General features: G+C 42.8%; 3 protein-coding genes and 1 long non-coding RNA gene across 10 annotated transcripts in view; 2 read left to right on the top strand and 2 right to left on the bottom strand.

Annotated features, from left to right (window-relative positions):
* The window catches only part of LOC112253938 (trafficking protein particle complex subunit 10), a 17,554-nt gene extending 2,589 nt beyond the window's left edge, over positions 1-14,965 (top strand). Inside the window, exons 4-23 of the mRNA XM_024426069.2 lie at positions 726-922; positions 1,215-1,410; positions 1,513-1,624; positions 1,980-2,227; positions 2,608-2,754; positions 6,912-7,026; positions 7,378-7,454; positions 7,812-7,903; positions 8,175-8,315; positions 8,670-8,782; positions 9,172-9,728; positions 9,965-10,106; positions 10,242-10,400; positions 10,727-10,956; positions 11,193-11,293; positions 11,623-11,749; positions 11,838-12,008; positions 12,200-12,380; positions 12,460-12,654; positions 12,885-14,965. Of these exons, the coding sequence (XP_024281837.1) occupies positions 726-922; positions 1,215-1,410; positions 1,513-1,624; positions 1,980-2,227; positions 2,608-2,754; positions 6,912-7,026; positions 7,378-7,454; positions 7,812-7,903; positions 8,175-8,315; positions 8,670-8,782; positions 9,172-9,728; positions 9,965-10,106; positions 10,242-10,400; positions 10,727-10,956; positions 11,193-11,293; positions 11,623-11,749; positions 11,838-12,008; positions 12,200-12,380; positions 12,460-12,654; positions 12,885-13,129 (3,546 nt within the window). The 3' untranslated portion in view covers positions 13,130-14,965. The remainder of the gene's footprint in view (positions 1-725; positions 923-1,214; positions 1,411-1,512; positions 1,625-1,979; positions 2,228-2,607; positions 2,755-6,911; positions 7,027-7,377; positions 7,455-7,811; positions 7,904-8,174; positions 8,316-8,669; positions 8,783-9,171; positions 9,729-9,964; positions 10,107-10,241; positions 10,401-10,726; positions 10,957-11,192; positions 11,294-11,622; positions 11,750-11,837; positions 12,009-12,199; positions 12,381-12,459; positions 12,655-12,884) is intronic.
* A 12,877-nt stretch (positions 14,966-27,842) lies between these two features.
* Positions 27,843-49,728, bottom strand: LOC112253939 (uncharacterized methyltransferase YdaC-like). Of its 3 annotated transcripts, none has more exons than XM_024426070.2 (4): positions 48,900-49,728; positions 48,275-48,429; positions 28,681-28,963; positions 27,843-28,408 (listed from the first exon to the last, which is right to left on the bottom strand). In XM_024426070.2, exons 1-4 carry the CDS (start codon positions 48,952-48,954, stop codon positions 28,191-28,193), a joined length of 711 nt encoding a protein of 236 aa, XP_024281838.1. In that variant the 5' UTR covers positions 48,955-49,728; the 3' UTR covers positions 27,843-28,190. The 3 variants fall into 3 exon arrangements, with proteins under 3 accessions (XP_024281838.1, XP_024281840.1, XP_042152987.1); XM_042297053.1 differs by lacking the exons at positions 48,275-48,429; positions 48,900-49,728 and adding exons at positions 34,916-34,998; positions 35,095-35,213 and having other exon boundaries at positions 27,850-28,408; XM_024426072.2 differs by having other exon boundaries at positions 48,275-49,728.
* Positions 49,729-63,171: 13,443 nt separating this feature from the next.
* On the top strand, positions 63,172-63,386 carry LOC121839257. The gene is made up of 2 exons (XR_006078784.1): positions 63,172-63,254; positions 63,316-63,386. It is a non-coding gene; the product is annotated as an uncharacterized LOC121839257 (long non-coding RNA).
* Positions 63,387-63,558: 172 nt separating this feature from the next.
* On the bottom strand, positions 63,559-109,686 carry LOC112266566 (activin receptor type-2A). Of its 5 annotated transcripts, XM_024444145.2 has the most exons (12): positions 109,275-109,686; positions 108,533-108,675; positions 77,296-77,503; positions 76,551-76,672; positions 75,486-75,640; positions 69,122-69,271; positions 68,623-68,766; positions 66,449-66,594; positions 66,196-66,310; positions 65,786-65,924; positions 65,420-65,550; positions 63,559-64,877 (listed from the first exon to the last, which is right to left on the bottom strand). In XM_024444145.2, the coding sequence occupies exons 2-12, from the start codon at positions 108,585-108,587 to the stop codon at positions 64,683-64,685; spliced, it is 1,560 nt and encodes a 519-aa protein (XP_024299913.1). In that variant the 5' UTR covers positions 108,588-108,675; positions 109,275-109,686; the 3' UTR covers positions 63,559-64,682. The 5 variants fall into 5 exon arrangements, with proteins under 5 accessions (XP_024299913.1, XP_024299915.1, XP_024299914.1 ...); XM_024444147.2 differs by having other exon boundaries at positions 76,563-76,672; positions 108,533-109,686; XM_024444146.2 differs by having other exon boundaries at positions 76,551-76,669; positions 108,533-109,686.
* Positions 109,687-144,179: the final 34,493 nt, after the last annotated feature.

The following is a 144,179-nucleotide window of genomic DNA, read 5'->3' as shown; positions in this document are numbered from 1 at the left end:
CATGCATCGTATCAGAGAGGAAGAGGCAAAGCGAGAGGTTTCACTCTAGCCAAAATCTGTCCAAAGTAAGTCCAATTCGTTTCTATGGGCTTATTTTGGGCCTAAGCTTGTCGCCTGCCTTCCCGCCTTGGGATGACTCACATTGTTAGGGCGGGAACATAAGCATCTCGTCATTATATACAGATCTGATATAATTTTTTGGGGCATGTCATTTTACTGTTTGGAAAATGTTTTACTGTTTGTTGACCGCTTAATGAGGGTCAGTTTGCATCCCTAGCATGGAATCTACAAGGTGTCGAAAGCGTTCCACATGCTGGCCCATGTTGACTCTAATGCTTCCCACAGTTGTGTCAAGTTGGCTGGATATCCTTTGGGTGGTGGGCCATTCTTGATACACACAGGATATTGTTGAGCCAACAGTGTTGCTGTTCTTGACACAAACCGGTGCGCCTGGCACCTACTACCATACCCTGTTCAAAGGCACTTAAATCTATTGTCTTGCCCATTCACCCTCTGAATGGCACACAATCCATGTCTCAATTGTCTCGAGGCTTAAAAATCCTTCTTTACCCTGTCTCCTCCCCTTCATCTGCACTGATTGAAGTGGATTTAAGAAGTGACATCAATAGGGAATCATAGCTTTCACCTGGTCAGTCTGTCATGGAAGGAGCAGGTGTTTTTAATGGTTTGTACACTCTGTGTGTGTGTGTGTGTGTGTGTCTCAGGACACAGAGATGTACAAGGCGTCGGTGAAGGATGACATGCTGCGGTGGCAGAGCACCCTGCGGCTGCACGGCTCGGTGGACTGGCTCATCGTGGTGGTGGAGAGCGAAGCCAAGAAGAAGAACAAGACCAACATCCTGCCGCGCACCTCCATCGTAGACAAGATCCGCAACGACTTCTGCAACAAGCAGAGCGACAGGTCGGCAACATCACCGCTCTTATGTCTTGTTAGAACAGAATCTGAGCTATTTTGTCTACCAAGGGACCCTCCTCCTGGAGATCTACTGGGCGGGCATGCTGTCTTCTGATCCATTTCTGTTGTGTAACACACCAGATTCATCTTATCAAGGACCTGAGCAACTCATTTAGTAGAATCAGATGTGTTTAGATGAGGGACGGCGCAAAAGCCTGCAGGAGTGTGGCTCTCCAGGAGGACTTTTCTCTCTAACACCACCTCCCCCCACTCTCTCTCTCCCCTCAACATGGTTCAGGTGTGTGGTTCTGTCTGACCCTCTGAAGGAGTCGTCTCGGTCCCAGGATTCGTGGAACTCCTTCCTGACCAAGCTGCGCACCTTGCTGCTCATGTCCTTCACCAAGAACCTGGGTCGCTTCGAGGATGACATGCGCACGCTCCGCGAGAAACGCACCGAGCCCGGCTGGAGCTTCTGCGACTACTTCATGGTGCAGGTGGGTCCCTACCCACCGCCTGTCAATCATCCATGCTCTACTGCAGGGGAAGCAGTTGTAACCTATTTAACCAATGGGGGGGGGGGTGTGTGTGTTGTGCAGGAGGAGTTGGCCTTTGTGTTTGAGATGCTGCAGCAGTTTGAGGATGCTCTGGTCCAGTATGACGAGCTGGACGCTCTCTTCACTCAGTATGTCCTCAATTTTGGGGCTGGAGGTAGAGTGGCATTGTTTACTACCCTTACCATGGCTCTACAGTGCGACCATTTTTACATGCATATCCCCTTAAATATTTAGCTGTGTGATCTGGAATTTTTATTTAGCAGCACCAGTGTGCTAAGAAAAATGAAGTATTCCAGCTTTATTACCCCCCCAAAATATGTAATTGTGCTTCAAAATGTATTCATGTACGCCTACATTTTTCAACTTAGGTGCACACAAAAAGGTCAGCGTAGAGCCCCGCCTACCTTTACTATAGGCCTATTTGTGTGTATGTTTACTGTACTACTCAGGGCAAAATCTTATTCTTGTGTCCATGTCTGTTGTGTCTCTTTCTATGTTGTGTCTTTCAGACGGGGCCAACTGGCTGGGCTCATTCTGTGCCCCGGTGAAGCGCTGGAGCGGGCTGCTCCTGCGGCGGCCCATCGACATGGAGAAGCGCGAGCTGATCCAGCGCGGTGAGGCCAACCTGCTGGACCTGCGCAGCTACCTCTTCTCCCGCCAGTGCACCCTGCTCATCTTCCTCCAGAGGCCCTGGGAGGTCACCCAACGAGCCCTGGAGCTGCTGCACAATTGTGTCCAGGAGCTGCGCCTGCTCGAGGTATAGTGCGTTTTTGAGTACTGTATTGCAGTCCGACTGGGCCAAACTGCTGACATACGAATCACCTTCGGTCCCAAATTACTACTCATTATGTGATGAAGATGAACTATTCTGCAGTGCACCTCATCTTGCTCAAACTGATCCCCTCGAACACTCTGATTCTGGCCATGCACATTCCAGTGTTTCCCCTACCATTGTGTAACTCTGTTGCCTCCTGCCAAAAAGAGTTTGGTTGGAAACATTCATTTTGGTGTCATACATTGGCTTTGGTTTGTGCTTGAGCGGTGTGTTTGTGTGTGTGGGGTGCAGATGGAGAAGGTTTGTAGATTCAAAAAAGTATATAAAATGTAAATCTAGAGATCCTCATCCTGTGTGTGTAGGTGTCTGTGGTCCAGGGGGCGTTGGACTGCTGGGTGTTCCTCAGCTGTCTGGAAGTGCTGCATAGGATCGAGGGCTGCTGCGACCGCGCCCAGCTAGAGGCCAACTGCTCCCACACTGTCGGCCTGTGGACCTACGCCACAGAGAAGGTACCCTACCTACCTACCTACATATACAGTGCATTCGGGAAAGTATTCAGACCCCTTGACTTTTTCCACATTTTGTTATGGCACAGCCTTATTTTAAAATGTATTATATTTATTAAATAAATGTTTTCATCGATCTACATAATGGCAAAGCAAAAACAGGTTTTTAGACATTTTCACACTAGCCTGTGTTAGGGCTATTTGACCATGAAGGAGAGCGATGGAGTGCTGCATCAGATGACCTGGCCTTCACAATCACCCGACATCAACCCAATTGAGATGGTTTGGGATGAGTTGGACCGCAGAGTGAAGGAAAAGCAGCCAACAAGTGCTCAGCATATGTCGGAACACCTTCAAGACGGTTGGAAAAGCATTCCAGGTGAAGCTGTTTGAGAGAATGCCAAGCGTGTGCAAAGCTGTTTTGAGGTCTTGACTATAATTTTACAATGTAGAAAATAGTAAAAACAAAGAAAAACCCTTGAATGAGTAGGTGTGTCCAAACTTTTGACTGGTATTGTAAGTATTCAGGTCCTTTACTCGGTACTTTGTTGAACACCTTTGGCAGTGATTACAGCATAGTCCTCTTGGGTATGACGCTATAAGATTGGCACACCTGTATTTGGGAAGTTTCTCATGTTCTCCTCTGCAGATCCTCTCAAGGTCTGTCAGGTTGGAGGGGAGGGTCGCTGCACAGCTATTTTCAGGTCTTTCCGGAGATGTTTGATCGGGTTTAAGTCCGGGCTCTGGCTGGGCCACTCCTGGACATTCAGAGACTTGTCCCGAAGCCACTCATGCATTGTCCTGTTGGAAGGTGAACCTTCACCCTTGTCTGAGGTCCTGAGCGCTCTGGAGCAGGTTTTCATCGAGGATCTCTCTGTTCTTTGCTCTGTTCATCTTTCCCTCTATCCTGACTAGTCTCCCAGTCCCTACTGCTGAAAAACATCCCCACATCATGTTGCTGCCACCACCATGCTTCACCGTAGGGATGATGCCAGGTTTCCTCCAGACATGACCCTTGGCATTCAGGCCAAAGAGTTAAATCTTGTTTTCATCAGACCAGAGAATCTGTTTTCTCATTGTCTTGAGAGTCTTTAAGTGCCTTTTTTCAAACTCCAAGTGGGCTGTCATGTGCCTTTTACTGAGGAGTTGCTTCTGTCTGACCATTCTACCAGAAAGACCTGATTGGTGGAGTCCTGCAGAGAAGGCTGTCCTTATTCTCCCATCTCCACAGAAGAACTCTGGAGCTCTGTCAGTGACCATTTGGTTCTTTGTCACCTCCCTGACCAAGGCCCTTCTCCCCCGATTTCTCAGTTTGGCTGGGCGACCAGCTCTATGAAGAGTCTTGGTGGTTCCAAACTTCTTCCATTTAAGAATGATGGAGGCCACCGTGTGCTTTTTTTGGTACCCTTCCCCAGATCTATGCCTAGACACAATCCTGTCTCGGGGCTCTACTGACAATTCCTTCGACCTCTTTGCTCTGACATGCACTCTCAGCTGTGGGACCTTATATAGATAGGTGTGTGCCTTTCCAAATTATGTCCAATTAATTGAATTTACCACAGATGGACTCCAATCAAGTTGTAGAAACATCCAGCAGCAGAGAGCACGATGGGAGAAGAGCATTGTCACTTGTTATCCGTTGAGTATAACGCTAGCTGTGGGAGCCTACCAGAATGCACAGTCCTGGAGTGCCCCACCCCCTTTTTGATATTAACCAATGATATCCACTATGTTTGCTGTGTTACTTTTCCACCAACCAATTACGTTTCTGGATCAATGGAAACAGGATGCAATTGGGCTCCCGAGTGGCGCAGCGGTCTAAGGCACTGCATCTCAGTGTTAGAGGCGTCACTATAGACCCTGGTTCGATTCTGGGCTGTATCACAGCCGGCCGTGATTGGGAGTCCCATAGGGCGGTGCACAATTGGCCCAGCGTCGTTAGGGTTTGGCCCGGGCTAAGCCGTCATTGTAAATAAGAATTTGTTCTTAGCTGACTTGCCTAGTTAAATTAAATTTTAAATTTTTAAAAATTGTACCTTTATTTAACCAGGCAAGTCAGTGAAGAACACATTCTTATTTTCAATGACGGCCTGGGAACAGTGGTTAACTACCTGTTCAGGGGCAGAACGACAGATTTGTACCTTGTCAGCTCGGGGGTTTGAACTCGCAACCTTCCGGTTACTAGTCCAACGCTCTAACCACTAGGCTACCCTGCCACCCCAGTGTTCGAGGGGAATAAAGGTTCAATAAAAATAAATACATTTAGAGATTCATAGCAAAGGCTCTGAATACATACAATTGAAGTCGGAAGTTTACATACACTTAGGGTGGCGTCGTTAACTAGTTTTTCAACCACTCCACAAATTTCTGGTTAACAAACTATGGTTTTGGCAAGTCGGTTAGGACATCTGCTTTGTGCATGACACAAGTAATTTTTCCAACAATTGTTTACAGACAGATTATTTCACTTATAATTCACTGTATCACAATTCCAGTGGGTCAGAAGTTTACATACACTAAGTTGACCGTGCCTTTAAACAGCTTGGAAAATTCCATAAAATGATGTCATGGCTTGAGAAGCTTCTGATAGGCTAATTAGCATAATTTAAGTCAATTGGAGGTGTACCTGTGGATGTATTTCAAGGCCTACATTCAAACTCAGTGCCCCTCTGCTTGACATCATGGGAAAATCAAAAGAAATCAGCCAAGACCTCAGAAAACAAATTGTAGACCTCCACAAGTCTGGTTCATCCTTGGGAGCAATTTCCAAACGCCTGAAGGTACCACGTTCATCTGTACAAACAATAGTACGCAAGGATAAACACCATGGGACCACGCAGCCATCGTACTGCTCAGGAAGGAGATGTGTTCTGTCTCCTAGAGATTAACGTACTTTGGTGCGAAAAGTGCAAATCAATCCCAGAACAACAGCAAAGGACCTTGTGAAGATACTGGAGGAAACGGGTACAAAAGTATCTATATCCACAGTAAAACAAGTCCTATATTGACATAACCTGAAAGGGTGCTCAGCAAGGAAGAAGCCACTGCTCCAAAACTGCCCCCAAACTGGGGGCAACATCTCAAGACATCAGTCAGGAAGTTAAAGCTTGGTCGCAAATGGATGTTCCAAATGGACAATGACCCCAAGCATACTTCCAAAGTTGTGGCAAAATGGCTTAGGGACAACAAAGTCAAGGTATTGGAGTGGCGATCACAAAGCCCTGACCTCAATCCTATAGAGAATTTGTGGGCAGAACTGAAAAAGTGTGTGCAAGAAAGGAGGCCTACAAACCTGACTCAGTTACACCAGCTCTGTCAGGGGGAATGGGCTAAAATTCACCCAACTTATTGTGAGAAGCTTGTGGAAGGCTATCCAAAACATTTGACCCAAGTTAAACAATTTTAAGGCAATGCTACCAAATACTAATTGAGTGTATGTAAACTTCTGACCCACTGGGAATGTGATGAAATAAATAAAAGCTGAAATAAATCATTCTCTCTACTATTATTCTGACATTTCATATTCTTAAAATAAAGTGGTGATCCTAACTGACCTATGACAGGGAATTTTTACTTGGATTAAATGTCAGGAATTGTGAAAAACTGAGTTTAAATGTATTTGGCTAAGGTGTATGTAAACTTCCGACATCAACTGTATCTAAATGAGATATTTCTGTTTTTTATTTTTAATGAATTTGCAATCATTTCTAAAAGCTGTTTTCGCTTTGTCATTATGGGGTATTATGTGTAGGTTTATTGGGGGGGGAAATGATTTAATCAATTTTAGAATAAGGCTAGCACGTAACAAAATGTGGAAAAAGTCAAGGGGTCTGAATACTTTCCGAATGCACTGTACCGACTGCACCTCTGATTTAACGCACACCACTGCAGGTACACTGTGTTATGTTCGCCCCTACCCTGCGGACCTACACCGTTCTAAAGTCACGAGGGGCCGGTTTTCTGCTCAATGGAGGATCATCATTAAAGTGCTTCTTAGTCCAAGACTAGGCTTAATCTGTGTCTGCAAAACTGGCCCGAGGGGTTTTACGTGGTCAAGAAACTCTGATAACACACTTTGTGGTGATCGTCGTACGATTCCATTTCCAGCTTGTCATTGTGGCCCTATGTATGTTGTGACGCGTGTGTTGTTGTGTTCCCAGCTAAAGTCTCTGGGCTACCTGTGTGGCCTGGTGGCTGAGAAGGGCCCCACCTCCGAGGACCTAAACCGCACCGTAGACCTTCTGGCTGGCCTGGGGGAAGAGAGACCAGAGACGGGTATTACACACACACACACACACAAATATATGCCCTAGGCTTTAGCTCAGCAGGCTAACACAGGTGTGCTGGAGACTCAGTTGGTTCACAATAGGCCCTTAGTTATAAAGTAATAGTACCTGAGCATTGCATTAGAATGGATGATGTTGGATGGTGTCATTAGATAATGGTTGAGCTGTGTTGTATGCCATGTCAAAACCGCTTTGCCCTCTGTTGTACAGATGACTCTGTTTGAGGTTGAAGTGGGTTACTTTTACTGTTAACGCAAACGCATCATTGTGAGGACTTAGGAAAAAGCTGAAATGGTCTTTAGAGAGAGTCTAAGTGTCTCTCCTGTGTTCTCTCTTACAGTCAACAGCCTGCAGAGCCCTTACAAAAAACTCAATGAGGCCTTATCGTCTGTGGAGGCATTTGAAAAACACTATCTGGTAAGTGCCATGTTGATTAGGTGGATAATGGTGTAGCCAGTTACAGTAGTCCTTGTTTAGAGCTTTGATTATGCTTCATAATGTTACGTGTGTGTGTGGGACACTTCCTAGACAGAGTGCCTCTGTTTATAGTTTTGGTATCTAGTTCATTGGGCCCCATTGCCCTCCGGGCCTGCTCTCTTTAGGCACTGGGGCAGAAAGCCATCACAGAGCTAAACATTCTTATTTAGTGAATGTCATCTTTGTCCTCTGATGATCCTTCTCCCCCTCCCTATCTCTCTCTCTCTTTCTCTCTCTCTCTCTCCCCCTCTATTCCACTCTCTTACCCTTTCTCCCTCCCTCCCTCCCTCTTTTCAGGAGCTGTCTCAAGCTGCAATGGAGATGTACAGAGCCATAGGCAGGATGCGCTCATCCCGGCTCATTGGAAAGAGTCTAGCTGAGTTTTACATGTAAGCCTTTCTCTCTATCTTTTTTTGTGTTCTCTCTGCCCTCTGCCTCCCACTCTCCATCTCTGAATGGTGTTTCCAGTGAGGGAATCATTTAGATTAATGTGGTGTAATGTGTAAGTTTTCAAACGATGAAGGTTGCTGGAAAAATTATTAGCCCCAGTCAGCTAAATGTGCTAATGACTAATGAATGAAAGATTATAGGGTTGCTCTAATTGATTGATGCTAAATTAATAAAAACTGTGTTAACTGTGTGTGTGGTTTGTGTGCGTAGGAAGAAAGGTGACCCGGAGAGAGCAGAGGGCTTCCTTGATGACTCTCTGAGGTCCTACGTGGCAGAGGGGTGGAGCCTGCAGGTGACTCATACCAGGAAGCAGATGGCCGAGTGTCAGAAGCTCTTGCAGCAGACTGAGGAGTATCCTTCAAAAATGCTGCGTTTAAAACAACTGGGAACTCTGGGGGGGGGGAACAAGCTCCGACTGGGGAAAAATCGTTTTGAATAGTCATCTAACTCAGAATTCCTTGTTTGAGAGGTCATCTGTTAAATGAGTGGGTGGACTAAAGATTTCCATCATGGGTAGCTAGATGAATAATGACCACAAAGGAAGGTTGGCTACTATTTTACTCCTATCCAATCCGCATGCTCGGTAGGGAATCCTTTCTGAAGGCTTTCTCTCTCTCTCCTTTCACTCTCCCATTGCATTGAAATAGTCCAGATACAGACACCTGGCTATCTTCTAGTTCAGGTTTCCTTGACTCACTGTGCCAGCTACCTGCAGACCAGTGCCTTGCTGGCGGGCGACGCCAACCTGACAGAGGAGGAGAGGAAGCACTTCTACCAGGTGATCCTTACCTTCGCCAGCCAGCCCCCGGCACCCTCAGGTGAACACACCACGTACACTCGAGACATGGCAGGAACAGTCAGTTGTTTGTTCTCATTGATGCAGGAAGAAAGTTGCACAATGAAAAATTCAAGGATCCTTGTCTGGATGTCTCAACTTCTGAGAGACTTTCCAACTAAACTGGTCAAACATGTAAACAGTGGCTAGCTTTTCACCCAAGACTGATCAACATTAGCCTGGTCCCCAGATCTGTTTGTGCATTTTGCCTGCTCCATTGTCATTGTCAAGCCTGACAATTCCATAAGAGAACAGAAAGACTGGCACCCAGGCTAGACCAACATAACTCTGACTTCACAATGTTGCCATGTAATGCCATGCCGTCTGTCACTTCCCTCTCTCATCCCCCTCTTCCTCCTCTCGTCTCTCCAGACCAGACTGTGGCTCTGAGCATGGCGGCATTCGCCCAGCTGCGCCAGATGCAGTTCAGCCCGCCTGGCGCTGTTGTGCACGTGGGTGCCGCCCTGCAGCTGGAGCTGCGTGTGCGCTGCCTGATGCCTGTGGCCGTGCAGGTGGAGCAGCTGGCTGCCACTCTCCACTTCAGCCTGGAGCAGGGTGGGGCGAGGGGCCGGGCGGGCGGCACCCAGAGGAGGACAGGCCAGGGACCACAAGGCCAGGGGGACGGGGTGGTCCTGTTCCCCCAGGGAAGCCCCCTAGCTGGGGCCGGGATGGGCGCTTCGCTACCCCCCGCACTGGAGCTTTATGAAATGCAGGACCGCAGCCCGTCGGACAGCTCGCTCAACTCCACGGGGGTGGTGTGTAAGAACATGCACCTGCTGCTGCGGCGCCACGACAGCTCAGCCTCCCTAGACACGCCCACCGCCGGGGCCCTCCCGGCAGCGGTTGCCGTGGACGACGGGGCCCAGATGCTGAGGGCACGCGACATAACGCTACAGCCCGGCGACAACAGCATCTTGTTCACGGCCCCTGTACGTTTTCTTTTTTTTCAGCCTCCTATAATATCAACAGTCATGTCTCGAGTCCAAGTCCACCCCATGGATCATTTTCAATTTGTCTAAAGAAATCTGTAATCTCCTTGCGTCCTCTCCATTAAAGCAGAATGGGGAACGCTGTCAGTTAGAGGTCAAGTGTCACTTTTTCACTCCTTGTCGGTCTCTCTTCTGATCTTCCCCCTCTCTCCACTCTCTCGCCCTTTTCTCTCTAGACTGGAGAGCCGGGCTCGTACACGTTACGTCAGCTGTGCGGGAGTGTGGGGAGAGTCCAGTTTGTCCAGTCTCACATCTACCCTGTGGTGCAGTACGAGGTCTACTCCCAGGAGCCTCAGCTCACCATCGAGCCCCTCTCAGGTCCGTCTGTCTGGCCCTCTGTCCCCCTCTTTTGCCATAAACAATGGATGCTAATCGCTGCCTGTTGGACTGGGTCATCCTTGTATTTTTACCTTTGTGACTGTGTATCTGTGTGTATCTGTGTTTGCCCTCCAGACAACCTGTTGGCAGGCATTCCCCAGAAGGTGAAGTTCACCATAGCAACAGGCCACTACAGTGTGAAGAAGGGTGACGCGCTGCAGCTTAGCAATACAGACTCCATGCCCATCCTCCACTCTAGCTGCTGCTCTGCTACCATCCTGTCCAGCACGGGAGGTCAGCCTTCCTTCCACCCACTCTGGGTCAAGGGTCAGAGAGGTTAAAGGGATAGTTCATCCAGATGAACAAATTTGCCTCGTTACATTGAAAGTAGTCTATAGACGGGGAGAGACTGCAATCCACACCTTTTGTTTAACTAGCCACTGCTTCCAATCACTAATATTAGCCCAGGCAGGTCTGGGGGTTACCATGGAGATCAATGACCCTCGGTCCTTAGGGGGAGACACCTTTAGCGTTCCATGCTGACTGCCTTTCCCTACTTATGCTGTTGCTAACTATTTTCTGTTCTCGCTCTCTCGCACCCTCTCTCCATCTCTTTGCAGAGCTCGTGGGGGAGCGTGCTCTTTCTGTTCAGTCATCGGAGAAGGTGACCAGCATTTCCCTGCCCCCAACCCCTCCCTACCACACCCTGGAGTTCCAGCTGGAGGTGCTGTGCCACATCCCCCCCACGCCCTTCAAGCCCGACATCGAGCGTCTCACCAATGGCGAGGTTCGCCACCGGCCCAAGAACCACAGTCAGGCAGACAGTGGCATGATCCATATCGACCAGAAGGTTAGAAGACCGTTTGTCCTCCTAACCTATAGAACCCCAAGACCACCTTTATGTCATATATTTGGGTCATGTTCATTAGGCTCCCAACGGAAGACAACAGACTGAAACATAGGGACTACTTGGATTTGTCCAATGAGTATTCCGCCTCAAAATGTTTGAAAGTGTTTTGTTACGCTGTGCCCTAATGAACATGACCATGCCCAACAGCCCTGTGTGTTCTCTTTCTCTCTCCATAGGTCTCCATTGACTGTCCTTGGTCCATCTACTCCACGCTCATATCCCTCACCTTCTATGTTCCTTTCAAAGCCAAGCACTCAATACTCTCTGCTGGGAAAAGGTAGGACACACACACACTCCATCTGCTTTTACTGTATGGGGAAACATTTTTGTCACGCACAGTCACAGATGTGTGCAAAAAAATACAGCATGATTTAATTTGAACCTTTTTAAAATGTATTTACTGAGTGATGCACCCAATGCAAATTCCAATTGCAGTATTTGGAACCTGCGTTGGGTAATATACCTTCTCGTCTACAGGATTTGAAATGCCCCCCCCCAAAAAAATTGCTGAGCCCTCGGTGTCTATTCATTGACGTGTCTGCTCAGTCATTTAGTAAGGAATCTATGGTGACGTTGAGAATCTGACTCCTCTGACTGGTCACACAGGAAGTATATACAGGTGTGTCTCCAGAACGTGTCTGACACAAACTTCCACCTGGTGGACCCGGTCCTCACAGAGCGCCAGCCCACAATCCCGGTGGAGCTGCTCTCATTCAATGCTAAAACACAACAGGTGAGTAACTGACCGTGCACACACTTCATCACTCGCTCACTCACTCGCTCACTCACTCACTCATCTGTTCGGATCCTCTTTGCCTCAGACGGTGTGCAGTCAGCAGTCAGTCTTCTGCCTGTGGGAGATGCGTTGGGTCAAACACCTCCCACTGTGCCTGCAGTGTGCATTCTCCGCCAGCTTCGCGCCCGTCTCCGCCTCTGACGCACACACAGCCTTCAAACCCTACCGCTACGAGTTCCAGCTGGACCGGGTCTCTGTGCGTATACTCAAGACCCAGCTCTGGGTCCCCATCATTAGGCACCACATGAAAGAGAAACACATATTTTTTGTTTTCCATTGCAAAACGAATGAACACAACCCTGTTCTCATCACAAACAAACGCCCTTTTGGTTCTCGAACATCGCTCAATGTTGCTAACCGTGGACTCTGCTAAACCCTCCTCCCCAGACCCTTTACAGCTTGAAGGCCGAGATCTTGCCGTCGTCTGGAGACCAGCACTGTCGCACCGGCGCCCTCTGTGGCCTCGAGGTATCCATCACACGGCAGGCAGAGCCCAGCGAGACTGAAGGGGAGGAGGAGGAGTCTACAGAAATAGAGGGCCTGAGGACCACCAAGCTCATGTATGAAGGTAGGACACGGGAAGGTGTGTGTGTGTGTCCGTCCATGTCCGTTATTTACCTATCTACCCTGGTGTGTGTTGTCTGCAGTGGTAGACAACAGCAGTAACTGGGCGGTGTGTGGCAAGAGCACGGGGGTGGTGTCCATGCCCGTGGCTGCCAGCGCCACACACAGGGTTCAGATGGAGGTCATGCCCCTGTTCGCTGGGCACCTGCCCTTCCCCAACATCAAAGTGTTCAAGTACCTGCCCCACAGTGCCGTCCCAGCCATTCAGCCGGACACAGGTATGTAACCCACAGCTGCAAAACGATACTTAAGCTCAGTCCGTAGCCATGTCTCCCATTTACTTAACAAAATGGTGGTCTATATTTTGTGCCGTCTTTGTCAACCTCTTATACGCTGTTTATATTATTAGCTTACAAGCGTTATTACAGCATGTGTTGTACTCTCTCTCTCACACACACTCGGTCACATGCACTCGCGCTCGTCTCCCTCTCTCTCTGGCTGCTCACAGACAGCTGCTTAGAGAACGACACCATGTCCCTGCTGGACAAAGGTCTGGACGACCAGGGCGACACGGCCAGCATCCGTAGCCGGGGCAGCATCCACTCGGTGGGCAGTGGGGAGCAGCAGAGGGGTCTGCCCATGCCCCGGCTGGAGCCCTTCAGTCCAGGACAGGTGTTCTATTGGAGCCAGGGGCGGCAGGTGCTGGTGCTGCCTGTTACTGACGACCACGTGATGGAGGTTAACGTCACATGACCCCTGTGGGCCGCTGCCCCCGCCCCCCGCTGTGCCCCCACCACGCTTGGACCTCTGTGGTTTGGTTCCTGGCTGTGGTTCTGGAACCGGGACGTGGCATGGCGGCAGGGAACTGACAGGACTCATTGCTCTCCTCTCAGGACTCATTGCTGGGCGACCACTGGCCCTGCTCCTGTTCTGGCCTGAGTTCCATCTGCTCTATTTTTAACTTGTCAATCTTTTTCAGTATTCACTGAATTCTCATATGAAAATACCCCTCTCTCCCCCCACTGTCAGAGAAGAGGGTTTGGTGTACCTGTAATAATAGCTCTCTTATTGGTTCTTGCTCGGTTCTTGCTTATTGGTTCTTACCCCCCCCCCACTCACCTGTGACTGGCTTGCTGGTTCCACTGATCGTCAACACAACCTTCTGTATGAGGCACACATGGACACACTGTGTTTGGACAGGGGTGCTTCGGTTTGTGGTTGTTTGTATTGGTTGGTGTGTGTCTCTGTCTATGCATGACATGGCAAGTTGTGATAGATGAAGGGAAAGAGCGGGGCCAGTTAATTTGTGTGTGTGTGTGTGTGTGTGTGTATGTGTGTGTGAGCAATATCATCTTCATATTTCCTCCTCACTCACTTTCAGCCCCTTGCCCCCCAAACCCTGCTGAATCCTCTATCCTTTGCTGTAGTCATAGCGCCACCCTGGCCACTGTACAAACTGTTCAATATGTACATATTATTCCAGAGGAATCACTGTACTGACTGACTGTGTGCAAAGGCTGCACCAAAAACAAATTGTCTCGAAGGAATAGGTTAGAGGTAAAATAAACTATTTTTGTTTTCGAGCAGGTGCGAGACTCACTTAATCTGAGTACTAACGAACACATGCTTTTGGCTCTGGAAGAGGACCTATTTTTGCCTTGTTTTTTGTTGTTCAGGTTTTAAGGTTCACTGAAATTCACTTATTCAAGTATTGGTGAAATCTGAGAACAATGGGATGAAATTGAACTTGGTTGTTTTCAGTGACTTTTTTTTTCTGAAAGTGACCATCTGTTTTGAAGTGTTACCATCATGTGTTCTGTATGACTTTGTGGTTTACTTGAATGCTGAGCAGGTAAATTCTATGTTTAGTAAATGTGGTGTCTGACTTTTTTTTTTCTTTTTCTCAGACATTTGCTGTTGCTACGGTAACTGTGTCAGGGAGAGCACTTTCTTATCATAGCACAATTCTTTTAACAAAAACAACAATTTAGAAGGAGGGGGAAATTTGCTTGTATAAATACGATTGACGTTCGTTTATTGACCTATTTTTGTACTGTGTCGCCGGTCAAGTTCTGTTTGTTGCTCTGTGTCTGTCGGTGTGGTTGGTTGGTATCTACTGGAGGCCGATGAGGGCTTTGGGCCTGAGGCCTTAGCACACCCCCTCAGCTATACTCCTGTCCTGTATTCCTCGACCTCTGGGTTTGTATCTAGCATAATCCCACAAACAGAAAGTAGTGCTCACTGCCAGGACGAAAGGCAGAAGGATCGTTCCCTCTAATCTGGTCATCTTAATGAAAGAGAACCCCCTCCCACTCAGAATCCACATACAGAACGTACTTGCCCGATCCTACAGCAACATAACATGGGCCTGTCTTTGACACATGGGCCTGTCTTTCCGTGTGTACGAGGGTGTCTAACTGGTCAGGAAAACTATGATATATGAAGACTATGATATATCAGTGCTCGTCTATGTACTCATCTTATTTTATGCCCAGCTGTATTTATTGTCTTTTTTATATATTATTTAATGGCAAATAGCTGGAAGGGATGGAATCAGTCACTCACAAAAATAAATAATGCCATTGGGAATTGTCTGGTGATCTTTATTTTTTTTTCTTCAAGTCATTGGTCACTGAAATAAGATTTAAAAAATTGTATGTAAATGATTCCATAGAAGTTCAGCACCACTGATTGTTTTCAGATTAATTATTTAAACTAATCATATGTATGCATTATACAGTTGAAATGAAATATACCTATGTTTTAATGTGACTGTGTTCTGATGCTCAGTAAAGGATTTGTGCGAAGAGAAACTGGACGGTTTTTGGGGTGGCTCAAATTAAACACCTACGAGGCCTGATTTGGCTACTATAAGCCTGTATGGTATCAACTAACTTTGATCCTCAATGTGTTTCCTCACTACTCACTACTACAAGTCGCATGCAATCTTGTCACACTCATAGCTTTTGTATATGGAGGGTGAGAAGTCCAAGTCTGAGGAACAGAGACCGCAGGAGGGGGGCAGAGCAGGTCAGAGGGGGCAAGCCATGGAGGAACTTGTTGGTGCACATGAGGCTCTTAGGTGATGGGAATCTGACAGGGATCCAATGTAAGGTTGGGACACAAGTATGTCTTACATTTGCAGTAGCCTTTTTATATATATATATATATATAGAAGAAATCCTCAGATGCAGGGCTATTGTGGCAAATTATGTAAAGCAGTTCCGTAAAAAAGTATCGGTGTAGGCCTAACTTACACTTAAATACACCAATACTATTTTACAGAACTGCTTTACAATACGTGCCACGGTAGCCCTGGAAAACAGTATGCTATATTAGCCATTGTGTGATGTGCCTAGGGCTGTTGCGGTGACCGTATTACTGGCGGTCATGAAGGGAGTCAATGTGACCGTTTAGTCACGGTAATTAGGCTTCTCCCATCAGCTTAAATCACATGAAAAGCATCCTCCATTTGCTATTTAAGTACACAAAATATTTATTTTTTCCCGCTGCCCCTGTTTCGAGACAGCTGCATGATTCTTCAATTTTTTTATTTGACGGCCTGGCGAAAGGCCTCCTGCGGGGACGGGGGCTGGGATTCAAAATAAATAAAATAAAAATATAGGACAAAACACACATCACGACAAGGGAGACAACACGACACCTACATAGAGACCTAAGACGACAACATAGCATGGTAGCAACACAACATGGTAGCAGCACAAAACATGGTACAAACATTATTGGGCACAGACAACAGCACAAAGGCCAAGAAGGTAGAGACAATACATCACGCAAAGCAGCCACAACTGTCAGTAAGAGTGTCCATGATTGAGTCTTTGAATGAAGAAATTGAGATAAAACTATCCAGTTTGAGTGTTTGTTGCAACTCGTTCCAGTCGCTAGCTGCAGCGAACTGAAAAGACATGCGACTCAGAGATGTGTGTGCTTTGGGGACCTTTAACAGAATGTGACTGGCAGAACGGGTGTTGTATGTGGAGGATGAGGGCTGCAGTAGATATCTCAGATAGGGGGGGACTAAGGCCTAAGAGGGTTTAATAGATAAGCATCAACCAGTGGGTCTTGCGACAGGTATATAGAGATGACAAGTTTACAGAAGAGTATGGAGTGCAGTGATGTTTGTTCTATATAGAGCATTTCTGGAAAATCTGATGGCCGAATGGTAAAGAAAATCTAGCCGCTCAAGAGCACCCTTACCTGCCGATCTATAAATTACGTCTCCGTAATCTAGCATGGGTAGGACGGTCATCTGAATCAGGGTTAGTTTGGCAGCTGGGGTGAAAGAGGAGCGATTACGTTCGTAATGGCTGCTATTTCACCCTTGCTGACAGGCAGTGGCTGAGACAGCAGATGTTCTGACAATATACACTGCACTCTTTGAGAGAGTGCAAACCAGGCCAAAGACCCCTCAGAGACACCAATGCTCCTTAGCTGGCCCACCAGAATGGAATAGTCTACTGTATCAAAAGCTTTGGCCAAGTCAACAAAAATAGCAGCCTTTTCTGGGTCTTTAGACTCATACCTTGTGGGATTGGTAATAATCTGAGACAGATTTAGGGAGTCCCATTGCTTTAGGACTTGGTCAGGTGGTTTAAGAATGTCCCAGTTTAGGTCACCTAGCAGGACACATTCAGACTTAAGTGTAAGGGGCCAGGAGAGAGCTTAGAGCAGGTAGGGTACAGGCCGGTGCTGATGGAGAGACAAATCTGCCCGATTCCAGCCTTGCTGAAGCGCCCCCAGATCATCACCGATCCTCCACCAAATTTGACAGTGGGTGCGAGACACTGTGGCTTGTAGGCCTCTCCAGGTCTCGCACCCACTGTGAAATTTGGTGGCGGATCGGTGATGATCTGGGGATGCTTCAGCAAGGCTGGATTCGGAACAGATTTGTCTTTGTGAAGGATACATGAATCAAGCCGCGTACAAGGTTGTCATGGAAGAAAACTTACTTCCTTCTGCTCTGACAATGTTCCCCAACTCTGATGATTGGTTTTTCCAACAGGACAATGCTCCATGCCACACAGCCAGGTCAATCAAGGTGTAGATGGAGGACCGCCAAATTTCCAGACCTGAACCCCATTGAAAACCTCTGGAATGTGATAAAGAGGAAGATGGATGGTCACAAGCCATCAAACAAAGCCGAGCCGCTTGAATTTTTGGAGTCACCCAATATCAATGTGAAAGACTGGCGGAGAGCATGCCAAGATGCATGAAAGCTGTGATTGAAAATCAGAGTTATTCCACCAAATATTGATTTCTGAACTCTTCCTAAGTTAAAAAATTAGTATTGTGTTGTTTAAAACTGAATATGAACTTATTTTCTTTGCATTATTCGAGGTCTGACAACACTGCATATTTTTTGTTATTTTGACCAGTGGTCATTTTCTGCAAATAAATGCTCTAAATGACAATATTTTTATTTGGAATTTGGGAGAAATGTTGTCAGTAGTAAAGAATAAAACAAATGTTCATTTTACCCAAACACATACAGTTGAAGTTGGAAATGTATGTACACCTGAGCCAAATACATTTAAACTCAGTTTTTCACAATTCCTGACATTTAATCTTAGTAGAAATTCCCTGTCTTAGGTCAATTACGATCACCACTTTATTTTAAGAATGTGAAATGTCAGAATAATAGTAGAGAATTATTTATTTCAGCTTTTATTTCTTTTATCACATGGGTCAGAAGTTTACATACTCAATTAGTATTTGGTAGTATTGCCTTTAAATTGCCTTTAAATTCTTTAACTTGGGTCAAAAGTTTTGGCTAGCCTTCCACAAGCTTCTCACAATAAGTTCTGGCCCATTCCTCCTGACAGCTGGTGTAACTGAGTCAGGTTTGTAGGCCTCCTTTCTTGCACACACTTTTTCAGTTCTGCCCACAAATGTTCTATAGGATTGAGGTCAGGGCTTTGTGATTGCCACTCCAATACCTTGACTTTGTAGCCCTTAAGCCATTTTGCTACAACGTTGGAAGTATGCTTGGGGTCATTGTCCATTTGGAACACCCATTTGCGACCAAGCTTTAACTGATGTCTTGAGATGTTGCTTCAATATATCCACATAATTTTCCTCCTCATGATGCCATCTATTTTGTGAAGTGCACCAGTCCCTCCTGCAGCAAAGCACCCCCACAACATGATGCTGCCACCCCAGTGCTTCACGGTTGGGATGGTGTTCTTTGGCTTGCAAGCCTCCCTCTTCTTCCTCCAAACATAACGATGGTCAATATGGCCAAACAGTTCTATTTTTGTTTCATCAGACCAGAGGACATTTCTCCAAAAAGTACGATCTTTGTCCCCATGTGCAGTTGCAAACCATAGTCTGGCTTTTTTATGGTGGTTTTGGAGCAGTGGCTTCTTCCTTGCTGAGCGGCCTTTCAGGTTATGTCGATATAGGACTCGTTTTACTGTGGATATAGATACTTTTGTACCCATTTCCTCCAGCATCTTCACAAGGTCCTTTGCTGCTGTTCTGGGATTGATTTGCATTTTTCGCACCAAAGTATGTTCATCTCTAGGAGACAGAACTTGGTCCCATGTTGTTTATACTTGCGTAATATTGTTTGTACAGATGAATGTGGTACCTTCAGGCATTTGGAAATTTCTCCCAAGGATGAACCAGACTTGTGGAGGTCTACAATTTGTTTTCTGAGGACTTGGCTGATTTCCCCATGATGTCAAGCAAAGAGGCACTGAATTTGAATGTATGCCTTGAAATACAGTGGAGAGAACAAGTATTTGATACACTGCCAATTTTGCAGGTTTTCCTACTTACAAAGCATGTAGAGGTCTGTAATTTTTTGTCATAGGTACACTTCAACTGTGAGAGACGGAATATAAAACAAAAATCCAGAAAATCACATTGTATGATTTTTAAGTAATTCATTTGCATTTTATTATATATATATAACTACAACAAATACAAAAAAAATAAAACTAAAAACTTAATAATCTGATGTGTGACAATATTAGCCTATTACTTGTGAATTATAGTTGTATCACCTGAGAATGATGCCCAGCATAAGGCAATAAACAATAATGAAGGTGTTTTCCCACTAATGGAACATTCACCCGTATAGCCTACTGCCATGTGTGCATTGATGCGCTCATACTGTGAAGAAATGGCCTAATAGTTTATCAACATTTTAATCTAAATATTCTGATCTGTCATTGCGTCAAAAAAAACATTTTTTGATGCTAGTGGTTGTATTAATTCAGGATCTATCGTATCCCCAACTGTCCCAGACTATGTTTGGAATAAAAAAATGTGTTGCACAGAATAGGTCAACTTTTGTACTATGGGGGATAGTAGATTGACATAAATTAGTGCTTTTGATGTTTGTTAGGCCTACTCATCTTGTTGGCTGACGAAAAGTAAATGTGTACAGTACAGTTCTTCCAATATCTTTAATATGTATCTCGGAATTGGATAAGGACACGCACAGTTGCGTCCAGGATGTGTCTGTCTTCACTTGTAGCCTGTGAGAAAGACCCTATCACGTGATGGAGAACCATGTGAGTAAGAGGTGCTTATGAGCGTGCAGCACTCAGTGACAAGGGCACAAAGGCCTGGATTATTTTTAGGGTGCATTACGGCCACACTAAGGGGATGTCACCGTGAATTTCGAGGCATTATCAAGCGCTTGTCAAATTGTGAACGCAAGACTGATGAAGTGTGTACATCCTGCGCAAAAAAAACAAAGCAGATCTCATGCCTTTAAAAATATATATATTTTAATTTATTTAACCTTTATTTAACTGCTTGAAGGTGTAGGCTATATTACATGGAATTATTAAGACTTTTTAAAAATGTTGATGTTCCAAAGGTCTGCATCAGTGGTCTGCTTTCCAAAGGTCTGCATCACTGCATGTGTGGAAGCCAAGATATGTTAAATGTGTTTGTTAATTAACGGTCAATTACTTGAGACCGACAGTTATGTGCCCCATACAAGTTGCAACATTGTACAATATCACTTTTTTAAATATAATTGACTAAACGCTACAGCATCAACTGTCTCTCTGCTTTTGACCTGTTTACTATCCATCAGTTCAAATGTAATGTCTTTTTGCACGACAAAATCCTTCAGACAATTCCACAGTAGCATGTAGTAATAGAATTCAGATAGGAAGTGAATAGGCCTATAAGTGGAATATGGGACCACTATTATCTACATACAACAATGTATTTCAGCGCTGCATTGTGCACTCAGACAGATAGGGCAAATATATCTAGTGTTTACTATGGTATTAAAACGGCTCACTAGACTACTCCTATCCCGAAGACCATCACAAAATCAAGGTTTTTATGCTTTCTATTACAATTTGTTTTTAACAATAGTGTATGCAGGTGTAGCGGGTAACAAAGTTTGGCTCTGACTGAGCTAGACTCAAATATGGGACACAATTTGAAGAGACACAATGTGACATGCATGATAAATGAGGACCATATTCACAGGTGTAGATCCTACAAGGCAGAGCGAGCAATAAAGATACTATGTAGCTGCTATGATGAACTTAATGCGTTCCCTGTACATTTATGACGCCCTCTGGAAGAAAACCTATGAATAGAGTGTACAAGCTGCCGTGGTTCATTGTCATGAGCTTCCGCATCTTGTTGGCTGACGAAAAGGAAATGTGTACAGTTCTTCCAATATCTTTAATATGTATCTCGGAATTGGATGAGGACACCCGCAGTTGCGTCCACGATGTGTCTGTCTTCACTTGTAGCCTGTGGAACTCATTTTCGGAGCAAGCTTAAATGGGCTTTTACTCTTTGTTGATGTCAGTATTGCAGCATAGTTTATGTATAAATACGCTTTCTGATACTGCATAAGCAATGCTGTCTCCGGGTGTTGCAGATGGAAAGTGTATGTGCAGTGATACAAAATTACCATGAAATCCTCTCTATTTATTTAAGGAAGTCTTATTTGAAAATGAAGGGGTTTCAGACACTATAGGCTACTGACTATACTAAACCGACTAGCCTACAGTTAATAGGCTACCATAACACAGTAGGCCTAGTTGTCTATTGTGCTCTACTTCAGCTGCACATTGTTTTGAAATCTAAGCTGTTTGATTTATTTGAAGTTGAATTGGTGTCTTCTCTGTCGCTGCCTCCACCCTGAAATGTGTTTTTGGCTGGGTGTGTATGTTTCTAGGTTGCCACACTGCCCGAGGAATGGACACCAGCCACCAATCGTATTCGATCACTCCTGGACAACCTATTTCTCACGACACCTACGCCTCTGTGTGTGGAGTAGGCCTACCAGTTTTCCACACCCTAATGGTTTTCCCATACCGTCATGTCCTGGAAGAAGCCCTGCTCCACCCCCGGATTGCTGCATCCCTGCCCAGGTCTGTCCATGACCTCCAGGGTGCTCAGGCCCTGCAGATAAGAACTAATCACAGCGCTCATTGGGAATTTATTAACGTTGCAGCTGTGATGGCAATAGTCCTTAATGTGTTAGCAGTAAGTCTTCATAACTGTTATAATCATAGTCACAGTGCTTTCTTTGTGAGTGAAAGTTGTTGTTTTTGTTTACTATTCATGTTCAGCACTAGTGCAAATCATATTTATTTTTAAATTTTTTAAAATCTTTGTTGTTTATTTTTGTCTCAGGTCAAATTCAAGTACCACCTGTGTGAGTTTTCACTGTCAGGCATCTTCAGTAACATCAGTATGTTAATACCGCTTCTTTGTGACCTTTAATCAAGAGTAAAAGAGAGCTCATGTCAAATCTCTCTTACTGTATCATTATAGTGAAAGGAGAAAAGCTGGAACAGTGTTACAGCAAAGTTCTTAAGGAGAAGAATGAGGCACTTCTCCAGATAGCGGACCTCAAATACACAGTGCTTTTCACAAGCTATTGTCATTTAGACTGATGACTTCTTCAATTTCATAAGGGTAGCATATTAATCCAATCCTCTAGACGCTACCATTTGATGTGTCATCATACTGACTGTCTTTTTTTCTGTCTCTATGGTATTACGTGTACGGACTGACACTATCTACCAAGATTATTTTCATCTATATTATTCGTAGTCGTCTATTTACCATCCACAAACCAATGCTGGCACTATACCCGCACTCAAGGAGCTGTATGAGGCCAAAGGCAAACAAGAAAATGCTTCTCTAGAAGTGGCACTCCTAGTGGCCGGGGACTTTAATGCAGGCAAACTTGAATCAGTTTGTCCTAATTTCTACCAGCATGTCACATGTGCAACAAGAGGAAAAAAACTCTAGACCACCTTTACTCCACACACAGAGACGCATACAAAGCTCTCCCCAGCCCTCCATTTGGCAAACCTGACCATAATTCTATCCTCCTGATTCCTGCTTACAAGCAAAAACTAAAGCAGGAACTACCAGTGACTCGCTCAATACGGAAGTGGTCAGATGACACGGATGCTACACTGCAGGACTGTTTTGCTAGCACAGACTGGAATATGTTCCGGGATTCATTTAATGGCATTGAGGAGTATACCACCTTAGTCATCGGCTTCATCAATGAGTGCATCGACAACGTTGTCCCCACAGTGACCATGTGTACATATTCCAACCAGAAGCCATGGATTACAGGCAACATCCGCACCGAGCTAAAGGCTAGAGCTGCCGCTTTCAAGGAGCGGGCACTATTCTGGACACTTGTAAGAACTCCCGCTAATCTCTCAGACAAACCATCAAACAGGCAAAGCGTCAAGACAGGACGACGATTGAATCCAGGACATCTATACCAGGCGGTGTCAGAGGAAGACCCTAAAAATTGTCAAAGACTCCAGCCACCCTAGTCATAGACTGTTCTCTCTGCTGCCGCATGGCAAATGGTACCAGAGTGCCAAGTCTAGGTCCAAGAGGCTTCCATACAGATTCTACCCCCAAGCCATAAGACTCCTGAACATCTAATCAAATGGGTACCCAGACTATTTGCATTGCCCTTTTACTCTGTTGCTACTCTCTATTTATATTCTATGCATAGTCACTTTAATAGCTCTACCTACATGTACATATTACCTCAATTACCTCGACTAACCAGTGTTTCTGCACATCGACGCTGTACCGGTACCCCCTGTATAAAGCCTCACTATTGTTGTTTTACTGCTGCTATTTAATTATTTGTTATTTTATTTCTTATATTTTTTATACATATATTTTTAAACAGCATTGTTGGTTAAGGGCTTGTAAGTAAGCATTTCACTGTAAGGTTGTATTCAGTGCAAGTGACAAATTGTTATGGGAATACTACTGTGTCACTGTATGATTGTATGAATCTTATTAGAATCATAACACTAAATCTGATGTGTGTCGTTTTAGTCAAGAATTAGAACAAGGACTTTCTGTTCCTTGTTAGAAACGAATGGAGCTATCGTCAGACCGGCTGGAATACTGTGTTTCTTACAGGACATTCTGTCCCCACCCAGGGAGGGGAGAGACCTTGGGCTTGTAGTAGATTGTTAAACAGGTGGCAGACAATGTGAGAAGACTTGTGAACTATATTTCCATCGTATCTGAGAGGAGGGACATTTATGATGAAATGTGAGATATAGACCAATGTACAGGAAATGATAAGGGGAACGTTCCCGTGAATGAACATTTGACTATAGTGGCTGGGCCTTCGCCTGATTCATTTCAACCAGTTTCCTACAAATTCTGAGTTTCAGGCTGAGAGTAATATAATTAAATTGGATTATGTACCTGGAGAACAAAATGATCTTATCACAAATTTTGATTTTGATTTGAAAAAGCTCTGGGCTCTTCTGAAGGAGGCCAGACTCCTGAACTCTGAGAGAAAAGCCACAGAGCAGGATGTGAGCAAGTTATACAATGTGTATACATGAACATGTTAAGTGTTTTGCTAGCTATGAAGTAGAGCTTTATGTGTAGACATCGGTGAGGTTACTCAGACCTGTAATGCTCCAAAGCTGTAATGCTGTCATAATCAGCCTGGTATGATCACCCAGGAGATGACTGACCAAATAAAGAACTTGGCTGGGGTGTGTGGAGCCATAGACAACAGTGGGGTTAAACTGTAGAACCCAGTTCCTATATGTGAGTATATAAATAGATTTTTTCAAACAAAACTACTCTACATTTTATCTCTAGGACCCTCAGGATGACAATTCAGAGCAAGATTACTGAATGTAAGTACATTATTTACCTTCAGAAGTGAATGTATCAAACCAGTTGCTGTGATAAGTGTTTTGTTGTTGTGCACAATCCCCAACAATAATATGGTATTTTTTGTTGTAATAGCTACTGTAAATGGGGCGGCAGGGTAGCCTAGTGGTTAGAGCGTTGGACTAGTAACCGGAAGGTTGCAAGTTCAAACCCCTGAGCTGACAAGGTACTAATCTGTCGTTCTGCCCCTGAACAGGCAGTAAAATAAATTGGACACTACAGTTATATTAACAAGAATTTTTACCCATATAAGACATGTCTATGTCCCAGAATTGGCTGTTGTTTACAACTTCATTCTAGTCACATTATCGCATATCGAGCAACAACCGTCCCGGTTTAAAAGCACTGGTTTATCAGCTGACTTAAAACATGTTTTTTTTCATAGCATCAGCCAATCAAAGCCACCACTCTTTTAACCAGAGACACCTCTGGTGAGTCTCCTGAGGCTGTGACATTGTCACGTTGACCGTTAGATGCTTTGCAGGTGTGAAGCTCACAAACAGTTCATACAGTACACCAATTGTTAACTTGATACTGTAAGTGTAACCAAGGAAGGATCTTTAGAGTTACACATTAAGTTATTCACTACAAATCTCTGTGATAACATTGTTTGTGTTTGTTTCAGATTTAGAGTTCAGGGAAGTCATTTAAAGTAACTTCTGTATTTCACCCTCATAAGTGTTAGGTGGTTAGTAAGATTTATTCAGAAGTTATTCTTGGAAGTTGTGAGCTTAAGTGTGATTGGTGCAAAGGACATGCTCCTAAGTTTCCTTGACTGAAAATACTATTATGATATCATTAAATGACTGTTGCATAACTGCTTTTGAAAGGTTTTTAAATCCGTAATTGTTGCACAAGGCCAAGATGTCTCACAGCCAAGAGCAGAGTGAGAATTAGGCCGACTTCTCCAAAGAAATAGATGTGGTCAAGGTCTGGAAACAAAGGATGGAGGAAATGGACCAAAAAATATATAAGCAAGGCTGGCAGTCTCCCTCAAACACATTCAAGCTTTTTGCTAGACCCTCCCACATCTCCCATTGACATCAATACAGGACTAAGTGAAAATCGGTCAGTCAGGATTCAACCCCTAATGAATACTGACACAAACTCTGGTTCAATCACATCTAGGTCAAATTAAGCAGAAATGTTTTAATAACGTTTGTTACTTGTTTTTCTGGCAGATTAAGAACCTCGAGGACCAATTGGAGAAGCGTGTGGTCAGTGAAGACATTCATTGAAAACATTTTTTAAGTGGACTTTTAAAGGCACAGTGCAGCCAAATATGTGATTTCCCTGTGTTTTATATATATTCCACACTATGAGCTTGGAATAATACTGTGAATTTGTGAAAAGAGCCTGTTTTTGGTGGGATTAGTGGGGTTAGTTAGGGATTAGTTAACAGACCAATAACAAAGTGTTCCAAACCTCTCTGCCGATAACAGCCAATTTAAATTTTCCCTTCCCCACTTGAGATATTGCCCTTTGCTAAGAAGCTATTTTAGTGAATTTTTGGGTGTACATAATACCCCTTTTTTCTCCCCAATTGGTAGTTACAGTCTTGTCCCATTGCTGCAACTCCCGTACGGACTCAGGAAAGGCGAAGGTTGATAGCCATGCATCTTCCGAAACAAGACCCTGCCAAGCCGCACTGCTCACTTAACCCGGAAGCCAGCCACACCAATATGTCAGAGGAAATACGTACAACTGTCGACCAAAGTCAGCGTGCAGGCACCCGGCCAGTCACAGCGCGATGGGACAAGGACATCGCTGGACCAACGCTGGGTCAATTGTGCGCCGCCTCATGGGTCTCCCGGTCACGGCCAGTTATGACACAGCCCAGGATCGAACCCAGGTCTGTAGTGATGTCTCTATCACTACGATGCAGTGCCTTAGTATTCTTAGAGACCGCTGCACCACTCGGGAGGCCCTTTTCTTTTTTTCAGCCTGTGCTGCTATTGATGTGTTGAAGGAGAGGGAGGGAAATGGCAGTCCTCCACCACAGGTACGTCCAATAACTAATATAAATATTCAGTTTGACCATTAATGGAGTTCATTGTACTGTAGCTAGACAATCCCGCTTGGCAAAAACTGGTTGAATCAACGTTGTTTCCTACATCATTTCAACAAACCCAACTTCTAACCTAAATCCATTGACATGGTGACAATTCTTGTTAATTTCATGTTGAATTCATTTTAGTTGACAACTTAACCAAATGTAAATCAAAACTAGATGCTGAACTGACGTCGGTGACCAGTGGGATGGATGTGGAAAACATACACAACAATACACACACGTACATTTCAATGCCTATTAATTATATGGTTTATTTAGACCATTGGTAAACATTACCCTCTATGACAAACTAGAGCTAGGCAGCCATTTTAATGCTGTTAGAACCATGCTCTAGACGAACAGTCTGAACAAAGAACTCGTAAACAACCAAGGTCCAGACTCGACCACTCTCTTAGTCTTTCCTCCTTTCCTTTGAACTTTTATCTAGCTATTTCTATGGAGTAATCAGATGTGTTTATACACTACCTCCTCTCAGTCTCTCAAAAAGGCATTTGAAAGGCATCCTTCCACACATCTAGACCCCAGAGAGAGGATACATTCCTGCTCTATTTGATATCAGAAGTTCATACTTGGGTAAATAGAGACTTCGCTTCCTTCAGATGCCTCGGGCCAGGGTCTTGGAAGATCGATAATAACCACACCAAGGTGGTAGTATGCAATGCTGTTTGTTTCTCCAGTCTGCTTTATGGCTCAGAGACCTGGACCCAACATAGGGAGCACAACATCATCCTGGAATCGTTTTCCCATGTTAGCAGAGACTGCATTCATGGTAAACGCTGCATATGTCAGCTCATTTGGAGATTTCAATCGCGCTATAGCGCTGAACAGCGATACGGATTGAATCGAGACCCAAGTCGACCTGCATTGAAGCAAGCATGGCTGAAGGACATCTCTGTTGGCTCGGCCACGTGATCCGCATACCTGAACACCACCTCCCTCGCTGAGTTCCCTACAGCCCACTGAGTGGTGCCAAACGCTCTGCTGGAGGTCAGAAAAAGCGCTCTAATACAACCATTGCATTTAAAAACCAAGGTCTTGTCTTGGCTTCAGATAGATAAAATAGCTCACCCACATAAACTAATGTCTTGATCCTTTTTGTTTCCTTCAAATGTAGTCTATTTGGAGAATGGACTGTGAGACCCTACCCTGTTTGAATGATTGATTGCTTTTTATTGACAGGAATCTGTCATGCAAATAAGTGAAAATTATAATAAAATGGATTGCTGAACATTTGTGTATTTGTCACTGATAACAAAATCCTCAATATGTCTATACTGTAAACCTGCTATTTAACATTAGGCACTCTGTGGTCACCAAAAAAACTCAAGGCTTGTACTGTGTATAACCCTCCCATGCAAAGTGAATGACAGGTACATATTTTATTTCTAACAACCAATCATCACGGTAACATACAAGTGCTCAATATAAAACCTTGAGTATGAACAGACGTGCTCTCTTTGGATGTAACATTCGTTTTTATGACACAATATGCTGTTATATCCATCAAATACATCCGGAGTGTACATACAGAGCGTGTTCCTAACTGTTCTCAGTGGTGGAGGGAGGTGGAGCGGTAGCATAGATGACCTGGAAGCTTTTACCCTCGTCCATCAGGTCCTCCATGCTGACCCCCAGGAAGCCCACGGCCCCCAGGGCCTGCATGTAAGGCTCAGGCTCCACTATCACACCTTTGAAGAAGCCCTGCTCCACCCCATGACGCAGGAAGCCCAGGTCACATGTTGCCAACATCCTTGTTCCTACCAGGAAGGAAGAAAAGGAGGGGGTTGTAGTATTCTTTAGAACGATCCTTCTATTTCTATACAGAGAGATACAACACCAACAGGTTCTGTGCACTGCAATACTGTCTTCCTGTAAAGGCTACTGTGATAACTCTATAGATATGCAGTGCCGTAGAGATGCAGTAAAAGTTTAGCGCATGTTCGACAGCTTATATAGTATGGCTCTGACTGCACTCGCATTGCATCTTGTGTGACTGGCATACGCATGTGTGGGCCATGCTTCCACTAACCTGGCTTCATGACACGGAGCAGTTCGGCGGTGGCGATGGCCATGTCCGGCCAGTAGAGGTGACAGTTGGAGTGGAAGACTCCGTCAACGCAGTGGTCCGGGAGGGGAATACACTCCACCCTGCCCTGGAGCAGGTGGACCTTCCCCGAGGCCAGCTGAGGACCTAGACGCTCCCGGGCCACCTTGTGCATGTACTCTGAGACGTCCAGGCCGAACAGCTTGCCTCTGGGGTCCGTCAGGTACTTCAAAGCCTCCTGGAGCCCCAGGCCTGGACCAAAGCCTACCTGGAGGACAAAGTAGATTTGATGGCACTCTGTGTGTGTGTGTGTGTGTGTGTGTGTGTGTGTGTGTGTGTGTGTGTGTGTGTGTGTGTGTGTGTGTGTGTGTGTGTGTGTGTGTGTGTGTGTGTGTGTGTGTGTGTGTGTGTGTGTGTGTGTGTGTGTGTGTGTTCAGTTGGTAAAGCATGGTGCTTGCAACGCCAGGGTTGTGGGTTCGATTCCCATGGGGGACCAGTATGAAAATGTATGCACTCACTACTGTACGTTTCTCTGGATACGAGTGTATGCTAAATTACTAAAATCTAAGTGTCTGTTTGTCTATAAAGTAATACCTCTTTCATATACAGACAGAAATCTCACCTTTCCTACCAGCTTTTTTATGTACCTGAAAGGGGTATGTTGTAAAAAAAAAAAAAAACAAGGTATATTAAATCCCACCTCGAGACCGTGCCATGAAACCTACATTTTCACAGAACCTGAAACCAAAATATAGGTATCGGGTCTATGTGAATAGTTCTCAGCTTTTTTACAGGTAAATTCATTAACACTAGCAAAGTTCAACACATCCCTAATTTGAATTGCAAACTATCCCATACTTTAACAACAGACCACCACCACTCCCAATTGGCCAGTTACCAACTGATAGGTATGAGCTTCCCCAGCTAATGGCACACTTCCGCGTTGTCTCCGAACTGCTGTGATGTTTGTTGCTACTTGGCAACCTGCCAAACTTTTCATTTTTAATAACCGTTTAATCAAAACTCTGCATTTAATAAATGTATCAATGTCTTAGTTTTTTCCTCGCTCAACTTTTTAAAATTCAACTTTTTCACCTCGGAAATGGTTTCACAGGCCCTCCACCAGCCGAAAAAGCTAACATGAACGCTATGCCATCTAATTGCAGCCGCTGTACAGGAGAATTATCACCTTGTGATGAGGATAGCCGAGTTGCAAGCCCAGCTTCAGATGCAATCGTTAGGCAAGGGCAATTTAAGTGTAGGAAAGGATGAAACAGCGTCTGTGCCACCAGTAAGTACAGAAAGTAATTTAAATCCCCCCGCACAGTCTCCGCAACCAGACAATTTTCTCAAGGCTTCTGTAAAGAAATGCTGTCGGCATGCTCAACCGATGTCGCTTATCCAACCGACAGAAACTTTGAACCGGTTCTCCCCATTAAAGCAACGAGTCAGAGGCTGAGCCTTCTCAGGTCTCTCCTCCACCCATTACGGGGTCTGAACCACCAAAGCCTCCCACCATTAGCTCTGACAAATGGAAAGCCCTAGTCACTGGCTACTCCAATAACCACAATATTATACTTAAAAATAATCATCCAGCGATCCTAAACTGTTTACCAAGGGGCATGGCTACCGATTTAAGGCTAATCTGAAGAGGGTGCTGGTTAAGGCTAAAACTGGTGAGTGTAGAGAGTATAGGGATATTGTTATCTACGTCGGCACCAATATTGTTAGGATAATACAGTCAGAGGTCACTAAGCACCAGTGGCGACCAGTCATCCATGGCTCTGCCCCACCTGTTTTGAGACCCACATGTTTTGCATTTTGTTGTATAAAAAAATAATAATTAATATACAGTATATATATATATATATATATATATATATATATACACCAAAAAATGGGGGGGGGTGTATGTTATTTTGGCATTAATACATGTCACGTATCAGTTTGCAAACAATGTAAAAACAAATATATATATATATAATTGAGTTAATAAATCTGCAGACAACCATGGTCTCTTTTTTGTTTTCTTGAGTAAGGCAGTTCCAAAATGCAGGTGTTTCAGTCTAGCTCAGTGCTTTCTGTGGTGGTGGGGCGGGCCAGCAGAAAAGAGGAACATTGCGCCGTGATTGGCTCAGTTTTCTGTCACTCATGGGGACCTTGCGCAATCGCCTAGCTTCCGTCCTTTAGTAAGGGTAGACATCCAAAATTTCAGCCCTTTGGGTCCTACCATAGTGCTTTATTGCAAGTACCCTTCCAAGAAGTGCCAAGGTCATTGGCCACAGAAATTACGTCAAATCACGTTATATGTACAATAGCTTTGATTGAACTGATCAAGTCAACATCTTAATTTCACAACCTTAGCAAGCAGTCATCATCGTGAATCAAGTCTACTGGCAAATCATTTTTAATCCGTGTCATATGAAGAGAAATAATGAAGAGAAAATATAGATAAAACGTATAGCAAATTCAACGATGAGTTGTTTGGAAGGAATCGGTGACAGTGGCTAACCGCAAGCATTGCAACTGGGAAGTCAGACTGGGAAATATGTTTTGAGCGGTCATCCGACTCGGAATTGTAAAGCTTTTTCTTTGATGACAAAATTTGCCAAGAAGGACCACCGCGCACAACAAAGTGAGTCCAACAATGTCTTATACGCTGCTGCATAAATAATGTAATATGCTGACAAAATTTGCCAAGAAGGACCACCGCGCACAACAAAGTGAGTCCAACAATGTCTTATACGCTGCTGCATAAATAATGTAATATGCTGGGGAGATATGGTCAGCCATATCAGCTATGCTTTTTAAAAGGCAGTAAACGAGGTTGAAGGAATTGTTTCGTTGCCAGACAAAGCTCCGTTGATGGCCAGGTGTATCGGTGGTAAGGATTCACTCCATTGTGCTGGAAAGAAAGCTCTGCTGTTGGGACAGCTTTATGTAGCCCCTAAATATGTGTGGGCACCGCTTGTCACCGTTATAGTACAATCAATGTATTGTTTAGCGTTGTGTAGTGGCTTTGATGGCATGCATAAAAAAAAAATTGGGGGGAGTTTGCCCCACCAAGATTTACATGCTAAAATCGCCACTGCTAAGCACAACATAGCTTCAGAGTGTAAATTAGCAAGAAAGATGAGTTGGCATCAAGTAATTGTCTCTGGCCCTCTCCCAGTTAGGGGGAGTGATGAGTTTTACAACAAAGTGTCACCACTCAATCGCTGGTTGAAAACCAAAAATATATAATTTGTATATAAATTTACAAAAAATAAAATGACTGCGTTTTTGTCTTTCGAGCTTCTAGTCTTGAAATCTATGTAGCCTACTCAATCACTTGTTATAGCTACTATTTACAGGCCTCCTAGGCCGTATACAGCGTTCTTCACTGAGTTCCCTAAATTCCTATCGGACCTTGTAGTCATGGCAGATAATATTCACATTTTGTTGGTGGAAAAGTCCACAGACCCACTCCAAAAGACTTTCGGAGCCATCAACAAACAACTCAGTGGGTTTTTTCCCCAACACGTCTCCGGACCTACGCATTGCCACAGTCATACAATACATCTAGTTTTGTCCCGTGGAATACTGTGGATCTAAATGTTTTCCCTCATAACCCTGGACTATAATAATCTGCTCAGACCCCAACCAAGGATTATCAAAAGACGTGCTATAAATTCTCGGACAACTCAAAGATTCCTAGATGCCCTTCTAGACTCCCTACACCTACCCAAGGACCTCAGAGTACAAAAAATTGGTTAACCACCTAACTGAAGATCTAAATGTAATCAGTATTCCCTAAGAGAGGATGGCTTTCACTTCAGCAGTGATGAAATATCATGATCATTAGAAAGCAAATTATGGACTCCTCTTTGAATCTGCATATTTCTCCAAAGTTTTTTTTCAAGCACAGAACTGCCAGGACCTAGGATCAATGGAGGCACAAAAGTTGTTGTTTTTTAATTTATTTTTAAAAATGTCCTCTAAACCTTCCAGCTGCATACTGGACCCTATTTGAACTAAACTACTGAAAGGGCAACTTCCTGTGCTTGGCCCTCCTACAGTGGTTCTTCCCTTAAAGTTGTGTCATACCCATGCTACGGAATAGTATGGCAAGTTTGAGTGCATGGCGTAATATATTACTGTCAGCCATTGTTGCCATTAATGTTAGTTTGACCATGTTACGTTCCCCAGTTTGTGTATTTGCATGTGTTTATTTCAGGAAATGGCTTCCTGAAATCCCTCAAGCAGCTGATTGGTCGACTCCATGGCTAATTGGAGAGCTGACCCCGCCCCCTCGTCAAGACGCAGCTGTCTCCAATTACCCATTCCTTCTGAAGCTATATATAAAGCCAGTGTTCTGTTCAGGAGAGAGATTTTGCTGGAGGTTGATATTGCAGGGAGGTCATTGCAGGGAGGTCATTGCAGGGAGGTCATTGCAGGGAGGTCATTGCAGGGAGGTCATTGCAGGGAGGTCATTGCAGGGAGGTTGAATGTGAAGGGAGGTCATTGCTGAGAGAGGAGGCTGATGGCTGTGGATAATTTACTATGTTAGTTGTTGGTAGCAGTTGGTATGTTCAGTGAGTTTGTTGCTCAGATAGAGCTTATTTGATGTCCTTTTGTTTCTTAGTTTGTTTGAGAAATTATTTGTTCTCCTGTTTCATTTGTTCCCAGGGGGGAAGGGGAAGGCACCTAGGGAGTGCTTAGGCAAGAGGCCCACGGGCATACATATACCCGTAGTATATTAATTGTCTAGGCACAATAGGTAAGACCTGGGCGGACCAGCCCCTGTATTTTGGTTAGGGCACCAGGTGGTGCTAAAGTAGGTAAGTAGTGGTTAGGCAGGTAAGATAGGACAGGGGGCTTTGAGATTTACTTTCTTTGCTTTGGTTCTGTCCAGCCCCTTTTCCCCATATTACCGTGTAAAGGAATAAAGTCCTTGTAAACGGTACCACATTCTGCCTGTTGTCATCCTTACTCACGCCTACAGTCCATACTCTTTCACTTCACGGAGAGTTTAGTTGTAGCAGGGTGTTGCGTTCCCTCTTTATAGAGGCGTGCGTAACAGACCACCAGAGGGCATCTTTGAGAAGTTATTGAAATTACATGGAGTTGTAGGCTAAGAGTCCTGTTTACTGTAGCTGTTTTAGCCTTTATGCCAATAAGTAAATTATGCTAACTTCAGTATACAATCTATCATTCATTTGTACATGTCAACGCACAGCATACAAGTCATCCATGTCTTTAAATACAGTCAAGCATTTTAGTTATAAAATGAAATAACAAAGGGAGCCTTGAATAAACAATGAATAAAGCGCAACATGTCGACTAAAGCAATTGAATTCACGAATGCATTTGACTGTTTTTAATATTGGCTGTACTAGACTTTAACACCTTTTTTGTTAGAACAGACTATATGGGATTGACTATAATTTGTTGTGCTGTTTATACTGTTAAAAAAACAAAAATGCATTTTACATTAGTCTATGTAGACCTCAGGGTTTCCTAGGCTACTCTCCACTGTGAGTGAAGAGCAAAATAATCCTAACATTTCCACACCCTAATTTCACACCCAAATGGAGATTCAGTGAAAATAAATATTGGATTAATTTATCAAGACCAGGCCCCATGCTTGTCTCAGAGCAGCACAAAACTGTGCTGAAATAGTTGACCACACATGGGTAGTCTATTGTTTCAAATCCTATTATAACAATTGGATGACTTTGGGTGTTTCAGTAAGCAACAATTTGTTGCCTTCAAATACTTGATTCCAATAGCAGACATCACTTGCGTATATTCAGTCAACACATATATTTTAAGAATGAAATGGAATATAACAGACCATTTTCAGTGACAGGTGGGTTCAAGGTTTTTAATGAAATGACACTAGGTTGTAGGACTTAGAGTCCTGTTTACTGTAGCTGTCTTAACGTAACTTACATATTGGCCTAAAAGCCTACATCAATATATATCAATCAATCATTCATGCATGTCATCACCCCAGACAGCACACATACATCTCGCCTACGTGTGCCCAATGTATACATGCTAGATCAGCCGATGTAGGATGGGGGGTGATAACAGACATAATTAATCCTAGGCAACCGTACCACTGTGTGGCTGCCTTACTAACGTCTGTGTGATGCCTGCGTGTTAATGAAAGTCATAAGGTGCATAGTTGATATTTATATTAGTTACATCTCAACCATAAATCTGATGAACTTACCATTTTCCCTGTGCAAGCCGACGTTCCAAAGTAGGCTCCGAGTGTAGCCTACGGCTCGTGTATTTCCTGTTATCGCTAATGGCCTAGAAAAGATTATGTCCAATCTATAAGTAATCTGTTTTTCCTTCAACACCTCATGGCATGGTATGGTATGTTAGCCAATCACAAACTGTTATTACCAGTTCCCAGTAGCCTACATCAGACAACCAATAAGAGTTGTGTCCACGGCTTTCAGTTGAATAGAGGAATTCATAGGCTTTCCCAGAGGGTCCGTGTTAGTCGTGATCCTTGGGATGTCTCTACCTCTATCAAGTATGAATATAAAATGGTTTAGTGTTCGTTTTTCGGGTTTAGGGTTCAGGGTAAGGATGTCCCAAGGAATCTGGATAGCAGTGACCGTTCATAGAGTAGGAGACTGGCACAGTATTTGAGAGCTCGGTGACGACACAGACATTCATTTGTTAGTTTTCTTTACAAGCGGCAGAAGTGATTTTTGAATGTCTGCCCCAGTTAGTTTCCTTAGAGATGATGAAAATAATTACCAAGATGTCCTTGATCCAATTGAGGAGTAAGTAAGTTATGATATCGTTAGGAAATATTTAGGGCTACTGTGTTTATAAGTCAAATTAGATTTATTTGAAAATAATACATTTTTGTTGATAAGTTGATAACATATGCATGGTCATATTTCTGATGTTTTATTTTGTTTGTTATTTTATACATTTAATGAATGTATATAATTACTGCCACTAGGGGAGCTGTGACGTCAATGGAATGCATTAGTGAGATTGTGAGGTCTTGGAGATTTCTTCTTCATTCTTGGAGAATGACTAGTTCTGAACACTAATATTTTTCCTTCTCATCATTTTACTCTATTAATTCAGGTATGTAATGTGCAAACGTGCAATATGAATTGAGGTAACATGGTTAATTACAAAGTCTCTGAGTTTGATGTTTGAAGGCAATTTTAACCGAGTTAAAAATTGGTTGGTACTTTACCCATTGTAAGTAATGGAGTTAGACAAGGTTGCTAATGGTTTACATGTAAGAGAAGGGACTAACATGGCGACCAAACTTTCTGTACTTTTTTTCAACAACGTTTTATTTTCTATGAAGAAAGGCGCAGTTTACTTTAGGTAATATATGTAAATATGTGATGTCACAATGTGTTAGTGCTAATATTCGTACGAAAATAGTGTTTAACAGTTTGCAAGTTTGATGCTAACTAAAGTTTGCTTGACTAAGAGCTAGTTAGCTCTAGGCTAGTTGGTTTTAGTCAATGTCAGCTTACATGTAATGGTTGTTGCATTGTTTCACATAGGTGTCCAGTAATTTAGAGTTTTTTAAATGGACATTATATATAATGTGTATATGTATGGTGACTCCAGGTTTGGATGAAGGGACCAACGGGACTGCCACGGGCAAGTCCCTTGACGGGTACCAGGAATGGTGGAAGGACAATCTGAAGGTAATTATCTTTGCACACAACAGCAGCGTCCAGGCCTCCAGAGTACTCACGCCTGCTATAAGGACGGAAGCCGCAGCTGTTTACTGAGGGAAACCATGCAATTGTATATGAAATTATTGCATATACTGTAGTGTCGTGTCTTTGGCTATGCCGGATTAAGTGATATGACATGCTATTCTATAAAATAATTTCTCCGTCATTAATATTACCTGATTGAGCTAATCATGTAAATGTAATTAACTAGAGAGTCGGGCACCACAAAATAATATTTATAGAGCTGTTATCTTCCGAATAAACTCTTAAAGACCTAGTAATATTTTACATCAATAGCAGTCAATATTAATCGTCATCTTAATTCAGTCTCATCTGAAAGTTCTAAATTCTTGGTTATCTGCACAAATCCTGGCTAACAAGTTGAACCAGCAATACAAAATTTGGTTTAATTATTTATTTACTAAATACCTAACTAATCACACAGAATTACACATACACATAATTAAATCATAACTTGATTACAAATGACGTCATAAAGGAAAACGTCCCTAGCGGGCGGAACAGGTATGACAGCTGGTTACACAAAAAAAAAGGGATTGGGTTTGAGTGAAAGAGCGGGAAGACTGAGGAACAAAGGGCGAAGCTGTGCTATCGTAAATACAGTATCTTATGCATTCTAAATTACCGCCCATTTGGAAAAGGAAAATGCAATAAATATTTCCTCTGAGCTACGCTTCGGTAGGTTGGTGGTAGATCGAAGGCCGTGTTGCACCACAGAGTCCTTTGTCCTTTGAAGAATGTCTCTGCTGGTAAATACGTTGTAGTAACGTCGTTGTGTGGTAGACTGGATACTCTGTCTGTTCCTTCCTAACCTGCGTTTGCATCTGCTGTTGGTAACTCAACGGCTTGGAGGTATCACTTCTGTAGTGAATAAGAGTTCAAAGTTCATACCATTCGCAACCAAAGCTCACGCTGATGTTGGTTTCATTCTGTAGTTATTGTCTGAACCATTCTGACATCGGACCGTCGTCCTCGGAACAGGAGGTTATATTGTCGTCAAGGGCTTATATAGGAAGGGAGAGGAGGGCGTGTTTGAAAAGTTTTATAGCCCATGTCCCTTTACAGGGGCGGGCCACTGATTGAGCAGAGCCCTATCTTATGAAAACCCAAATCTCACATTTAGAAGCTAAAATCACATTTCATCCCATCACAAATGATTTCATATTCAAACATTTAAATTGAACAACAATTCCATGTGAATCCGATAACTCTGATGTGTAGACTTTCCACTGTAGAGTTTGTCATCTTATCATTGTGTGTTTTACTTGCTATATTGTATTTACTTTGCTTTTTTTTTGCCTTTACCTCCCTTATCTCACCTCATTTGCTCACATCGTATATAGACTTGTTTATACTGTATTATTGATTGTATGTTTGTTTTACTCCATGTGTAACTCTGTGTCGTTGTATGTGTCAAACTGCTATGCTTAATCTTGGCCAGGTCGCAATTGTAAATGAGAACTTGTTCTCAACTTGCCTACCTGGTTAAATAAAGGTGAAATAAAAAATAAATAAAAATCATTGATGAGAATGTCTCAGATGACAACCGTACTGACATCATATTCATTAAGTACCATCGCATATGTTCAATTGTTCAGATTACCAGAATATAGTTCATTTCCCCCCACCTTCTGATGTTCCCAGAATCTCTATGTTAACCAAGGGTTTTGCAAATGTAACATCAGTAGGGTAGAGAGAGGAAAGAGGGGGAAAGAGGCACCCTAAAAAAGTCCATGCCTCTTGCGCCAGTGGCCGTTGTGCCCTTGGCCCGGAATGCTGTGTTGTGCCCTTCTTCATGAGTGCTGCGCGGTCCGAAGTGCCTCTCACTCACATGGCTCTCCATCAGGTGATTGGGTCTTTCTCACAGGCTACAAGTGAAGACAGACACATCGGGGATGCAACTGCGCACGTCCTTATCCAATTCTGAGGTGCATATTGAAGATATTGGAAGAACAAGATGAGTAGGCCTAATGAACAGCAAAAGCACTAGCCTATGTCAATCTACTATCCCCATAGTACAAAAGTCTACCTATTCTATTCTGTGCGAAAAATAAATATTCCAAACATAGTTTGGAACAGTTGTGGGATGCAATAGATCCCAAATTAATACAACCACTAGCATAATTTGTTTTTTACGCAATGGGGTTGACGCAACAGATCAAAATGTTTACCTAAAAAATTGATAAACTATTAAATTATTTCTTCACATTATAAGTGCAGCAATACAATACGCACATGGTAAGCACAAATGTTCCATTAGCGGGAAAACACCATTATCAAAAGTGACCGCAAATGCAATTATGCATGTGATGCTTTTATTATAAAAGTGCATTTTTATGGTGAAAATGATCTTCCCCAAACTTGAAACTCATACGCTGCTTATGTATGCCAGTTAGGCTCTAAACCCCTTGTAAAGCTTAATTTTAAGAAGTTATTTGGCCACTTTAGTTGTGATACAAACGTTATCATATAAGCCTATGGGCTAGACTACATGAAGTGTGCGACTATGATTTGAAAAAGTTGCAAAAAAAAGACCTGCTCTGTTTCTTGCCTTATGTTGGGGATCATTCACAAGTGATAATATATAATTCACAAGTGATAGGCTAATATTGTCACCCATCCAGACTATTCTTGATTTAATCTTGTCTTTACACTAAATCTTATATGTGTGAAATATGTTTTGATTTAGAATGGACCATTATCATGCACCTGTCTCGAAATAGGGTCCGGGAAAAAATAAATGTAGTCTATGCACTTAAATAGCAAATGGAGGACGCCTTTCCAGTGGTTCCTTTTCATGCCAGCCAGGTAGGCTATACTCCTGCTGTAAAGATCAACAATGTGCTTAATATTAGGAAAGTTCAGAAATAAATATAGTAGGCCTCGTCTATAGAAAGCTAATGGGATTCTCCTCTTTTTAATAGAGGCCATCATTCTGTTTTCTTGCACAATTGCATAGCCACAATTGCGCAACATGAGCTCATGAAGTGTTTGATTAGATTTTCGATTACATTTGCGTTGATGTCAGTGATTAGTTTAGCTGTTTTCACACCATTGATCAGCACCTTCATTTGGAGAGATTGGAAACCTTAATTGGTCTACACGCACAAGTTCTTGCCTGGTTTAGCTCTTATCTGTTGGAAAGATATCAGTTCGTCTCTGTGGGTGGTTTGTCCTCTGACAAATCAATTGTAAGTTTGTGTTCCTCAAGATTCTGTTTTAGGACCACTATTGTTTTCACTATACATTCTACCTCTTGGTGATGTCATTCGGAAACACAATGTCAACTTTCACTGCTATGCACACAACACACAGCGGTACATTTAGATGAAACATGGTGAAGCCCCAAAATTGCCTACTTTGGAAGCCTGTGTTTCAGACATAAGGAAGTGAGTGGCGGCAAATGTTTTATTTTTAAACTCTGCTGTTGGATCTGACAATTAATCTTGATTGTATAGTTGTCTCAAATAAAACTCTGAAGGACCTCAGCATTACTCTGGATCAAGAATATTTCAAGGGCAGCTTTTATCCATCTTTGTAACATTGCAAAATTCTGAAACTTTTGGCTAAAAACTATACAGAAAAGCTAATCCATGCTATTGTCACTTCTAGATTAGACTACTGCAATGCTCTACTCTCTGGCTACCCAGATAAAGCACAAGATAAACTTCCATTAGTGCTAAACACGGCCGCGAGTATCTTGTCAAATCAAATGTTATTTGTCACATACGCCGAATACAACAGATGTGGACCTTACAGTGAAATGCTTACTTACCAGCCCTTAACCAACAATGCAGGTAAGAAAAATACCCCCCAAAATAAGAAATAAAAGTAATAAATAATTAAAGAGCAGCAGTAAAATAACAATAGTGAGGCTATATACAGGGGGTACCGGAACAGAGTCAATGTGCGGGGTCACCGGTTAGTCGAGGTAATATGTACATGTAGGCAGAGTTATTAAAGTAACTATGCATAGATAATAACAGAGAGTAGCAGCAGTGTAAAAGAGAGGGGGGAATTGCAAATAGTCTGGGTAGCTATTTGATTGAATGTTCAGGAATCTTAGGGCTTGGGGGACTTGGCACTCCGGTACCGCTTGCCGTGTGGTAGCAGAGAGAACAGTCTATGACTAGGGTGGCTGGAGTCTGACAATTCTTAGGGCCTTCCTCTAACAGTGCCTGGTATGAAACTTGGCCCCGGTGATGTAATGGACCGTACGCACTACATTCTGGCTATGCTTCCCTTTGTAGTCTGTAATAGTTTGCAAGCCCTGCCACATCCGACGAGCGTCGGAGCTGTAGTACGATTCGATCTTAGTCCTGTATTGACGCTTTGCCTGTTTGATGGTTCATCGGAGGGCATAGCGGGATTTCTTATAAGATTCTGGGTTAGAGTCCCGCTCCTTGAAAGCAGCAGCTCTACCCTTTAGCTCAGTGCTGATCTTGCCTGCAATCCATGGCTTCTGGTTGGTGTTTGTACTGTGGGGACGATGTCATTGATGCACGTATTGATGAAGCCAGTGACTGATGTGGTATACTCCTCAATGCCATCGGAAGAATCCCCGAACATATTCCAGTCTGTGCTAGTAAAATAGTACTGTAGCTTAGCATCTACATCATCTGACCACTTTTTTATTGACCGAGTCACTTGTGCTTCCTGCTTTAATTTTGGCTTGTAAGCAGGAATCAGGAGGATAGAATTATGGTCAGATTAGCCAAATGGAGAGCGAGGGAGAGCTTTGTATGTGTCTCTGTGTTTGGAGTAAAGGTGGTCTAGAGTTTTTTTTCCCCTCTTGTTGATTGTGACATGCTGGTAGATATCGGTCCATTGAATCAAACTGATTCAAGTGACGCTTCTAGATGAGCGTTTTCTTATGGCCTTATACAGCTCCTTGAGTACGGTTATAGTGCCAGCATCGGTTTGTGGTGGTAAATAGATGACTACGAATAAAATAGATGAAAATTCTCTTGGTAGATAGTGTTAGTCTGTACACCTAATACCATAGAGACAGAGAGAGCGGGGGAGAGCTTATTTCGTGTCTCTGTGTGTGGTGTAAAGGTTGTCTAGAGTTTTTTTCCCCCTCTGGTTGCACACTTAACATGCTGGTAGAAATGAGGTAAAACGGATTTGAGTTTCCCTACATTAAAGTCTCCGGCCACTAGGAGCGTCACTTCTGGATGAGCGTTTTCCTGTTTGCTTATGGCCGTATACAGCTCATTGAGTGCGGTATTAGTGTCAGCATCGGTTTGTGGAGGTAAATAGACAGCTATGAAGAATATAGATGAAACATCTGTAGGTAGTTAGTGTGGTCTACAGCTTATCATGAGATACTCTACCTTAGGCGAGCAAAACCTTGAGATTTCCTTAGATATTGTGCACCAGATGTTGTTTACAAATATTCATATACTGCCACCCTTTGGCTTACCAGAGGCAGCTGTTCTATCCTGCCGATACAGTGTATAACCAGCCAGCTGTATGTTATTCATGTCGTCGTTCAGTCACAATTCGGTGAAACAAGATATATTACAGCTTTTAAATGTCCCGTTGGTAGGATATACGTGCTTTTAGTTTGTCCACTTTATCATCCAGCGGTTGTACGTTGGCCAGTAGTACCGATGGAAAAGGCAGATTAGTCACTCGTTGCCGGATCCTCACAAGGCACCCCGATCTCCTTCCGCAAAACCTCAGTCTCTTTCTCCTGCGAATTACGGGAATGAGGGCCTGTTCGGGTGTCTGGAGTAAATCCCTCCCATCTGACTCATTAAGTACAAATTATTCGTTCAATTCAAGGTGAGTAATCGCTGATCTGATGTCCAGAAGCTCTTTTTGGTCATAAGAGATGGTAGCAGCAACATTATCTTCAAAATAAATGACAAACAAAACAAAAAATCTAACAAAATAGCGCGGTTGGTTAAGAGCCCATAAAACGGCAGCCATCCCCTCCGGCGCCATTATCTAGAACCAAGAAAATGTATCATATTACTCCAGAGCTAGCCTGGCTTCCTGTTAAGGCTAGGGATGATTTAAAGATTTTACCACTAACCTTCAAAGCATTACATGGACTTGCTCCTACCTATCTCTATCTCACGTACACTATGGTTACAAGACACAGGCCTCCCTATTGTCCTTAGAATTTCTATGCAAACAGCTGGAGGCAGGGCTTTCTACTATAGAGCTAACTTTTTATCGAATGGTCTGCCAATCCATGTGAGTGATGCAGACAGTTGCGACCTTTAAGTCTTTACTGAAGACTCATCTCTTCAGTAGGTCCTTTGATTGAGTGTAGTCTGGCCTAGGGGTGCGAAGGTGAACGGCAAGGCACTGAAGCGACAAACCACCCTTGCTGTCTCTGCCTGGCTGGCTCCCCTCTCTCCACTGGGATTCTCTGCTTTTGACCCTATTACGGAGGCTAATGCGATCTTCCTGTCTGGTTTTGCGCTTCCTCGGCTCGTGCAGTGGAGGAGATCTTCATGGGCTATACTCAGCCTTGTCTCAGGGTTGTAAGTTGGTGGTCTGTTGATATCCCTCTAGAAATGTGGGGCTGTGCTTTGGCAAATTGAGTGGGCTTATATCCTGTCTGGTTTGCCCTGTCTGGGGGTATCGTCAGACAAGGGCCACAGTGTCCCCCGACCTCCCCTGTCTCAGCCTTCAGTATCTATGCTGCAATAGTCTATGTGGCTGGGGGCTAGGGTCAGTTTGTTATATCTGGTGTAATTCTCCTGTCTTATCTGGTATCCTGTGTGAATTTAAGTATGCTCCCTCGAATTATCTCTCTCTCCCTCCCCTCCCGGTGGACCTGAGCCCAAGGACCATACCTCAGGACTACCTGGTCTGGTATGGCACCCTGACCTGTTCATCAGACGTGCTACCTTGTTCCGGACCTGCTGTTTTCTTCTCTGTCTTCCTCTCTAAATATAAATATGGGTTGCATTTACAATGGTGTTTGTTCTTCACTGGTTGCCCTTTTATTGTGGCAACAGGTCACAAATCTTGCTGCTGTGATGGCACACTGTGGTATTTCACCCAATAGATATGTTTTCTAATTATTTGTGGGTCTGTGTAATTTCAGGAAAATATGTATCTCTAATATGGTCATACATTTGGCAGGAGGTGAGGAAGTGCAGCTCATTTTCTGGGCAGTGTGCACGTCTTCTCTTGAGAGCCAGGTCTGCCTACGGCGGCCTCTCTCAGTGGCAAAGCTATGCTCACTGAGTCAGTACATAGTCAAATCTCTCCTTAATTTGGGGTCAGTCAGGGTAGTCTGGTATTCTGCCACTGTGTACTCTCTGTTTAGGCCCAAATAGCATTCTAGTTTGTTCTGTTGTTTTGTTAATTCTTTCCAATGTCAAGTAATTTTGTTTTCTCGTGATTTGGTTGGGTTTAATTGTGTTGCTGTCCGTAAATATATATAATGATTGCAGTTATTCCCGAATGAGTGAGCATTCATGTGCAAAGGATTAGCGTTTCAATTATTATACTTATCAACTGTGTAGTGACTCTGGTATTTCCCGGCATTCTCAGGTCACCCCCTCTCCTAGGGAGGGTGACATGTTCGATGCCAATATAACGCAGAGACGAAATCAAGTGGCCTGCCTCCAAGAAGTGGGCCGCAACTGGTTAAGTAACGTTTTTACACCTAATGGTGCTACGATGCTCTGAGATACGTACTTTCGTGCTTTGTTTTACCCACATCATTTTTACCACAAGGACAAGTTTATGAGATAAATAACTGCCTTAGTGGAGCACGTAATAACACTTTTGATTGGGATCGATTTCCCTGTTTGTGGGTGTTTGAAGGATCTACATTTATAAGTGCCATTGCATTGAGCACAGCCATTACATCTGTAATTTCCATCCAGTAGGGGCGCAAATAGACGTTGTTCAGGAATATCTTGGTGTGGTAAATCAAAGTGTACCAATTGGTCTCTGAGATTTCTGCCCCGCGAGAATACGACCAAGGGAAGGTCCGAAAACACATTACCGAGACTATCATCAGATTTTAGAATGTGCCAATGTTTGTGAACAATTCCCTTAATTTGTTCAGAACGCTTTGAATAGCGGGTAGTTATGTATTATAAATGTGTCTTTTTGCGAGACTGACCTTGAGAAAGGTCATGTTTTGTTTTGAATTTTCTCAATGGCAATATTAATCTGATAATTTTTGTAGCCCCTCTCCTTAAACTTTCTTTGCGTCTCAACCATATTTCTGTCAATCTGTTTTTTGCTAATTCTTTTGATTCGACGGAATTGGCTGTAGGGCAAACTATTTTTCAAGGAAAGTGTGTGACAACTATCAGCCCTCAACAAACTGTTACGATCAGTAGGCTTCCTGTAAAGATCAGTGTATAGACCATTATCTTCACACAATCAGAAGATCAAGAAAACATATTTTTTTTAACCTTTATTTAACCAGGCAAGTCAGTTAAGAACACATTCTTATTTTCAATGACAGCCTGGGAACAGTGGGTTAACTGCCTGTTCAGGGGCAGAACAACAGATTTGTACCTTGTCAGCTCGGGGGTTTGAACTCACAACCTTCCGGTTACTAGTCCAACACTCTAACCACTAGGCTACCCTGCCGCCCCAATTTGACATGTATCAGATTGCATAGTAAATCTCAAATGATCAGAACAGGAGTTAAGAAAAGCATGGAACGCCTGGAGCTGTTTTGCATCACCCCTCCATAAATCAAAAAATATCATCAATATACCGTTTCCAAATAATGTTAGGCAAGAAACCAACTGAAGAGGTTGCCACACGCGGGCGCGGTTGTTAGGCAAGAAACCAACTGAAGAGGTTGCCACAGGCGGACGCGGTTGTTAGGCAAGAAACCAACGGAAGAGGTTGCCACACACGGACACGGTTGTTAGGCAAGAAACCAACTGAAGAGGTTGCCACACGCGGGCGCGGTTGTTAGGCAAGAAACCAACTGAAGAGGTTGCCACAAGCGAACGCGGTTGTTAGGCAAGAAACCAACTGAAGAGGTTGCCACAGGCGGACGCGGTTATTAGGCAAGAAACCAACTGAAGAGGTTGCCACAGGCGGACGCGGTTGTTAGGCAAGAAACCAACGGAAGAGGTTGCCACACACGGACGCGGTTGTTAGGCAAGAAACCAACTGAAGAGGTTGCCATACGCGGACGCGGTGGTGACTGACAGGCCTCGACAGCCACTGAGCGTTTTGAAACACAAACACCAGGTGATTTGGTTGAAAGGTTACAGCCATTCTCATAACAACGCGGCCGCTGAAAACTCGTACATAGGGTCCGACCTTTTCGTTTGCGCCTCGGACACCAACACCACCCGCTGGTGGGGGGAGTTCCGAGACACAAAGGGGGGAATAGTAGCCCAGACCCATGATGAGCCTCATCTAGGCCGGTGGGGGGGCCGAGACTATAAATCCAGAACATAAATCAAATCTAGTTGTAAATTCCCCTATGAGAACAGTGAGGAGCAGACAGGCCCCTAGACGGGGATTATTTTAGAACACATGTAAGATAGTACTGAGGTGTACCACACTGGTCGTAAAGGAAGTCCAGTGGACTTGTCCACCTCCAAAACAATTGGCAACAGTAATCTTTTTTTTGTTTGTTTTACCTTTATTTAACTAGGCAAGTCAGTTAAGAACAAATTCTTATTTTCAATGACAGCCTAGTGGTTAACTGCCTGTTCAGGGGCAGAACGACAGATTTGTACCTTGTCAGCTCAGGGGTTTGAACTTGCAACCATCCTGTTACCAGTCCAACACTCTAACCACTAGGCTACCCTGCCACTCCATTCCTTGCCATGTGTAGGTTCAACTACAATACAACAAGTAAAATGCTCTAATCATGTGTTCCGGTAGTATAATATTTCAGAATAAATCGGTAGGATAACTGGTCCCCTTGAGTACCAGTACCAATACCAGCAACAATCAGTCCAGCTACAATCAGTAAGAAGGTTAGAGACCTAACTAATCAAATTTCCCTTGACAACAGTGACATAGGAGTCACTCAGAGTGCAACACGGGGAAGGGAATCTCCAGTGCACTCTTCCAATGGTTAACAAACATGCAACTAATAAATAGAACCCTCCAGTCTGGAGGAAAATTATTAGAAGTCATGAACCATGATCACACCACGTACGACTGATCCAATGCTTAAAGAGTACTTCCGCCGTGAGGTTAGCTCCTCTGTGGATAACATAGCTATGAAATAGACTTCTTCATGCCTATCGCCACTACAACAGTGGAAGACACCGTGACTTGTAGTAAAACCAATACAGACTCCTTTGACACCAATTCTGACTGACCTCCAGGTATTGACCTGAAAATGACCTGACTACGTCAGACTCATTCTGATCTAGTTGTAATCTTCCAAGATACTTGGTTCTTCTCTTGACATGCGCGCTTGTATAAGCATAAACGCACATGCACAACAGAACATCCAATTAGGATTTATGCTAGGATCACTTAAGGGTCTGAGGAAAATACCAGCCGTAGTGAAGTTGAACATTTACTTTGAGGCCTAACAGTCTTCACTTTAATGATGCCAAAGACACGACAGGGGTTTTAGGCTGGGTTTCTGTATAAGCACTTTGTGACATCTGATGATGTAAAAAGGGCATTATAAATACATGTTATGTGATTTATTACAAAGGGTATATCTGCAAAGAATTGATAAATAAGGGGCTGTTGGAAAGGAGGTCATTTAAACATTGCCTTGTTTTTTTTGTTTTTTTTTACAGGTAACCACATCTTCTGTCTTAAATAGGTACAGTGGGGCAAAAAAGTATTTAGTCAGCCACCAATTCTGCAAGTTCACCCACTTAAAAAGATGAGAGAGGCCTGTAATTTTCATCATAGGTACACTTCAACTATGACAGACAAAATGAGGTAAAGAAATCCAGAAAATCACATTGTAGGATTTTTAATGAATTTACAGTGCGTCAAAAGAGTATTAAGTCAGCCACCAATTGTGCAAGTTCTCCCACTTAAAAAGATGAGAGGCCTGTAATTTTCATCATAGGTACACTTCAACTATGACAGACAAAATGAGGAAAACAATATAACTTTTTGGTAAAAACTTAACTCGTCGTGTTTGGAGGAAAAAGAATGCTGAGTTGCATCCAAAGAGCACCATACCTACTCTGAAGCATGGTGGTGGAAACATCATGCTTTGGGGCTGTTTTTCTGCAAAGGGACCAAGACGACTGATCCGTGCAAAGGAAAGAATGAATGGGGCCATGTATCGTGAGATTTTGAGTGAAATCCTCCTTCCATCAGCAAGGGCATTGAAGATGAAACGTGGCTGGGTCTTTCAGCATGACAATGATCCCAAACACACCGCCCGGGCAACGAAGGAGTGGCTTCTTAAGAAGCATTTCAAGGTCCTGGAGTGGCCTAGCCAGTCTCCAGATCTCAACCCCATAGAATATCTTTGGAGGGAGTTGAACGTTTGTGTTGCCCAGCAACAGACCCAAAACGTCACTGCTCTAGAGATCTGCATGGAGGAATGGGCCAAAATACCAGCAACAGTGTGTAAAAACCTTGTGAAGACTGACAGAAAACGTTTGACCTCTGTCATTGCCAACAAAGGGTATATAACAAAGTATTGAGATAAACTTTTGTTATTGACCAAATACTTATTTTCCACCATAATTTGCAAATAAATTCATTAAAAATCCTACAATGTGATTTTCTGGATTTTTTTCTTCTCATTTTGTCTGTCATAGTTGAAGTGTACCTATGATGAAAATTACAGGCCTCTCTCATCTTTTTAAGTGGGAGAACTTGCACAATTGGTGGCTGACTAAATACTTTTTTGCCCCACTGTATAAGTGTATTACATAAGCTGTTACCTCCAGGATAGCATGATGGGCCTGGATCTGACACAGTTTGACAACGTTCTTGATCATCACATTGTTGTACTTCTCCATGGTCCACTTAGTGTAGAGGCCCATCAAGCTTTTCTTGGGGTGCACCAGATTGCGCATGATTCCATTAGTAAAAATGTCTGAATTACAAGGTGCCAAAATGAATGACAGTTGAAGGACACATGACACATTCACAGGTACTCATGGTTGATCTATTTAAAAAAAACATTCAAACATCTACGCTGATCAAATAGAACATGAGTTGGAAGTGGCTGTTATAAATTATACTGAAATGTTGTGTTAAAAATTAGACTGGAATGTAACATCGACTGCTCATGAAAGCTACAGTATATCCTTTCCAATTAATCAGGAGGCTGTAGCTGGGGCTGAATATTACCATAAATTGGCCTGGGCATTTATTATTTATTATTATTCCCCCAAACTACCGTATGGCCAATCCGTTTTCTGGGCTGCAGTTTAGAAAACACTCCGGATTTTTTTTGTAAACGTTTTAATTGTTTATCCAGTTATGATTATTTTATTACATCTCTATGAAACTGACAGGAATAAAATATCACATAACAGAAATAGAATATAAATAAAACATTACCTGGAAAGACAGGAATATCTCTCAATAGATCTTTATACTTTCTATATTTACTCATAATGCTGTGGAAGTATTTATCCTACAGGGATAAAAACACCAGAGGGTAAGTAAGCAAATAATTCAAGTCAAGAATAACACACAAAGAAAACATTTTAAGCAAAAGCAATCTGACAAGATTTCTTCATATTTTATTGTCTCACAAAGACACAATGAGTCATTCTAATGTAGTCTACAAATGTTTGACTGAAATGGGAACAATGAAGGATTAACTTGCTCAGACATTGATTGAAAAAATACACTTATAAGGTAATATCTCACATCTACACTCTTATTCTACACAGAGTTCCTGGTTTAGGAAATAAAAGGAAATTTACCTGATTGGTTTGAGGGGATCTGTTCAATGTCAATCCCTCTTGTAGCAGAGCAGAGAAGACCGAACTACCTTATAGAACCAAATCCTGGTTTGAATCCACTGAGCCAAAAGGTTATATATCAGAGGATATATATCCGAATACCTGACATTTTATTAGATATAAGGAGTAGACATGCTCCAGATACGCATCTCCATAATGTCATATCTGGAGCTAGGAACTACTTTATAATGGGACAGTTTCTCTATGCATCCAATCCGGATCTCAGTTTTCATCCTGCTACCATATGCGTCCAGAGAGATATCTGGGTGAGATCCCATCGACACTCCCCTGATGCATGCACTCACTTACATAATTGTAGAATATTTTAAGTGTCAAATAAACTTGTTGACCGATCGGTAAGCCTTCAAAATAAAAGTATGTCATTGACAGTTATGAAATGAATACAAATACTAGAATTATGCCATAATTGAATTGATCATGCTAAACAAGGTTGGAATGTTGTTATATAAAAGTCGTACCTATGGATTGTGGATCAATGACATGGGGTATCAGTCTACTCAGTGACACCCAGAGAACATTAGTGTCGTAGCTCTTATTGCGGGACTCTGAAACAACTGTGAAATGAGCCACATTAACTGTCAACCTATGTGTATTGAACACTATTCCAGAGGAAAAACATTACTGTGTGGGTGTTTTGTAGTCTGATAACTCTGAGGAGGATGTTGGGAAAAACATATTGGGTATTGAGTAGACTGATAGCCCATTTCATTGATTTCCAATCCTTAGGTAAAGCTGTACAGTGGAATATGAATGTCAATACACACAACTGGGGAGGTTATTTCACACAGTCACAGTCCCGTGATAAGAGCTACAATGCTAATATTTGTGTAAACTCTTCACAGTTGTTCTGTGGGTGTCACCAAGTAGACTGATACCCAATTTCATTGCTTCAAATTCCAACCTTGTATTTATCTAGTCTAAATGTGGCATGATTACACCAATTGTAACCTTCTACATCACTTTCAAATACCTACATGTACATACTACCTCAAATAACCGGTGCCCCCGCACATTGACTCTGTCTCGGTACCCCCCTGTATATAGTCTCGCTATTGTTATTTCACTGCTGCTCATTAATTACTTGTTACTTTTATCTCTTATTCTTATCTGTATTTTTTTTAAACTGCATTGTTGGTTAGGGGCTAGTAAGTAAGCATTTCACTGTTGTATTCGGCGCATGTGACTAATACATTTTCATTTGAAATAGGTACTTTTATTTTGAAGGCAAACCGCAAATTCCACTATTGTGCCTAATCCTCATTCACATTTTCAAAAAAGCGACTAGCGACAAATCTAGCGACTTTTTCTGGTGTTATTGGAGACTTTTGGAGTCTCTGAAGTGAAAGCACGTTTCCTTCTTCCTCTGCTCAACGAGCAGCGGGTGCTGCCGTGGGTCCCACCCCCGTCCCAAAGCACTCACAGGCGGTCCAGTCCTTGCGCTGCAGTCAGAGGAGGATATGTTCACCCCTCCGTGTCCAGACTGCAAATGAATCGCGCATGCGGGAAGCCGCCGCTGGCTGATCCCGCCCTGGTTTACATAAAGAAAAAACAATTAACCCGAATTAGGGCCAGACTAGTTACCATAAGGTTAAAAACCAAACCAAATTAAGAAAACTAGAATACAAAACAATAAATAACGAAGTAACTCCGCCAGAGTGTCTCTCTTGGGTCACTTTTGCTGGTCCCAAGCCCGGATAACGGAGGAGGAATTGTGACATTAAAAAATACAAGAATCGACAGAAGAAAGTTCATTTGTAGTTCTAAATATATTTAGGGTGTTTTTTTACTCACTTTTTGTCTCTCCCACGACATTATTCCTCTCTCATACAGCGTCCATCACAATTACATGCACTTGGCTAATTATAAAAAATTAGGCGAAGACGTCATTTAGCGACTTTTAGGACAGCCAATAGCTACTTTCCTTACTGAGGAGTTGGCAACACTGTCCTTATTGTGGCTAGCTTCACAACTCCATACCCCGGTCAGGTCGAGCCTCACTAGCAAGATGAAGCAAACTGGCTGCTTATAACTTTAGCTTTGGGCAACCATCATCAAGTACCTGGCTAGCTCAATTGGCGAACAACAAGGATTCTTAAATCATTGCTAAGAATAATGAAAATGACTGCAGTTTCTACTGGTCATCGTTTTCAGGCTGGTTGTATTGGTGTTAGCTAGGCACCAAGCTAAAGCTAGCTACCCCAGAAATTGCGGTCGAACAAATAATGCCTTATTACCAATGCGGTATTGTAAACGCATCGTTCGTGGCCGGTGTTTGCAGACTTTTTTGTACAGCTTTGACAGTGCTACTGATAGTAGTGGTGGCGCTTGGCTTGCACGTGCAAATTCAGAACACACAACATTCTATAATAGAACTGTTATTTGACGTGACAAATAGTGTTATTTGACGTGTATATTTTTGACACGCAAAGACCCAAACGGCGTTCCAAGAGGCGCGCATCTTCAAAGGCGCCCAAGATCATGTCTTATCTCCACAAATGTCACTTGTCTTCGTTTTTCCAATCAACACAATTCACAGTACCATAGAAAAATCATTGAATACAGTTATTTTGACAGTTCACATGAATCCAATAGAAACGAATATTGTTCGATGTGAATCACCAGAGAGCAATCATGCAAAATTCACGTTTCATATGACCTAACTAACATGCATCTTCTTCCTAAGGCTTCCAAACCACAATGATTCATAAGCCACCCCCACAAATCAAAGATCTAATATGCAAAGCTTTCAAATACTGCTTACGAAGCCACTCTTCACTGCAATTCCAAAGTTACACAGTTCCAATACCTATGCAATGTGTTCAATATTGCAGATGAAGCCAATTTTCATAGTAATGCCACAATTCCAATAGCCTATGCAGTGCATTTTGATACTCTTCACAGCGATCTAAGCACAGCATTCCACTGTGTTCCAAGTCACATCAAACATTCGCACACAAAGACACTCTTCACGCCAATCCAATGTGAGAATTGCAATCAACAGTGTTCCACTGATGCCGCGCAAACGTTTCCAGAAGAATCTTCATACGTTGCATTGTTCCAAAAATCCATTCGAAACCGTACCCGTATCAGAATTATATATAAAATAAAAAAACTTTGTTATGGCAAGGCTTCCATATAGCCTACTAAAAGGCCACGTCTATAAACGCCTAAATACAGGTTTGGTTCCTTTCGCATTTTCATAGAAAAAGGAGAGTTGTTGCAGTTCAAATGTATTTATTAATTGTCCATTGTTTGTCATACAGATTTCAGGTTGGTAAATGGTCAAATAATGCATAAACAAGTTCCAAGTGTTATGAATGGCAAAAAAAGTATGTAGTAACATGCAAATTAAATCCCAAAGAAATGGTAACAAAAGCCAAATTAAATCCAAAATAAATGGTAGCAAAAGCCAAATACAATTTCAAAAGAAATGGTAGAAAACTGAAGCTCTACTAGGGTTCTTCCATCAGGTGCAATCACTTCCCATCATGATTTACTGACAATGGTTTAAAGTACTTAAGTCATTTTTTTGTGTGTATCTGTATTTTACTTTACTATTTATATATTTTTTTACAACTTTTACTTCACTACATTCATAAAGATAACATACTTTTTACTCCTACATTTTCTCTGACACCCAAAAGTACTCATTACATTTTGAATGGCTAGCAGGACAGGAAAATGGTTTAAATTCATGCACTTATCAAGGTACCATCCCTGGTCATCCCTACTGCCTTTGATCTGGCGGACTTACTAAACAAAAATATGCGTTGTTTGAAAATGAGGTTTTGTACATTTCTTTCCACCAATGGTTACTGACAACATCTTTTACCCATAACCATTCATTCCCAATTTAAAAGGTAACCATAGATGTCTACCAGGTGTTACAATAGTATCCATAAAAGGCTTCTAATATACATATTTGTGTATACTAGAGGACAATATATGTTGGGGTCACTGGTCATGTGTGTGTGTGTGTGTGTGTGTGTGTGTGTGTGTGTGTGTGTGTGTGTGTGTGTGTGTGTGTGTGTGTGTGTGTGTGTGTGTGTGTGTGTGTGTGTGTGTGTGTGTGTGTGTGTGTGTGCACGGGTGATTTGGAAGGGTTAACACAGGTGAGAGGAGTTCTTACCATATCACAGATACAGCATATAGAATGCATCTCTCTGCACCTTTTGTATAGGAATATGTGTATTGGAGCTATTTATATTTTATATGCTCAATAAATGGGAACTTTACCCAAAAAGAGTAACGTTTCGGAAAGCTGTTATGTTATGGACGGCTCTCTACTGTGCCAGTGGATTTTCATAGGAAATCGCCATTACACCTCCTGTACACCATGTTCACCCACGACTGAAAGGCCACGCACGACTCCAACACCATCGTCAAGTTTGTTGATGACATGACGGTGATAGGCCTGATCACCGGCGACGATGAGAGAGCATTCAGGTAGGAGGTGAGAGACCTGGCAGTGTGGTGCCAGGACAACAGTCTTTACCTCAACGTCAGTAAGACCAAGAAGCTTATCGTGGACTACAGGAAACGGCGTTGGACGAGCACGCCCCCATCTTCATCGACAGGGCTGCAGTGGAGCGGGTCGAGAGCTTCAAGTTCCTCGATGTCCATATCACTAAATACTTTAAGTGGTCCGTACACACGCAAACAGAGTGAACGGAGCAAAGTACAGAGAGATCTTTGATGAAAACCTGCTCCAGAGCGCACAAGACCTCAGACTGGGGTGAAGGTTCACCTTCCAACAGGACAGCAACGCTAAGCACACAGCCAAGATAACGCAGGTGTGGCTTCGGGACAAGTCTCTTAAACATTTTAATACATTTTAGAGTAAGACTGGAACATAACAACATTTTGGAAAAGGTCAATGGGTGAGAATACTTTCCAAATGCACGATATGTACTGAACAAAAATATATATGCAACATTCAACAATTTCTTCAATTTTACTGAGTTACATTTCATATGCGAAAATCAGTTAGTTGAAATTGTTCATTAGGCCCTAATCTATGGATTTCACATATTAATTTTAACATTTTAGGACACTTATCCAGAGCAACTTACAATTAGTGCATTCATCTTAAAATAGCTAGCTTAAGACACAATCGTATCAAGGTTGACATTTCTGAGTTTCCTAGTTCCGACTAGTGACATGAACGCCGCATTATTTATGCTGCTAATAAGCTATTTGCAACATCCTGTCTATTTATAATGTTTTTTTGTCATTGTTATTTTTTTCACTACCAATTGCTCACACAATGTATGATAATGTTAATACTGAACAATTACTTGGTTAGAAATGTAACTGAGTTCCTAGTTCCTGTTGTGGTTCGTTCCTTGTCAATCATTGGTGAAATTAGCATTCAGACAATATCTTTTATTAAATCATTCAAAAATCTTTATTAAAATGCAATTGCAGACAGAAGTTGACAACAGGAACATAGCACGCATGTTTCTGAGTAAGTTCTGCAAAATAGAAAAGGGTCCGAGTTGTTTTATTATGCCAACAGTCATATATCTTAGTGATGTCATGAATTACTTACATCATTACCTTCTACTCATGACACCAAACTCATGCCTACACAGCTATATAAACAAGAGTTTCAGTGTTACCTAAAAGCTCAGCAGTAAATGTCCACTCCCCAAGTTGATTTATTGTGGAATGTCTGACTAGACTCTTATCTCTTACACTCCCCTGCAGAGTTCTGTCTCACAGTCACACATTTCTCAGACCGTTTCTTTATAAGAGGCAGAGACTAGAAAAAACTGTGGAACAATATTAAACCTTTATAATGAATATATATATTGTTAATCTGTAGTCTAGGACCCCATACATGTAAGGAGGGAGGGGTCTTATAACCCCTCCCCTTCTATTAATACAACATAAGCATAATCAATTATTATAATACATCAAACATTTGGTACAGCCCCGATCATGACCCCAAGGTGAATCCGACATTCCAACTAGAAAGTTTCACTTGATTGACCCTCAAGTGAAACTTGAGAATTAGAATTACAAGTGGGAAGTTACTGTATAATGGATGGGTATTTTAAGTATCATCTCACCACATCACATGTTACAGCAATTAATCAGTCTATGACACAGTCAATAACGTGGTACGCAACCATTGGTTGTTGCATCGTCTTGCCTCAGCTGTGGAACGCGCCATTTCTCTGAACAAGCCCTTTCACTTCATGCCGGAAACTCTGACATTTCTGACTTGCTTACTCGTTGTAGAAAGATGATACCCGAGTTTCCCACTTGGGAAGTATCGGAATCAACAAACAGGAAGTCTACGCAAATAACTTACTTTAATTTTAACTCGGAGGTCCAGAGTTTCCGTCATGACGTGAACGTGCTTTGATATGTTTTAGGCTATTTTCAGACATTAAGGAGCATTAGGTACACCTGGAATATCAACGAATGGCATGTCCATCATTTGGAGAGAAATTACACTGGTCACTCAAAACATTATTAATAAAGTATTTATAAAGTATAAATAACCCACACTTTAGATGAGGCCACATTATAATTGCTTTATTGTGTGGAGCTGTTATAAAGTGCTACCCTTGTGTCTTTTGTTTATTTTATTTTTGTGTTAAATTATAACCCAGTTGTACCTGCAATTCAGCTTGTTGCTACAACTTGTACAATGTTTTGGTGAAGAACAGAAAAACCCATTCTCTCTAAAGTGTCTGTGGAGAAGCATCTCTCTCCTTTTGAGCAAAAGTGTGTCTAGAAGCTGTCAGCTCTTCTTGATCCTCGCTTGACTGCAATGTACCTCCATGTCCCTGCATTCTCAAACCCAGTGGAACGGGTCTTCAGCATCGCTGGTAGATCATTCAGGCCTGACCGTTGCTCAAGGAGTGACAAAACATTTGTGATGGATGCTTATCAAATGCAATCACCATCTTAAATTAATTAACCACCATCTAAAATGACTGTTAAAGAACCATAGGATATGACCATGATGTAAAGAAATTCAGAAAAATAAATGTTCTATAATAAAATAAAATATTTTTGGTTTACATTTGTATTACTTTCCATTACTTCGATTGATAAATGTTTATGTTTAAAAACTTCTTTAGCATACTGGTTATTGTTCAGAATTTTGAATGACTGATGTGCTCAAAGTAAACTGCCTGTTACTCAGGCCCAGAAGCTAGGATATGCACATATGGTATCATTGGATAGAAAACACTCTGAGGTTTCTAGAACTGTTCAAATAATGTCTCTGAGTATAATAGTACTGATATGGTAGGCGAAAACCCGAGGAAAACAAATCCAGAATAACAATTTTTTGAGGTCACAGGCCATTTCAATGCTAGCCTATGGGATATACAAAATAAATCCTCCCAGATTGCAGTTCCTATGGCTTCCACTAGATGTCAACAGTAATTTATTTTGATATTAGAATACCTGAGGATTAATTAGAAACATCGTTTGACTTGTTTGGATGAACGTTACCCGTAACTTTTTTGATTAGTTTGTATGCATGTTGAACCAGTGGATTATTGAGATCATTGGCGCCAACTAAACAGACTTTTTGGATATAAAGAAGGACTTTATCGAACAGAACGACCATTCATTGTGTAGCTGGGGCCCTTGGGATTGCAAACAGAGGAAGATCTTCAAAGGTAAATGATTTATTTAATTGCTATTTGTGATGCCTGTGCTGGTTGAAAAAGTATTTTGATGTGGGGCACTGTCCTCAGATAATTGCATGGTATGCTTTCGCCGTAAAGCCTTTTTGAAATCTGAAAACGAGGTTGGATTAACACGAAGTTAAGCTTTTGAATTATGTATGACACTTGTATTTTCATGAATGTTTAATACTACGATTTTTGTATTTTGAATTTCACACTGCAATTTCACCGGTTCATGCTCCCTAAGAGGTTGTACATTTTTTTTCTTCTAAAATTTTCTTTAATCATGAAGTATTTCATTTTAAGCTATATAATTAAGATTCATAACTCTCCCGACCCTTCCTGTCTCAGCCTCCAGTAATTATGCTGCAATAGTTTGTGTCGGGGGCTAGGGTCTGTCTGTTATATCCAGAGTATTTCATGACTACCTGGTCTGATGACTCCTTGCTGTCCCCAGTCCACCTGGTCATGCTGCTGCTCCAGTTTCAACTGTTCTGCCTGCAGCTACGCAACCCTGACCTGTTCACCGGACGTGCTACTTTGTCCCGGACCTGCTGTTTTCGACTCTCTGTACCGCACCTGCTGTCTCTAACTCTGAATGATTGGCTATGAAAAGCCAACTGACATTTATTGCTGAGGTGCTGACCTGTTGCACCCTCTACAACCACTGTGATTATTATTTGACTGGTCATCTATGAACATTTGAACATCTTGGCCATGTACTGTTATAATCTCCACCCAGCACAGCCAGAAGAGAACTGGCCACCCCTCAAAGCCTGGTTCCTCTCTAGGTTTCTTCCTAGCTTCCTGCTTTTCTAGGGAGTTTTTCCTAGCTACCGTGCTTCGACATCTGCATTGCTTGCTGTTTTGGGTTTTAGGCTGAGTTTCTGTACAGCACTTTGACATCGGCTGATGTAAAAAAGGGCTTTATAAACACATTTGATTGATTGATAACTGAAGGCCCTCCAAACCATGATCATATATTCTGTATACTTCTTGGCCCTTCTTTGGACACTGTGTTAACAACCCTCCAGGCAAGCTTCAATGCCATACAACTCTCCTTCCGTGGCCTCCAATTGCTCTTAAATACAAGTAAAACTAAATGCATGCTCTTCAACCGATCGCTACCTGCACCTGCCCGCCTGTCCAACATCACTACTCTGGACGGCTCTGACTTAGAATACGTGGACAACTACAAATACTTAGGTGTCTGGTTAAACTGTAAACTCTCCTTCCAGACCCATATCAAACATCTCCAATCCAAAGTTAAATCTAGAATTGGCTTCCTATTTCGCAACAAAGCATCCTTCACTCATGCTGCATAACATATCCTTGTAAAACTGACCATCCTACCAATCCTCGACTTTGGCGATGTAATTTACAAAATAGCCTCCAATACCCTACTCAACAAATTGGATGCAGTCTATCACAGTGCAATCCGTTTTGTCACCAAAGCCCCATATACTACCCACCATTGCAACCTGTACGCTCTCGTTGGCTGGCCCTCGCTTCATACTCGTCGCCAAACCCACTGGCTCCATGTCATCTACAAGACCCTGCTAGGTAAAGTCCCCCCTTATCTCAGCTCGCTGGTCACCATAGCATCTCCCACCTGTAGCACACGCTCCAGCAGGTATATCTCTCTAGTCACCCCCAAAACCAATTCTTTCTTTGGCCGCCTCTCCTTCCAGTTCTCTGCTGCCAATGACTGGAACGAACTACAAAAATCTCTGAAACTGGAAACACTTATCTCCCTCACTAGCTTTAAGCACCAACTGTCAGAGCAGCTCACAGATTACTGCACCACCTATAATTTAGCCCAAACAACTACCTCTTTCCCTACTGTATTTAATTAATTAATTAATTTAGCTCCTTTGCACCCGATTATTTTTCTACTTTGCACATTCTTCCATTTGCAAATCTACCATTCCAGTGTTTTACTTGCTATATTGTATTTACTTTGCCACCATTGCCTTTTTTTGCCTTTACCTCCCTTATCTCACCTCATTTGCTCACATCGTATATAGACTTGTTTATACTGTATTATTGACTGTATGTTTGTTTTACTCCATTTGTAACTCTGTGTCGTTGTATGTGTCGAACTGCTTTGCTTTATCTTGGCCAGGTCGCAATTGTAAATGAGAACTTGTTCTCAACTTGCCTACCTGGTTAAATAAAGGTGAAATAAAAAAATAAATAAAACATATATATTTTCAAATAATTGCATATATTCAAATACCTTCAAATATTATTTGTCTTTCTGAGAGCTATTCAAAATACTTTCAAATATTATTTGTCTTTCTGAGACCTGTATTTGAATTTCAAAAGGAAATAGTTGCCTTTAGTTGGTTCTCAAAGTTGGCATTTGAAATAAACTACAAAGTACAATGATGTTCTGCCCAAGTCTGCTGTGTATGGTGAACTCCAATGCAATCATACTCCATGGTAATTTAAAGCCTGCTACTACTATCACTATACTTTCCCCAACCACTGCTTACTGGTGCTGTAGTTATGAGACAGTGAGCAAGACTGTGTTGAGCTCGGAACTTCAGTTATCATAGTGAATGAGTAACAAAAAAAAGTTAGGATTTATTCAATAGATTGTGAGGCAGGGTTACTTTCTTATTACACATCAATGATTTGGCCTGATTTCCCCTCCAGGTCTGTCCATTCATGAACTTTGCCTGATAATTGCGACAAAACACTTGAATGACATCTACGATGTAGAACCTTTAAACTTTCAAATGGTTCACAATGGTAAGGATGTATGAACAGAAGGTTACGCAAAAGCGGGTATATTATTGCTGGGAATGACTGTACATACATTTACACCACATTTTCTTTCTAATTAAGTTCCTCCAGAGGAAATCCAATTTTATACATCATTTTGACAAGCAAGTTGTCATCAAGGTGAGTCCCGCATATCATCATCTCAGTAGAAGACAATTTCCTGCACACTATCCATCATAGGTTTCTATAGATAATTCTTAAGGTATCTGCATCAATATTGAAGAAAGGTTTTCTTTCAGTTTGAAGAGAGTCGATATGCTTGTCAAAAAGGTAATATTCTTTAATATTGAGTCCAGTTTGAGGGTTGGTTTTGGACAACCACTGAAAGACATGGGACCCCGAACCATCCCCTCACAGACTGACAATGAATGACCTGATCAAAATTTTTCCCCCACGTGTATATTCTCTGTGTGTAAATAGAATGATTTGGCTCTACTTATTGAATAAAGTCAAGCTTTTTTTTCATCAGTGTATGACCCATACTTGTTATAGTGACGCATGAAGATGAAACCCATTCAATGCTAAATGCTGCCATCTAGTGGTCTGTTTTCAGCACCAACATTATTAGGTAAAAACAATTCGCAGATATCAGATGGACATCAGCAGCAATGAGCAGTCACTATACTTTATTTTAGGGACAATAGCATACAATTTCTCTGTACAATATTTAACATCCACTTCCAACCAGGCATCTGAAAAAGTTTGTTAAATAACTTGCAAAGCATAAAAATGATTGGCAAGTCCACTAGCCAATTGAACAGTCATTTGTGCCAAGTCACACTGTTTGACTATCAGCAAATACAGAACTGAAGCTAACCTAGGTTTAGCTTTAGTGTTGTTTTGAGAGGAAGTGTGTTACAGAAAACACGGTCTGCTGGTCACATACAAGGGATAACATTCTTGCAACACTGCTGGAATATTGTAGCAATGGTATCTCAATGCTGTACAGTAACATCTGGGGTCTGAGCTAGGATGTCTGAGGTAAAACAATGACCGGTTTCACACTACTGAGCCAACCCAAACCATCATTTGCTGGCTCTGATATTTTCCGATCACAATGTCATTTTCAGCAACTATGGTGGATGCTTAACCAGGCCACCCCAGTCCGACTCGGTTCGGCTCACCTCAGTAGTGTGAAAATGGTAAAACTATTGATTCAGGGTTTCATTTGAGGGAATTTATCAGACCACCTTAGAAAGAAATGAGTCTCATCTGTGGAAGGAAGAGTGACCGTTTTGGGCCATTTGGGTCATAAATTGAAACAATAAAAAAAATAAACAGGTCAAATCTTATTATGGAATAATGAATTCATCAGGGATTTTTTTGCTTCTTTGTGATATATTCTAAAAACAATAGAAACAACCTCATGCTATATCCATCAACTACAATCTAAATATGACATGTATATTTACATAATGTGCATTTCAATATTTCCAGTCAATCTGAAGTCAAATGTTATTCGGCTTTCTGAAGTTGATCTGAAATAAAATCACCTCTCACAAGAAGGCCAAGGTCTGATCAACTAAGAAGATTGTAGTGTGGTTTGGGGTTTAAAACGCCTGTACAGTGAAATCATCTCTGTACAAGTAGCTGTGGTTGAAAAATAAAAATCAGGTACACAAAATTATACCCTCAAAATACCAGAAATCAGAGGATCACATCATGGCTACATATTTATTTTTTCTCAAAAGCACATACGACAATCAAAATAATGCAGCAGTACTGTAGTGATTGTATATCTGATTGTTGGTTCACCGCTAACTGCTTGGAAACGCGTGCCCCTTCCACTCTTCCTCCAATGCCCTTTGCCTGCTAGTTGTATTGCTGAGCACTACAGGGTTCCAGTGTGTAGGGGGGGGATTCACAGTAACGGCCACCATTCTACGGCTTTCTCAATTAAAATGTCCTTGAATCCTCACATCCCCTCTCCTCCTCCTCAACCATATTAGGCAAGGCGACAGGATGTGAGGAACCAAGGAAAGACAAATTGTGATAGAGCCTACATCCGCTGAGAGACCACTGGCCAACTGCAGCCTTTACCCCGAGAGTACAGACACAATCTAATAATGCAGTTGGGCCTTCCCTAAGTCCGTACCACTGTCTTTCAGATAAGAGGTAAAGTAATAGTTTGATTTGGCACCTGCCCACCTGCTCTCTGTCTAATACTCAAAAGCTCAGGTCTGCAAATAATTAAAAGATCAATAGACAAGATTAACTGTTTAAAAAAATGCTACAGTGGTGTGAAAGTCGCTCCTGCAGCAATGCAAGTACGTACGCACTTGCACCATTCTGCACGAGTTGCATATACTGTAGTAATTACTGAAAAGCATAGTATTGAATCCCTGAACGTTGTTGTAGTTCCAGTTTAAACACTGACTAGGTGTGAAGAGAGATCATCCGTGTCAATGTCACCCAGAAGACAAATCTGAACTCATACAACAAGCTAGAAATGGAACACATTCACAAATCAAATTCCGGAAGGATGACGAGAGACATCCTAGTTTTGCCCAGGGTGGGTCTACAGTAGTAACGTTGTCACACTGATTAAAGGCTCAACCGAGTTGAGATGATAGAGAGGCTAGAAGTAGAGATGTTTTAACGCTATGGTTGAGATGACACCAGGAAGAGATGGTTCACCCGCGTCTCAAAGCAGAAGGGTAGTAGTTAGGGACTGGAGAGACAGAAGGTTAGTAGCTAGGAACTGTGAGAGACATAAGGGTAGTAGCTACAGACAGGGTGAGACAGAAGGGTAGTAGCTACAGACAGGGTGAGACAGAAGGGTAGCAGCTACAGACAGGGTGAGACAGAAGGGTAGAAGCTACAGACAGGGAGAGACAGAAGGGTAGTAGCTATAGACAGGGAGAGACAGAAGGGTAGTAGCTACAGACAGGGTGAGACAGAAGGGTAGTAGCTACAGACAGGGTGAGACAGAAGGGTAGTAGCTACAGACAGGGTGAGACAGAAGGGTAGTAGCTACAGACAGGGTGAGACAGAAGGGTAGTAGCTACAGACAGGGTGAGACAGAAGGGTAGTAGCTACAGACAGGGTGAGACAGAAGGGTAGTAGCTACAGACAGGGTGAGACAGAAGGGTAGTAGCTACAGACAGGGTGAGACAGAAGGGTAGTAGCTACAGATAGGGGAGACAGAAGGGTAGTAGCTACAGACAGGGTGAGACAGAAGGGTAGCAGCTACAGACAGGGTGAGACAGAAGGGGCAGCTACAGACAGGTACAGAAGGGTGTAGCTACAGACAGAAGGGTAGTAGCTACAGACAGGGTGAGACAGAAGGGTAGTAGCTACAGACAGGGTGAGACAGAAGGGTAGCAGCTACAGACAGGGTGAGACAGAAGGGTAGTAGCTACAGACAGGGTGAGACAGAAGGGTGAGACAGAAGCTACAGACAGGGTGAGACAGAAGGGTAGTAGCTACAGACAGGGTGAGACAGAAGGGTAGTAGCTACAGACAGGGAGAGACAGAAGGTAGTGCCTCAGACAGAAAGTAGCTACAGACAGGGTAGCTACAGACAGGGTGAGAAAGAAGGGTAGTAGCTACAGACAGGGTGAGACAGAAGGGTAGTAGCTACAGACAGGGTGAGACAGAAGGGTAGTAGCTACAGACAGGGTGAGACAGAAGGGTAGTAGCTAGGGACTGGGAGATAAAGATGGGTAATACCTAGGGAGTCAAGAGAGACAGAAGAGTAGCTTCCTGAGCTTTTTTAAAAATAAGATCAAAGGATAACCAAAAGGCATGCTCACATCATTAAATATTCGGTTGACACAGCAAGCCAAAATAAGTGTTTTAAAAAAATTATATCATTTTCAATGACTTAGGGGGTTATTGAAATACTCTTAAAATGTAGGATTAAAATGTTTACAATAAAAACAAATTAAAACAGCAAGGAAGGACAAAATAATGCTCAAAAAGAATTCTCGCAAAGAAAAACAAGAAGGCTCGCGTAAATGCATGGTCATACATCTCTCCGCAGACTAGTTTTAAAAACTGTGGTGATAATTATTATATTTTCACCTGCCACAGCTGTACAGTATATAGTTCAATAATACCAAAGTAATGATGTCATCTGAATAGTTTACAGAGATTGTTGTAATCATAGAAATAGAATTAGCAGAACTAGAAACAATAGTAGTTCTACTTCTATGGTTGTAGTGTTGTAATGAAGATGGAACTGAGGTATACCGTGTTGACTTGAGGGAGGTCTATGGTTTTGCTTTCGAAGTAGTAATGCTTGGAAATGGATCCCCCCCCCCCTAAAATAAACCTTGATTACCATTGTTTTGATATTATGTACAGCAGCAGTACACGTGACATTCAGAAGCTGTTTCTTATTGGCATTACAATTGTCATTATCATTATCATATAAACACAGAAAGAAAACAGCAAAGGAATTTTAAAACAAGTTGCCCTTTTCTTTTCTGAGCTGTGAGACTTCGTCTTGTAGAGTCCATACTCTTCCTCTTCTTTTTCTTAGAAAATAGAACAGAAGTCTGTTAGGAGGTCCTAGTGTTTTCTTCATATATAAAATATCCCTTTTGCCCAGCTCACAGGGTTTTGTTACGACCTAGTGTTCTTTTGAAGGATTCGTTTTGACAGTTTGAGGCTCGCTATGGGAGTCCAACACATCATGATACTATGAAGTGGGTTGAAACCAAACCAGTGTTGTTGGGCACAGCCAGGTATTTCCTGAATGACAGTAGTGTAGCGCACAGCACTAAAACAACACCACGCCAGCACACCCATCTGAGGGGGTCAGGGGTCAGAGTTTAACCCGGGATCATCCAGAGTTCATGATCCTGAACGGGCCACTCTGGTTGATCAATGTATACCTGAAAACATCCAATCAAAATAGCTCCATGTCCACCACCTGACACGTCCAGTCAATGTTCGTCCATTCATAGGCTGGACTCTTTGGGAGGGAAGTCCACGTTGGTCACCATGGTGACGACGGTGACAATCTCCTCGGGGGCGATGATGTTGGTCTGGCGTTGCATCTGGATGATGCGTTCCTCCACGCAGCCTGCCGAGAGCCTCGCCTCGGCCTCGTGATCCCAGCACTCCTCGATGGTCTCACACAGCATCACAAGGCCCTGGGACAAGCATAAGAGTATATATGGTCATTTAAGCAGAAGCTTTTATCATACGCAGGAACTGAACCCATAACCCTGATGTTGCTAGCTCTATGTTCTAATCCATTTGGTTTCCAACCTTTTTCGGTTACTGTACACCAACTGAATTTTGCTCTGCCCAGAGTACCACTGAAATACCTAAGTACTACTTAGGTCGTTTTTTGTGGTATCTGTCCTTTACTATTTATATTTTTGCCAACTTTTACTTTAATACATTCTTAAATAAAACAATGTACTTTATAATCCATACATTTTCTCTGACACCCAAAAGTACTCGTTACATTTTGACAGGAAAATGATTTGCTTAAAATGTGATTTTTTAAAAACTTTTAATACTTAAATATATTTTAGCAATTCCATTTACTTTTGAGTATATTTAAAACCAAATACTTTTAGACTTTTACTCAGTTTTTACTGGGCGACTTTCACTTGAGTCATTTTCCAAGAAGGTATCTTTACTTTTACTCGAGAATGACAATTGACCACCACTGGTCTTCACTCACTATGTGTTTCTGCCAGCACTCTCTGAGGCAGGGCCGTAGCTTCTTGTGGACCACCACCTCCTGCATGTCCTCTAGAGACGGGTGCTGGCCGACCTCCTCCTCGAAGGGCAGTGTGTACTCATCCACAGGACCTGCAACAAAACACACACACACACTGCATGAGAATACAGAGAAAACACACACACACACAAACACACGGTGAGTCCTTTGGGATCACATTCGGCACTGTAGGTATTCTGGTCACTTCCGTCAGCTCCACATGGAGTCAGCAGTCGGCCGTGTCACTGATCCTTACTGAGACGCACAAGGTCAACATACCCATTGCAAACACACGAGGACACACACACACACACATTTTTCTCTCACCGTCTGCAGCGGTGCAGCGAGCGGTCAGCTCCCACAGCACCAGCCCCATGGCGTACATGTCTATCCTCAGGAAGGAGTCTCTCTGGAAGTTGATGGCCCCCTCCAGCACCTCAGGGGCCATGTAGCGCCTCGTGCCCACCTGGAGAAGCATAACACAAGGTTATACTCTGTCTCATGTCAACAACACACTGCCCTAAGGTCATAGTTCACTCCGAAATCAACGTTTGTCCGATATTTACACGCCTCTTACGGACCTCAATCGTGGGATATTACACCGCTTTTGAAGTCTGAAAATGTATTTGATTTTGAAGTGAACTACAGTATCACAACATTTGCGGATAACGTCTTGACAGAGTCTGCTCTTTCTGCAGGTTAATACAGCATCAGAATAACCAGCGTCACTATTTTACCTGGCCGTGGGTGTCTCCTGCTGACTTCCCAGCTTCAAACTTCAGGGCCAGGCCGAAGTCCGCTATGCAGGCTGTCAGGTTGTTCTTCAGAAGCACATTCTTGCTCTTCATGTCCCTGTTGGAGCCAGAAAGAGAGTGATGAGAGAGAGAGAGAGAGAGAGAGAGAAAGAGAGTGCCCCCCCCCTCCGCGAACAATAACGGTTTTAAAAATTCAAGGTAGGACCGGGCCCGGCGGATACCACACCCTACCCACCTGTGTGCGACGGCGGGCTTGTGTCCGTCCTTCAGCCCAGGGATGTCCTCGTGGAGATAGGCCAGGCCACGGGCCAAGGTCTGGGAGATGTGGCACAGCTCGTTCCATGACACCACGTTGGCCTTCAGGTAATCAGTCAGAGAGCCCTATGGGGGAAACACAATGAGTGTTAGTCTTTTCTCTATTCACCCTGTAGGATTGTGCGCAGGAAAATTAGGACATTGGTTAATTTGACATCTCTGATCCTGCTTCAGCTGTGACATGGGAGGAGGGGGGGATAACATAGTTGTAGTAACACTGTCCAACCACTGGAGGGCAGACAGACAACCTGTTGTTGCCAGTCATTGGAAACCCGCTTCAGGGGCTGACCCTGTGCTGCTTCCTCTTGGTATATGTGTGGCAGAGCAGGCTGGTAGGAGGAGCTATAGGGGGACAGGTTTATTGTAATGGCTGGAATGGAATTAATGGAATGAAGTGAAACAAGTGGTTTCCATATGTTTGATGTGGAACCATTTATTCCATTCCAGTTGTTACGATAGTCCGTCCTCCTATAGCTCCTCCCACCAGTCTCCTGTGGTGTTTGGTCGGTTGAGGGTTAAGAACAAATAGACCAGGGTTCCCCAACTGGCGACACGCAGGCACATTTTATTTGCTCCCCCCCAAGTTGTCTGAGACTATTTATGGGTGGTCTTTTCAGCTCCAAGTGATTTTAATTTTGGAAATCTCTTCCAAAGTATTCCCACGCATAATATGTGATCGTATACAAATGTAAGCAAGTTTTTTTTTTTTGTGTCAAATATACTCTTAATGTTCAAAAGCTTGGGGTCACTTAGAAATGTCCTTGTTTTCAAAAGAAAATGATTTTTTTTTTGTCCATTAAAATAACATTAAATTGATCAGAAATACTGTGTAGACATTATTAATGTTGTAAAAGACTATTGTAGCTGGAAATGGCAGATTTTTGAATGGAATGTCTACATTGCTGTACAGAGGCCCATTATCAGCAACATTGTGTTAGCTAATTAAAGTTTATAATTTTCAAAGGCTAATTGAGCATTAGAAAACCCCTTTGCAATTATGTTAGCCAGCTGAAAACTGTTGTTCTGATTAAAGAAGAAATAAAACTGCCATCTTTAGACTAGTTGAGTATCTGGAGCATCAGCATTTGTGGGTTCAATTAGCCTCAAAATGGCCAGAAACAACTTTCTTCTGAAACTTGTCAGTTTATTCTTGTTCTGAGAAAATAGTGCAAGCAAAACACCAGTCTCAATGTCAACAGTGAAGAGGCGACTCTGGGATGCTGGCCTTCTAGGCAGAGTTGCAAAGAAAAAGCCATATCTCAGACTGGCCAACAAAAATAAAATATTAAGATGGGCAAAAGAACACGGACACTGGACAGAGAAATTGTCTATAAGGCCAGGATCCCGGAGTCGCCTCTTCACTGTTGACGTTGAGACTGGTGTTTTGCTGGTACTATTTAACGAAGCTGCCAGTTGAGGACTTGTGAGGCGTCTGTTTCTCAAACTAGACACTGTAATGTACTTGTCCCCTTGCTCAGTTGTGCACCAGGGCCTCCCACTCCTCTTTCTATTCTGGTTTGAGACAGTTTGCACTGTTCTGTTAAGGCAGTAGAACACAACGTTGTACGAGATCTTCAGTTTCTTGGCAATTGAGCAGTTGAGGACTTGTGTGGCGTCTGTTTCTCAAATTTTCAGCTGTGCTAACATAATTTCAAAACGGTTTTCTAATGATCAATTAGCCTTTTACAAATATAAACTTGGATTAGCTAACACAATGTGGCTTTGGAACACAGGAGTGATGGTTGCTGATAATGGGCCTCTGTACAACAATGTAGATATCCCATTCAAAATCAGCCGCTTCCAGCTACAATAGTAATTTACATCATTAACAATGTCTACACTGTATTTCTGATCAATTTGATGCTATTTTAATGGACCAATTTTTTTGCTTTTCTTTCAAAAACAAGGACATTTCTAAGTGACCCCAAACTTTTGAACAGTAGTGTATCTGTTTGGGCTTCTTGCGGTCAATTTGCAGTCTACAAATTATTTGTAATTATGTTCCGGCCCCCTGACCATCCTCTCTGATTCCAGTTGATGATCCCTGAAATAGACAAATGTACATTTTAATGGACAATCAAGTTATGGACATACGTTGTCGTGATAGGCTGTTATGAGCCAGAGGTCTATGTCCATGTTGTTGCCTCTCTTCTCCACACCGATAAAGTGGAGCAGGTTCTCGTGTTTCATCCCAGTCAGGCTGTAGATCTCATACTCGTTCTGCCATGACAGCTTGTCCTGCAGGTGACACACCAACACACAACGTTAGGTTCTCTGTAGCTCAGCTGGTAGAGGACGGCGCTTACTACGGCAGGATTGTGGGTTTGATTCCCGCGACCGCCCATACGGAAAATGTTTGCGCACATGACTAAGTTGCTTTGGATAAAAGCATCTGCTGAATGGTATATATTAGCTATTTCACCTTGTGTGATGCACAGATATGACCACAATCACTAATAGTATTTCATGGGGCACTTCGGTCCCATAAAACAGGAGGCTCAAGCCAACTTCCTAGAACAGAGCTAAACATCAATCAATTATCTATATAAAGTAATTTTTACATCAACAGTGTACCTCAACATCCAACTCATACCTGAATGGGGAAGACCTTGACAGCCACGTAGTCATTGAGGAGTTGAGCCTTCCACACACAGCCGAAGCGCCCCCTGGCTTTGATCTCGATCAACTGCAATGGCTTCTGCCCCATGATGGGAGAGGGAGGGGTGTGTGGCCCCAGTGGGTCCTGTAGCAGAGGGCAGACAGGGAGATAGACAGCAGGTTGGTACTGGGATCAATGAAAACACTCATACGCTCTGTACTAGTGTGACATTGGGGCTACATACTTGGTGTTGGGCTCAATTCCATTTCAGTTTAGTCAATTGATTCAGGAGGTAAATTGAAATGCCAATTCTAATTTCCATCATTGCTTCTCAGTTGAGAATAGCGGAAAGAACAGGTGCACGTCCTCACCGTATTCAGTCCCCACATGACGCTGATACACCGGATACAATTTTATTGTATCTAATTAGTTCTGTCATTGCCCTAACAGGAACAGTATTTTTGAACTCTAAAAGCTGTGTAATTGCTGGGAACACACTTGGGAAGACAGATCGTTATGAAAAAGAGTCCAGACTAGACAAGACATTGATGAAAACCTGAGGAGATTCATCTGAAAGATTTCCATCAAGGAAAACTGTCTTAGTTAGTCTAGACACAGAGCAGTGTGAACGCTTAAAACACTGTCCGCAGGGATCATTCCAGGACAAGGAGAGCACATTGTTGTATTCTACTTCAGTTACGTGGTCCTGTGTGGCTCAGTTGGTAGAGCATGGCGCTTGCAACGCCAAGGTTATGGGTTCGAATCCCACAGGGGACAAGTAATAAAAAAAATGCAGTCACTAGTTACTGTAAGTCGCTCTGGGTAAGACTGTCTGATCAATTACTAAAACGTTATAAGTTGAATGCATCCCTATGTAGTGCACTACTTTTGATCAGGGCCCATAGGATTCGGGTCAAAAGTAGTGCACTACAGTATATAGGGAATACGTTGCCTTTTGGGGCGCACCCAGAGTCTTCTCTTAGACTTCACAGGGCAATAGCTCGGTCAGTCCTACCGTCTCTTCAAAGAAATGGACTTGACATCCATTTTCAATTAGATCCTTCCATGTTATTACAGGAATATTTGAAGACCAAGCGTCTCTTTTACAAGTCCTCCCGCATAAAAGGTAGAGTAAATAAGAGACAGGAGAAGAGAGGAGAGGTCTGGGACTTAGAAGAAGCTAGTTAATAAAGAGAGGGGAGGGCGCCTTTAGCCTTCGATTGTGGTGATGCGTCCCAAATGACTCTCTACTTTTGACCAAGGCCTAAATGGCTCTGGTCAAAAGTAGTGCATTATATATGCAATAGGGTGCCAACCTGGCAGGGTTGAAAACAAGGCGGGTGTGGCAGTAGCTGCTGTCAGAAGTAATGCCATGTATTTAGCATATTTATATCTGGGCACTGTATCGCATGAAGAGCAACCTGATATGAGTGGCCTGGATGGGTCAAGCCTCCCCCTCTGGTGATGGCTTAGGGCAGGGTTAGTTTCAAATCAACAATGTGCTAGAGGGAGCAAGTGTCACAAACTGTGTGTGTGTTCCAAATATAAAATGGGTCAAGTCAGCTGGTCCTCTGGATTAAACTAATCACTTCCACGTGTGACTTTCGAGAGAGAGTACGATGTCACCATCGATGTGGAGCCCCAAAACCGAACAATACATAGTGGCTGGTTCAATGTCCACTGGAGGGCATGGCAACCATTGATGGAAAGATGAACAAGTGAGGGGTGTTCGGGGGGGTCTATTGTCGCCCTGCAGAGCTGAAGAATCGCCGCCATCAACAGCCTGCCAAGCAACAGCGCTGACATTGGCCACGGTTTCAGTAAACACACCAGACGCCTGCCTGCCCGACATGCTTACGCCTGACTTTTCCTCGCCATAGTTTCAATAATTAATCAGAAGCTTGAATGCTGAGTCGTAAAAAGCAGGATTGAAAACCGTATTGTGTTTAATGGAGAGACGCCCCTGGGCACTAATAAATGTCCCTCAATAGAATTCCATCCCATTTATGATGTTTTGAAAAAGGAACTAAAAAAAACAAAACAATTGTGTTTATTTTACGGCCGATTTACGATCTGGTACGTCCTTGGTGGTGGTAAGAGGGTTATGAATCGTGAAGTGTGTCCCGATTGGCATCCTATTCGCTATATAGTGCACTACTTTTAACCAGAGTCATATGGGCCCTGGTTAAAAAGTAGGGCACACTATAGGGGATAGTGTGTCATTTGGGAGGCATTCCTTGGCTAGCAATGTAATGACACATGCGACAAGGAGCAGATTGACAGGTAAAAAGTTGAGAAAATATTTTCTTACTGTCTGCAAGTTCACTTAGAAGTAACCACTTGGCAGGCAGAGGCAGTTCCAACTGACTCTAGGCCACCATGACGGTTCTATATTGGAATTGAAGGACTGTTTTGTTTCTAAAATCCAAAGTCCTCAGGAACAATGACACAGCCAAGGAGGCTAAGGAGCATTCACAATAGATACCAGCTGTACCACAGAACAATTTGGAAGAGGTAACCCTAGGTAACACTGCTAAGGAGGTAAGGGCAATTTGCTCAGATCCACTGACTGTCTAAAGACCTAGGATGAGTCTCTAATGGCACCCTATTCCCTATATATGCACTACTTTTGACTGGGGCCCACGAGAGCTCTGGTCAAAAAAATAGTGCACTACCTATTTAGGGTATAGGGTGCCAAATAGTGCACTACCTATTTAGGGTATAGGGTGCCAACTGGGACGCATACCCAGACCAGTGGCAAACAGTTCAAGTGGCAAACAGTTCAAGTAAAGCACTACAAAAGCAGGAGCAGCATCTCTTTCTCTAGAATTGTTATGATCTGGGCTATGTACAGTGACCAGTCAGTCACAGTGTCACCAGACCCAGGCTCCGTTCACAAGGTGGTTGGGCGGCTGAATGGCGTACATTACACTTTGTCAGCACACCACACTGTACCACAGGAAATAAAAAAATAATCTGCACAAACCCACCCACTCTGATGCATGAGGCCTTCAAACAATCACACATCTCAGCTACTTCAATTACAGCAATTGACTTATGACATTGAAAGCATCACATGCTGCTGGGGGGGTTAACAGTAGTCCTTTGTTGTGAAACATTGGCTAAATCTTGACCAGCGCCACATCAAAGGCCATACTTGTATTTAAATTGGTCCAATGCCTCTTTCATCCATGTATTAGCACAAGAATAGTCCGCGTCCCAAATGACACTGTATTCCCAACATAGTACATTACTTTTGACCAGAATCCCATGGGCCCTGGGCAAAAGTACTGCAGTATATAGAGAATAAGGTTTCATTTCAGAGGCAGCCTTTCCGTAATTCAATGGATTCCAACCCCTCTTTCATTTACACGTTGGCACACGTCATCTTAGTTAGCTACCCTTGGTTGCATTGCAACAGATAAAAAAAAGTGCAAAATATTATCATCCAAAGTGGACATCCATGCTCAGAGAATGCATTTTGTACATTGACTCATGCATGTACTTTGTTTGGTCATTGGTTGATTCCACTGTATTCTGCATTTACAAAGGATGAAAAAAAATGCATGACATCCATGCAAAAATATGATTAAAAAGATCCATAAAAGCAACCATGACTCACATATAAAATAAACCCATCCCAAAGAAATAAAACAATAAATCGGGAAGCAGTCAGAAATGAAACGGGCCCAGTTATCAAGCTCCCTCCCAACCAAAACCCACTGAAATTGAAAAGTGTTGGAGTTTAATTAGACGTATCTTACCTCTATCATTATATGAAAGGCGTGCTTGTTATAGGATAGAAAAGAGGCAAAAAAAGAAATGATTGTTTTCAGTGAGGGTGAAATGGAGGTAGATAAAGGAGCAGTAGTCACATCCCAGATGATAGATGACTCTGGTAAGAGAGATCTCTCCCCGTTTCTCCTCTCTCTCTCCAGCTTTCCTCCTGGGCCTCCTCCCTTTTCTTCTCTCTCGCCCCTCTCACTCCTCCTGGGTCTGGCGTGTGAAAGATGTGGGCCTGTGTGTGTCGTCAGCTACTGAATCAATTCCAGCTTCCCCTGACCTCTCATGGCCGTATGAAAAATAGAGCCCCGATAACAAATATGTGGACAGTGTCGCCTGGCGCCGCAGCATCTGATGACCATGTGTTTGTGCTTGTGTGGGAAAGCGAATATACGAAACATCTTTCCATGACATAGACTGACCAGGTGAAAGCTATGACCCCTTATTGATGTCACATTAAATCCACTTCTATCAGTGTAGATGAAGGGGAGGAGTCCGGTTAAAGAAGGATTTTTAAGCTTTGAACAGGGTTTGGTAGTAGGTGCCAGGTGCACAGATGTGTCAACTGCAACGCTGCTGGCTCTTTCACGCTTAACAGTTTCCAGTGTGTATCTAGAATGGTCCACCACCCAAAGAACATCCAGCCAACTTGACAACTGTGGGAAGCATTGGAGTCAACATGGGCCAGCATCCCTGTGGAATGCTTTCGACACCTTGTCGAGTCCATGCCCTGACGAACTGAGGCTGTTCTGAGGGCAAAAGGGAGGAGGTGCAACTCAATATTAGGAATGTATTCTTAATGTTTGTACACTCAGTGCAGGCTAGTTAAAAGTATAGAATACTAATAGAGCAGCCATCTCCTTTTCTGCCTGAGCCTTTTTTTATACTCAACTGTTTTCATACAGATGTAGGATCTTAATTTGACCACCCTGTTGCAGGACAACTTTCGTAATTTCCACTGATATTTCTGACTCGTTTCTCCCTAATGAAACGTGCATCAACCCCTACAAAAATGACTATTAATTATAATCCACATAATAATTCAAATGTCCTGTTCCTGCGGGATTATTTTCCTGCTGTAGCATACTGGCTCAAATTCAGATATGGACACGATCGTGATTGTGGTGACCCTTGAAAGGTTGCCAATCCCTTCTCGCTCACTCTCACTCTCACTCTGTATCAAAGCACAGTGAGTGTTTACCTTTTAAAAAAAAAAAAGCTCATTAATAATGGAGAGGCCTCAGCTCATGTTCCATACAGTAAGACAGGTAGTTAGGAGAGTGGCTGCTGTGCCCGAGCAGAACAGTCATAAATGATGTCCCTGCCATAACTAGCCCTGGGCCTGTGTATGCATGTATTACTGCCAGACTCTGGCAACCTCTAGGACACTAGCTAACAGTGTCCTGGCATTTCCTGCATTCCATTGTTGTGTTCATAGCAAATAGACGGATGCTCTTAAATGTACATTCTCCAGGCTCACCTCACCCGCGTGTCACGACTGCTCGTCTGGCTACAGCAGAGCTTGAAGCAAACCCACGTAGGGCAAATGAAACGGAGGGGCGCTTGTCGTAACAAATCAGACATGACACAGAGATTAAGAGTCGAAGTGGGCGAGTTTTAGTCCGGTGTCAGATCAGCTGCTCACAAGGCAAGGCAATCAGCACTTCTGCTCAAAGGAGATGCGTTATAGATTAAACATGGACACTTTAAGGGCCCAGGGTTAGAGCCAGCCTCCAGGGGAGGGAAAGAGGGAGGGAGAGAGGGGCGAAGGGAGAGCCTGACTGCATTATTTATTCGTTTGTGCTTTTCCCCTCACTTTCCCTTTCAGGCCTAAACCACACCCTGGGTGCTCGCTCCTCCATGACATCATGGCCACGTAGTGCTGGGTTAGGGAGGCCAGAATCATCCCAGCTCACCCCAGAAATAGATGACAAACATAGGGAGCCTTTGGGGTGGAGGCAGAGGAGTGGGGTCAGGTCACACTGTTCCATATGACGCAGTAACCAAACACTTCACGGCATCGTGGGCTCCCTCTCAAACACACTGCAAAGGGCAACAGGCAGAGGAAAGGCAGTGGCAGTGTTCTGGTGACATTTGTATTTATTGAACGGCAGTTTACAAAGAGCTGTACAGGAGCAGGCTTGAGTGAGCCACCCTTGTCCGACCTATGAGCACAGAGCCCTATCCTGTGAGCCTAACCAGGGTAAACAAACAACAGCTTTGTGTGTGTCCGTCGTGTGCCTGTGTGTGGGGCCATAGTAATGGCTTGAGTGCTGAGCAGATACACAGTTCACAGTATTAGTGGCAGGCTGTGCCCACATACACTGCACGCACACACACACGGCCGCACACGGTCCGAGTCATGGGCTAGGCTTCCTGTCACTCTCCAGCTAATCACGTGTGTTCACTTCAGATCAGCAGGTTCAACGTTCTCTTCTGCCATCCATTGTTTTGCATCCGTTTTCCTTGGAAATGTTAGTGAGTCACTCCTATATCAAGATTAAAATACCAAGCAGTGAGGAGTACGTCTTCCGTTTATTCTGGACATCGCACGCACACACTCTCACACTCTTACCTGTGTTGGCACCAGGACGGGGGGGTATGCCAGCTTGTGATGACGGTACATCCAGAAGGAGAAGAGGACGATGGCAGCGATGCCCATAATGGGCACCAGAGAGTACAGCAGGGTGTTGAACAACTGAGGCTTCTGGGAAAACGGGTTGGAGGTCGCTGTGGACGGAGGACCGGGGGGCGGAGAGGGCGGTAATGGGGAGGAGGGGGAAGAAAATGAGAGGTGTGGGGTACATAAAGGTGCGAGAATGGGGAGGATGGTGGAAAGAGAGGGAAGGGGGTTGGTGAGGAGGAGATAGGGAGATGGAGAGAGAATACACCTTAATACAGGTATGCAAATGTGCTTTGTTCCCCTCATATTTTCATCACGCCATACACAATGGTCTCAGAAGACTAGTAGTGAAACACTCTAAAAATAGTTCCCGACACAGCTCAACACATCTGGGTCGCTTCAACAAAATCCTCTAAATAGTGAGATTAATAGTGAAATACATTTCATGAGAACTTAAGCCAGCAGCCAAAAATAACCACCGAAACAACCAACTGACCCAAAAAACAAATAGCTAAGCCTTACTGTGCAGTGCGCCCACTTGTCATATCACAAAGATGTAGTATTTGATGTGATCAGCCACAGCTATGTCATCACAGTTCTCTGACATCACAGTTCTCTGACATCACAGTTCTCTGACATCACAAACACGGCTGGATTGCATTATTGCTGCGGTTTCCCTTCCTGTGACACTGAGGTTATCTGGGGCTGGGCTTGGTGGCCCCGACGGACGACACTAGTTGCTACACTCTGACTGGGCCTAGACTCAGACAGGTCCCTACTGGCCGCCATAGAGAGGAGGACAGTGGCCAGCCTGGACACAGAGTTTCAAATTAAAGCAGTAAACCTACGGGCCCTGGTGAAGTAGAAGACCTTGTGTCTCTAGTGTGTGTTGGGGAATATGCCCCAGTGCCTCTTGGGTTAGGTTGGGTTATTCTTATTGACTGATCGTCTATGTTTGGCTGGAAAACAGACAGAGGAGGATGTGACATTACATCAGCTTCCTGTGTGTGAACTTACATGACGACTTACTTTGGACAGCCTGCGTGTCGGGGCTGTAGAGGAACTTGTCGTTACACATGTTGCCTTCGCAGCAGCAAAAGAAGACGTCCGGACTCTCTTTCGTCTCCACACATTCACTACTGCGGCAGAGAGAGAGAGAGAGAAAGACAGGAGAAGAAAGAAGAGAACACCTCTGTCACAAAGGTAGAGAGCTGAGTGCTGGCAGCCCTCCACTGAACCGATCCCCCTCTTTCTCTCACTTTTTCTCTCTCTGGTGAGGAAGAACTACATCTTTACAGGAAGAGACAGACAACCACTCTGACAAGCGCTGTAGTAGAAAGCCAATTTATGCTTGATCCGAAAATGTGGTATGTGGTCGGAGACGCCGTACTTATACTTATTTTCCACCATCATTTGCAAATAAATTCATTAAAAATCCTACAATGTGATTTTCTGGATTTTATTTTCTCATTTTGTCTGTCATAGTTGAAGTGTACCTATGATGAAAATTACAGGCCTCTCATTTTTTTAAGTGGGAGAACTTGCACAATTGGTGGCTGACTAAATACTTTTTTGCCCAACTGTATATGCCATTTAGCAAACACTTTTATCCAAAGTGACTGTTTTCGTGCATACATTTTCATGTATCGGAGGTCCCGGGAATCAAACCCACTATCCTGGCGCCATGCTCTACTAACTGAGCTACAGAGGACCACTAAGCCCTGAGTCTACAATCTTGCCTCAGAATAAGACACTACCTAACCTGTCATAGCAGTTAACATCGTCCAGCCAGCAGCCCTGCTTGACGATCTCGATAGTTCCCGAGGTGTTTTTCCAGGTGGCGAAGCAGTGGAGCCTCTTGTCCTTATCTCCGTAGCAAGGCTCGATGCCACTGCGGTTGGTTCGCTCCTTCTCCCAGCTAGAGTTGTAGTAAACGCACTCCTGTGTCTCCGAGCGACCCAGGATTGCACCTACAGGACAGAGCAAGAGATACACAAGCAGAACGGGTCATTCACAGCCTGTATTCTACATACGGTGCATTCGGAAAGTATTCAGACCCCTTCACTTTTTAATCTCGTTACGTTAGAGCCGTATTCTAAAATTGATTAAATAAAAAATGTTCCTCATCAATCTACACATAACACCCCATAATGACATAGCAAAAACAGTTTTGTTGAATTGTTAGCAATTATTTTTAAACACATTTTTTTTTTTAAATTAAATAACAATTCAGACCTTTTGCTATGAGTCTTGAAATTGAGCTCAGGTGTATCCTGTTTCCACTGATCATCCTTGAGATGTTTGATTGGAGTCCACCTGTGGTAAATTCAATTGATTGGACATGATTTGAAAAAGCACACACCTGTCTATATAAGGTCCCATAGTTGACAGTGCATGTCAGAGAAAAAAACAAACCATGAGGTCGAAGGAATTGTCTAGAGAGCTCCGAGACAGGATTGTGTCGAGGCACAGATCTGGGGAAGGGTAGCGAAACATTTCTGCAGCATTGAAGGTCTCCAAGAACACAGTGGCTTCCATCATTCTTAAATGGAAGTTTGGAACTACCAAGACTCTTCCTAGAGCTGGCTGCCCGGCTAAAGTGAGCAATCGGGGGTGAAGGGCCTTGGTCAGGGAGGTGACAAAGAACCCGATGGTCACTCTGACAGAGCTCCAGAGTTCCTCTGTGGAGATGGGAGAACCTTCCAGAAGGACAACCATCTCTGCAGCACCCCAACAATCAGGCCTTTAAGGTAGAGCGGCCAGACGGAAGCCACTCCTCAGTAAAAAGGCACATGACAGCCCGCTTGGAGTTTGCCAAAAGGTACCTAAAGGACTCTCTGATCACGAGAAACAAGGTTCTCTGGTCTGATGAAACCAAGGTTTAACTCTTTGGCCTGAATGCCAAGCATCACATCTGGAGGAAACTAGGCACCATGCCTACGGTGAAGCATGGTGGTGGCAGCATCATGTTGTGGGGATGTTTTTCAGCGGCAGGGACTGGGAGACTAGTCAGGATCGAGGGAAAGACGAACGGAGCAAAGTACAAAGAGATCCTTGATGAAAACCTGCTCCAGAGCGCTCAGGACCTCAGACTGGTGCGAAGGTTTACCTTCCAACAGGGCAATGACCCTAAGCACACAGCCAAGACAACACAGGAGTGGCTTCGGGACAAGTCTCTGAATGTCCTTGAGTTGCTCAGCCAGAGCTTGGACTTGAACCCGATTTAACATCTCTGGCGAGACCTGAAAATAGCTGTGCAGCGACGCTCCCCATCCAATCTGACAGAGAATGGGAGAAACTCTCCAAATACAGGTGTGCCAAGCTTGTAGGGTCATACCCAAGAAGATTCAAGGCTGTAATCGCTGCCAAAGGTGCTTGAACAAAGTACTGAGTAAAGGGTCTGAATATTTATGTAAAGGTGATATTTCAGTTTTTTTTCTTTTCTAAAAACCAGTTTTTTTGCTTTGTAATTATGCTGTATTGTGTGTAGATATATATTTTTAAATAAATGTTAGAATAAGGCTGTAACATAACAAAATGTGGTAAAAGACAAATGGGTCTGAATGCACTGTACAACAGGCTAACAGAGCTCATAACAGGGCAGCAATTGCCTCAACTAGTGTTCATTCATATCATTTGTTCAGTTCACTGGACAGTAGTGTATGGATGTCAAATAGGTCTGCTTTTACTATCTGACTGATTGATTAACTGACGGAGGCCAAATGTGGCATTCTGGTTACAGCCTACGTGTCCTTAAAAGACACAGACAGATGCAGTGCACACACAGGAAAACAACATGTGCATTTTCAAATAGAACAGCTAGGCTATTGATGTGTACAGCAGCTTCCATGTAACTGAGGTATGGGTCTAACTTTAGCTACGTCATGTATTTTGCAGCAGGGCACTGACTGAATCAGTCAGGCTGAAATAAAAGGGCTACAGAAGTCAAGTGCTTTTGGCCAGAGTCGGGCTGCAGCGGTAGGTCGTTTTAAACTACAACGTAAACAGCATCCAGGCTGAGGGCACTCTCTACCAAAATGGTGGTGGATAAGGTGAGTTTCCCCCTTTACTATGTAAAGCGCTTTGGGTACCTCAGTTGGTAGAAAGGCGCTATATAAATCCAATCCTCACCTTTGCTGTGCATTGCACTTGCCTCACACAGTTAGAGAACTGCACACACAGGGAGGGCCAAAGCCCAGCAATAATCATTAAGGAATGAGCTTCGCCCCTCATGCATGGGGGATTTGTTCATTCGATTTATAAGTGGTCAAAAAAAGATGATCCCATACAAACAGACCTCAGTTTTCACCTATTAAACAGGTGAAACATAATTGTTCCAGCGGGTAAGAGAAGGAGTACTGCTCTCAATGCTCTGTCCTACTGCTCTCAATGCTCTGTCCTACTGCTCTCAATGCTCTGTCCTACTGCTCTCAATGCTCTGCCCTACTGCTCTCAATGCTCTGTCCTACTGCTCTCAATGCTCTGTCCTACTGCTCTCAATGCTCTCTCCTACTGCTCTCAATGCTCTCTCCTACTGCTCTCAATGCTCTGCCCTACTGCTCTCAATGCTCTGCCCTACTGCTCTCAATGCTCTGCCCTACTGCTCTCAATGCTCTGTCCTACTGCTCTCAATGCTCTGCCCTACTGCTCTCAATGCTCTGTCCTACTGCTCTCAATGCTCTGCCCTACTGCTCTCAATGCTCTGCCCTACTGCTCTCAATGCTCTGTCCTACTGCTCTCAATGCTCTGTCCTACTGCTCTCAATGCTCTGTCCTACTGCTCTCAATGCTCTGTCCTACTGCTCTCAATGCTCTGTCCTACTGCTCTAAGCTACCATTCCTCCAGTGGGAATCCTCTAATTCCCGCCTCACAACCCTGAGAAGACCCATGTTCGGGAACCAGAATCCCAGCCCTCTCTCCCTTGGCTTGGGTTGGCCCAGCCTGAAACTGACCCGGCCCTGGTCCTCCTGCCACCTCAGCTTGCTCTGGTTGGTTCTCTCACTCAGGAGCTAAGAACAGCTCTGGCAGTGGGCTGTGCTGCTCTCTGCCCAGGCTGTAGTAGGGCCGTTCTGATCCCCTGGTATCTCAAACCCGGGCTCGGCTTGGCAGACCTGGGCTCAAAAGCACCACGTCACTACCTCAGTCACAGCCTGCCAGGGCTGCTGTGTGTGGGTGGGAGGCAATGCTGGGAATCAGATGCAGGTGGTTCTCTCTTCCCGTATTCAAGAATATGCTGTTTTATGGAAGCCTTTGGGCAATTCCACGGTAACGGAATTGCGCTTTGACTCAGTTTTCAATTAAAATGTATGCTAAACAGAAACCATTGATTTCAAAGTTTAACAAACCATTACAACTCCATGCACAAGGTCTACATTTAACAATTTCCACAAATTGTCACAAAAACGAATTACCGTTAAGAATGATGCAAACATTGCTAAGATAATTAAGGTAAAAAATATCCCTCTGTTAATGCAGGTTTTCCAAAAACTCTTAATTATCTGCTCCGAATTAAGATTGAAAAATGTCTGCAGAAAGAAAATGGTGTCAGCTATGACATGACACCAATTTATTTTGGTTATGGAACTACGGTAGGTAGTAAGTGGATTTACATCCAGTAACAGAATTACGAGAGAGAGAGAGAGGCAGAGAGGGAGATTGTCCAGACGGTTTTCACAGCCTTGCTTTGACCACCAGACCAACAGAAAAAAAACTGTTATGAGCTGAACATAACAGTATGGCAGTGGAAGGGAGAACAGTAGCAGGTGACCAAACTGTGGTTTGTGGCTACTATGATTTCTATAAATTCTGCTACTGATTTGGTAACAAAATTACCAGTTTTAATCACAACCTAATAATTAATAAACAAACTTGTATTCAGGTAAAACACTAAACTACTTGGTAGATCTACCCTTCTTTATCCTCCCTCTTCACGAGAGAGAGAGAAATGAGAAAATATCTTAAAAACAGGTCCAATGCAGATCTTTTTAAACTCAAATTTGAAATATCAAATCATTTCTGGGTAACAATTACAGTGCCTTCAGAAAGTATTCACACTCCTAGACTTTCCCCACATTTTGTTGTTGTGTTACAGCCTGAATTCAAAATGTATTCAAATTAGATTGTGTCACTGCCCTACACACAATACCCCATTATGTCAAAGTGGAATTATGTTTTTCTAAATGCTTTACAAATTAATACAAAATGAAAAGCTGAAATGTCTTTAGTCAATAAGTATTCAACCCATTTGCTATGGCAAGCCTAAATCAGTTCAAGAGTAACAAGGTGTAACAATACGTTGTATGTAACAATACGTTGTATGTAACAATACGTTGTATGTAACAATACATTGTATGTAACAATACGTTGTATGTAACAATACATTGTATGTAACAATACATTGTATGTACTCACTGTGTGCAATAATAGTGTTTAACATTATTTTTTAATGACTACCTCATCTCTGTACCCCACAAATACAAATAATTGTAAGGTTCCTCAGTCAAGCAGTGAATTTCAAAGGAGGGCACCTAATTGGTAGATTAATTCAAAAAGACACTGAAGCATGGTGAGCATGGTGAAGTTATTACACTTTGGATGGTGTATCACCCAGTCACTACAAAAATACAGGTGTCCTTCCTAATGCAGTTGCTGGAGAGAAAGGAAACCGCTCAGGGATTTCACCATCAGGCCAACGATGACTTTAACATCTTTGGCAAGACTTGAAAATGGCTGTCTAGCAATGATCAACAACCAACTTGACAGAGTTTGAAGAAGTTTTAAAATAATTATGTTCAAATATATTGTAAAATCCAGGTGTGCAAAGCTCTTTAGGTACTTAACCAGAAAGACTCACAGTTGTAATCGCTGCCAAAGGTGATTCAAACATGTATTGACTCAGGGGTGTCAATACTTATGTAAACTATATATTTCTGTATTTAATTTAATACATTTGCAAACATTTCTAACATTGTTTTCAATTTGTCATTATGGGGTATTGTGTGTAAAAAAAAAAAAAAGTAATCCGTTTTGAATTCCGGCTGTAACAACAAAAGGTAGAATAAGTTAAGGGGTATGAATACTTTCTGAAGGCACCTTACTGTGATTGTTTTCTAGTAAAATGGTAATAAAAAAAGCTTCTCAGCAAAGAGAAATGTCTCAAGCAACAATTTTGCTAGGACTGCCTGAGTGGTTTGAGTGGAGGGGGGGTGGATGTGCTGTTCTTGGCAGAGAGGTTTGGAACTTTCTTATTGGCCTATTAACTGATTTAACACATAGTGATGTCACAATGGAAGGACAAAACTCCATCACACCAAAACAGCAGTCTTTTCAAACGCTCTTACACTAAAAGGGACTTTTACACAATTTGAAAATATTATTCCAACCTCAGTGTGGAAATATAAATAAAACACAGGAAAATCTAATTTTCGACTGCACTGCCTTTAACCTCTACAAGATAGTGTCTCTAAACCAGGATGGTTGTTGCTAACATGCGCTAATGTGACTAGAATGACGTTGTAAACAACAGCCAACCTTCCGGGACATAGACATGTCTTATATGGGCAGAAAGCTTAAATTCTTGATAATCTAACTGCAGTGTTCAATTTACAGTAGCTATTTATTACAGTGAAAAGATACCATGCTATTGTTTGAGGAGAGTGCACAACAAAACACTTATCATGGCAACTGGTTTGATACACTCACCTCTGAACATAAATAATGAACATACATTCGGTAATCTTGCTCTGATTTGTCATCCTGAGGGTCCCAGAGATAAAATGTAGCATAGTTTTGTTTGATAAAAATATTTTTTTATATTCAAAATGTAGGAACTGGCTTCTACAGTTTGAACCCCTGCTGTCTCAGTTAGATTTGGGTATGTCATTTTAGGTGGAAATTGAAAAAAAGGGTCAGATCGTTAAGAGGTTTTAAAGATATGTGGGTTTAAGTAACAGAATTGGCAATGTTTTTTAAACTTAGGAGGCAAATCATTTATTTTGATATTAGTTGGCAGGGGTCTTTACTTCAACATGATTGTGTTTTGATGCATTTCTAATAGCCAACTCTTTTCTGGTAGATGTCTTCCATTGGTGGAAAAAGTACCCAATTGTCATACTTGAGTAAAAGTAAAGATACTTAATAGAAAATGACTCAAGTAAAAAGTAACCCAGTAAAATCCTACTTGAGTAAAAGTCTAAAAGTATTTGGTTTTAAATATACTTAAGTATCGAAAGACATGTCAAATTCCTTACATTAAGAAAACCAGACGGCACCATTTTCTATTTATTTTATTTACGGATAGCCAGGGTTACACTCCAACAGTCAAACATAATTTACAAACATAGCTTGTATTTAGTGAGTCCGCTAGATCAGAGACAGTAGAGATGACCAGGGATGTTCTCTTGATAAGTGTGTGAATTTGGACCATTTCCCTGTTCTGCTAAGCGTTCAAAATGTAACAGGTACTTTTGGGTGTCAGGGAAAATGTATGGGGTAAAAAGTACATCATTTTCTTTAGGAATGTAGTAAAAGTTGTCAAAAATATAAATAGCAAAGTAGTACTTAAAAGTATTTTAACTTAAGTACTTTACACCACTGATGTCGTCAATGACTCCTATTCCATCCGTTTGACCAGAAATCAAAGCCTTTTCTTACTCCACATTTTTAGAATTGAAAATGCTTGAAAAATCCACAAATGCCTCAACTTCTCAAATATAGACTAGCTTTCATTTGACACCCAATTTGTCATGCTCCTATGAACTTCTCGTCGGTGCTCATGGGTCCTTTTAGATGGAAATACCCCTTTACATAAATTAGCCTATGTAGCTCAACAGTACAAACTAAACAATATTGCACACAATGTTCCTGTGTCTAAGTTGACTAAGTTGAACACTAGACTATTTAACAGAATGAAATGGAAGCAAAATACTTCCAAAAGAAACGCTCAATCAATCTTCTGACTCGATCGCTAGTTACTGCTCCTTCAGATACCAATCAGGGTGAGTGCATAGCATAGCCCACACAAAGTGGCAGATATGCCTGAAGAACATTCCCTCCCACACAACAGTGTGTGTCCCAAATGGCACCCTATTCCATACATAGTGCACTATTTTTGACCAGTGCCTCTGGTCAAAGGTAGTGCACTATGTAGGGAATATGGTGCCATTTGGGACACAGTTCAGTTTTATGGTACGGAACAACTCTTTATTTTTCAACAGTTAATGTTGTTCTAACAATGATTTATTTGTTTGCAGAGAGATATTATATGGGTGAGAGTGAGAAACTTCTCAGAAACATCTTAAAGCATTTCAGAATGAGCCATATGTTGTAGTGATTTGTGGGATTCAGGTTAAACTCTGGATTAAATAAATTATGGGTGGACTTTTGTAGCATCATACTGCAATGAGGATTTCTGGGTATGTGTGGGTATGAATAAATATTCAACAGAATAAACAGCCACAATAAAATAAACAGCCTGAAAACAAACCAAAAAGCTTATAAACCTAATATCAAGATATTGTTCAGAAGAAGAACTAAAAATGACTGCAGTCCAGGCTCACTGCTTAAAACCAAACCATTCCTAACCACAAGCCTCTGTTAAACAGAACAGGCACGTGTGACATGTTTTCAATGAAAGTAGTTCATCCTTCTGTTTAACAAAAGTAATCCGCTGGAATTAATGTAATCCACAAAGCATGTAACAAAATAGTCACAACACTTTGCGAAACTAGTCTGGAGGAACCATATGGTTTCAAGCCCCATCATAATCGGAGCTGTTTTTTTTGTGGTTAGCCAAAACAACACTCAAGAGCCAGGCATTCAGACTTAACAAAAACACCCCTCACCACAGGTTTACAATGAGCTAACCCGAAAACTTCTGTCAACTCATGATCCCTTGTTAGAAGGAACTGCAGTTGTGGTGTTAAGATAACACAATGTCGGAGGAAATGTCAATATACAGAGGTCTTTGTGCTACAGAAGACATGGTGGTATAGTCATGCACCGATTACATTTTTGTCCGATATCGATATTTTCCGCGCCAAAAAAAACTATACTGATAACCGATATTTACAATTTTAGTGGCCTTTTAAGCATTCTAGTACAGTTAAATAGTTAACACACACACATGCATGCAGCGGTCTCAGGCATTGCATCTCAGTGCAAGAGGCGTCACTACAGTCCCTGGTTCATATCGAGGCTGTATTACATCTGGCTGTGATTGGGAGTCCCATAGGGCGGCACACAATTGGCCCAGCGTCGTCCAGGTTTGGCCGGGGTAGGCAGTCATTGTAAAAAAAGAATGTTCTTAACTGACTTGCCTAGTTAAATGAAGGTTACAAACACACACATTTTTGGGCCATTAACATATGCCCCCAATACCAGTAAAACATAATCAAAACCTATTTCTTTCATTTACTTGCTGTGCTGTTTCGTTGTTCATTTGTTCAGTCGTTTCATTCTCAATCAGGATTTCAGCAAAAACTCAGCAAAGAAACATCCCTTTTTCAGGACCCTGTCTTTCAAAGATAATTCGTAAAATTCCAAACTTCACAGATCTTTATTGTAGAGGGTTTAAACACGGTTTCCCATGCTTGTTCAATGAACCATAAACAATTAATGAACATGCACTTGTGGAACGTACATTAAGACACTAACAGCTTACAGAAGGTAGGCAATACATGTCACAGTTATGAAAACTTAGGACACCAGAGGCCTTTCTACTGACTCTGAAAAACACTAAAAGAAAGATGCCCAGGGTCCCTACTCATCGGTGTGAACGTGCCTTCGGCATGCTGCAAGGAGGCATGAGGATTGCAGATGTGGCCAGGGCAATAAATTGCAATGTCTGTACTGTGAGAGGCATAAGACAGCGCTACAGGGAGACAGGACGGGCAGCTGATCGTCCTTGCAGTGGCTGACCACGTGTAACAACACCTGCACAGGATCGGTACATCCAAACCTGCGGGACAGGTACAGGATGGCAACAACAACTGACTTAAGTTACACCAGGAATGCACAATCCCTCCATCAGTGCTCAGACTGTCCACAATAGGCTGAGAGAGAATGGACTGAGGGCTTGCAGGCCTGTTGTAAGGCAGGTCCTCACCAGACATCACCGGCAACAACATCGCCTATGGGCACAAACCCACCATCGCTGGACCAGACAGGACTGGCAAAAAGTGCTCTACACTGACAAGTCACGTTTTTTGTCTCACCAGGGGTGATGGTCCCATTGGTGTTTATCGTTGAAGGAATGAGCATTACACAGAGCCCTGTAATCTGGAGCGGGATCGATTTGGAGGTGGAGGGTCCATCATGGTCTGGGGCGGTGCGTCACAGCATCATCGAACTGAGCTTGCTGTCATTGCAGGCAATCTCAACGCTGTGCGTTACAGGGAAGACATCCTCCTCCCTCATGTGGTACCCTTCCTGCAGGCTCATCCTGACATCACCCTCCAGCATGACAATGCCACCAGCCATACTGCTAGTTCTGTGTGTGATTTTCTGCAAGACAGGAATGTCAGTCTTCTGCCATGGCCAGCGAAGAGCCCGGATCTCAATCCCATTGAGCACGCCTGGGACCTGTTGGATCGGAGGGTGAGGGCAGGGCCATTCCCCCCAGAAATGTCCAGGAACTTGCAGGTACCTTAGTGGAAGAGTGGGGTAACATCTCACAGCAAGAACTGGCAAATCTGGTGCAGTACATGAGGAGGAGATGCACTGCATTACATAATGCAGCTGGTGGCCACACAAGCTACTGACTGTTACTTTTGATTTGACCCCCATTTGTTCAGGGATACATTATTCTATTTATGTTAGTCACATATCTGTGGAACTTGTTCAGTTTATGTCTCAGTTGTTGAGTCATGTTATGTTCATACAAATATTTACACATGTTAAGTTTGCTGAAAATAAATTAGGTTGACAGTGAGAGGACCCTTTTTTTTGTTGTTGCAGAGTTTACATGTAAAGCATTAAAGTTTCAGCTCTGTCTGTCTGTGGCCTCACTTCCTCAGTGCGCACTCTCACTGTGTCCATTTCCATCATGTCCAGCTGTGTATGTAACATTTCACGTAAACCCCGTTTCTTGTCTGCATCGAAGTAGTGGTCATTGTACATAGCATCGAGCATGGAGGCGACACAGTAAAGAGAGAATGCCACCGAATCGCTTTGTTGAGCAGGCCTTTCAATGCCACGACAGAGGGTATTCACATCTGCTGCAGGCGCAGTTGACGAGCTTATTTATTGAGTCTGTTGTTTGAATGGAGCTAGCTAGTGTGATCATGTTTCAAACATGTTCTCAAATGCCATTGAAATGGCAGCAGAGGTATGACAACCAGCACATTCATGAGCATGCACTACGACTTTCCTGAGTACAAAATCCTCGACAACCCACTGTGCTGTCAGACTCAGCATGCTCATGGGGTTGATAGCGCTGGTCCAAATGTCAGTCGTGAAGCTAATAGCAGTGACGCAATGTAAAAACATTTTTTGTTGGAGTGACGCTATTACTGTGTAACTCCGGTAGGGCAAAATCTGAAAAATAGCACACTTGGTAGTGTGTACCGGAGCGCGACCAGTCGGCGAAAGCAAACATCACCCACGACAGAGAACGATTGACTGTCAAAGGCAATGAATTTCCATTATATTGGAGTTCATGGATTTTGCCGCCTTTGAGTTGTCTCGCTGAAATGTTATTACTCTTTCAAATGACTGCTCGACTTGTTGACTGCTCGATCCACACAGCAGCCATTGTGGGATAGGTTAGGAATGCAGTGTTGCACATGTAGTGCTACATTTTAACGTGGTGTCATTAGGCCATGTACCGACGTTATATAGGTATGCACGTCAGCTTTGACATCAGTTTTCCCACATCGGCATTAAACTAGACATCGGGCCGATTCCGATAAGGTTACCGATATATTGTGCATCACAAGTGGTACTACTAATGTACATGGAGAGAGAGCAGTGCTGCTCACAGCAAAACTTAGTCTGATTTGCCCCCTGCTCAGAGTGTAGCCAAACTCTCACTCTGCCCTGAGTGCCCTCCATTTCTAGCTTGGAGAACATCTTTGTCCTTAGATGTACTGAAACATGCCCACCGTATAAGCATCAACTAAGTTTAAGGGAACATTAATTGGCTACTTTCAGTACAAGCAAATGCAAAGTGAACATTGCCCACCAGACGACCTCCCATTCCCCACTCAACCTAAATGCAATCAAATGTTGTGGTTTAGACAGACAGGGCCATTGCCTTTTATGTACAGTAGACTGACTGACTGACTGGCAGGCTGGTGGACTGCAGTACAGGGAGTGAGTCTGGACTTGGCAGCCTCACCAAAGGCTCCCCGACTCCCTGCCTGTCTGACTTGCTGCCTGTCCAGAAGCCAAAAGGTGATGCTGGGACTGAGAAGGTAATCATACGAGCTTGAGGCCCGGAGCATTTAAGAGCTAAAGGGCTCCGCTCAGTCCAGTGGCTATCAATGTGGCTCCCCTGGAGGTCAGGGCCCTTGGGCAGGTGTCCAGTCGGTATTCGGCCATGATTAATACAAGTTTGTATAGCTGGCTAGATTAACCACCAATCTAAAATTGTTAGCTAACATGTCTAATTGAGTGACTGTCAGTGACTGACATAACAAGAGAAAAACTGCTGATACACAACCACATTTCGAAATTGCACTTTGTGTATTCTATTATTCTTACCCTCAACAGTAAGTTGAGACCCAGACTGAGTTCCTTAACCCTCCAGAAATGTCACTTACGTCTGGAACCGGCCCTGCATGGGGGACCTCCTGCATTGCCATGTGTGTGTAAACCAAACTATTCATTAAAGACTTGGCATAGTTATAGCAGAGGGTGGAATTGCTCATGCTGTTGATTTAATAAAAAATTACAAGAATATTAAAATCGACACAAAGACAGAGCAAATATCCTAATGGATAATGATTATTGACGATTCGCTTGTTGATTTTGTGAGAGAGAGGCCTACAGAACGCAAATAAACTCCACACAGAATTGCTTCAAGCTGGGTGCATCTTTACCCTTAAAAAAACAATCCCTGTTCTCGTGATGATGCCCAGTGCCAAGATGGAGTGAAAGGGAATTAATTTGAGAAACCTCCAGAGTGAGTAATTAATTCAGTTGCTCCCGAGTACAACATTACACCAGCCTTTACAATGGACTGATTTCAGGGGCCACTCCAGGATAAACTGGATGTACTTTTAACCCCGTTTTCTACCCAATTTTGTGATATCCAAATTGGTAGTTACAGTCTTGTCCCATCGCTGCAACTCCCGTACGGACTCGGGAGAGGCGAACGTTGAGAGCCATGCGTCCTCCGAAACATGACCCTGACAAGCCACACTGCTTCTTGACACAATGCTTGCTTAACCCGGAAGCCAGTCACACCAACGTGTTAGAGGAAACACCTTACAACTGGTGACCGAAGTCAGCGTGCATGCTCCCGGCCTGCCACAAGGAGTCCCTAGAGCGCGATGGGACAAGGACATCTGGCCGGCCAAATCCTCCCTTAACCCAGACGACGCTGGGCCAATTGTGCGCCGCCTCATGGGTCTCCCGGTCGGGGCTGGCTGCAACACAGCCCGGGATCGAACACAGGTCTGTATTGACACCTCAAGCACTGCGATGCTGCTAGCGTAGAGGAATGGCAAGACGTTAAACGGTAATACTTTTACAACAGCACTGGAGCTAGCCAAAGGCAAGAGTGCAGAGGTCTCACAAGACTTAAGAACTGGCTTTGTGAGGAGAGTAGTGGACATGGGTTAAGAATGAACATGTTCAGTATACTACCTCCCCGTTTCACTCAGTTTCTTTGGATCGTGTTCTACCGTTTTGTTCCTACTGAATACACCCCAGGTTCTCTGCAGTTGGGGCCAGGAGCAGCTTTAACCTCACCTACTACAACTTTCTAGCTGGAAAAGTGACTTGTTTCAGTCTGTCAAACTGAAAAATTGGGGCAATTACAGCCAGCTGCTTGTCTGACTGGAGGCACAGCAGCTGCCGAGGCTCGTAGCTGATACGTAGGAAGCGGCGCAATTGGCACCCTTTTCCTATATAGCGCACTACTTTTGACCAGGCCCCATTAGAACTGCATGGTGAAACACTGCTTACTTCTGCAAAGCTGAGATCCTACGGAGTCAGCACTAATTGTAATGACATAGCCTAATGTTTATTTTTCCAGGACCTTTATGCTTTCACGTGACGTTAGAAAAACCCTTTACGTCAGGCATTTTAGGGTTCAGTTCAGATAAATAAAGCAGCGTCAAGAAAGCAGAGTAGCAGACGCCTGAAGAAATTGGTTTTCATTCTCTTCTTGGCTATGTCGAGAGTACCGGGGCATCATATTACAACACCAACAACAACTGGCAGGAAAAGATATGGGGTGAGAGAGGGGTCCCTTAAACAGCTAACAGCTCTACTGACACCGGGGAGTGTTCAACTTCTAGAACCACTTGTTACTACTCAGTTACACTCAGTTGACTCCTTCAACCCAATAACTGTATTGCACAATTACAACCAACTTGAGTATGAAGATGCAGCGTTATCTGATTAAGAAAAACCTTTGGTTCTGTTCTATATGCATTACAGATCTACTCGTCTCTCACCACAACCGCTGTGGGGGACCCTGAGTCTGTCGATCGAGACGGCAGATATACCTACTATATCCTGGACATTGCACCCACTGAATAACATGCCCGTGTTCTGCCATGATCAACGACATAGGAGGAGCTATGGAAAAACACTGGGCCTGGTTTCTCCCTCTGTGATGTGGCTGAGGGACAGGAGTGGCTAGCTATACAGCTGCAGTGTAGGGTTGCTGCTGACTATCAGCCAGCTTGCATTATGCAATGAGTAGAGAGACAGGAGACTCACTGCAGGCGGAATCATGTGGTTGTGCACCCTGATGCCACACACACACACACACACACACACACACACACACACACACACACACACACACACACACACACACACACACACACGGCCCCTATGCGGCTGGTTTCCTGGGATTGGGTTACAGTTATATAATATACAGTAGAAGTGCCACTGTAGCCCATCGGTAGGAATATTGCTCTCCACTCTGCCTGCCTGGTGTAATCACTTTACTGTGACAGGGTGAGGGATGCTGGACCCTTGGAATCAGCCACTTATGGCCAAATGTCGAGCAGCATCTCTAGTGACTGTTAAGAAGCAACTAACAATACTTGGAAATGGATTATGTATCCTTATTGGTTATTCAATATAAATCATTTCTCTATTCATATTAAGTTGATACAGACTTCAAAAAGCACACTGAACCGGTTAGTTGCTAGCCAGACGCGGTCACAAAGCCTGCAGTCTTTCCATACAGGCCAGTAAAACCACCAAACTCAGCAACAGCATCCAATCCCCTTAATCCTTGCTGGAATGTCCGACAGCCTATCAGTCTAAACTTAAATTAAACTGCTTACGGCCAAGGCTACAGCATTCAGGGCACCCAATGAACTAGTCTACTGTACAGGCACCCATATTCCAGGGCCCTGCGCCAGCCTAATAGGCTACAGCCAGCTCTGTGCATAGTGTACATTCTTACAGTTTATTCTACAGGAAGGAAATACAATTTTAAACTGCTAATTATCCTCAGCAGTGTTGGGTGTAGGGGTAAGTTCACTGACCCCAGCTAGCTAAATTGTCTGGAATTATCTTGAGGAGGAAAATTGTGGTAAGCATAATTTATGACCAGAAGGGAATGGGGAAAGCAAAATTCAATGCTTATCTTCAGAGCAATTCAACCACGTAAAAGCAAATGACTGCTCACAACCACCTATAGCTAGGACTATTTAGCCGAGAGGACCATTTCAGGCCTAATTGATAAAAAAGGTCTTCCCCAGTATCTCTTACTACACTATTGTTCTTTCATCCACAGGGCTCGAAAATACGTCATGCTTATGTACTACAGGAAAAGCCTACATTTTCAAATAGGTCTTTAAAAACAGGCCATGATTATTAGTAATTGGTCCCCCTCTAACCATTTAGTGTGCATTAGCCTACTGGAAGCAAATCAACCCGTCTTGTTCAACAAGCAGCAGATACATATAACCCATGTCCCTAAAACAGACTTCCATTTGTGCTTTGGGAAGCGAGTCAGTGAGAGGGAGAAGAAAAAACCTGATGACAGCAAGGCATGAAAAATCTTATCAGGAGCAAAAAGAGCAAGGGGAAAAAGAGTCTTGAGAGACTTGAAACAAGAACATGATAAATGTAGAACAACCAGTGTTAATCAGCCTGGATCTAAGCAAGGCCGTACGCTGAGCAGCCAGTCTGTCTAGACTACTGCAGTCCTGTGAAGCATAAGGAAACATCTGCAGGACACATTAATTACACTTAGGACTAGGCCCTTTTTACTTTAGGCCTCCCGAGTCCTGAGCACTGAGAAAATTGCATTGTGCTGAAAGTGAAACCCATGGTTTACTAACGGTAACCTTAGCCTAATTATGCACGTCTTACCATAGACATCATACCTTTGTGTAAGTGGGTAACTCCACCAATTGACAGAATCCAGGAAGTGCATCTTTCCCTTTCAAGACAATTCTATACGTATCTATACTGAACAAAAATATAAACGCAACATGTAAAGTGTTAGTCCCATGTTTCATGAGCTGAAATAAAAGATCCCAGAAAGGTTCCATACGTACTAAAAGCTTATTTCTCTCAAATTTTGTGCACAAATTTGTTTACACCCCTGTTAGTGAGCATTTCTCCATTGCCAAGACAATCTATCCACCTGACAGGTGTGGCATACCAAGAAGCCGATTAAACGGCATGATAATTACACAGGTGCACCTAGTGCTAGGGACAATAAAAGGCCACTCTAAAACGTGCAGTTTTGTTTCACAAGTTGAGGGAGCGTGTAATTGGCATGCTGACGGCAGGAATGTCCACCAGAGGTTGCCAGGGAATCAAATGTTAATTTCTCTACCATAAGCCAAGCCGCCTCCAAAATTGTTTTAGAGAATTTGGCAGTACGTCCAGCCGGCCTCACAACCGCAGACCACGTGTAATCCGGACTTCTTCACCTGCGGGATCATCTGAGACCAGCCACCCAGACAGCTGATGAAACTGAGGAGTATTTCTGTCAGTAATAAAGCTGTTTTGTAGGGTAAACTCATTCTGACTGGCTGGGCCTGCCTCCCAACTGGGTGGGTCTATGCCCTTCCAGGCCAACCCATGGCTTTGCCCCTGCCCAGTCGTGAAATCCATAGATTAGGGCCTAATTAAATGATGTAAATTGACTGATTTCCTTATACGAACTGTAACTCAGTCAAATCATTGAAATTGTTGCATGTTGCATTTCTATTTTTGTTCAGTATGAATGTGCAGTTTTTACTTTTTATGCACTGAGATTATTATTGTATAATGAACAGTGCTGTACAAATGTAATACATTATTATTATTACGAATAAGTCATTTCTGCAGTTTCAAAGAGTTTGAGCTAGTAATGTACCAATATTTATCTCCAAAAAGTAGCTATGATATAGCCAATGGATATATAATTCTGGATTTCAGCCCCATCTCAAAACAGTTAAGACCATTTGGAAGTTCTCTTTTCCTTCTGCTTCAACTGTCAACTGCAGGTAGAACATGTCATAAAAGGGACAACAATCACTTTATCAACTTTACCCTGTATACAGTGCATTCAGAAAGAATTCTGATCCATTGACTTTTTCCACATTTGTTACAGCCTTATTGGAAAATGTATTAACTTGTTTTTTTCATCAACCTACACACAATACCCCATAACAACAAAGCAAAAAATAGGTTTTTAGAAATGTTTTCAAATTTATAAAAAATAAAACTGAAATAACATTCACATAAGTATTCAGACCCTTTACTCAGTACTTATTTGAAGCACCTTTGGCAGCAATTACAGCTTCGAGTCTTCTTGGGTATAACGCTACATGCTTGGCAAACCTGTATTTGGGGAGTTTCTCCCATTCTTCTCTGCAGATCCTCTCAAGCTCTGTCAGGTTGGATGGGGAGCATCGCTGCATTGTCTTGGTGGTGTGCTTAGGGTCGTTGTCCTGTTGGAAGGTGAACCTTTCGCCCCAGACAGATCATGAGATGGGGCAGGATTTCATCAAGGATCTCTCTGTACTTTGATCTGTTCATCTTTCCCTCGACCCTGACAAGTCTCCCAGTCTCTGCCACTGAAAAGCATCCCCACAGCATGATGCTGCCACCGCCATGCTTCACCGTAGGGATAGTGCCAGGTTTCCTCCAGACGTTACGCTCGGCATTCTGGCCAAATAGTTCAATCTTGGTTTCATCAGACTAGAGAATCTAGTTTCTCATGGTCTGAAAGTCCTTTAGGTGCCTTTTGGCAAACTCCAAGCGGGCGGTCATGTGGCTTTTACTGAGGAGTGGCTTCCGTCTGACACTCTACCATAGCCTGATTGGTGGAGATGGTTGTCCTTCTGGAAGGTTCTCCCATCTCCAGAGGAACTCTGGAGCACTGTCAGAGTGAACATCGGGTTCTTGTTCACCTCCCTGACCAAGGCCCTTTGCCCTGATTGCTCAGTTTGGCCCGGGCGTCCAGCTCTAGGAAGAGTCTTGTCGTTCCAAACTTCTTCCATTTAATTTCTTTGGGACTGGGAGGCAGTATTGAGTAGCTTGGATAAATAAGGTGCCCAGAGTAAACTGCCTGTTATTCAGGCCCAGTTGCTAATATATGCATATTATTAGTAGATTTGGATAGAAAACACTCTGAAGTTTCTAAAACTGTTTGAATGATGTCTGAGTATAACATAACTCATATGGCAGGCAAAAACCTGAGAAAAAAACAACCAGGAAGCGGGAAATCTGAGGTTTGTGGTTTTTCAACTCATTGCCTATCCAATATACAGTGTCTATGGGGTCATATTGCACTTCCCAAGGCTTCCACTAGATGTCAACAGTCTTTAGAACCTTGTTTGATGCTTCTACTGTGAAGGAGGGGGGAATGGGAGCTGAATGTCAGAGGTCTGCCAGAATGGCACGAGCTAATCACGCGCGCTCACGTGAGAGGTAGCTGCATTCCATCACATTTCTACAGACAAAGGAATTCTCCGGTTGGAACATTATTGAAGATTTATGTTAAAAACAACCTAAAGATTGATTCTATACTATACTTCATTTGACATGTTTCTACGAACTGTAATATGACTTTGTCTGAACTTTCGCCTGGACTTGCCCGCGCTTCGTGAGTTTGAATTGTGTACTAAACGCGCGAACAAAGAGGAGTTATTTGGACATAAATTATGGACTTTATCAAACAAATCAAACATTTATTGTGGAACTGGGATTCCTGGGAGTGCATTCTGATGAAGATCAAAGGTTAGTGATTAATTTTCTCTCTATTTCTGCTTTTTGTGACTCCTCTCTTTGGCTGGAAAAATGGCTGTGTTTTTCATTTTTTTTTAAATATATATATTTATATATATATATATAAAATCCTTGTGTTCCTAATTTTTTTTATTAGTCTCGGGCTGTTGTGGGTAGATTCGGCTGCCGCTGTGTGCCAGGCAATTTTAAACAATTTCATGTGTCTGAAGGTACAAACTCTGCCTTCCCGGCGGGCCCAGAGAGAAAATCAAGTGCACTATTGACCTACCACTGGCCAATCGGATGGCTCAGATGACTGTGTCTGCAGTAATGCAGCAGGCATAAAAGAAAGCTACAGCAAAGTTGATATTGTGAGATTTCAAAACGTTTAAAACCATGACTGCAGAGACGGTCAACGAATACAGCAAAAGAGATGGTGTTTTAATGAGTGAGTTCATTTAAGTTATTACTCAGTACTGCCAAAACTTTGTATTCAACACTTTTATAAGCCATAAAATGCACGTTCTTCGTATTTCCACTCTGTGCTACAACAAGCACTGTAGCAGTAATGAATGAGTATCTATAGGCTTGCGTTGTTATCATTAGCAGCTTGGGACTTTGTTAATATTGAGGAATATTTAACTTGTCTGTTCATAGGAGTATTTAACTTGTCTGTTCATAGGAGTAACAACATGAATTTGTGCACGAGGCAGAAATAATGCAGTGTGACTCGAGTTGCCATCATCTGGAAGGCAGTGTCCCTTTTTGGTCAGTGTCGGAATGTTGAGTGTGTGGACACTCAGTCTGCTGCTCTCTTCCTCTGCTGAGAATGACCATCAGATGCAGGCACCATCAGCCCAGTAAAAATTTTTTTTTTTTTTAAATGTATGCTCACTCAGCTGTGTTTCACAAGTAACACACCAACCAATATATTACCAGTGTGATAATATAGCCTACCACAAATATAATTTTTAAAAATGGCCCGAACAACAATGCATTGGCAGAGCAGTTCAAGCAAAGCCAATATGCAGTGATAATGTATTGGGCCTATTGTTTACTGCACAAACCTCATTGCTACATTACTATTTTTAACTTCTCTAGGATAGGGGGCAGCATTTGGAATATTGGATGAAAAGCGTGCCCAAATTAAACTGCCTGCTACTCATGCCCAGAAGCTAAGATATGCATATTATTAGTAGAGTTGGATAGAAAACACTCTGAAGTTTCTAAAAATGTTTGAATCATGTCTGTGACTATAACAAAACTTATTTGGCAGGTGAAACCCCGAGGACAAAACATTGATTTTTTTTTTTTTAGGTCACTCTTTTCAATGGGTTTTCATTGGGAATCCAGATTTAAGTGACCTTGCAGTTCTTATCGCTTCCACTGGATGTCAACAGTCTTTAGAAATTGGTTGAGATTATTCCTTTGAGAAATTAAGAAGTAACACTGTTCAGAATGAGGGTAGAGGGAAGTGTACTCTTTGTTAGAGGCGCGTGACCTGAAAGCTAGCTGCACTTTGATTTCCTCCGGTATTGAACACAGATCATCCAGTCTTCAATTTTATCGATTATTTACGTTAAAAAATACCTAAAGTTGTATTACAAAAGTAGTTTGAAATGTTTGGACAAAGCTTACAGGTAACTTTTGTAGTCATGTTACGTGAGTTGGAATCAAGTGTTTTTCTGGATCAAATGCGCCAAATAAATGGATATATAATCGATGGAATTAATCGAACAAAAGGACCATTTGTGATGTTTATGGGACATATTGGAGTGCCAACAGAAGAAGCTCGTCAAAGGCATGAATTATATCTTTATTTCTGCATTTTGTGTCGCACCTAGAGGGTTGAAATATGGTGGTCTGTGTTTGTTTGCTTGGGTGCTATCCTCAGATAATAGCATCGTTTGCTTTCGCCGTAAAGCATTTTTGAAATATGACACGTTGTCTGGATTCACAACAAGTGTAGCTTTAATTTTGTATATTGAATGTGTGATTTCATGGAAGTTACATTTTTATAGTAATTTATTTGAATTTGGCACTCTGCATTGTCACTGGATGTTGGCCAGTTGGGACGCTACCGTCCCACATATCCCAGAGAGAGGTTACTTGGTTAATATTGCATAGGCTTACATTTAAGTCATGTTTTAAAAAAAATCTATGCGGTAGATCTCAGATTACATTTAGTGGTTTTCTTTCAATACATTTTTTAATATTGTTGAATTCAGTTGTCTGGATTCCGTGATTCTGTCCGCATCACAGATTTTATAGGGCCCCAATTATTCAGGAAGGAAACAAGGAAACTGGGACACAGTGCCAGCCAACTCCAGCAGCTCCTTAAACTGTGAGCGACCAAAATATTGCAGAAAGAGTTTAATCCAAATAACAAACTGTAAAAGTTTGGAACGAGTCCAATATTTTGGACACGTGAAGATCTTTAGTGCAACTCCCCTTGCTTCTTGAAACCGGTGCTTGCAAAAACTAAGATGTTCTGCAGCTGTGCCATCCATCCATCCTGAAACCTGGACCTAAGGGGGGAGGGGGGAGCTAGGCCTGCTACATCTGTCTGGCTTCATCATTTCTCTGGTCTGGTTTGGGTTGCTGGTGGTTGACAGTGTCAACATGAGCCCTGGTGGGGGTGGGAGCATGCTCCTTTTCATTGACACGGTGAGGAATGCCTGGGCTCCGCTCCGGTGCCTCCAGGGTTCCCTGGAGACTGGTGACTCCGAGGGATGCTGCAGGCCTGGGTTCAAATAGTAATTTGGCCACTTTCGAATACTTTGAGTGTTTACTTGAGTCTGCCTGGAGTATATGAAATGGAGTGGTTTGCACTTATGGGACTATTCCATTGGCCCTGATGTACCAGGCAAGCTTAAATCAAACACAGCTTAAGCTTGAATGATAAAAATACTATTTGAACCCAAGTCCAGACTCTAGAGAGTGAGGCAGCAGGTAACCTGAACCGGATACAAAGCCTGGAATGGAATGGGCCATGGGCAGGCGAGCGACAGCAATTGAGACGTTTATTATCCCACACCAAACCTCAACCACTTCAGTCAGTCAGAGCAGAGTTTGGTTTCAGTTTTAGTAACAAATCTACAGTCCAGCAGAGCATGTCTGCATTACTGTACATGACATGTCAAGATGAGTGCAATTCAATTATACTGCTGTTGCTTGGCTTTGGTGAAGCCAACATAAGTCATTACACATTTTTGAGATGAGGATTTAAGCGGCTGGGCCAGAGCTACTTTACCCTCAGCATATGGCTGTATAGTCTAACCTCTTTAGCCTTGTTTTAAAGAGGATCAAACTCTACATGGGCCTTTGTCCCAAATCAGAGTCAAAGGACTGCTTGAGGCTAGACATTTGAATTCTTTGTTGAGCGTCACACTGCATATTTACTGTCCTCATAATTCCTACTCATATCAGTACACAAAATACCCACATTTAGTGACAGATATTCAGGCTTAACACAGAATGAAATATTTAAATGAAACAATGGAAATTTGTAATGTGGCCAGAAAAGCTAATACTTTTACATGTAATCAAACCTTGAAAATATAACCTTGACAGTGTTTCCCCTAGGATTCTTTCAGCAGTGGTGGCAAAGGTGACAGGGGTAGCCGTTTGCATAGACTTCCAGTCATTGAGCCAATGACTATCCCTTTAAAAGCACATCTCAGCTGCTAAATGAATATAGGGGAAACACTGCTTGACTGACCAACTGTTAGGGCAGATAGCAGCTTTCAAAAGCAGACAGCATACAGGATTATCTAGGCAGCTTGCTCCCCAGTGAGGATTCTGCATTTAATTCCATAGTCTCAAGTCAGCAAGTTGTAGTCTTTATTAATGAGACGAGGTCCACCATCACCAGACAAAAACATATGGTTTAATTTTGCATTTCCAGTATAGGCGTAGAGGTTATCTGATGCCACAGTATAACAAAACAGTGATAACACTCAAATGAAAACAGTACAGGTTAAGATGGTATTTCCCATCTACGATAACATCTATTGACAGTGGGTACTCAGTTAGGTGACACGACAAACAATGGACGCTATGTGTGATCAAATACACTTTCACTACATATGGTTGTTAAAATAAATAAAAGTCCTTTGAAAACCTGAATGTGGAAGTCAACCATGAGCCCAAATGTAAAGTGCTGTGCTAAAAACGGTCAAATCTGTGGGACAGCCTTCACGAAACCTGTGTGCTGATATTTGCTCTTTGCCATTGGTATTACTCTCTACCGTGTGACATTGTATTGCCAACAAGTATGGGAACGTTCTGAGGGTGTTTCACAGTCATCAGACATCCATTGGACTGAAATAGAAGGTTAAATGTTTTTCCTTCGCTGTGGTCATTCAGATGTTTTCAGAGACATTAAAAAAGCATAACGGGTTACAAAGTAGAGCTTTGTAGCTACATTTTGCTGTATGAGAAGTCAAAATTCACATTGCCACCTGTTTTCATGACAAGATGCTAGCTAGCTGTATGAGGGAGGATGTTGGCTTGACGCCGTTCCCTGAGGTAAAGCTCTGGGCGAGAGGCAGCGCTGCTCTGCAGTGGCTGTGTCAGGGTTTCGGTTAGGAAAATGTGGCGCCGAACATGACCCGGGAAGATTTGAATTTACCGGCCACTGGGTGCATAACCCATTAGGGCTTCCACCCACAGTGCTCAGAAAGACAGAAATCACATTTAAGTGATGGTAATGAATCTTAACCTCTTGAAACTAGGGGGCACTATTTTTAATTTTGGAAAAATAACATTCCCAAAGTAAACCGCCTACTTCTCAGGACCAGATGCTAGAATATGCATATAATTGACAGCTTAGGATAAAAAACTCTAGTTTCCAAAACTGTAGAAATATTGTCTGTGAGTATAACAAAACTGATATTGCAAGCAAAATCCAGAGAAAAATCCAATCAGGAAGTGACTCTTATTTTGAAACCCCTGTCTTTCTATGCATCCCTATTGCCCATTGAAAGGGATATCAACCAGAATCCTTTTTCTGTGGCTTCCCTAAGGTGTCTACAGCCTTTAGACGTACTTTCAGGCCATTATTTTGAAGAATGAGCGTAAACGACTACATTGCGTCAGTGGCTAGCTGAGGGCTCTGAGTAATTCTTGCGTAAAAGACAAAATGACTACCTTCCTCTCGCTCCTACTGAAAAGCCAATTGTCCCGGTTGAGATACACTGCTCAAAAAAATAAAAGGGAACACTTAAAAAACACAATGTAACTCCAAGTCAATCACACTTCTGTGAAATCAAACTGTCCACTTAGGAAGCAACACTGATTGACAATAAATTTCACATGCTGTTGTGCAAATGGAATAGACAACAGGTGGAAATTATAGGCAATTAGCAAGACACCCCCAATAAAGGAGTGGTTCTACAGGTGGGGAACACAGACCACTTCTCAGTTCCTATGCTTCCTGGCTGATGTTTTGGTCACTTTTGAATGCTGGCGGTGCTTTCACTCTAGTGGTAGCATGAGACGGTGTCTACAACCCACACAAGTGGCTCAGGTAGTGCAGCTCATCCAGGATGGAACATCAATGCGAGCTGTGGCAAGAAGGTTTGCTGTGTGTCAGCGTAGTGTCCAGAGCATGGAGGCGCTACCAGGAGACAGGCCAGTACATCAGGCGACGTGGAGGAGGCCGTAGAGGGCAACAACCCAGCAGCAGAACCACTACCTCCACCTTTGTGCAAGGAGGAGCAGGAGGAGCTCCATGACTCCATGAGGGTGGTATGAGGGCCCGACCTCCACAGGTTGTGGTTGTGCTTACAGCCCAACAACGTGCAGGACGTTTTTCATTTGCCAGAGAACACCAAGATTGGCAAATTCGCCACTGGCGCCCCTGTGCTCGTCACAGATGAAAGCAGGTTCACACTGAGCACATGTGACAGACGTTACAGTCTGGAGACGCCGTGGAGAACGTTCTGCTGCCTGCAACATCCTCCAGCATGATCAGTTTGGCGGTGGGTCAGTCATGGTGTGGGGTGGCATTTCTTTGGGGGGCCGCACAGCTCGCCAGAGGTAGCCTGACTGCCATTAGGTATCGAGAGGAGATCCTCAGACCCCTTGTGAGACCATATGCTGGTGCGGTTGGCCCTGGGTTCCTCCTAATTTTTATTTTTTATTTCACCTTTATTTAACCAGGTAGGCTAGTTGAGAACAAGTTCTCATTTGCAACTGCAACCTGGCCAAGATAAAGCATAGCAGTGTGAACAGACAACACAGAGTTACACATGGAGTAAATAATTAACAAGTCAATAACACAGTAGAAAAAAAAACTTTAAAAAAGGGGAGTCTATATACATTGTGTGCAAAAGGCATGAGGTAGGCGAATAATTACAATTTTGCAGATTAACACTGGAGTGATAAATGATCAGATGGTCATGTACAGGTAAGATATTGGTGCGCAAAAGAGCAGAAAAGTAAATAAAAACAGTATGGGGATGAGGTAGGTAAAAATGGGTGGCCTATTTACCGATAGACTATGTACAGCTGCAGCGATCGGTTAGCTGCTCAGATAGCAGATGTTTGAAGTTGGTGAGGGAGATAAAAGTCTCCAACTTCAGCGATTTTTGCAATTCGTTCCAGTCACAGGCAGCAGAGAACTGGAACGAAAGGCGGCCAAATGTGGTGTTGGCTTTAGGGATGATCAGTGAGATACACCTGCTGGAGCGCGTGCTACGGATGGGTGTTGCCATTGTGACCAGTGAACTGAGATAAGGCGGAGCTTTGCAAGACAATGCTAGACCTCATGTGGCTGGAGTGTGTTAGCAATTCCTGCAAGAGGAAGGCATTGATGCTATGGACTGGCCCGCCCGTTCCCCAGACCTGAATCCAATTGAGCACATCTGGGACATCATGTCTCGCTCCATCCACCAACGCTACGTTGCACCACAGACTGTCCAGGAGTTGGCGGATGCTTTAGTCCAGGTCTGGGAGGAGATCCCTCAGGTATTTTGGGTATAAAAATAATCTTTATGGAATAAAAGGAACATTTGCTGTCTAACTGGGAGTCTCGTCAGTGAAAACATCCGAAGATCAAAGGTAAACGGTTAATTTGATTGCTTTTCTGATTTTCATGACCAAGCTTCCTGCTGCTAGCTGGACATAATGCTATGCTAGGCTATCGATAAACTTACACAAACGCTTGTCTTGCTTTGGCCGTAAAGCATAATTTCAAAATCTGAGATGACAGGGTGATTAACAAAAGGCTAAGCTGTGTTTCACTATATTTCACTTGTGATTTCATGAATATTAATATTTTCTAGTTTTGACCGTTGCGCTATGCTAATTAGTGTAGTTGATGACAATTCTCCCAGATCCGGGATGGGTAGTTCCAAGAGTTAACAGAAGATGCAACTGTAATTAACAGCCATAAAACATAATTTTCAAACAATTGACAAAATGCAATGCGCCGGAAAACACAATTCTAAACAGCGCACCTGATGGCGCTTCCATATGTGAGAGATTCAAATATCAAATATCTGTTCGAAATTTACAAAGGATCTAAAGATGCAATAACTAGGATGGGTTGCATATTTGGCTTCTGGACAACAAAAGAAAGTTTACATAAATAAATATGCCAAAACTATACATCAACAAAATACATTTAAACTCAGTTTCACAATTCCTGACATTTAATCGAAGTAAAAATTCCCCGTCTTAGGATCACCACTTTATTTTAAGAATGTGAAATGTCAGAAAAATAAAAGAGGATTTATTTGAGCTTATTTATTTATTTCAGCACATTCATCATATTCCCAGTGGGTCAGAAATTTACATACACTCAGTTTTGTGGAACCTTCCACAAGCTTCCCACAACAAGTTGGGTGAATTTTGGCCCATTCCTCCTGATAGAACTGGTGTAAGTCAGGTTTGTCGGCATCCTTGCTCGCACACACTTCATTTGTGCAATGAAGAAGTAGGCCATCTAGGAACTGGGTAACACTGTTGAGAGTGCGCAAGACGTGAAAAGTAGCATGGTTTGTGGTCTTCCTGTATTGAACACAGATAGACCAGTCTACAATTTGATCGATTATTAACGTTTAAAAATACCTAAAGTTGTATTACAAAAGTAGTTTGAAATATTTTGGCAAAATTTATAAGCAACTTTTGAAATATTTTGTAGTGACGTTGCGTTTTTTGGAAGCTGTTTTTTTCTGGGTCAAACGCGTCAAATAAATGGACATTTGGATATATATGGACGGAATGAAATCGAACAAAAGGACCAATTGTGATGTTTATGGGACATATTGGAGTGCCAACAAAAGATGCTCGTCAAAGTTAATGCATGTTTTATATTTTATTTCTGCGTTTTGTGTAGCGCCTGCAGGGTTGAAATATGCTACCCTCTTTGTTTACTATTGGGATATCATCAGATAATAGCTTCTTATGCTTTCGCCAAAAAGCCTTTTTAAAATCTGACATGTTGGCTGGATTCAGAACGAGTGTAGCTTTAATTGAGTATCTTACATGTGTGATTTACTGAAAGTTAGATTTTTATATCATTTTTTTTTTTAATTTTGCTGCTCTGCATTTTCCATTTTTTGCTCAAGTGGGACGCAACCGTCCCCTTATACCATAACAAGTTAAGCCATTTTGCCACAACTTTGCAAGTATGTCCATTTGTAAGACCCATTTGCGACCAAGCTTTAACGTCATGACTGAGGTCTTGAGATGTTGCTTCAATATATATCCACATAATTGTCCTGCCTCATGTCGCCATCTATTTTGTGAAGTGCACCAGTCCCTCCTGCAGCAAAGCACCCCCACAACATGATGCTGCCACCCCCGTGCTTCACGGTTGGGATGGCGTTCTTCGGCTTGCAAGCATCCCCCTTTTTCCTCAAAACATAACGATGGTCATTATGGCCAAACAGTTCTATTTTTGTTTCATAAGACCAGGGGTAATTTCTCCAAAAAGTACAATCTTTGTCCCCATGTGCAGTTGCAAACCGTAGTCTGGCTTTTTTATGGCGGTTTTGGAGCAGTGACTTCTTCCTTGCTGAGCGGCCTTTCAGGTTATGTCGATATAGGACAGATACTTTTGTACCGGTTTCCTCCAGGATATTCACAGAGTTCTTTGCTGTTGTTCTGGGATTGATTTGCACTTTTCGCACCAAAGTACGTTAATCGCTAGGTGACAAAACGCGTCTCCTTCCTGAGCGGAAGGACAGCTGCGTGGTCCCATGGTGTTTATACTTGCGTACTATTGTTTGTACAGATTAACGTGGTACCTTCAGGCGTTTGGAAATTGCTCCCAAGGATGAACCAGACTTGTGGAGGTCTACACTTTTTTTTGTGAGGTCTTGGTTGATTTCTTTTGATTTTCCCATGATGTCAAGCAAAGAGGCACTGAGTGTGAAGGTACCCCATGAAATACATCCACAGGTACACCTCCAATTGACGCAAATTATGTCAATTAGCCCATCAGAAGCTTCTAAAGCCATGACAATTTTCTGAAATGTTCCAAGCGGTTTAAAAAGTCAGTCAACTTAGTGTATGTAAACTTCTGACCCACTGGAATTGTGATTAATTCACTTTAAGGGAAATAATCTGTCTGTAAACAATTGTTGGAAAAATTACTTGTGTCATGCACAAAGTAGATGTCCTAACCGACTTGCCAAAACTATAGTTTGTGAACAAGAAATTTGTGGAGTGGTTGAAAAACGTGTTTTAAATGTCTCCAACCTAAGTGTATGTAAACTTCCAACTAGGGTTAGAGATTAGGCTGGCAATACTATAGTGCCTAGAAGAACATCCAATAGCCAATAAGAATTTGTTCTTAACTGATAGACCGTTGCCTGCACGTGAATGGGAGGGGCGTTTCAATAACCAGTTGAGAAATTTAAAAAAAAACGTGCACAAAAACTGTTTTTAAACAGGCGACTGTACTTAGAATTGTTGCGCAATATATAGTCTTATAACAGCACGTTTTACTCCAGCAGCAACCAGATGAGGATAATAGGTTCTGTATGCTGTGCATGTGTGATAGTTGTTTATGCATCTTCTTTATCCAATACCTAAAAGCATGACAGTAAAATTGGTTTCCATCAATAAATAAAAAGCATTATTTTGCAATGGGATTTCCCCCCCCTCCTGGTCATTTTGGCCAGTAGTTACTTTAATTTTATTTTTAAATAAAAAAACGTTTACTGATTTATTATTATTTGGGAGAAAAAAATTGGCCAAAAGACAGCATTTACCTGAAACTTACCAGTCTGAAACTTAAAAGTTTAGAAAACCCTACTCGTTTGGGGACAGCAGGTAGCCTAGTGGTTAGAGCGTTGGGCCAGTTTCCGAAAGGTTGCTAGATCCAATCCCAGAGTTGTAAATAACAATATGCGCACACTTAACATGTGTAAATATTTGTATGAACATAAGATTCAACAACTGAGACATGAACTGGACATGTGACTAACAGAACTGTAATAATGTGTCCCTGAACAAAATCAAAAGTAACAGCCAGTATCTGGTGGCCACCAGCTGCATTTAGAAATGCAGTGCATCTCCTCCTCATGGACCGAACCAGATTTGCCAGTTCTTGCGGTGAGATGTTACCCCACTCTTCAGACATTTCTGGGGGGATTTTTTTGTATATAAAAAATATTTAAAAAAAATAATAAATCACCCTAGCCCTTACCCTCTGATCCAACAGGTACCAGATGTGCTCAATGGGATTGAGATCTGGGCTCGTCGCTGGCCATGGCAGAACACTGACATTCCTGTCTTGCAAGAAATCACGCAAAGAAGGAAGGGTACCTCATGAGGGAGGAGGATGTCTTCCCTGTAACGCACAGCATTGAGATTGCCTGCAATGATAACAAGCTCAGTCCGATGATACTGTGACACACCGCCTCAGACCATGACGGACACTCCACCTCCAAATCGATCCCGCTCCAGAGTAGAGGCCTCTGTAATGCATTCCTTCGACGATAAACGCGAATCCGACCATCACCCCTGGTGAGACAAAACCGCGACTCGTCAATGAAGAGCACTTTTTGCCAGTCTGGTCCAGCGACGGTGGGTTTGTGCCCGTAGGCGACGATGTTGCAGGTGATGTCTTGTGAGGACCCACCTTACAACAGGCCTACTAGCCCTCAGTCCAGCCTATTGCAGACAGTCTGAGCACTAATGGAGGGATTGTGCATTCCTGGTGTAACTCAGGCAGTTGCTGTTGCCATCCTGTACCTGTCCCGCAGGTGTGATGTTCGGATCAGCTGTCCGTCCTGTAGCGCTGTCTTAGGCGTCTCACAGTAGACATTGCAATTTATTGCCCTGGCCACATCTGCAATCCTCATGCCTCCTTACAGCATGACTAAGGCACATTTATGCAGATGAGCAGGGACACTGGGCATCTTTCTTTGGAAAAATACCAAGAGTCAGTAGAAAGGCCTCTTTAGTGTACTAAGTTTTCATAACTGTGACCTTATCTGCCTACTGTCTGTAAGCTGTTAGTGTCTTAACGACCGTTCCACAGGTGCATGTTCATTAATTATTTAAGGTACATTGAACAAGCATGGGAAAGTGTTTAAACCCTTTACAATGAAGATCTGTGAAGTTATTTGGATTTTTACAAAATATCTTTGAAAGACTGCATAAAGTAGTATAAAAAGTTGCATTCTAATTTCATAAATTGGTTCATATTGTTACACATTCTCAGTGTTGCATAAATCCTGATCATTTGTTAATATGACCAACTCACCTTAAAATTCTTGGTCTTGCATTAGTGAAATGATGCATTACGTACTGCCTCATTTGCATATTAAGTGCCATGTTTGTGTAATATTGCATTTTAATAAATTTTACTTGAATCATCTCTGTTCTACACCATCCCTAAAAATGGCAAAACAATATCTAATTGGGAAAAAACATGTTAAATGTAAGAATCCCAACAGGTGATTTGGTGCCATTATTGACTAGGGATTAACATAAGGTTGTGGACTGGTCTTTGACCTTTAACTATCACTTCAGATAAGATCTCAGCAACAGGAAGTCCTATCCTCATGAAATATAGTGTTATGTTCCGGAGATGCTTCTATATGAGATGAAATACAAAGTATAACACCATATACAGTTTCATTTTGACCCCTAACACTCTACAAAATGATAGATGGCATAGGTGACTTATGGCTAGTTCCCCTCAGATGATAGCACCATGGATGCTTCTTCGTGATTTTTTTAGTTTTGTCAATGGTCTTGGTGCACTGGAAATGTAATGCGGCACGCACTGTGGAAGAGGCATAATTCCAGGTATATCCACACACTATGATTTGTCTTACATTATGAATCAACATACATCTTCCCACTTATACAAGTCCCTGACTAAGAAGACACCCAAGTGCATTAAAGTATCCAATCACTGCTTACTGCACAGACTGAGCCATGCAACAAATTGCTTCTTTTTTTTTTATAACAGGAGGTATCAGTATACTTGTTAATGAGAAAGAAAAACAAATCGGGATCTGTTCAAGCAAAGTGTAATAAACTTTAAAATAAGGCGAGTGTCACGGTCAAAGGCCAAGAAACATTGTATCACTGACTGTGTACAGTAAGTAGTACAGTATTTAACACAACCATACATACAAAGCCAATTATTTTACCAACAGATATCCACCCACCTGAGGAAAACGAGATGAGAAAAACAGCAAACGCCAGCTCACTAGCAGCTCCCATTTTCAATCCAATTGAAATCCTTTTATTTCCGGGAAATAAACAACACACAGCTGCAAAGGTTTGCTCCTCCACTGTGTGTTGTGAAGGTCTGTGCAAAAAAAAAGACAAATGTAACTAGCCAGCTAGTTTGCAAGCTAGTATTGTCAACATAGTGTGGTATTAACACGGACTTTCCAGTTGACAGGTGTTTGTTGAGAAGACCCACTCCAAAATATCCACTGGCCAGCCACAAGGCTTGCTACTACGTTACACAGTTGAAGGTCCTGAAGAATTATGTCCAAAAATATGGAAGAGGTGATACTTGTGTAGCTAACTAGAGGCTACAAAATGGTTAAAACCATAGCTAATGACTGACTTGTTGCAGGTTGGTCTAACTATCCGTAGCACCTTACAGCACTAGTTGCTAGCAATAATACTAGGCAACTATACCACTGTGTTTAACATTAATGTTCGCTTTCTTTACATTCAATCTTGTTAATTTACCTAGTTAGACGAAACCAGGTAAATATGATAAGCAGTCAAATTAGCAACAATATCATTGAACATATCTGATTAACCCGCAATCTTAGCTGGATAGCTAGCTTCAGGTAGTTTAAAATTACGTAGTTTTCTAGATATCGTAAATGATCTAACGTCTGCTAGCTAGATAAGAAAGACGTTTAAATACACCACATTTCGTGGACTAACGTTATATTTGATACATCTCATTTCTTGGTCCTCACGACGCTGTCTTCACCTTCCAAAATGTAAGGTTAACGTTATGCTAGCGCATAATCCAATTCCAAACAGAAACATTGTATTTCCCCTTCCCAATGGATTGCAATGTGTTCTGTCAGTTGGCTTTTACGAGCTAGTTGTGCACACCGTAAAAGCTGGCAACCAGTGCCTGTAAAAATCGTATCCAATTGCAGCTTTGGAGCAACCAAAATGTTATCAGACACGTCGTTGGGAAACGCACATGAAATCAACAGCGAATAAGTTTTGACAACACGCTGCTGTCAAGTCATGAGTGTATCAAGGACAAGAACGGCAGTACAGCATTTTCCCAAGCGTGCAGTATCCTCAACGTTTCCCTCTCCTGTGACCAGTTTCAAGATGGCGTTTGGTGTGGATTGTCTTTGTTTTTTTCTTTACTCCACCCTCAGACCCCTCCCATCAGTTTACTCAAACCCCCTCTCGTCAAATCGAAAGCGAGCTCGGGCAGCCTAAAGATGACTGGAATCCAATCAGAGAGGAAGATAATCGTTCATAGTTGGGATACATCTCAATAGTCTGCGTGGATTCCTCATTTTATATCCTCTTCTTCATATGCTCTGATCGAAAAACATTGGATAGGTGAAATAAATATGATCGATTCTTACAGGAAGTTGTTTTACCTGTCCTGTTCAGTTTCAGATCAACCCATGAAGGAAGAGAGACAATGCCAAAAAGCAATATACTCCCTAGCTGACAAAACTTATCTCCATGAAGGAAGTTTCCCACTAAACAAATTATCTTACTTTTAGATGTATTTTCCAGACGTCAGGTGCATTTTAGGTGCGGAATGAAAGACGAAAAGACGTATTTTCCGGGTTTATTTTCCGGATATCGAAAATACGCCTTTTCTAAACATTGCTAATACGTATTTTGTGGACGTTGAAAATACATATATTCCGGATATAGAAAAAACGTATTTTACGTGAGGTAGGTAGCCTAGTGGTTAGAGCATTCAGCCTGGAACCAAAAGATTTCTAGATTAAATCCCTGAGTTGACAAGGTAAAAATCTGTTGTTCGGCCCCCGAACAAGGCAGTTGACCCACTGTAGACCGTCATTGTAAATAAGAATTTGTTCTTAACTGACCTCCATAGTTAAATAAAGGTTACATTTTCTGAACATCGAAAATATTTATTTTGTGGACGTTGAAAATACATATTTTACGGATGTTGAAATCAGGTGCATTTTACGTGCTGAATGAAAGGTGAAAATACATATTTTCCAGACGTTGATTCTATGGTCAAATTTCAACTGCACATACAGTACCAGTCAAAAGTTTGGACATACCTGCTCATTCAAGGGTTTTTCTTTATTTTTACTTTTTCATCAAAACTATGAAATAACAAATGTGGAATCATGTAGTAATCATAAAACTGTTAAACAAATTAAAATATATTTAATATTTGAAATTCTTCAAAGTAGCCACCTTTTGCCTTGCCAATTTGCATTTCAATTAACAGGTGTATATTTTACCTATATGGTAAAAGACCAAGTCCATATTATGACAAGAACAGCTCAAATGAGCAAAGAGAAACGACAGTCCATCATTACTTTAAGACATGAAGATCAGTCAATCTGGATCATTTCAAGAACTTTATTCAAATGTAGTTTAAAAAACTATCAAGCGCTATGATGAAACTGGCTCTCGTGAGGGCCGCCACAAGAAAGGAAGACCCAGAATTACCTCTGCTGCAGAGGATAAGTACCAGCCTCAGAAATTGCAGTGAAAATAAATGCTTCACAGAGTTCAAGTAACAGACACATCTCAACATCAACTGTTCAGAGGAGCTGGTGTGAATTAGGCCTTCATGGTCGAATTGATGCAAAGAAACCACGACTAAAAGACACCAACATAAAGAAGAGGCTTGCTTGGGCCAAGAAACATGAGCAATGGACATTAGACCAGTGGCAATCTGTCCTTTGGTTTGATGAGTCCAAATTTGAGATTTTTGGTTCCAACCGCCATGTCTTTGTGAGATGCAGAGTGGGTGAAAGGATGATCTCCGCATGTGTACTTCCCACCGTGAAGCATGGAGGAGGAGGTATGATGGCGTGAGGTGCTTTGAAGGTGACACGGTCTGTGATTTATTTAGAATTCAAGGCACACTTTACCGGCATGGCTACCACTGCATTCTGCAGCGATACACAATGGCATTTGGTTTGCGCTTAGTGGGACTATCATTTGTTTTTCAACAGGACATTATTATAGGAGATATTGTTATCCACGTCTGCACCAATGATGTTAGGATGAAACAGTCAGAGGTCACCAAGCACAACATAGCTTCAGCGTGTAAATCAGCTAGAAAGATGTGTCGGCATCGAGTAATTGTCTCTGGCCCCCTCCCAGTTAGGGGGAGTGATGAGTTCTACAGTAAAGTCTCACAACTCAATCGCTGGTTGAAAACTGTTTTCTGCCCCTCCCAAAAGATAGAATTTGTAGATAATTGGCCCTCTTTCTGGGACTCACCCACAAACAGGACCAAGCCTGGCCTGCTGAGGAGTGACGGACTCCATCCTAGCTGGAGGGGTGCTCTCATCTTATCTACCAACATAGACAGGAATGTAACTTCTCTAGCTCCACAATGAAATAGGGTGCAGGCCAGGCAGCAGGCTGTTAGCCAGCCTGCCAGCTTAGTGGAGTCTGCCACTAGCACAGTCAGTGTAGTCAGCTCAGCTATCCCCATTGAGACCGTGTCTGTGCCTTGACCTAGGTTGGGTAAAACTAAACATGGCTGTGCTTGCAGTAGCAATCTCACTAGGATAAAGACCTCCTCCATTCCTGACATTATTGAAGGAGATCGTGATATCTCAAAATAGGGCTACTTAATGTTAGATCCCTTAAGGCAGTTATAGTCAATGAACTAATCACTGATCATAATCTTGATGTGATTGGCCTGACTGAAACATGGCTTAAGCCTGATTAATTTACTGTGTTAAATGTGACCATATCTAGTGACCATATCTCCCGTGCATCCCGCAAAGGTGGAGATGTTGCTAACATTTACGATAGCAAATTTCAATTTACAAAAAAAAAATACATTTTTGTCTTTTGAGCTTCTAGTCATGAAATCTATGCAGCCTACTCAATCACTTTTTATAGCTACTGTTTACAGGCCTCCTGGGCCGTATACAGCGGTCCTCATTGAGTTCCCTGAATTCCTATCGGACATTGTAGTCATAGCAGATAATATTCACATTTTTGGTGACTTTAATATTCACATGGAAAAGTCCACAGACCCACTCCAAAAGGCTTTCAGAGCCATCATCAACTTTTTGTCCCATGGAATAAATGTTGTGGATCTTAATGTTTTTCCTCATAATCCTGGACTATCGGACCACCATTTTATTATGTTTGCAATTGCAACAAATAATCTGCTCAGACCCCAACCAAGGAGCATCAAAAGTCGTGCTATAAATTCACAGACAACACAAAGATTCCTTGATGCCCTTCCAGACTCCCTCTGCCTACCCAAGGACGTCAGAGGACAACAATCAGTTAACCACCTAATTGAGGAACTCAATTTAACCTTGCGCAATACCCTAGATGCAGTTGCACCCCTAAAAATGAAAAACATTTCTTATAAGAAACTAGCTCCCTGGTATACAGAAAATACCCGAGCTCTGAAGCAAGCTTCCAAAAAATTGGAACGGAAATGGCACCAAACTGGAAGTCTTCCAACTAGCTTGGAAAGACAGTACCGTGCGGTATCGAAGATCCCTCACTGCTGCTCGATCATCCTATTTTTCCAACTTAATTGAGGAAAATAAGAACAATCCAAAATTTTGTTTTGATACTGTCGCAAAGCTAACTTAAAAGCAGCATTCCCCAAGTGAGGATGGCTTTCACTTCAGCAGAATAAATTCATGAACTTCTTTGAGGAAAATATAATGATTATTAGAAAGCAAATTACGGACTGTTGAACATAATAATCGGCTCTCTATCCACCGGATGTGTACCAAACTCACTAAAAGTGGCAGTAATAAAGCATCTCTCTTGAAAAAGCCAAACCTTGACCCAGAAAATATTTTTAAAACTATGGGCCTATATCGAATCTTCCATTCCATGTTGCGCAGCAACTCACTGCCTTCCTGAAGACAAACAATGTATACGAAATGCTTGAGTCTGGTTTTAGACCCCATCATAGCACTGAGACTGCACTTGTGAAGGTGGTAAATTACCTTTTAATGGCATCAGACCGAGGCTCTGCGTCTGTCCTCGTGCTCCTAGACCTTAGTGCTGTTTTTGATACCATCGATCACCACATTCTTTTGGAGAGATTGGAAACCCAAATTGGTCTACACGCATAAGTTCTGGCCTGGTTTAGATCTTATCTGTCGGAAAGATATCAGTTTGTCTCTGTGAATGGTTACTCCTCTGACAAATCAACTGTACATTTCGGTGTTCAAGGTTCCGTTTTAGGACCACTATTGTTTTCACTATATATTTTACCTATTGGGGATGTCATTCATAAAACATAATGTTAACTTTCACTGCTATGCGGATGACACACAGCTGTACATTTCAATGAAACATGGTGAAGCCCCAAAATTGCCCTCGCTAGAAGCCTGTGTTTCAGACATAATGAAGTGGATGGCTGCAAACCTTCTACTCTTAAACTCGGACAAAACAGAGATGCTTGTTCTAGGTCCCAAGAAACAAAGAGATCTTCTGTTGAATCTGACAATTAATCTTAATGGTTGTACAGTCGTCTCAAATAAAACTGTGTAGGACCTCGGCGTTACTCTGGACCCTGATCTCTCTTTTGAAGAACATATCAAGACTGTTTCAAGGACAGCTTTTTTCCATCTACGTAACATTGCAAATATCAGAAACTTTCTGTCCAAAAAGGATGCAGAAAAATTCATCCATGCTTTTGTTACTTCAAAATCAAATCAAATCAAATTTATTTGTCACATACACATGGTTAGCAGATGTTAATGCGAGTGTAGCGAAATGCTTGTGCTTCTAGTTCCGACAATGCAGTAATAACCAACGAGTAATCTAACCTAACAATTCCAAAACGACTACCTTATACACACAAGTGTAAAGGGATAAAGAATATGTACATAAAGATATATGAATGAGTGATGGTACAGAACGGCATAGGCAAGATGCAGTAGATGGTATCGAGTACAGTATATACATATGAGATGAATAATGTAGGGTATGTAAACAAAGTGGCATAGTTTAAAGTGGCTAGTGATACATGTATTACATAAAGATGCAGTAGATGATAGAGTATAGTATATACATATACATATGAGATGAATAATGTAGGGTATGTAAACATTATATTAAGTAGCATTGTTTAAAGTGGCTAGTGATGTATTTTACATCAATTTCCATCAATTCCCATTATTAAAGTGGCTGGAGTTGAGTGAGTGTGTTGGCAGCAGCCACTGAATGTTAGTGGTGGCTGTTTAACAGTCTGATGGCCTTGAGATAGAAGCTGTTTTTCAGTCTCTCGGTCTCTCGGTCCCAGCTTTGATGCACCTGTACTGACCTCGCCTTCTGGATGATAGCGGGGTGAACAGGCAGTGGCTCGGGTGGTTGTTGTCCTTGATGATCTTTATGGCCTTCTTGTGACATCGGGTGGTGTAGGTGTCCTGGAGGGCAGGTAGTTTGTCCCCGGTGATGCGTTGTGCAGACCTCACTACCCTCTGGAGAGCCTTACGGTTGTGGGCGGAGCAGTTGCCGTACCAGGCGGTGATACAGCCCGACAGTATGCTCTCGATTGTGCATCTGTAGAAGTTTTTGAGTGTTTTTGGTGACAAGCTGAATTTCTTCAGCCTCCTGAGGTTGAAGAGGCGCTGCTGCGCCTTCTTCACAATGCTGTCTGTGTGGGTGGACCAATTCAGTTTGTCTGTGATGTGTACACTGAGGAACTTAAAACTTACTACCCTCTCCACTACTGTTCCATCGATGTGGATAGGGGGGTGTTCCCTCTGCTGTTTCCTGAAGTCCACAATCATCTCCTTAGTTTTGTTGACGTTGAGTGTGAGGTTATTTTCCTGACACCACACTCCGAGGGCCCTCACCTCCTCCCTGTAGGCCGTCTCGTCGTTGTTGGTAATCAAGCCTACCATTGTTGTGTCGTCCGCAAACTTGATGATTGAGTTGGAGGCGTTGGCCACGCAGTCGTGGGTGAACAGTGAGTACAGGAGAGGGCTCAGAACGCACCCTTGTGGGGCCCCAGTGTTGAGGATCAGCGGGGTGGAGATGTTGTTACCTACCCTCACCACCTAGTCTAACTTCTAGGTTAGACTACTGAAATGCTCTACTTTCCGGCTACCCGGAAAAAGCACTAAATAAACTTCAGTTAGTGCTAAATACATCTGCTAGAATCCTGACTAGAACCAAAACATGTGATCATATTACTCCAGTGCTAGCCTCCCTACACTGGCTTCCTGTTAAGGCAAGGGCTGATTTCAAGGTTTTACTGCTAACCTACAAAGCATTGCATGGGCTTGCTCCTACCTATCTCTCTGATTTGGTCCTGCCATACATATGATTGAGTGTAATCTGGCCCAGGAGTGTGAAGGTGAACGGAAAGGCTCTGGAGCAACGAACCGCCCTTGCTGTCTCTGCCTGGCCGGTTCCCCTCTTTCCACTGGGATTCTCTGCCTCTAACTCTATTACAGGGGCTGAGTCACTGGCTTACTGGTGCTCTTTCATGCCGTCCCTAGGAGGGGTGCGTCACTTGAGTGGGTTGAGACACTGATGTGATCTTCCTGTCTAGGTTGGCGCCCCCCCCTTGGGTTGTGCCATGGCGGAGATCTTTGTGGGCTATACTCAGCCTTGTCTCAGGATGGTAAGTTAGTGGTTGAAGATAGCCCTCTAGTGGTGTGGGGGCTGTGCTTCGGCAATATGGGTGGGGTTATATCCATCCTGTTTGGCCCTGTCCGGGGGTATCATCGGATGGGGCCACAGTGTCTCCTGACCCCTCCTGTCTCAGCCTCCAGTATTTATGCTGCCGTAGTGGGCTACGAGTGGGTGCTGCTATGGTGACCAGTGAGCTGAGATAAGGTGGGGCTTTACCTAGCAGATACTTGTAGATAACCTGTAGCCAGTGGGTTTGGCGACGAGTATGAAGCGAGGGCCAACCAACGAGAGCGTACAGGTCGCAATGGTGTGTAGTGTATGGGGCTTTGGTGACAAAACGGGTGGCTCTGTGATAGACTGCATCCAGGTTGTTGAGTAGAGTGTTGGAGGCTATTTTATAGAAGACATCACCAAAGTCGAGGATCGGTAGTTTGGCAGCATGAGTGAAGGATGCTTTGTTGCGATATAGGAAGCCGATTCTAGATTTCATTTTGGATTGGAGATGCTTAATGTGAGTCTGGAAGGAGAGTTTATAGTCTAACCAGACACCCAGTATTTGTAGTTGTCCATGTATTCTAAGTCAGAGCCGTCCAGAGTAGTGATGCTGGATGGGCTAGCAGGTGCGGGCAGTGATCAATTGAATAGCATGCATTTAGTTTTACTTGCGTTTAAGAGCAGTTGGAGGCCACGGAACGAGAGTTGTATGGCATTGAAGCTCGTCTGGATGTTAGTTAACACAGTGTCAGATGAGAGGGGCCAGATGTATACAGAATGGATATGCGTCTGCGTAGAGGTGGATCAGAGAATCACCAGCAGTCGGCGCGAGAATTGAACCCCGTGGCACACCCATAGAGACTGCCAGAGGTCCGGACAACAGGCCCTCCGATTTGACACACTGAACTCTATCAGAGAAGTAGTTGGTAAACCAGGCGAGGCAATCATTAGAGAAACCAAGGCTGTCGAGTCTGCCAATAAGAATGTTGTGAATGACAGAGTTGAAAGCCTTGGCCAGGTTGATGAATACGGCTGCACAGTAATGTCTCTTATCGATGGCGGTTATGATGTCGTTTAGGACCTTGAGCATGGCTGAGGTGCACCCATGACCAGCTCTGAAACCAGATTGCATAGCAGAGAAGGTACGGTGTGATTCGAAATGGTCGGTAATCTGTTTGTTAACTTGGCTTTCGAAAACCTTAGAAAGACAGGGTAGGATAGATATAGGTCTGTAGCAGTTTGGGCAAGAGTGTCACCCCCTTTGAAGAGGGGGATGACCACAGCAGCTTTCCAATCTTTGTGAATCTCAGACGATACGAAAGAGTGGTTGAACAGGCTAGTAATAGGGATTGCAACAATTTCGGCAGATAATTTTAGAAAAAGAGGGTCCAGATTGTCTAGCCCGGCTGATTTGTATGGGTCCAGATTATGCAGCACTTTCAAAACATCAGCTATCTGGATTTGGGTGAAGGAGAAATGGTGGAGGCTTTGGCGGGTTGCTGTGGAGGGTGCCGGGCAGTTGACCGGGGTAGGGGTAGCCAGGTGGAAAGCATGGCCAGCTGTAGAGAAATGCTTATTGAAATTCTCAATTATACAGGATTTATCGGTGGTAACAGTGTTTCCTAGCCTCAGAGCAGTAGGCAGCTGGGAGGAGGTGCTCTTACTCTCCATGGACTTTACAGTGTCCCAGAACTTTTTTGAGTTAGTACTACAGGATGCAAATTTCTGTTTGAAAAAGCTAGGCTTACCTTGTCTAACTGCCTGTGTATATTTGTTCCTAACTTCCCTGACAAATTGCATATCACGGGGGCTATTCGATGCTAATGCAGAGCGCCACAGGATGTTTTTGTACTGGTCAAGGGCAGACAGGTCTGGAGTGAACCAAGGACTATATCTATTCCTAGTTAAAAAAAATTTGAGTGGGGCATGCTTATTTAAGATGGTGAGGAAGGCACTTTTTAAGAATAGCCAGGCATCATCTACTGACGGGATGAGATCAATGTCATTCCAGGATACCCCGGCCAGGTCGATTAGAAAGGCCTGCTCGCAGAAGTGTTTTAGGGAGCGTTTGACAGTGATGAGGGGTGGTCGTTTGGTCACAGACCCATTATGGATGCAGGCAATGAGGCAGTGATTGCTGAGATCTTGATTGAAAACAGCAGAGATGTATTTGGAGGGCAAGTTAGTTCAGATGACATCTATGAGGGTGCCCGTGTTTACTGAGGGCACAGCTGGGGAAAGAGGGTGGTCTATAGCAAGCGGCAACAGTGAGGAACTTGTTTCTGGAAAGGTGAATTTTTAGAAGTAGAAGCTCAAATTGTTTGGATACAGACTTGGATAGTAAAAACAGAACTCTGCAGGCTATCTTTGCAGTCCCTTTGGCAGTTCTATCTTGGCGGAAAATGTTATAGTTAGCGATTGAGATTTCAGGGTTTTGGGTGGTTTTCCTAAGCCAGGATTCAGACACGGCTAAGACATCTGAGTTGGCAGAGTGTGCTAAAGCAGTGAGTAAAACAAACTTAGGGAATAGGCTTCTAATGTTAACATGCATGAAACCAAGGCTTTTACGGTTACAGAAGTCAACAAATGAGAGCACCTGGGGGTGGGAGTGGAGCTAGGTACTGCAGGACCTGGATTAACCTCCACATCATCAGAGGAACAGAGGAGAAGTAGGATAAGGGTATGGCTAAAGGCTATATGAACTGGCCGTCTAGCACGTTCGGAACAGAGAGTTAAAGGAGCAGGTTTCTGGGCACGATAGCATAGATTCAAGGCATCGTGTAGAGACAAAGGTAAGGTAGGATGTGAGTACATTGGAGGTAAACCTAGGCATTGAGTAATGAAGAGAGAGATATAGTCTCTAGAGATGTTTAAACCAGGTGATGTCATCGCATATGTAGGAGATGGAACAACATGGCTGGTTAAGGCATATTGAGCAAGGCTAGAGGCTCTACAGTGAAATAAGACAGTAATCACGAACCAGGACCGTAATGGACGAGGCATATTGATATTAGAGAGAGGCATGCGTAGCCAAGTGAACATATGGGTCCAGTGAGTGGTTGGGCTGACTGGGGACACGGCGATTCAGACAGTTAGCAGGCCGATGCTAACAAGCTAACAGTTAGTAGGCCGGGGCTAAACAAGCTAGCAGTTAGCAGACCGGGCAGGCAAGCTAGCAGTTAGCAGATCGGGGCAGGCAAGCTAGCTGTTAGCAGACCGGGTTAGCAAGCAAGCAGCTAGCAGGGGCTAGCAAGTTAGCCTTTGGGGGACGTTGCGATGGGAGTAAGTCTGTTTTTGCCTCTTCGTGCGGTGACGTCGATAGACGAGTTGTGGAGTTAGTAGGGTTCCAAGTAGCTCTAGGTAGCTAGCAGGTTAGCAGAATGGGCCTTCAGCGGGCGTCGCGCCTGAAAATGTTCAGTTTGCGGTAGGAATCCGGGGATATGGGGTGGGATAAAATAAATAAATAAATAAATAATAGGTCCGTTATGCTCTGGTTAGAGTCACGTTGTTCAAACTGGCGAGAGCTTTCCGAGCTAAAGGTTAACTGATGACCGCAAGCAATGGTTTGCTGACTGATAGCTGGTAGCTAGTTAGCTAGCTAGCTTATGTTGAGGTATTCCAGATCTGAAGTAAATATAAATACTTTGGGAAAAAAACAGATCCACGCAACATTGGGTGAGGTGGGTTGCAGGAGAGTATTTAGAAGTTGATACGCAAAGAAAAAGATGTAAAACGATATATACAAGGGACACGACAGGACAACGACTTCTGACTGCTACTCCATCTTGGATTGGATAGGTTGGAGTCATTAAAACTCATTTTTCAACCACTCCACAAATTTCTTGTTAGCAAACTATAGTTTTGGCAAGTCGGTTAGGACATCTACTTTGTACATGACATAAGTCATTTTTCCAACAATTGTTTACAGACAGGTTATTTCACTTATAATTCACAGTATCACAATTCCAGCGGGTTGGAAGTTTACGTACACTAATTTGACAGTGCCTTTAAACAGCTTGGAAAATTCCAGAAAATGATGTCATGGCTTTAGAAGCTTCTGTTAGGCTAATTGACATCATTTGAGTCTATTGGAGGTGTACCTGTGGATGTATTTCAAGGCCTACCATCAAACTCAGTGCCTCTTTGCTTGACATCATGGGAAAATCATGGGAAATAAATCAGCCAAGACCTCAGAAAACAAATTGTAGACCTCCACAAGTCTGGTTCATCCTTGGGAGCAATTCCAAATGCCTGAAGGTACCACATTCATCTGTACAAACAATAGTACACAAGTATAAACACCATAGGACCACGCAGCCGTCATTCCGCTCAGTAAGGAGACGCGCTCTCTCTCCTAGAGATACTTTGGTGCGAAAAGTGCAAATCAATCCCAGAACAACAGCAAAGGACCTTGTGAAGATGCTGGAGGAAACAGGTACAAAAGTATCTATAGCCACAGTAAAACAAGTCCTATTTCGACATAACTTGAAAGGCCGCTCAGCAAAGAAGAAGCCACTGCTCCAAAACCGCCACAATAAAGCCAGACTACGGTTTGCAACTGCACATGGAGACAAAGATCGTACTTTTTGGAGAAATCGTCCTCTGGGCTGATGAAGCAAAAATAGAACTGTTTGGCCATAATGACCATCATTATGTTTGGAGGAAAAAAGGGGGACGCTTGCAAGCCAAAGAACACCATCCCAACCGTGAAGCACAGGGGTGGCAGCATCATGTTGTGGGGGTGCTTTGCTGCAGGAGGGACTGGTGCACTTCACAAAATAGATGGCATCATGAGGTAGGACAATTATGTGGATATACTGAAGCAAAATCTCAAGACATCAGTCAGGAAGTAAAAGCTTGGTCGCAAATGGGTCTTCCAAATGGACAATGACCCCAAGCATAACAACAAAGTCAAGGTATTGGAGTGGCCATCACAAAGCCCTGACCTCAATCCTATAGAAAATTTGTGGGCAGAACTGAAAAAGTGCAAGCAAGGAGGCCTACAAACCTGACTCAGTTACACCAGCTCTGTCAGGAGGAATGGTCCAAAATTCACCCAACTTATTGTGGGAAGCTTGTGGAAGCCTACCTGAAATGTTTGACCCAAGTTAAACCATTTAAAAGCAATGCTACCAAATACTAATTGAGTGTTTGTAAACTTCTGACCTACTGGGAATGTGATGAAAGAAATAAAAGCTGAAATAATTCATCCTCTCTACTATTATTCTGAAATTTCACATTCTTAAAATAATGTGGTGATCTTAACTGACAGATCATTTTTACTAAGATTAAATGTATGGGATTGTGATAAACTGAGAAAATGTGTTTGGCTAAGGTGTATGTTAACTTCCGACTTCAACTGTACATCTATGTTTGGGTCAAATCAAGGCCGGTCTGAACCAGAACAAATCTGAACCAATTATAGACATCTATGTTTGGGCCAAATATAGGCCTATGGACTGGACCAAATCTGTACCAATTATAAATGTCTATGTTTGGGCAGAGACAAATATTGTCTAGTATAGTGACAAGTTATTCAAGTGACTGCTCTAATAATGGAAATACATACCCTAAAAGATGGAAAGCAAACGGGAGGAGGAGAGATCAGGTGTGACCATTCAAGCCAATGAGAGGGCAGATATGCACGTGAACAGGCCATAGAGATAGATAGAGGACTCATCTTTGTATTTGTGCCATTTTATCATTTGTGACAGCATGGGCAAGGCCATTGAGGCAATCTCCATTTTAAAGTAGTCAATTTTCTTCTTCATCATTGGCTGATTGCTTTCAACGTATAGGAATCCCCACCCAAATGACTACTTTAAAATGGTGGAAGCCCTCAATGGCAATGTCCATGCTCAAACAGGTTATATCCATGATGAGTCCTCTACCTGTATTACAGGAAAAACTCAGATATAAAGTAATTTTTTCTTCTTCAAAGTTGCCGAAATGCCACGTGGGCCACGTATATTAGTGCATTCGAAACAACCTAACCATTATAACACTTCTCTTCGATCAAATAAGCCTCACGTAGCAAATTAGCAATTACATTTTTTGTTGACCAAATTTGACACTCTTTAATTGACCAAAAATGCAAAAATTCCTCGGTTCTTCTTCTTCTCCTTCTTTTGTAATGGCAGTTGGCATCCAGTATGTTGCATTACAGCCCCCAACTGAACAATAGTTGTGATACAAAATGGGAAATGGGATTTTTAACATTTCAAATGTCAAATGTAACATATATTTTTTAATTACCCTGCCAACTAACCCTACACTCATTAAAACCCACCATCTTATTCCACTACTTTAACCCTATCTGATCCAACCCCAGGGCAACAGCCTGTGAGGACGGGACACTGCCACTCAACACACCCTGTAACTCTTCTGAAGTCGACTCTCATAACCCCAAGTACTTCTCTGCAGCTGCCACCACAACATCTATTTTCTGTGACTTATGATCCATCTCTGCGGTACAGTTGATAATGATTGCTACGAACGCTAAGAAGCCAACCTTACTGTATCACTCATTGGCCTAATCCTCAGTTCTGGCACAGATCTACTATTCACAGGGCTCCTCTCAGAATCCCTCAACCTTGATTCACCCTCCTCTACTTTCTTCACTGCCTTAGTATACAACATCTTCTGCACTACTCTGACCCTGGCCACCTCAACCTCCCTCCCTCTCACCGGACACGTCCAATCTCTAGCAACATGGACACTCCTACAGTTGAGACGCACAACTTTTTCCACCAAAACCGCACATTCATCTGTCCCATGTCCTCCTGCACACTTCCCACATCTTGGAATCTCCCTCCTACACACTTCATGTGACATGCCAATAAACGTGACACATGTAACACCGCAGTATATTCGCCACAAAAGCTTTAACAGCATAACTCATATATCCTAACATTACTGTGTTAAGTAAAGATTCTGAATCACCATGCTCCCCACCGGTTCTGCATCGCACCAAGTGGCGAGTGGCACAAACACTAGGAATCTTCAACATAAATTGCTCCACCTCCACACTTAACGCTAACACAGAAATCACACCCTTCAATGGTGCCCTGTACCTAAGCGCAAAGCAAGATACAGGTATTTCCCTGGGTTGCGTCACACAGAGCGCCCTCTCCCTCTGATCTGAAGAAACACGAACAAACATCAAAGTCCACTTAAGGTTACCTTCGCCGGCTCAACAGCACCCACCATCTTTTCCACCCGTCTTTTCCACCCAACTACCCATGGATCAGCCAAAAGGCCTGGTTCCACTCTCTTCAAAGATCTCACTCCCACTGGACGAAACTTAACTTTATCATAACCATGTCCATCAATGCAAGACTCGGGCTCCGAGCTCCTCACAATTCCTTCTACCCCTTCCATTTCACCTCCAGAACTCGAACTTGCGTCCCGCCCACTCTGTTTGAACTTGACACCAATCTTCCTCGACATACACTCTCCCTTGTTATTGCTAGCTTCAACAGATTCAAACCTATCCTCTGCCTCCCTCAGTCTTTTCAACCTCCTCTCTCTTTCCCTCCAATCCTCCTCCCTTAACCAATTACCTGACTCCTTCTGAAAATATTTAACTTTTCCAAGCCGAAATCTCTTTTTAGCATCCGAGAGAGAGAGAGACATGCTAAGCCCTGTACTCTCTCCACTTCAAGCTCAGTAAAGCCTCCAGTCAAGAAGCCAGCCTCCCAAAACCAATTTTGTTTAAAACCCTCTTTCCTGGGCTTATTTGTATGGACAGATTCTGGGCGGAGTAAAACCTCTCGCTTCTGACTACATCAATTCACCAAAGGTCAACACTTCAACATTGTAATGATTAAACGCTTACATTGTAACTATGTTTATCCTCTGTAGTTGCGTGCCTTTTTCAATAAAGATTCATTTATAATAACCACCGATTGTTTCCTTGTTGAGATTCAATTGCCACATGCAGCACATTTATTGAAAAAGTGTGAATTTCAGCAAACAAGGAAAGGAACGCAACTACAGAGGAAAAGGCATGCAACTTCAAAGAAAGGCACGCAACATTTTTTTTAAAGTACTGACTTTGGGCGGATTGATGTAGTCGGAGCTGAATTCCACAAAGCCTGATCTCTGCTCCACTCCATTGGCGGAGTTCATCATAAACTTCCTTCACCATGGAGTGGAGTTTAGTCAGCTAACCCCCCTGGAGTTGATTGGAAAATCAATGGTAAGTGGAGCAAGGAAAGGTGTAGGCCTACCATAGGCAGGATCATGTTTTTCACAATTTCATGATGGTGGACTGGTGGATAATGATTTGTGGTGAAATGTACCCATAAACCCTGTGTCTCAAGGAAATTAATGTATTTGCCTCCTATGTTGGTAGCTGAAGGATTTATCTGACTGCACAAGGTGATCTATCAGGCTAAATTTGTTTTGATGGATGAGGCTATGATTAATGTACTCAGACAACAGTGCCCCCCCTCTCTCTCCCCCACCCCTCTCTCTCCCTCAACACACAAAGGCGTACCCATTCTACTTGTGAGCTACTGTAACACATAAGGCTCAATGTCTGGGATAGTTGGAATTCTTTGATGTTAACAGTAATTTGTCATACTGTAGTGTTTTTCCAAGCTACACTGACGTTGTCATACCTACACAAATATAACACCACTGTGTGTTAAGTACTTTGTTGCCATGCAATAATACAGTAGCATTGTGTTGTAGGAGCACTACAGTAGCAAGTAGAAATACCTTTTAACATTAAGTGTTTGGATTTTTATGGATTATTGCTCAAGTTTTTATGGTTCTGGTTTGAAAGATTCTGACCCAATAGGTCATCGGCACACACATGCACTTGTTCTCACGCCCAATCCCAATCCCAACCTCTGGCTGCATAAGAGACGGTAATTGGACTAGAGCAGCGTATCCTAATTACAGGAGGACTAGTTCTTAGTTTAAAAAGGCCAAGTGGTCACACAGGATTTCAACTATTACCCAACCGGGCAGCCATGTCCTCCTGCTGTTACGTAGCTTACTAAGTGTACAATGTGAGGTGAATAGACTAGGGATGTCCTCCTGCCAATGTTACAGCAGGCCCACTGGTTTGAGGACCCCCATTGTACACCTAGAACACTTTCTTTGTCAGTTGTAGTCAAGCAGCAGTCTATATGAATGTATGACAGGAGCACAGCCACAACCAACAATTTAAAATTTGAAACAATTCTACATGCCAAATGGGACAACAGCCAAACAAGGCCAGGGATCTTGGCACAGAAGAGATTACTGTATGCCACTAAGACAATTTCTCTCCCACCGTGAGCACACACACACACACACACACATTTGTTTTACTGTTCTTGTGGGGACCAAACAATTGATTTCCATTGAAAAGCCTATTTTTTTAAACCTTTATTTAACTTGGCAAGACAGTTAAGAACACATTTTTATTTACAATGACTGCCTACACCAGCCAAACCCGGACGACGCTGGGCCAATTATGCGCCGCCCTATGGGACTCCCAATCACGGCCAGTTGTGATACAGCCTGGATTCGAACCGGGGTGTTTGTAGTGACACCTCAAGCACTGAGATGCAGTGCCTTAGACTGCTGCATCACTCGGGAGCCCTCCCTAACCCCTAACCCTAATTGTAACCCTAAACCTAACCCGAAGCCTAAAATAGCCTTTTTCCTTGTCCCCACTTGTTCAAATGTTCTTTGTTTTAATATCTTTGTGAGAACTTCTCTACAAACCTTGGCTACTTCTCCTTCCTATAACTTACCAAGTTCACCAACCCCATGTAATTCCAGTTTGGGGATATTGTCTTCCTTTTAACATAAACATTTTCTATGTATTTGAAGGATGAAAAAGGAGGACAGCCTTCAGAGTTGGCTGTTTGTTTACATTCAGGTTTCTGTTCGGGAATGTTAAATTGTTCATACAGAACGGACATACTTTCTGCATTCCTATCCTTAGCCTAGAGCTTGCTATGTGAGCCATGCGTGTGTAATAAAAGTAATCACTTGAGAAGGACACTTGCCAATGTTCTGGCTTGTTCAATTATTTTATCCAAAACATTTAGGGAGAAAACATTTGCTTCAGTAGTGTGGAATATAGCACCCCTACAGCAAGTATGAACAGGCCAGTATTCAATAGCGAGATATGGAAATTTGATCTTGAAGTAAACTGAATAAATATCGCTTAGTTACTGCCTTGTAATGCCTACTCACGACGTTGCTAAATCTAAAAGTCAAAGACAAGTGGTGACAGGAAGTCCGTTTGGATCAGAAGCAGATTCTAAACAGCTTGATCCATTGACACACCTGATCTTATTCACACCTGGTAATTGTTGCCACCTGCCTGCAGCTGATCTCTGCCAAAGCCATTACTGTCCTATAGTCCCAGGCTAACAGCCTTACCACATTGCATAGTCGTGTTGTCCTCCTTTCCTCTATCTTTCACATCACAAGTATCTTCTTTTTTTCTTTTCCTTTTCTTACCTTTCTATTTCTCTCTTCTTGAGTAAAGGAGCAATGTAAAGGAAGGAAGAATAGAATAGCATATCACACAGGAAAATGTGCTTGGCAATGAAGTACAGGCTTAGGCTACATGGCATAGAGATAACAATACATCACAAGACATATAGGCTACATCCTACTGGCACTTGATGCGTCCCAAATGGCACCCTATTCCCAAACCAAGTGCACTACTTTTGACCAGGGCACATAGGGTAATATAGGGAATAGGGTGTCATTTGGAACACAGATTTACCCTCCTCCTTATCTCATTAGGAAACAAAATCTCCTGTAACGGCATTACACAATCATCCATTGCATATGATGATGCTAGTTAGTTAGGTTGTTCTTGATTGGCATACTGCATACGTACATTAAGCATGTCTTAAATGTACGTACAGAGCAGGCATGTGCCTCACTTCAGCCTCTCCAGCAAAGAGTGGAGTGAACACTTATGCAGCAACAGTTTTCAGTGAATATCTCAGGGGGATTTTTAGAGGCCTAATATTCCATTATCTGATTAAGTTGACACATAATAGCTACTTCTATTTCAGCATCACAAACAAGCATTTTGGTTTGGTTTTCTGATTGATGTTGTGTTGACATCGGGTTTACAGCCTACATACCATACACAGGAGGTTGGTGGCACCTTAATTGGGGAGGACGGGCTCGTGGTAATGGCTGGAGCGGAATCAGTGGAATGGTATCAAAGACATCAGACACATGGTTTACATGTATTTAATGCCATTCCATTCGCTCCGTTCCAACCATTATTATGAGCTGTCCTCCACTCAGGAGCCTCTTGTGATACCATACTACAATACTAGTTAAATGAAATTATTTATTTGTTTGCTCGACATTATTTCACACATACATGTCTCACACCTACACCGAGCAAACCATCCAAAATAGTTATTATGGTATTTCTGGGTCTCTCTTTCCCCTATTTGTCAAAGCAGGCAGAACCTGTCTCTCCTCGACACCCGCACTCCATGGCGCTTGACATGAGTGATGGTATCATTGACAGCTTTGTTCCTCATCCCTGTAAGAAATCCCTGTAAGAAACCCTTGCTTTTACCTGGCACTGCTCTCCTCATGTCCTTACATGAACCCAGGTACCATCTTTCTCTCTCCATCTCTCTCTCCACCTCTCTCTCTCCACCTCTCACTCCATATTTCTCTCTCTCGTTCTCTCTCTCTCGTTCTCTCTCTCTCTCTCTCTCTCTCCCTCTCTCTGCTTTCTCTCTCTGATTTATTTCTCTCTCCCCCCCCTCTGTGCAGGGAGGCTTTGAACATGCTCAACATTAAAACTGGCAAGCTCAGTGCTTTTTAAAGCAAAGCACGTATCAGTGTCTCTTTAATCTTAGTATGCCCAGCATTAGCTACTGTTGCCCCTGTTGCACTCTAGATAGACAGGCAAGGCCTATTTATTTACCAGGCATTGCCGGGACAGGCGGGGATAAATGATTACAGGCATTATAAATGTATCAATATAATATAAAGTAAAAATAAAATATATAAAGTATCAATATAATATAAAGTAAAAATAAAATGTATAAAGTGTTTCGATTACCTCGATTTTTTTCCCTAGTACCGTGCAAAGATCTTCCCAAAGAATCTGATGACAGACTTTTCGCCACAACGAGAGTTTTGAGTCAAGAAGGATTTTACTCTTGAAAGCACAAAACTGTTTTTGTGTACACAATTGTGTGAGCAGTGGAGCACATTTTCCAAGCTGGCAATTTTCCCATAGCCACTGTCGTTTCAACTCACTCCAAAACGTACCAGAAACAAGTTGACAGGGGTCAACGGGTTCTCAGCATCGGTTTGTGTCATCTTCGTCACATCTTCGTCTCTTTATGCTTTCTGTTCCATCGCCATTTAAGGCATCAATGGCTTTTACTGTAAGGCCATCCTTCGGGTAGATGAAGGCTTGCCCACCCATAGGCCTATTCACCTTTAAATTCAACTCGTCGTTATTGGAACAAATAACCATCTTTCTTTTCATATTTCAGAGAGCCACGGAAATGAATTGCATCTACAGATGAAAGCAATCAATTATTTGAGTTTACATATGGCAATGAAGGTTATTATCCAACAGCCTTTCATGAGTTCACATCCTTGCATAGAATTTGAATTCACACAATCGCTTTTCATTCTAAGAACCTTGGGTGCTAATACATGTATTGTGGCAGACTTCTGAAGTTCATTTTGATACACTAAATGTTAGATAAGCAACCTGTGTGACAGCGCATTGAAAAGCCACCGCCCTAAATAGGAGACGGTTGTACTTGGCAGTGCCATCATAATGTCTGTGCGGTCTGAGTTATTTGACCACAGGACCCGTCTTCACTCCAATCAAAGCATGTGTTGATGGATTTGCCCTATATTGAACTCACAATGTTATGAGATATATAGACATTGTGGAAAGGTCAACAAAAAATAAATCTCCTTACGTCGTCCATGTGAAATAACATCACAATATACATAGAGTATTGGCAAACTGCAAAGCCATAATAAATCATTGTAAGGGAAACAGGGTCATACATATGTCATACACCACTGTATACTGCTGACTTTGGTCTACTGTAGCTGCTCCTCTTCTCCAGCTGGTTCTGGTGTCACGCTGAAATACTTCTCCGCTAGCGTTAGCCTGTCAACAGGGCCTAAAGGTGCCCCTAAGTTAGGATCCCACTGGTGTTGAGAGGACGCTTATTGGTGCTGCTCCCAATTTAGAGTTCAACCTCATGCAGAGTTTTGTGATGTCTCCAACAAATGCGACCTTAGTTATCACAGAGTATTAATCAGCATGTGATGGCTGTTCACATATAGACCTACTCCTGAAATAAGGAGTCCCAAATGGCACCCTATTCCCAAGTGTGCTACTTTAAAAAAAGTGTAGTCTGTCTTGTAGTGCACTCAATGGGAATGGGGTGCCATTTGGGACTCCATGTTGTTTCCTCTCATTGGGGAGATGAAAGCACGACAGACTGAGCATTGACTGCTCTATACTTAGTCCATCACCACCCGAAATATACACTATTATTTTCATAAAGCTCCTCTCATGAGGGCTAATTTGAGAAGAATATTAGCTTTGCTTTGGTTGGTAGACGATCAAACATGTTTTGAACATGACAGTACATTCACATAGCTGCCCCACAGACAGGCAGGCAGGCAGAAAAACAGACAGACAGACAGACAGACACAGACAGCAGCCAGGCATTGTACTAGCCTGAGCAGCAGAGAACCCTGCTCGCTAAAAACAACGGCCGGGTCTTTCATCCACTAGCCAGTCCACCACATCGGCCTGCTACGTTCTGTACCCATTGAGTTCTGCCAGAATCCTGCCACCATCAGCATTTGCATATTTCCAGACTAAAGGGGATTTACCCCGGTCCTTTCTGTCCTTTTCTATCTAGTCAGACAGGAGGCATTGAAAGTGTTGTTGTCGAGCTAATCCATAGTGTGGCGGAGGGAGGGTGATGGGTGAGGAGCAGGGAGCTGTCGCTGCAGGGTAAACATGAAGCATTATACCCTGTTAGAAGGAGGGGGATGGACGGACAGAGACAGACAGACAGACAGAAGAGAAAGACAAAACAGGTAAACAGGAAGGGTTTATTCAAGTGCCCTGTGTTCTGCTGTTGTTCTACCATAATGTGATGGCTAGCTGTACTATATAGAGACAGTTTACACTTCCAGGATAAGTTAATGGGATTTACTTCAAGACAGCACTGTAGACAGCACTGTAGTATTTGTCTGATAAGAAGAAGAAAAATATTACTATTGTCCATTCTCACAGGGAAATGGAAATTAGTCTTCTGCTTAATCCCAATCCCTCCAAGACACACATACGAACACACATAGGATGTCAGATTATTGTGGAGAGGAACACTGGAAAGTTGCTGTCTTTCAGAGCACTTGCTCTGTCTAACTCCAGCCCTGTGGTGTGGCTCAGCTAAGAGATTGTTTTTTAACACAGCCAACTAAACCTCAGTTGGGAAGCAGTAGCGACTCATTCAGGAAACTCCTGGGCAGTCTGAGATCCTGCTGTAGATAAAGTGGCGCCGGTCCGACAGCGATCTCGCTCAGCCCTACCCTTAGTTTCTCTCTCTCTCTCACACAATCTCTGGACATGGCCCATTTCACTCGACCCTCCCCTTAGTCTCGCAGGCCGCACACCAAGCATGCCAAGTATTCCCACAAAACAGGACAAACTGGTAAACAATGGGGTTTGAATGGAGTGGGTAATGTTGCCGTCTGAGTGTCTGGGTTTACCCAGTGGCTGGGTCTCTTGAGAGGAGGGGGTGGTGATGTGTGTGTGGGCCATCTGTTGCAGGCTGACAGAGTTGTTGTGGCTGAGAAGGAGGATGTGTTCCCCAACTCCATAGCATTTAGTGGCAGCTAGGCCCCTTCACAGCTACACCTGAAGCCTTTCCAGGATGGCCACACTTTGTAGGCCGTACACAGGGCAATTATCTTCAGCCAAGCCAAGTAGAAGCCAATCGGCTGTCGCCAATACCAGTGAAAGGCAGAATACTGCCCCACTGGCTCGACTTCGAAAGGAGTTAATACTACTGACTTTCCTTTATATGTTGGCAGAACAGCTTAGCATTTGTCTTTGGGTCGGCTGGTTTCCATCTACAGATGTTTTTTAATTTTTAATTTCACCTTTATTTAACCAGGTAGGCTAGTTGAGAAGATGTTCTCATTTACAACTGCGACCTGGCCAAGATAAAGCAAAGCAGTGCGACAGAAACAACAACGCAGAGTTACACATAGAATAAACAAGCGTACAGTCAATAACACAATAGAAAAAAAATAGTCTATATGCAGTGTGTGCAAATGGCATGAGGAGGTAAGGCAATAAATAGGCCATAGTAGCAAAGTAATTACAATTTAGCAGATTAACACTGGAGTGATAGATGAGCAGATGATGATGAGCAGATGATGGTGTGTAAGTAGTGATACTGGCGTGCAAAAGAGCAGCAAAGTAAATAAAAACAATATGGGGGATGAGGTAGGTAGATTGGGTGGGCTATTTACAGATGGACTATGTACAGCTGCAGCGATCGGTTAGCTGCTCAGATAGTTGATGTTTAAAGTTAGTGAGGGAAGTCTAAGACTCCAGCTTCAGCGATGTTTGCAATTCATTCCAGTCACTGGCAGCAGAGAACTGGAAGGAAAGGTGGCCAAAGGAGGTGTTGGCTTTGGGGATGACCAGTGAGAAATACCTGCTGGAGTGCATGCTACGGGTGGGTGTTGTTATCGTGACCAGTGAGATAAGGCAGAGCTTTACCTAACATAGGCTTATAGATGACCTGGAGCCAGTGGGCCTGGCAACGGATATGTAGCGAGGGCCAGCCAACTAGAGCATACAGGTCGCAGTGGTGGGTGGTATAAGGTGCTTTGGTAACAAAACGGATGGCACTGTGATAGACTAGGTATTTGTAGTTGTCCACATATTCTAGGTTAGAACCGTCCAGAGTAGTGATGCTAGTCGGGCGAGCGGGTGCGGGCAGCAAATGGTTGAAAAGCATGCATTTGGTTTTACTCGCGTCTAAAAGCAGTTGGAGGCCACGGAAGGAGTGTTGTACGGCATTGAAGCTCGTTTGGAGGTTAGTTAACACAGTGTCCAAAGAAGGGCCAAATGTGTACAGAATGGTGTCGTCTGCGTAGAGGTGGATCAGGGAATCACCCGCAGCAAGAGCGACATCGTTGATATACAGTATACAGAGAGAAGAGTCGGCCCGAGAATTGAACCCTGTGGTACCCCCAAAGAGACTGCCAGAGGTCCGGACAACAGGCCCTCCGATTTAACACACTGAACTCTGTCTGCGAAGTAGTTGGTGAACTAGGCGAGGCAGTCATTTGAGAAACCAAGGCTATTGAGTTTGCCGATAAGAATGCGATGATTGACAGAGTCGAAAGCCTTGGCCAGGTCGATGAAGATGGCTGCGCAGTACTGTCTTTTATCGATGGCGCTTATGATATTGTTTAGTACCTTGAGTGTGGCTGACGTGCACCCATGACCAGTTCGGAAACCAGATTGCACAGCGGAGAAGGTACGGTGGAATTCGAAATGGTCAGTAATCTGTTTATTGACTTGGCTTTCGAAGACTTTAGAAAGGCAGGGCAGGATGGATATAGGTCTATAACAGTTTGGGTTACCCCCTTTGAAGAGGGGATGACGGCGGCTGCTTTCCAATCTTTAGGAATCTCGGACGATACGAAAGAGAGGTTGAACAGACTGGTAATAAGGGTTGCAGCAATGGCGGCGGATAATTTTAGAAAGAGAGTGTCCAGATTGTCTAGCCCAGCTGATTTGTACGGGTCCCGGTTTTGCAGCTCTTTCAGAACATCTGCTATCTGGATTTGGGTGAAGGAGAAGCTGGGGAGGCTTAGGCAAGTAGCTGCGGGGGTGCGGGGAGTGTGGAGCTGTTGGCCGGGGTTGGGGTAGCCAGGAGGAAAGTATGGCCAGCTGTAGAGAAATGCTTATTGAAATTTTTGATTATCATGGATTAATCGGGGGTGACTGTGTTACCTAGCCTCAGTGCAGTGGGCAGCTGGGAGGAGGTGCTCTTGTTCTCCGTGGACTTTACAGTCTCCCAAAACTTTTTGGAGTTAGAGCTACAGGATGCAAATTTCTGTTTGAAAAAGCTAGCCTTTGCTTTCCCGACTGACTGTGTGTATTTGTTCCTGACTTCCCTGAACAGTTGCATATCGCGGGGACTATTCGATGCTATTGCAGGCCGCCACAGGATGTTTTTGTGCTGGTCAAGGGCAGTCAGGTCTGGAGTGAACCAAGGGCTATATCTGTTCTTAGTTCCAAATTTTTTGAAAGGGGCATGCTTATTTAAGATGGTGAGGAAATTACTTTTAAAGAACGACCAGGCATTCTTGACTGACGGGATGAGGTCAATATCCTTCCAGGATACCCGGGCCAGGTCGATTAGAAAGGCCTGCTCGCAGAAGAGTTTTAGGGAGTATTTGACAGTGATGAGGGGTGGTCGCCATGTTATTCACGTGGCGGCCATTGCTCACTGACTGATGTTCCTTTTCTAACGTTTAACGTTGAGCTGTAAATAAGGTCTAGTGGAGGCTCAAGAAGGACGGCTGAATCTAGCCATCTGTTCATCTGTTCACAGTGAATTTAAATGAAGAGAAGATCAGATAAGCAATTTCCTATCCTCCTTAGACACCTCTCTGGTGTGGAGGCGGAGGTGCGACCGAGCTCTGGGATGTGGGACTAGCTAAACATAGTGGTGTGCTTAATTTGAAGAGTATGTTTCTATTAGGGTGTTTGTTATCTTGTTGTTATCCATATGTTCTCTTTCAGTTTCTCTGGGAACTTTTAATAAATTGGTTCTACAGAGAACAGTTTACTTCCTCTTTGACGACTCATTGGTTTGTGGACTGTATGTTTCTGTGGTCAACAAAGGGATTTTCAAACAGCACTTTGCACACTGCTATCTGTATCTACTATGCATTAGTTTATCCTAGTGGACTCATCTTACTATAATTCAAAGCCACGCATTTAAAAAAATCTCCATATAGCAGTCTCTGGGTATAAATTGATTGGTGTGTTTTTGTGTCTACTAATAATACCACTCTGGCCACCAGAGGAAAACCAATGACTGAAACCAAAGTAACTCAATGTTCTTCACTGGATCATTTTCTGCTTTCTAATAATGTGAGAAAGAAGACAGAGAGAAAAACCCTGCAGTTGCTCAGAGAAGAAGACATGGTCAAACCATTGGCACAATAGTGTTCTGAACAGGTTCATCTCAGTGATCAAATGAAAGGATGAGGCAGATGTCTCAACACAGCTGTGAGTTTGGCATGTACAGTACTGAAAGAACCACCTTCACCATGTACCATGAAGAATATGTGGTAACATAATGTAGTGATCTCTCACTCTCTCTCTCTCCCACACAACTCTGCCTCCCCCTATCCCTCTTTCTCCCTCTTTCACTCACTGTCTCTCCCTCTTTCTCTCTCTCCCTCCATACATCACTGTTTCCCAGCAGGAGGCTGAACTGAAGTGATCAAATCCAATGTATAATGCAACAGCGTTACAGCGAGGGAAGTCAAAGGCTGTCTGCTGCGTTCAAGAACACTGTGTCCTCCAAAAAAGGGATATGACCCACTTTTCACGTCAGTAAATACATTTTTACTCTGTGATTGGTGTGGGAATTTAATCCACTGGTGTTGCTAGCACCACCTTCTGTATTCAGAGATCGCCTCTTAAAATATTTATTCACTGGGGGATTCTGTTCCGATGCATTTTTGCTATACTTTTCAGTGATATGTTATGTGTGTCAGGCAGACATTTTAGACATCTATCCTAGATTTCTCTCAATGACCCGACACCTCTGCTGTACAGTAATTGTCGATGGGGATTTGGAGCTGTGCTGCTCTCTTTCAATGGGCCGGAATGAGAGGCGCCAGCCAGCCCAGGGGTTTTAAAGAGACCACAAATCCCACTGCCTTTGAAACCAGACACCCCGATTGCTATGGAGTGCGGACCACCAAGAATCACTATGTGTGGGCATCCAAAGGTCTGGCAGTTTAGCACAGAGAGAGAGAGAGAGAGAGAGACTGAGAGAGAGAGAGAGTGAGAGAGAGAGAGACAGAGAGAGAGAGAGAGAGAAAGAGAGAGAGAGAGAGAGAGAGAGAGAGAGAGAGAGAGAGGGAGAGTGTAGTATCATGTATCATGTTTGGGTATCATGTTCGCCTGTGTATTAGCCTGTATGAGCAGAGTGATATACAGTACTGTAAAGGGAACAAGGAAGGAGAAGGTTGAGATTTTTTTTAATAGATTATTATTATGATCTGTCCATGTAAAGTGATAAGTAGCAGATGGTGAATGACTTTGGAATCTTAAACCTACCAAGGTTGGGGTCTATTCCATTTAAAATCCAGTCAATTCAGAAAGTAAGCTAGATCTAATTTGAAAATGTTCTCATTGAAAAGCATTGAAGAGAATTGGAACTTCAGTAAACTTCCTGAATTGACTGGAAAATAAATGGAATTGACCCCAACCCTGAAACCTACACACTCATTGACACAGGAAAATTCTGCTATTTAAACACAGCTTAATTAGCCTCCTTGATGTTAAAGAAAAGCAATCTTGCTTTTAATAAGTGTGAAATGATTGGTGGTGGGACCCTGTTAAATGTTAGTCTAGTAAACCAGATCGATCCTAAGCCACAAGTCTGCCTAGGGAGACTAGTTAAATGTAGAAATCTTCCCAAAAAGCAGATGTTGTGGAAGGGCACCAGAGGGGATGGCTGCCGTTGTACGGGCTCCTAATCAATTGTACTGTTTTGTGTGTTTTTTTCCGCATTGTTTGTAACTTATTTTGTACATAATGTTGTTGCTTATGACCAAAAAGAGCTTCTGAATCAAATCAAATCAAATTTATTTGTCACATACAACATGGTTAGCAGATGTCAGTATAGAGACAAAGTAGTCGCAATTCAACGGCTCAGACACAAGAGGTATGTGGCAGGGTCTACAGTCAATCACGGATTACAAAAATAATTACAAAAAAGAAAACCAGCCCCGTCACGGACCAGGATGCCTTGCTCCCAGGCAGACTAAATAACTTGTTTGCCCGCTTTGAAGACAATACAGTGCCACTGACACGGCCCGCAACCAAAACATGCAGACTCTCCTTCACTGCAGCCGACGTGAGTAAAACATTGAAACGTGTTAACCCTCAGTTACCTTAGCTTTCTTGGGAACAGGAACAATGGTGGCCCTCTTGAAGCATGTGGGGAACAGCAGACTGGGAAAAGGATTGATTGAATATGTCCGTAAACACACCAGCCAGCTGGTCTGCGCATGCTCTGAGGGCGCGGCTGGGGATGCCGTCTGAGCCTGCAGCCTTGGGCCTGCAGGGTTAACACGTTTAAATGTTTTACTCACTTCGGCTGCAGTGAAGGAGAGTCCGCATGTTTTGGTTGCGGGCAGTGTCAGTGGCACTGGATATCAGAACAGCGATTACTCACCTCGAATTGGACAAAGATTGTTTCTTTAATGAGTCAGACGCAATGGATATACAGTTGAAGTCGGAAGGTTACATGCCCTTAGGTTGGAGTCATTAAAACTTGTTTTCCAACCACTCCACACATTTCTTGTTAACAAACTATAGTTTTGGCAAGTCGGTTAGGACATCTACTGTGTGCATGACACAAGTACGTTTTACAACAATTGTTTACCGACAGATTATTTCACTTATAATTCACTGTATCACAACTCCAGTAGGTCAGAAGTGTACATAAACTCAATTGACTGTGCCTTAAAACAGCTTGGAAAATTCCAGAAAATTATGTCATGGCTTTAGAACTTCTGATAGGCTAATTGACATCATTTGAGTCAATTGGAGGTGTACCTGTGGATGTATTTCAAGGCCAAACTTCACACTTAGTGCCTCTTCGCTTGATTTCAAAAGAAATCAGCCAAGACCTCAGAAACAAAATTGTAGACCTCCACAAGTCTGGTTCATCCTTGGGAGAAATGTCCAAATTCCCGAAGGTACCACGTTCATCGGTACAAGCAAGTATAAGCACCATGGGACCACGCAACCATCATACCGCTCAGGAAGGAGGCACGTTCTGTCTCCTAGAGATGAACGTACTTTGGTGCGAAAAGTGCAAATCAATCCCAGACCAACAACAAAGGACTTTGTGAAGATGCTGGAGGAAACAGGTACAAAAGTATCTATATCCACAGTAAAATGAGTCCTATATCGACATAACCTGAAAGACCGCTCAGCAAGGAAGAAGCCACTGCTCCAAAACTGCCATAAAAAAGCCAGACTCCGGTTAGCAACTGCTCATGGGGACAAATATCGTACTTTTTGGAGAAATGTCCTCTGGTCTGATGAAACAAAAATAGAACTGTTTGACCATAATGACCATCATTATGTTTGGAGGAAAAAGGGGGAGGCTTGCAAGCCGAAGAACGCCATCCCAACCGTGAAGCACAGGGGTGGCAGCATCATGTTTTGGGGGTGCTTTGCTGCAGGAGGGACTGGTGCACTTCACAAAATAGATGGCATCATGAGGTTGGGAAATTATGTGGATATATTGAAGCAACATCTCAAGACATCAGTCAGGAAGTTAAAGTTTGGTTGCAAATGGGTCTTCCAAATGGACAAGTTAGCTAATCCAAGTTTATCATTTTAAAAGGCTAATTGATCATTAGAAAACCCTTTTGCAATCATGTTAGCACAGCTAAAACTGGCCTTCTTTAGACTAGTTGAGTATCTGCAGCATCAGCATTCGTGGGTTCGATTACAGGCTCAAAATGGCCAGAAACAAAGGAATTTCTTCTTAAACTTGTCAGTCTATTCTTGTTCTGAGAAATTAAGGCTATACCATTCGAGAAATTGCCAAGAAACTGAAGATCTCAGACAACACTGTGTACTACTCCATTCACAGAACTGTGAAAACTGGCTCTAACCAGAATAGAAAGAGGGGTGGGAGGCCCCGGTGCACAACTGAGCAAGAGGACAAGTACATTAGATCGTTTAATTTTAGAAACCGATGCCACACAAGTCCTCAACTGTCAGCTTCATTAAATAGTACCCGCAAAACACCAGTCTCAACGTCAACAGTGAGGAGGCGACTCCGGGATGCTGGCCTTCTAGGCAGAGTTCCTCTGTCCAGTGTCTGTGCTCTTTTGCCCATCTTAATCTTTTATTTGTATTCAACATTCTGAGATATGGCTTTTTCTTTGCAACTCTGGCTAGAAGAACAGCATCCCGGAGTCACCTTTTCACTGTTTAATATATAGGCCCCTTACTTTTTTCAATCTTTATTAATGACATGCCACTATACACATCAGCTACTACATCAACTACTACATCAACTGAAATGACTGCAACACTTAAAAAGAGCTGCAGTTCGTTTTAGAATGTGTGGCAAAGAATAAGTTAGTCCAACATATTTCCAAACTAAAAGCATTGAATTTGGGACAAATCATTCACTAAACCATAAACCTCAATTAAATCTTGTGATGAATAATGTGGAAATTGAGCAAGTAGAGATGACTAAACTGCTTGGAGTAACCCTGGATTGTAAATTGTTATGGTCAAAACATATTAAACATACAAGTTTAAGGTGCTAAAGGAGTTCCTTAAACTTGACCCCCAAAAAACATGATTTAAGCCCTTTCTTCTTTAAGTTTGCTGCCCCATATCATCGCCAAACCTGTCTCTCCTTTCTGGGGAGGTTCCCATTGCTTGGAAGGCAGCCACAGTTTGTCCTTTATTTAAAGGGGGAGATCAAGCTGATCCTAACTGTTATAGGCCTATTTCTATTTTGCCCTGTTTATCAAAAGTGTTGGAAAAACTTGTCAATAATCAACTGACTGGCTTTCTTGATGTCTATAGCATTCTCTCGGGTATGCAATCTGGTTTCCGCTCAGGTTATGGATGTGTCACTGCAACCTTAAAGGTTCTCGATGATGTCACCATTCCCCTTGATACTAAGAAATATTGTGCTACTATTTTTATTGATTTGGCCAAAGCTTTTGATTCAGTAGACCATTCCATTCTTGTGGGCCGGCTAAGGAATATTGGTGTCTCTGAGGGGTCTTTGGTCTTGTTTGCTAACTACCTCTCTCAAATAGTGCAGTGTATAAAGTCAGAAGATACAGTGCCTTGCGAAAGTATTCGGCCCCCTTGAACTTTGCGACCTTTTGCCACATTTCAGGCTTCAAACATAAAGATATAAAACTGTATTTTTTTGTGAAGAATCAACAACAAGTGGGACACAATCATGAAGTGGAACGACATTTATTGGATATTTCAAACTTTTTTAACAAATCAAAAACTGAAAAATTGGGCATGCAAAATGATTCAGCCCCTTTACTTTCAGTGCAGCAAACTCTCTCCAGAAGTTCAGTGAGGATCTCTGAATGATCCAATGTTGACCTAAATGACTAATGATGATAAATACAATCCACCTGTGTGTAATCAAGTCTCCGTATAAATGCACCTGCACTGTGATAGTCTCAGAGGTCCGTTAAAAGCGCAGAGAGCATCATGAAGAACAAGGAACACACCAGGCAGGTCCGAGATACTGTTGTGAAGAAGTTTAAAGCCGGATTTGGATACAAAAAGATTTCCCAAGCTTTAAACATCCCAAGGAGCACTGTGCAAGCGATAATATTGAAATGGAAGGAGTATCAGACCACTGCAAATCTACCAAGACCTGGCCGTCTCTCTAAACTTTCAGCTCATACAAGGAGAAGACTGATCAGAGATGCAGCCAAGAGGCCCATGATCACTCTGGATGAACTGCAGAGATCTACAGCTGAGGTGGGAGACTCTGTCCATAGGACAAAAATCAGTTGTGTATTGCACAAATCTGGCCTTTATGGAAGAGTGGCAAGAAGAAAGCCATTTCTTAAAGATATCCATAAAAAGTGTCATTTAAAGTTTGCCACAAGCCACCTGGGAGACACACCAAACATGTGGAAGAAGGTGCTCTGGTCAGATGAAACCAAAATTGAACTTTTTGGCAACAATGCAAAACGTTATGTTTGGCATAAAAGCAACACAGCTCATCACCCTGAACACACCATCCCCACTGTCAAACATGGTGGTGGCAGCATCATGGTTTGGGCCTGCTTTTCTTCAGCAGGGACAGGGAAGATGGTTAAAATTGATGGGAAGATGGATGGAGCCAAATACAGGACCATTCTGGAAGAAAACCTGATGGAGCCTGAGACTGGGACGGAGATTTGTCTTCCAACAAGACAATGATCCAAAACATAAAGCAAAATCTACAATGGAATGGTTCAAAAATAAACATATCCAGGTGTTAGAATGGCCAAGTCAAAGTCCAGACCTGAATCCAATCGAGAATCTGTGGAAAGAACTGAAAACTGCTGTTCACAAATGCTCTCCATCCAACCTCACTGAGCTCGAGCTGTTTTGCAAGGAGGAATGGGAAAAAATTTCAGTCTCTCGATGTGCAAAACTGATAGAGACATACCCCAAGCGACTTACAGCTGTAATCGCAGCAAAAGGAGGCGCTACAAAGTATTAACTTAAGGGGGCTGAATAATTTTGCACGCCCAATTTTTCCGTTTTTGATTTGTTAAAAAAGTTTGAAATATCCAATAAATGTCGTTCCACTTCATGATTGTGTCCCACTTGTTGTTGATTCTTCACAAAAAAATACAGTTTTATATCTTTATGTTTGAAGCCTGAAATGTGGCAAAAGGTCCCAAAGTTCAAGGGGGCCGAATACTTTCGCAAGGCACTGTAGAGTTCATGGTGTTTAATAAGTGAAACTAAACATGAACACAATAACAAACGTGGCAAAACCGAAACAGTCCTATCTGGTGCAGAGAACACAAAGACAGGAAACAATCACCCACAAAGTACCCACAGAATATGGCTGCTTAAATATGGTTCCTAATCAGAGACAACGATAGACAGCTGCCTCTAATTGAGAACCAATCCAGGCAACCATAGACATACAAAATACCTAGAAAGGTGACAGCCCCATAAACATACAAATCCCCTAGACAAGTCAAAACACATATATCACCCATGTCACACCCTGACCTAACCAAAATAACAAGGAAAACAAAGAATACTAAGGTCAGGGTGTGACACATGGTGGTATTATACATTTTGTATTGTAGATATGTAGTGGTATAATAAAGTTAAATGATGTACTGTTTTATCTTTTGTTTTATATGTAATGTAAGTGCTTTAATGTGTTTGGAGTAGCTGCTAATGGAGATCCCTAATAAATACAAATACAAACTCAGTAAAATCTTTGAAATGGTTGAATGCTGCGTTTACATTTTTGTTCCGTTTAATTGAAAACAATCGCAATAAGGTACTTCATTGTTACCCAGAAATGATTTGGCTGCGTTGGACCAATCAACAGCTGGACATCGCGAGCCAGTTCCCAAAGAGCTCCCTCTCTCTCCCCCCTCCATGTCCTTTCCTTCAGGATTTTCCAGAAGAAGAAACAACTATTGTCTGGGACTGATGGAGATCTGCTGATGTTGCAGAGAGAAAAAGATGGTAATCCCCAACACTGGGCCTCAGTAACATATGCCTGCTGCTACCAATGGTCATGTCAGACTGTAAATACGGGTCAATACTGCATGTCTGTGTTCCCGTGTGTATTTGTGTGTGCATGTGTGTCTCATCTGCAGACAACCCACTGGGCACACACTGGTTGAATCAACGTTGTTTCCACGTCATTTCAATGAAATTATGTTGAACCAACGTTGAATAGATGTTGAATTGACGTCTGTGCCCAGTGGGAAAGATTGGCTTACATTGCTCACTTGGTGCAGAACAAATAGAATACAAGCACTTCTGAGGAAAGATCAAACTCGTGAGGAAAGAAACCTGCAGAGATGCTTGGCTTTCCAAGCACAGGAAGGAGTAGAAGCACCAGGCAGGCAGCTAGATTTCTACGGTGTTGTCACAATAATCAATTACAGCCATCTCAGGAGAGCACAAAGAATGATGAGAAGCTAGCCTTCCAGCCTGGGAAATCTTTCATTACTAAGTGTCTGTAATTCATAGCCTTTCAGTAGGGCTACAATATAATTGCATGCAGTGCCAATGGGCAGGTATTGTAAACTAGTGATACAATGCTTTTTCTTTTCTGAAACTAGATGTCTCATTTGATGTTTTTCCTCATATATAACACTTCATCGCTTTTTCTCCCAGAGCCCAGTGGATGTTCATTAGTTTAATACCTGCAAACACTAACCCTACTGTAATCAATCCAAATTAAAAACTAAAAGTTAACAAAGAAAGCAGTCAGCAACGAGACTAGTGCTTACTTCGTTCTAGAGGTCTTTTAAGGAGAATATTGGAGTGGTTTTCTTTTGGAATTGCTTCTAATGGTTCTAGTTTACTTATTTTCTACCATTACCAACAGCCTACAGTAATGAATGAAATGAAGGCCCTTTGTTGAACCTCTTGTAGGTACAGTTGAAGTCGGAAGTTTACAGACACCATAGCCAAATACATTTAAACTCAGTTTTTCACAATACCTGACATTTAATCCGAATAAAAATGTTAGGTCATTTAGGATTACCACTATATTTTAAGAATGTGAAATGTCAGAGTAATAGTAGAGGGAATTATTTATGTCAGCTTTTATTTCTTTCATCACATTCCCAGTGGGTCAGAAGTTTACATACACTCAATTAGTATTTGGTACCATTGCCTTTCAATTGTTTAACCTGGGTCAAATGTTTTAGGTAGCCTTCCACAAACTTCCCACAATAAGTTGGGTGAATTTTGGCCCATTCTGTCACGCCCTGACCTTAGAGAGCCATTTGATTTATCTTGCTCTGTCAGGAGGAACGTAACACATTCCTCCTGACAGAGCTGGTGCAACTAAGTCAGGTTTGTAGGCCTCCTTGCTGGCACATACTTTTTCAGTTCTGCCAACACATGTTTTATAGGATTGTGGTCAGGGCTTTGTGATGGCCACTCCAATACCTTGACTTTGTTGTCTTTAAGCCATTTTGCCACAATTTCCGAAGTTTGCTTGAGGTCATTGTCCATTTGGAAGACCCATTTGCGATTAAGTTTTAACTTCCTGACTGATGTCTTGAGATGTTGCTTCAATATATCCACGTAATTTTCCTGTCTCAATGCCATCCATTTTGTGAAGTGCACCAGTCCCTCCTGCAGCAAAGCACCCCCACAACATGATGCTGCCACCGTGTTTCACGGTTGGGATGGTGTTCTTCGGCTTGCAAGCATCCCCCTTTTTTGTCCAAACATAACAATGGTCATTATGGCCAAACAGTTCTATTTTTGTTTCATCAGACCAGAGGACACTTCTCTAAAAGTACCGTCTTTGTCCCCATGTTGTCACGATCGTCGTAGTGAGGAGACCAAAGCGCGGTGTGAACACATACTTTTAATGAATGACGAAAAAACACAAAGTACACTAAACAACCAAAATAACAACATGACCGCTATCGAAACTGACTGCTAACATGCAACATCACATAGACAATAACCCACGAAATACCCAAAGAAGATGGCTGCCTAAACATGGTTCCCAATCAGAGACAACGATAAACAGCTGCCTCTAATTGAGAACCAATCCAGGCAACCATAGACATACATAAACACCTAGATGGTAAACAACCCCATAAACCTATATAACACCTAGACAGTACAAAGACACATACATCACCCATGTCACACGCTGACCTAACCAAAATATATAAAGAAAACAAAGAATACTCAGGTCAGGGCGTGACACATGTGCAGTTGCAAACCGTAGTCTGGCTTTTTTTATGGCGGTTTTGTAGCAGTGGTTTCTTCCTTGCTGAGCGGCCTTTCGGGTTATGTCGATATAGGACTCGTTTTACTGTGGCTATAGATACTTTTGTACCTGTTTCCTCCAGCATCTTTACAAGGTCCTTTGTTGTTGTTCTGGGATTGATTTGCACTTTTCGCACCAAAGTACGTTCATCTCTAGGAGACAGCGCCTCCTTCCTGAGTGGTATGATGGGTGC

The sequence above is a fragment of the Oncorhynchus tshawytscha genome, linkage group LG14 (genome assembly GCF_018296145.1).
Source record: "Oncorhynchus tshawytscha isolate Ot180627B linkage group LG14, Otsh_v2.0, whole genome shotgun sequence".
Taxonomy (NCBI): Eukaryota; Metazoa; Chordata; class Actinopteri; order Salmoniformes; family Salmonidae; genus Oncorhynchus; species Oncorhynchus tshawytscha.
Note: the sequence above shows the minus strand (reverse complement) of the source record. Positions and strands in the feature narration are given on the sequence as shown.

What these genes read in the sequence shown, in the direction of transcription:
- LOC112266566 (XM_024444145.2), bottom strand. Translation starts at nt 108,587, where the DNA reads ATGGGAGCTGCTAGTGAGCTGGCGTTTGCTGTTTTTCTCATCTCGTTT. An exon ending in TCAAGGTCTTCCCCATTCAG is followed by an intron (nt 68,767 to 69,121) that starts GTATGAGTTGGA and finishes TGTCACCTGCAG; the next exon opens with GACAAGCTGTCATGGCAGAA. An exon ending in TCGCTGCACCGCTGCAGACG is followed by an intron (nt 65,551 to 65,785) that starts GTGAGAGAAAAA and finishes GTTTTGTTGCAG; the next exon opens with GTCCTGTGGATGAGTACACA.
- LOC112253939 (XM_024426070.2), bottom strand. Translation starts at nt 48,954, where the DNA reads ATGAGTAAATATAGAAAGTATAAAGATCTATTGAGAGATATTCCTGTC. An exon ending in AGATATTCCTGTCTTTCCAG is followed by an intron (nt 48,430 to 48,899) that starts GTAATGTTTTAT and finishes CTTGTAATTCAG; the next exon opens with ACATTTTTACTAATGGAATC. An exon ending in GCTCCGTGTCATGAAGCCAG is followed by an intron (nt 28,409 to 28,680) that starts GTTAGTGGAAGC and finishes CCTTCCTGGTAG; the next exon opens with GAACAAGGATGTTGGCAACA.